Source organism: Melopsittacus undulatus, chromosome 2 (assembly GCF_012275295.1).
Source record: "Melopsittacus undulatus isolate bMelUnd1 chromosome 2, bMelUnd1.mat.Z, whole genome shotgun sequence".
In the NCBI taxonomy this organism is placed as follows: domain Eukaryota; kingdom Metazoa; phylum Chordata; class Aves; order Psittaciformes; family Psittaculidae; genus Melopsittacus; species Melopsittacus undulatus.
Window position 1 is genome coordinate 25655483 of NC_047528.1, and position 144179 is coordinate 25799661.

At 40.2% G+C, this 144179-nt stretch overlaps 1 protein-coding gene across 2 annotated transcripts; it reads left to right on the plus strand.

Annotated features, from left to right (window-relative positions):
• The first annotated feature begins 5552 nt into the window (after positions 1-5552).
• Positions 5553-63391, plus strand: COG6 (component of oligomeric golgi complex 6). 2 transcript variants are annotated; one of them, XM_005147697.3, is made up of 19 exons: positions 5553-5692; positions 6526-6669; positions 7035-7106; positions 10730-10788; positions 22334-22445; positions 24381-24463; positions 24690-24760; positions 25981-26074; positions 29522-29650; positions 29761-29852; positions 34300-34364; positions 39253-39344; positions 41007-41124; positions 49037-49168; positions 49678-49845; positions 52051-52158; positions 53703-53756; positions 56272-56351; positions 60848-63391. In XM_005147697.3, exons 1-19 carry the CDS (start codon positions 5567-5569, stop codon positions 60993-60995), a joined length of 1947 nt encoding a protein of 648 aa, XP_005147754.2. In that variant the 5' UTR covers positions 5553-5566; the 3' UTR covers positions 60996-63391. The 2 variants fall into 2 exon arrangements, with proteins under 2 accessions (XP_005147754.2, XP_030903602.1); XM_031047742.2 differs by lacking the exon at positions 5553-5692 and adding an exon at positions 5840-5952.
• Positions 63392-144179: the final 80788 nt, after the last annotated feature.

The window sequence follows — 144179 nt, forward strand, 5'->3', positions numbered from 1 at the left end:
AACAAGAATGCCTAAGCTATGCAGGCATTTCAGTGAGAAGTAGCCATGGTTCACCACTTGCTGTGGTGGCTTAAGGCAGTGGTCTGGATTTCCCTTAAGGGATTGCAATGTCAGAGAACTCTGCTAAGCTTGCAGTCATCATGGTCTGTGTTAAAACTTATGCTGCTGATGTATTTATTCAAAAGGCTTTTTTTCTAATGCCATCATTCCTATGATTTATTATCTATACCTTTGACTTCTCATGATCCATGTCATGGCCATGTCATAATCCCATAAATGGCCTTGTGCTGATTAGCTGATATGGAGGCACTGCCCATTAGTTTAGGTATCCATCAGATCTTCTTCACTAGAGACTCACTTCACATAGATCAGGACATAGTGAAGTGTACTGTTTCTCTGCCTGATGATGAATAGTTGTAATATTTGTTCAGTTGTTTGGGTTACTTTTATTTCATTTGTAAAGCAGAACTTATTCCAGAGATGTTTTGCCAGCAGGATATAGGCAGTCATTGCTTGAAGAGAAAGGAGAGCAGGCCTGGTAAACACCATTAGCATTATATCATGTGTTAATATATTTATGGAGAAATATATTCGTTATATATATACAAATATGTGTTAATATACCATGTGTACGCTTGTGTCTGGCTTTTACTTTTTTAAATTATTATTTTACCCCAAAATATTCTTCATCATTGCTATATTGTTATTATAATCATAACAATAATCTCCTGTATTACATATCTGCATAGTAATTAGCACATGCAAACTAAAATAAGCTTTATACCTCAGCTACAGAGTGTCACTAAGGTGACGTTGTTAGTCAGCCACAAGCAGATACAGTTCTTCGCCATCTAAGCTATTTGTTTCTTTTTTTCTAGGTGATATTTGGGCCCCTACTGAAGTGAGTGGCAGTGCCATGACCAGTGCTATTGACCTTGCCCAGGATGTGGCCATGTAGTTGGATGACCACTTCCTTACATAAGTCCTGTATCCTCTAGAGTTCTAGTGACAAATCTATTTAGATCAAACCCTATTAGTTTTGCTGACACAGTGCTTCCCTTGAAATCAATGGTTGGGGGTATCTTTTAGCAGAAGACAAACAGGAAGATTTCATGTGTTTGGTATGCATTAAAGTGCATATTGTACTGCTTGTGTTATCTTTTCAGTGAGTTATAATAAAAAGCCCTCCAACCAGGTGGCTGATTCAGCATCACATATATTATAGCCACTACTGCTGACTGTAAGGCATGACAATAAATCCTCAAGTGAAATAGCATGAGCTAACCAAAAATTTGAGAACTGTACATTCCTCTGGACCTTGAAGGGACACGGACAGGTTTCACTACATGACTACAAGTTGCTGTCAGGGTGATCTTTGGCCAAATCAGTCACAGTCATACCTTAATTTGCAGAATGGGATCAACACTGTCTGAGCTTTAGAAAAACTGTCAGCTCAAGGAATGGGTTGATATGGTCTGGTAGAAAGTATCACAATATTAACCTGTCAGAAAATAAATGATCAAAAACTATAACTATAATTGACTTGAAGACACAGAACATTTTCCTGTACTCCTGCCTATCAGCTGGAATTTCTAGACCAACCACAGCACACAATGCTGGAAAAAGCTAATGAATAATTTGATGGTAGAGAATCAGTGAAGAACATAAGGCAATGATGGATTTCATCTGGGTTATTTTGTGTGCAGTGGAGAGCATGGCAAAGCCGAGTTCCACTCACCTGACCATCTATATGGCCTGCAGCATAGAGAGCTATTATCACTTTCAGAAGGACAGCATAGTTGAGCAGCAAGCTACTGTAACCAGCTTCCTGCAGATGAGGATTTTTTCTGTAGCTGCATCCAATATTCCTAACATAAGAACAAAAGATAAGCCTTGATGTTCTCATGCAAATACTTCTTTCAGTTGTGGAAGGTTAAAAAGTGCTCCCCTTATTACTTCTTCTCATGCACACATAAATGCATGCTGTTTCAGGATCCTATCAGTTCCCTCCAGCCCTGTGTTATGTGAGCTAGAAGCATTCTGGCTCATGAAACACATTCTCGCAAAAGTGCACACCATTCAAGGAGCATCTGAAAGCAGAACTGGGTGCTTAAGAAGAAAATTCATGTCCCAGCTGATAGAGGCGAATCTTTGTGGCTCCTTGTATATTTGTAGTATAACTTGCTGGAGGAGCATCAGCAATGGTCTTGACTTTTCTGACACCTGTGGTTTAGATATTCAGGTCTTGACTTCAAAGTGTGCCTTCCTTCCCTCTGTCAACCCATCCAACAGGTTAGGAGCATTTGAAATGTTCAAACTACTAACAGCATCCAATTTATAGCTCAGAGGGAATCTTTCTAATTTTCTTGACATGCTTACATACTAATTGCTCACACCTGTGATGACTGCATACTGTTTTATCTCTTCTGACATGGAGAAGGGAGATCGTGTCTCCCAGAAGCTTAGTCAGAAGTAAAGGACATCTAAGAGGAAATAACATCAGTGTAATGGGGTGGAAGAACAGAAACTAAGGGAAGCAAGTGTCTGAAAATACTTGAAAACCTGCTTGCTGACTAGCTGAAAGTAGAAACAAGTCACTGCACAGGCTGTTCACAAAACCTGGCCTTTTATGTAGTGGATCCATGTGAGGAAGCAAACAAAAATGAAAACTAAATAGAAAAACATCCTATCACTGTCCCCATCATGCTAAGATTGTAGGAGGGGGGCTCTGATCATATAGGTTTTTTGTGAGATAAATGAATCAAACTAAAAGAAACAAAAAAGCGAATGAAAACATTCAGAAGATCAGTGCTCCATCTTGGGCAAAGGCCACTCAATCCGCTTGTAGTTTTTTTCAGGAAAAGCCTACAGAAGAGCAATGTGAAGTCTCCAGACTCCTCAAGAGGTAAGCTATTGCTTGAGACTTTGCTTTTTGATCAACACAACATCAGGAAAAAATGGAAAGAGACTTCAATTTGCATATGCAAGATGCTTTTGTTTTCAGTTCTAATATCATGGTAGGACCCTTGTCTTCTCATATAAGAGCTGTGTGCTGTAGGCCTTCTATGATGGAACCACAGAACTGATGGATAGGGGCAAAGCACTTGACGATAACTACCTGGACTTGTGCAAAGAATTCAGCACTGTCCCGCACGACATCCCTGTCTCTAAACTGGAGAGATATAATTTGACTGATGGACTACTTGGTGGATATAGAAGTGGCTGCATGGCAGCACACAAAGTGTTGTGGTCAATGGCTCAATATCCAGTTGGAAAACAGTAACGAGTGGTGTCCCTCGGGGATCTGCGTTGGGACCAGTCTTGTTCTACATCTTTGTCAGCGACATGGACAGTGGGATTGAGTGCGCCCTCAGCAAGTTTGCCAATGACACCAAGCTGTGTGGTTCAGTCGATACGCTGGAGGGAAGGAATGCCATCCAGAGGGACCTTGACACGCTTGTGAGGTGGGCTGATGCCACCCTCATGAAATTTAACCATGCCACGTGCAAGGTCCTACACCTGGGTCGGAGCAATCCCAGGCACAGCTACAGGTTGGGCAGAGAAGAGATTCAGTGCAGCCCTGTGGAGAAGGGTGTTGGTCAATGACAAAATGAACATGAGCTGGCTTCAGTGTACACTCACAGCCCAGAAACCAACTGTATCCTGGGCTGCATCAAAAGGAGTGTGACCAGCAGGTCAAAGGATGTGATCCTGTCCCTCTGCTCTTGTGAGTCCCCACTTGGAGTACTGTGTACAGTTCTGGTGTCCTTAACATAAAACCCACATGGAACTGTTAGAACAAGAGGGCCACGAGGATGATCAGGGGATTGGAGCACCTCCTGTATGAAGACAGGCTGAGAAAGTTGGGGCTGTTCAGCCTGGAGAAGAGAAGGCTGCAGGGAGACCTCATAGCAGCCTTCCAGTATCTGAAGGGGACTTACAGGGATGCTGGTGAGGCACTATTCATTAGGGACTATAGCAACAGGGCAAGGGGTAACGAGTTGAAACTTAAACAGGGGAGGTTCAGGTTAGATATAAGGAATAAATTCTTTACTCTTAGTGTGGTGAGCACTGGAATGAGTTGCGCAAAGAAATGGTAAATGCTTTATCCCTTGCAGTGTTCAAGGCCAGGCTGGAGAGAACCTTTAGCAACATGGTTTAGTGTGAGGTGTCCCTGCCCATGGCAAGGGGGGTTGGAACTAGATGATCTTAAGATCTTTTCCAACTCTGACCATTCTATGATTCTATAATTCTTTCCATGGCATCTCACCTTCATCTGCATGCCAGCTTTTTGACCTTTGGAAACACACACAGATATCCCTTCATTGCACCTCCGTGCTTGAGATGGGACATGTCATGGCTGCAGCACAAAAGCGGGGCATGCAGCCAGGCTCCAGGGGATGTTTGAGCCAAACCATGAGAGTGGCAAGGCTGGAGGCTGCACCCCTGTCCAGGCTGTCCTGGGGTGTGGAGGCAGGGGATGTGGATCCCACCAGGACCTCGTTCATGGAGCCACATCTCCTCTGCACCATGGTGAAAGGCAGCTTTGCTACACTTAAGCCACAAGGAGATCTCAGGGGTAGAACCTCTGTGGCAGTAAATGCAACAGCCAAAACAAGATACCCTCCTCATTTTGACACATTCTTCCTGTCATTGCTATTAGCTTCTGCAATACAGAATCAGAATGGTTTGGGTTGCAGGGGATCTTAAAGGTCATCTAGTTCCACACACCCCACCCCCCCAGGCAGGGACACCTTCCACTAGACCAGGTTGCTCAAACCGTGTTCAACCTGGCCTTGAATACTTCCAGAGTCCATTTATTTTTCCTTTTTAGTTATGATTGTAACAAAAACATTTATTTCATGTATTAAATCATAGAATCATGGAATCAACCAGGCTGGAAAGACCTTTAAGATCAAGTCCAACCATTACACCATGACTGCCAAGCTCACCACTAAACCAGGTCACTAAGAGCTTTGTCTACATAGTTTTTGAACACTTCCAGGGATCGTGATTCCACCACTTCCCTGGGAAGCCTGTTCTAATGCCTGACCACCCTATCCGTAAGAAATTTTTCCTAATATCCAAGCTAAACCTCCTCTGGTGCAGCTTGAGGATGTTTCCTCATCCTATGTCTTGTTACTGAGGAGCAGAGACCAACCCCCACCTCATTACAACCTCCTATCAGGTAGTTGTTCAGACCGATGAGGTTTCCCCTGAGGCTTCTCTTCTCCGACTAAACAACCCCAGTCCCCTCAGCCATTCCTTATCAGGCTTGTTCTCCAGACCCTTCACCAGCTTCACTGCCCTTCTCAGGACCCACTCCAGTAACTCAGTATCTCTCTTGTATTAAGAGGCTCAGAACTGAACACAAACCACAGTGAACTCTTTTTCTTATTACCATCCCCAAATGATTTATTTATTCTCCCGAGTGTCTCCTATACCATGGAGCCAACCTGCTGCCATGCAACGGCCGCGGGCCGGCGCCCTAGGCCAGGCCGGAACCAAAGCCTCGGGAGCGCGTTTCCGCCAGACCCGGTCCATCACTGCAGCGCTAGGGGCAGCTATGGCCGACACCGCCGTGCCGCAGCTACCCGCCGTCCCCACCCCGGGGCTGCCGGCTGCCCCTGGCAGCAATCCCCTGTCCCGCAAGCTCAACAAGATCCTGGAGACCCGCCTGGAGAACGACAAGGTGGGGCGGGCGCGGCTGAGGGGCGAGGCAGGGGCCGGGGCCTGCCCGGCGGGGAGCGTCCTGCGGGGAATCGGCCGGATGAGCCGTCAGGGGCAGCGAGCCCCGATAGGCTCCGGGGCTGGGAAGCGAGCCCGGTCGTACCCTCAGTTCCGCTGCGGAGGCGCAGCCTGACGTTTGCAACACTCAGTAACAGTCAGGTTCATTTCTGCTGCTCCGCTGACATGCCAAGCACCTGCCCTATCCCCTCGGATCGGAGGGAGGTTTGTGTTGCTTAGCTCGGGCACGGGTCTCAGGCTTGTTTGGTTTAAATGTTTTGTAACTGTGGTTAGCTCATGCTTTAACCGAATGTGATCTTACTGATGACGACTGTTATAAAATAGTCAAAATTCTGTGTTATAACATGCAAGTATATTATTTGGATATTAGAAAAAAATTTGGGTAGCGCGAAAAATCTCTTCACAGAGAGGTAATCAGGTATTGGAACAGGCTGCCCAGGAAAGTGGTGGACTCAACATCCATGGAAGTGTTCATGACCGTGTAGATGAGGTGAAAGTTTAGTGGTGATCTTTGAAGTCCTGGGGTATGGTTGGATTTGATGATCTTAAAGGTCTTTTCCAACCTGGTTGATTATATAATAAGAAAGACTCAGCATTTATTTTTTTTGTTTATGAACTGATCTAGATTGTGTTTAGGTCGTTTTTCGTCTAAACCCAGTAGTAGTGTTGTTTGGTTGTTTTTTATAAGACCATGGGTTTAGGATGGTTGCAGACAATGTAACCAACTTCTTTGTAACTGTATGGAAAGTTAAAGTGTGTTTTTGGTTTATTTTCTAGGAAATGCTGGAAGCACTCAAGGCTCTCTCAACCTTTTTTGTTGAAAACAGTTTGCGCACCCGAAGAAACTTGCGTGGAGACATTGAACGACGAAGCTTAGCCATAAATGAAGAATTTGTTCACATATTCAAGCAAGTTAAAGAGGTAGCATTTTCTTACAGTGTGACTAGCTGTCTGGCGAGAGTACTGCTATGTAATTTAAAGTCAAAACAAAAAAAAAAGATTTAAGAGAGATTCTGATTTTCCAGGACAAATGTACTTTTACAGTAAAACTATTTCATTGTTTATTTCATTTGATGAAAAGTCTTGCACAGAGAGAGGTGATGTTTCAAACAGATTAAAATCGCAGGTGAACGATGATCTTTAGAGGTACATTCTCGCCATTAACAGGGAATCTAGAGCAAATCTGTGCCTTCTAGCTTGGGCATCTTGTTTTGGTGGGATGAAGCTCAGCTTAGGCATGGCATTTCTGGTTTAAGTCACAGTTACTGATATTTGAACTTATTTAGGAGCTTGAGAGTATAAATGAAGATGTACAAGCGATGAGCAGCTGCTGTGAAGATATGTCCAGTCGTTTGAAGGTAATATATGAATAGATGTTCTTTTCATATGTTTTGTTTTGACATGCACCTATTTTTTTAAATGTTGGAGTACTAACAGTGATACCGAGATGTTTCCATAGAATGTGTGTCATATTACTTTAGGACATTAATCGGTTTCTTTTTACTTGTTTAGAAAATGTGTTAGTTTCTTCCAAATTGCACTTCAGTATGCAGCAATATACTTATTTTGAGAATAGTAGTGTGAAATCCATTTGAGGAGTGGAGGGAAAATATTTTATTAGATTGGATGTATGTGAGACCAAAGGTTAATGTACATTTGTGTATTTGAATTTAAAATTTGTGTACCTTTCATACTGATAACCTCTCTTCTGTTATGCCTTCATATAAATACCTTAAATATATTCATAAGAAAGTATCTTCTGATCCAAAGAGGGAGACAAGTCTAGTGTGCCAATCTTTGTTCTCTTGGTTTTGTTTCATAAGTATTTCAGAATGTTGATAGGCAACAAAACCAGTTCTGTTCCATATTAATCCCGAATCCAAAGCATTCTAGGGGGGAGAAAGTTTTGTTTTAGAATGTGTTACTAAATTTTCTTGGGTTTAGTGTACAAGGTTTACATATACTGAAGTGTGGATGTTTTGCTAAAGCAAAGCTGTTCTGAATATAGCACATAAGCTGTATCATGTGAATGAGAATCCTTCAGTAAAAAAATCCTGTGACAACAGTTTGTTTCCCTCCTTATGTGTGTGTGGGTACATTAGGTGTCCTCCTGCTTAGGTGAATAGGTTTCATGGCCGTTGGCTGTAATTCCCATAAGAATGATTGTAGCTTGATGAACTTTTTCCAGAAACTGTAAGTGTATAGTGTAGCCCTCTGCAGTACTTAATTTTCAGTTGTGATGGCAATAGATAAGGCACCTCAGAGGTCTCAGATTTCTTTGAACACTGTTAATGTGGTTGTGTTCCCTAATGCAGTTCAGGAACTGTTTGATTGAACTCTTAAATGTGGAAATGAATAAAGTGTCCATGCAGATTTTTACTCTTGCCTGTCTTTAGATCATAAATTGTAACTATCATCTGTGATTATATTTTTCCAGAGTAGAGCCACCCTGCAGTGATTTCTTTTTCTGTTAAAGTCAGTAGGTAGTTTTGTTCTGTGCCCTGCAGCAGATTTCCTCTACAGCCCTGCAGGACTTTAACTTGTATCAGTTCAACCCATGTTTTCTCTGTCTGCATGAATGTAAGTTAATAAGCCCATGAACTAGCACTAGGTTCTCCAATACTCTGGTATTTTATCTGTAATAGAACACGAAGACTGGCAGGCATGTGCTCAGGCTGAATGAGAAGACAAAAATGAATTAACTAGAGCAAGTAGAAGATGCAAAGACAAGAATCTATAGCATGTAAGGCAGAAAGGTGTGCTAAGACAGCGGTGTATTAAGAGAACAGAACAAATACAAGATATGAAAGGGATTATATATTGATAAACCAAAAAGATTTTTACCTCTTTTTGTTTTATAAGTTTATAATATCATGCAGTCCACATAAGCAGTCAGATCTGATTTCAGGACAATGACTTAAAAAAAATGCAGTGAAAGGCAGAGAAGAAAGCGAGTACTGCAATGAAATAAAGACAGGTTGAAGGATAATGCAAGTTTTAATTAGTATACTGAGGTGGGAAGGAAGAGAAAAGTATTTATATTTTGGATCTGCAAGAAACTTCCAGTACCAACCTTCTGATTCTTTTGTTTGGCTTATCTGACTCTTTTCTACCAGTTACCTTGTTTTGATTAGATGTAAGCTCTTGCATCACATAGATACAATAAAAACAGTATCTGGCCTGCATTTGAATGCACGCAAATAAAACCTGGCTTCCTGATATTTACCTAGGTCTAAAAAATCCTGCTTTTCTTTCCTTACTGCTGTCTTACAGTTAGCATTCTTCTCGGCAATCAGTACTTCTGTCCAGAAAGTACTGGAAAGGAAGCAAATTTCTTCTGTCTTTCTGGTTTATTAAAATCTACAACTCTGAAGGAAGGGGGGAAGAAACCAGTCTGGAATTAGTAGGTTTGCATACTGGATTGTTCAGGTCTAGTCTTTTGTTATAAGTCTTTTTTCATTTTCTTAGGCCGAAGTATTGAAAGTATTATTTAAAAAAGAGTTTAAAATACAAATGCATTAAAAACCATCAATATTGCAACTTATATAAGATATTAAAAGCTTAAAGGTAAAGTATTTTGAAACTACTAAATGTTCAGTAAATTCTGTTGAGTTTTTATCAAATTTGCATGCAAAACCATAATACTTTCCTTTAGAAAATTCAGCAAATGCACCTTAGTGTTGCCCACTGTCTATATTCATGGAACAGCTCAGGCTCCCTCTGATGACCAAAGTTGTACTTGAGTGACTGCAGTTCTACTTTCACCTTTCAAAGCATTCCTGTACCTTGACTGCTTTTCCACTGTAACTAATGAAATGTGCCTGATAGAAAGGCTGAAGTGAATCAGTGTGTGTATATTCTTGCATTAAACCTCTTACGGATTTCATGACTGGCATCTCCATTTTGGCAAACACCATAATTTAGTGAAATTATTAATGCAGAATATCTTTATAGCTGTTTCCACCTCTTCACTTGCAGTATTACTCCATGCTGAATGCATTTTGATTTCAGTTTTTTTTGTTTGGTTAAATCTTCTTATTTTTCTGTCTAAATGATCACTGGTGGTATCCAGTGGGAAAACAGCTCCTGATGCCTTTTATCTTCTTGCAGAGTAAGTTTCAGAACTCTTTAACTTCAGTTGCATCAATCCCTTTAGTCACGCTTCTGTCTGTAACAAAATTGTTTCTGTATGGGTTCCCTTACATTGTCATCATTGAACATTTAGTACTGTGATGTTCTAAATGTTCATCCCATAGAATGTTTTAGATTGGAAAACCTAATAGAATAGTTTAGGTTGGAAAAGACCTTTAAGATCATTGAGTCCAACTGTTAACCTAGTACTCCCAACTCCACCACTAAACTATGTTCCTAAGCACCACATCTACACATACACCAGGGATGGTGACTCCACCACTTGCCTGGGCAGCCTGTTCCAATATTTTACAGCCCTTTTGGTGAAGAAATTTTTCCTAATAATCCTTTTTGCTCCTTACCGCCCTGTAAAAGCCCTGTAAGCTGTTTGGACAGTGGAGCTAAAATTGCTAGACCAGCAGAGCTGTATTCGTGTTAAGAATATCTGAATGAACAGTGGTACTGGGTGGTTTAGCATCTGAAGGAACTTGTTTCATTTTGCAGTTTGCAACAGCAAACAATTTATAGTCAATAGACAAACAAGATAATCAGAACAATTTTCAATGTTTATAATAATATTTTTGTGTTAAATTAATCAACGGTGCATGAATATAAATCTATAAAGAGATTAAAATATATGTGGAGAAGGTTATTAATGTGTATTTTCATGCCGGAAAATAGGTAGAGTTAATAAGTACTTCTTTCAAGAAGGCTTTTTGTTTCAAAGAGTACACTCTTTAAACTGCTTATGGTCAGAAAGCTTCAAAAGTATTACGTATTTTAAGGGTTGTGTAATACATCTGATACATTTGTGGTTTTCACATGCTTAATGATTCTAATTGTATTCTAGGCAGCAAAGGAGCAAACCCAGGACTTAATAGTAAAAACCACAAAGCTCCAGGCAGAAAAGTATGTATACTAGCTTATTTATTTCTTTAAGATATGATAATACTGATGGAATTATCTTATAGATCTTATTCTGCTACTCTTATTTTTTAGTAATAACTTTTAAATTTATTTTAATTTGTAATTTGTTTTTAACACTATCTGAGTTTGTAGCTCGATTGGAATAAAAATACTGAACTCTTAGTTTTTTACAGGGGTACAAAAGGTAAGAAACGTGTTAGTGCTTGTACCAGTAAAAATTGGTCTTTTAGAGAAGAGAATCAATTATAGTGGTATAGCGTGCTGAAAACGGATATGCTTTACCTAATGTCAGTTGGTAATATAAGTTACATTGTTTTGTAACAGATATGGACCTCCACAGTGTCTCATCAGTTTCACAGGCTTCTTGTTAATGCATCATATCCAGTGGAAATCACTCTCTTGTTCAGGGACTGTATGTGGGAACAGAAAGTCGGATTATACCCTACTCTGCCATATTTAAAGCTAACTGTAAAATATGTAAGCACTGTTCAGTGAGCCTAACAAAGACTACTTTTCCCCTTGGCTCTTTCAGCCTCTTGTGGAAGAAAAAAATTGTATTTTGCTCTTTTAAGTATTTTTATTCATAAGAAGGGGATAATAGCCTATGACAGGTTCAAGTAGTCTTTATTGTTTTTATGGCTTGGGTATTTGGTTTTACAGCTTTAGGCTTTGTCAGTGTAGAAGAATGAATCTCCTTGCTTTATGAGCTTTCTTCTGAAAATTACATACAGCTCACTGGAGACCAGAAATAATTATTTCCAGTGATAAATTTCTAGTAGAAATTATGGCTTTGGAGAGCTCTGGGTGCACTTGCAAAATCAGTAGGTTCATCTTGTGGACTTCAGCAGGAAGTGGGTTATGTCCCGTGAGAGTCCATGAAGTTAGTGTGTAATATGTACATATTTTAGGAGTTGAATGTAGGATAGCTGTATAAAATACAGTGCTGTTTGACACAAAATGAAGAATTTGGCAAAGTCACAGTTTAATAAGTGAGCAGAAGTCAAGTAGTAGAAAACTTGTTAATTTAAATATAAAAATGCAAAGTAGTGGGACAGAGAGGTGGTCATATTTTTTTGTAGTCTCAAGAAAAAGAAAGCTACTTTGATCGTTTTGAAGCAGAATGGAATATACCAAGACCAATCCCAAGTGGTGTATGTCTGATTGGCCTTAAATACCGTTAAAGGAGATTATGCAGACTGTACATCAGTACTTCTATAATATAGTCCTTACAATAGTTTACTTAAAGGACTTTCTGCTAATTCCTTTTAAGAGGCAGAAATCCCCCTAGTGTGTGGACAAAAGAAGGTTTAAGAAGTAGCTTGTCCTTCAGAGGGTATCTACAGCCTCAGAGAGCACAAATTTTTTAAAGCATGTCATGAAGTTCTCACTAGCAGAAGCCAAACAATACTTGTCATCTTACCATATAATGGTTATGGAAGACTGATAGTGCCATTCATTAATAAAGTTGTTTTTTTAGTTTTCTTGGCAAAACTTAAGATCACAAAGCTACAATGGGAAGGCTGTTTTATTCTGTTTGGGAGGTTTTAGTCACCTTTTAATTCATTAAATAACTTTGTTCTGATGTATCACTCTGGTTTACATCAGGCACATGAAGAGGCGTCTGCAACTGAATGTTAGGGATTTCTTGAGAAGCGGAAGTTTTGCCTACAGTCAGGCAAAATGCAGGTCTTAAACTGATGACTCCTTCAACTTAACCGGTGACATTTCTTAGCCAATAAAGGAGTAAATGGTGATACTGGGAGGACATGGCTTCTCTGTCTTCCAAGGGTTGTCCTTAAATGGCAACTGAAATGCAGAGATGAAAGTTGGACCCATTCAAAAAGAAGGCAATAGAAACAATGACCCTAAAGCAAGAGTGGTTAGTCTTGAACAAAGCAGTAATTCCTGAGTGTAATAAATTTTTGGAGCTCTTACTGTAAAAAAATGTCTGTTTTGTTACCATGAACACAAAAGTTGTCTTCAGATTTCCTCAGTGCCAAATTCGTATTCTACTCAGTCTGGTCCTACCAGCTATTTATTTTATGATAGGCTTTTCACAAGAAAACATGAGTCAGGTAGAAGCTTCTTGAAATTTAGGATAACGGGAATTTGTATTTTAATAGCACCAATATAGTAGATTTTTCTGTGTAATTTTTTAATGTAACATCAAAATATTTTTCAATTAAAAAAATCCATTTTATGTACCACAGTGTTAGTGAGTTCTTAAATCAGTGCTGAGTAATGGTATGGTTTTAAACATTAGCCTGAAAAATCAATTTAATTATGTTCTTCCTTTTTACATCAGTTATGTTCTTTTTCACAATGATCAATTATGGAACATTTTGAAATAGCAGAGAGAATACATTATGCCATTTTGCTGAACCAGTTGTTTACAGTGTCCTTCAGGAAAGTTTTTTTGACTTTCCCCTTCACTACATTAAGTCCTCATCTGTTTTTATGGTTTTTAGCCATTTTTAAAAAATAACTAAATAAATTACTCTTATTTGCAGTAAGTTATTTGCTGTACTAGTTATTGGTCAAAAAAAGGGGTATTTTATTATGCTTAGCATTACCTGTTTACACTGGCTGAGTTTTTGTTGGAAAAAAATGTTAGGATTCAATTAAATGTTCTAAAACTGAAGCAAGACATTACACTTTCAGATGCATTTAATGCATTTACAGTAATTAGGGATTAAGATTTTAAAAAAGACATAGGTTTTATATTTAAAATTTTAGCAAAAATGGGCTGCTGTCTTCACTCAGTATAGCAAAGAGAGTTACCTTAGGCAAATACTTGAATTTGTATTTCACAGCTTCTTATTTGCATCCCTTCATTTTCTAAGAATACATGTTAGCTCCAGGTTTGATCAAAGATGTCTGTCTGTCTTTCTGTAATATTCTTAAGGCTGTTTTCACTAAATGGCAGGTGAAACCTTTGGCTTAGGTAAACCCTCTTCATGCCTGGTCAGTTCTTGTGGAAAGTAAATTTTGTCAAAAGGAGTTAGAATTAGTATAAAGTTTAAAGCAAACTGCAATTAAAAGAACAGAATGTTCACTTAAAAATCAGCCAAAGAAAAGTCAATAGCCAAAGTCTTTTGATTGGAGTTGTAACTTTATTCTCCCCAGCTGTGCAAATTGAAATAGTAAGTGAACTGTTTTCTTAGACTGCAACATTGGGGTTGTAACTGCATCTTCAGGAGTTTTTCTCTTATGTGGCATTTGAACCTGTAGTGTTTTGGAGTCTTTTTAATTAAGAGCTGCATGATAGCGGTGAGGAACAGTTTCCCAAAAATGCAGTGACTGTGGGAACTTGAGTATGAGGATGCACGTTTTAAGTTAGAATACTTGTTCATGCTTTTATCCTTTAATTTTTTGGGGTTTTTTGTTTGTTTGTTTTTTGTTTTGGTCTTTTATTTTTTTTTAAATGTTTGGGGTAGAAAATAAGATGTTAATCTCAGATTTAAGCTGAGACTTCTTCATACTCAGGTTGTTGCTTTGCAGCATTGTTTTTCTTGTAACTTTGTGGGCTGTAGACCTGATTTGGCATGAATGCTGAGTTTGTTACTTAGTTAATAAATTTAAAAAGTAATCTATTGTAAAACATAATGGAAAAATAATTCTTCCATAAGAAAAAAAATGAACTCTCCCAGCCGAAACCAGGACACATTAATAAAATTGTGTTTTATATTTCTGTCAGAGTTGGTGCATTTCTTTGGTCAGTTAGGTTGCTAGTTCTGTTTTGGTTTTTTTTTTCTATAAAGACTAGTTAAAATTATTGTGCATTAGAGCAGAACAGTTTTCCTTCATGTTATTTAAATTATGAAATCTGCCTAACATGGGAACTGGGTTCTTTTTTACCCCCCCTTCTTCTCTCCTTAAAATTGAGACTTACCACAGCTTAATAGATGTGAAATGTGGTGTGAAATAAAGTAGTCCGAACCATTCAACTCATCTCTCTATAACATAAGGTTAATGTATTGCTGTTCTGTAATGTAGTCTCTTGAATAAAATATTGGGGACTTTTAATATATTTCATAACCAAGTTTGATAATAGAGAAAAACTGGGGTAGTTAATTTAGACAATTTCCATGAATTGTTAAAAATCCACTTCCATATCTTCTCCAGATTTCTGTGCATTTACTTGAGCACACTTTCAGGTTCCATTAGGCTTTTTATAAATAGTAATGAGGAGATTAGTTTGTTTTCAAACAACATGTGCTGCATTTTAAGAGATGTGGGTTTGTTTACTGCCATTGCTTATAGCCTGACAGGAAAAGGATCTTGCTTCTTGAGGTGAGATTTTAATAAGAGCTTCCTGTGACTTGTCACTTCTCTTCCACCCAAATTTAGATGTTGGGTTTTTTTTTTTTTTCTAATTTGTATGAAGTTAAAAACCTCCTTGCAATACTAAGCTACTTCACCTTGCACTGGGAACAAGTGCCCTGCAGTTCAGTAATTCCCAAACCAGGGAAATAAGAGTCCAGGTCCAAAATGGTGTATGCAGAATGTCAGAAGCCCACTTCAGAGTAGTTCTGTCAGCCACTTAATGGTAAGGTATCGTGCAAGATTGCTTTTAAGGTTTGTCACAAGTGACAGTTGTGGATCTAACAATTGAAGAAAGAAACCAGTAGGTGATAGCTACAATATTAATTCTTTATAAAACTAAAAAAGAGCAATTCTGTGAGTGTATATGTATGCTCAGGGAGATCACAGAAAATAAGCATGCAGAAACAGAAAATTGGTGAGAGTCAGAAATAGTTTTCTGGAAGTAAAGACCATCCATGCTCTAAAAACTTCATGAAAGAATGGGAATGGAAATGCCTCTGACAGATATTTTTAGGGTCAGGCTAAAATTACAGAGCTTTCATTGAGATAATACCCCTCAGTACTTTTACACATTATCTTGTTTCACTGGCTTCTATTAATTGTGTTTTTAAACAGAGCAAAATGTGTTTTGATAACTATTTGATCAATAGTTATATTGATCAGGGAAACAATTTCTGTAGCACTAGCATTGTTTCACTTTTAAAAAATACCTTTAAATATGATTTCCACACAAAATTTGGGATTCACTAGTGTGTACTTCAATGTATTTTAATTGAATTGCATCTACATTTGCTCTTAATTTAAATTCAGCAAATGCAGTTCTTGGAGGTCAGTGAATGATTTCACTGTCAACTCTCTGCTCAATACAAGGTCAAGTCTTTAGAAAAAATGTCTCTTAGCGAACGTCTGCTGCTTCAGTAGTGCTATACTACAGACCTCTCATGCCTGTCTCTTGGTGGAGCTTTTTTCCTTTTATAAGAAACACCTTTCTGTCATAGGCAAAACAGAAATGATGCTGGAAATTTACCAGTATTTGTGGCAGGTTAGAGAGGTTTGCCTTCAGTAGCTTATGCTAAGAAAAGTGATGAACTGGTGGTTTGCACTGATGAGGTGTATTTCATGTCTTGACCTTTTGAAACTTGTAATTACATTTATTCCTGTGAATATGCTTCATGAGAAAAAGCAGTGATTGCCTACACTGAACTATAATTCAAAGTGGGGGAGGGTGAAGACTTGAAAATCTGAGGCAGATTTTTTGTTCTCATTTGTACCAAAGTAAAGCACAGGTAATGGCATTAACACAGGGATCAAAACAGCTAGAATGGATCTAAAAAACCCCAAAACAATCCACACCTTGATTTGTCAACATTCTAGCTATTTCTCTCTAGCAGAGAAAGTGCAAAGCCTTTTCTAGCTGGCAACCATGTAGTAGTCTGTTAAGGCATGGAGTACTCCTTGGTCAACAGAAATAAGGCATGGTTTTATGGGTTGAGAAATACTAATCTGAAATGCAGAATCAGTTACATGATACCATGCCTGACTGATGTTTGTCTAATCTACTCTTAGAAGAAAAGCCCAGGAACAGGAAGCCTATGATCTTCCTTCAGAATTGATTTTTGTTCTTTATTGTTTTCCTGATGTCTGATTTAGTTCTCATTTTGCTGCTGGTTAAGTTCCTTTGTTCTAATCTTACTCCAGGTAGATGTAGAGAGCAGTGTATTATTGTCATGCCTGTGGCAGTATTTTTGGATTTAATAGTAAATTTGAGGATAGACTCATCTGGCCCCTTTTAAGTGTCTTTATATCAGATTGTATAAAAGGTATTCTGAAGTTATCAGTCTGTTTGGTATGACTGTATCAACTAGGTCACCTCTTCAGGATGGAAAAGAATCTGTTCACTGGAAATATACTCCTTTTTAACTTGATCTCTGTTTGCAAGTTAGAAACCACATATTGTATTGTAAACATTACTGAACACTGATTACCTGGTAAGTATACATACTACGATTGCTGTGAAGTTTTGCATATGAAAATTGCTTATCCAGACTACTCTCTAGATACATATCAGTGGTGCTTGTAGGAAGCCTGATCAGTATGTAAGTAGAAAATCACTGAGCTATATGAATTTATTTACAGTATATAAGCTTTTTCGATTATCGTGTTTAGTAATCTGTTTGACAAGATTTGAATCATGTCAATGCAGTTAGTATCCTCTCGCTGAATTTTTTGTTTAGTCTTTTTGGTTTTTGTTACCTATTTATTTTTAGAGCAGAATATATTATATGGTAGGGCTGCAGCACTGCAGGCTAGTGTCTTAAATGGAAACTACAGATGGGAGAAACCTTCTAAGTTCAATCTTACACTACTGCTGCTCGCTGTCATTTGCATGATGACTTTCATAAACTCACTGGCTTTTCTAGAATATAACTAGTGAATTATTTTCGCATTTTGTAAGTGTTGCTTTTCTTGGAACATTTACTTCAAAAGCTTCTTCTTTCTAGTGAAAGCCTTTCCCTAATTTCCGACCTAATTCTTGTTTATAAATTGTCTGTTTTCTCATGTTGTCCTTTATCTTAAGAGCTTCCTTCATCTCCTCTCCTAAATTAGGTTCTTCATTCACATGATCATCCTGCTAGATCTGGTCTAATGGGAGTCCCTTGTTCTTGAGCACAGATGATCAGGATTGTGATCTGTTTTCTGGATGAGATCTCACTAAAGCCTCCTGTAATATTACTGCTATTCTCCTGTATCCTGGCATGTCAGTTCACTATGATTTTCTGTGCCTTCCTTTTTTTTTAATTAAGAAGATTTCATAATTATATTATGAGGTGGAATTGGTCACTGAATACCTTCTCACAGGATTTCAGTTCTCCCTTTAATAAAAGTTGTTTGACTGCAAAATGTAGAATAAAAACATTTGTTCTCAGCATTTACAAACGTATTTTTGCACCTGGTACTTAAGAATGGTTTCCTAACACTTACCAGTGCATTTTATCATATAGTCTTGTACATTTGACTCCCAGAAGAAACATCACAGAAAAATAATTTTGCCACCTGCTGCTGAAAAGCATTTATACATGTCAGTTAAATATGGTTGTTATTTCTTTAGGGGTTAGAAATACTCAGTCTTTCTGAGGCTTTAAAAATGTGTTGAATCCTAAGTATCACAAATTAAAAGTAACTTCAGAACATGCTGATATGACTTGTCCTAGGTAAAGGAAGCTCACAGATTTTTATGCTGTATTTTGTGGCAAGATAAAACTAAACTTTCGAAAAGCCTGTTTCCCTCCATCTCATTTTTTGAGCTGTCTAGGTGATAATCCTAACAAACAGTGGACATTTGTATTTGATTCAAGGGAAAAGTGCATGAAGTGCATAGTTTTCCCAGCCTTTTGAGTTCTCTTGCAAAAGAATTCTGTCTCCCTGGCAACGATTAAAACTGGGGAAATTGCTCTTTGTTGCATTCCCGTCCCCCACCCAAGCTCCAAAGTCTAGCAGAGCTTGGCACTTCCCCCTTTGCATCAGTGCAGTGTTCCCATGATCTTTTAGTTTTGTTGCTTTATGTAGGGATAACCTTGGTAAAAGGGAAAATAAAACAACACCTTTGGGATAAGAGCACAGTGTGTCGTTTCCTCTGCTCTACTGCTCTTGCTTAGACACAACTTAGAGATGATTATGTTTACAGAAAAGCCAGTGGATCTTGTAATGTTGAGGTGTCTGCACAGGTACCGACTGCTGTAGGTTGTATATAAGGTGACCTTACTCTTGCATTTGTTGTTACCTGCTTTGTGCTTTTCATAGGACTTGGTGCAGTAAAATACCTATAGCAAACTTGAGTAAGGCTGATGAAATCCTAGTTAAATATCTGTTAGCTTATGTCTGAGGAAATACACATTTATATGTAAAATTAAATACCTGTGTGAATGTATTTCTTTCGTTAATACTTTATATTGTGAGGTAAAAGTCCAGGTTATGCAGCACTTACATGTTCTGTTACTGATCCATCATCTAGGATATAGAATCTCTCATGTGGATTGATAACCAAGGCAACTTTCATAGCCAGAATAAGCAGAGGTGGCTAACTGGGTTTGGAAACTGAGTAGCTTGTTGAACTTCCATGTGCTTTTTAGAGAGCCCGAAAGAAATAGCTTTTAGGTTTAAGATAGGTGTTTCTCACTGCCTCTGCATCACTTGAGAAAGATAGGTAAAACATTGCTGCCACCTTGAGGGTATTATCTTGTGTTTACATTGTGAAACTTTCAGCTTGCTAGAATGCTGGAGTTTAATATATTTGCCCAGTTTTATAGAAGTTAATTATTGGGAGTGTGTAGAGGGTGAGCAGTTACAGCAGATATTAGCCAAAGACAGAGCCAGGGATTAGAATGACTTTAAAGCATGATGTTTTATTGAACCTTGTTCTCAGTAGCAGCAAAAAAGACTGTGCAGAGTGAGGACTTGCAAGCAGAGAGAGATTGAGTAGCAAGATTTTCTTCCATTGTTCATTTTTATAACCTCAGGAGTGAAGGGACCGCAGAATTCCAGGATAGACTAATGGGCATGCTGTTTGTACAGTTCCTGACTCTGGTCCTTGTTCTTTGAAATGATTCCAGCAAAATCTGCAAAGTAAACTGAAACAACTGTGTTGCCCAGTATATTGCACTTCTTAAATACGGAGTTCCCCCTGCTCTCAGTTTGGTGAAAGTGTACATTCAAATAATCTGAAGAACAGGATGTAATGGTAAATGGAAATTTTCTGTAAGAGACCTTAGAATTTTATGCACTCTGGGAATACACACATTGAAAGAACAGAAAAAACTCTCAACATCCCATCTTTGTGGGAGATCTTGTTTCAGTCGAAACCAAAGAAATCTTGCATTTGTTACTCTAGTCTCTTTCCTACCTTTCTTCATTTCCCTAAAGGGAGAGATAATCCAGTGTATTTCCAGCTTTATAGTTTTGTATTGAATTGAGAAGAGGGATTGAGAGCAACTATTGCTCCCTTGTTTTGACAGCTCACTGTGCTGGCACACCCCTTACAAGAAGGAGTGGGCAGAACTTGGTACCCTGCAGTGCCTTAGTACAGGCCTGTGGTAAACCGAATTAGAGAATACATATAACTTCCACCCCCCAAAAATAAACAAAAAGTTGTTTTTTATTCCATTTCCTTCCAGATTTGTTTCTTGATAAGATTCCAAGATTCTGACACCTTGGAAAGGGAATTATAGCGGAGGGATGAGTAGGGATTGACAAGGCAGACTGAGCAGCATGGTTTAGGCTGCTGTGGCATCAGTATAATGATGAAATATATCACTGCAAAGCATATCTGAGCCATCTTTTATATGTTTTATGAGAATGATGAGTTATCATCAGAAATTCTCTCACAAACCTAATAATTAAATACTCTTTTGTCTGTTAAATCCTCTTGTCTATTAATTCTCTTAAGTATGGTTTGTAGACAGCTTTTGTTGGTATTTTTATCTCTTATCTCCAGCTGAAGTTACATCCTGGCTTCCTCTCTTCAGATTCTGTTGCCTATTCTTCCTGCTGAAAATGTGTTGAATGTCTTCAAAATTATATTTTTCCATGCTTCTTGCACTCTTTTGAGGTCTACCACAATTTCTGTGTCAGAAAAGCACATCAGTGAAGCTAGAGAACAGTGCCAGCTCTGCTTAGGTTTGAAAATAGTTTTGCATGTCCTCAGCCCAGTATGAGAGATGTAGGTAAAGTTATTCAAAGAGAAGATGGGGCAACTTTAGTCCCTTTAGACCCATCACTTGACATGTCTCCTTTCTCTGCACTCAAAAGTCTTTTGGTGCTTTCTATTCTCTCTTAAGTCTATCACTTTTCCATGCCACCCTGTTGTGCTTAGAAAACTGACTCTGTGTCCTTGCTACACCATCTTGATGCTTCTCAGTCTCTTGCCTCTGTTCCGGATACCTTTCATTTCTTCCTCTATCCGCATTTTCTTATTTGCAAGCTATGCATGCACTCTTAAGCCCTCCCTTTTAGACTTCTTCCCTGTTCTTCCTCACTTGCAGTGAGCTACCACAAGATTGCTTGGAAAGTGATACAGTTTTTCATTGATGGTTCGCTGTTCAGTATGCTAGAGCACTGATGCTTGCAAAACGTTTGATCTGATTTCTAAAAGAGTTTGTGGTACTGCAGGATGGGAAGGTCATCCATGTCAACAGAAGGGAAGATGGATTTCCGTGCTTCTTCAGCTGAATGAAGTCCAGACACTAGTTAAATAGTAGAGAAGGAGTAAATAAAAGCAAGTTAACTTTTCAGGCTTTGATCATGCAAGGAAATTTAATTATTGCAGTCAGTATTAGAAGTGTACTTGCCTGTCTTACCACCCTATAATAAGTGTGCTTATCTGGCAGTAACTACATTGGAAGCTGAAATGATCTAGATGTAATTGAGCCTTATTCTTCTACAAATAACTAATTAGTGTCTTCTCAATGTCTTGAAAAAATAGTCTTTATTTCCTGGAATGCTGTGTGCTTAAACCACAGTTTGAGCTAATTTTATGTTGCTACAGGAATTCCAGTCCCTTCCTGTGGAATAAAACTATATTAATTCGGGTCCTGTGGTTGTAATGTGTATGACGAAATGTGCAAAACGATACTGCCCACAAGATGGCGTTGGCATATTACATCCCTGCTGTGTTCATTTCGGAGAGGGTAATCAGCAAGAGAATTAGCCATTGCATTTTGATTGCTTGTGAGATTGGTAAATTTGTATCCTGACTGTATGTTGTTAAAAAGAAATGGGTCTATTAGATGATCATTTTCTCATTTTGGGTGCTACAGCCCTTTGTGTGTCTCAGAAAGTGTGACTTGAAACCTTATTCTTTCCTTGATGAATTTGAATGAAAATAACTGCAACCATTACAACTGTGCAAGCACAAAGTATCTGAATTAGATAATTTGTGATACAAATGCTAAAGGAATATTTTTGAAAGATCTTACTAGTTTTTATATATGCAAACTTACCATTATATTGCCTTTACTCAGTTATCTAGGTAAGCTTAATAGAAAATTGTATGTGAGGATGTAACTCAAGTGTTTGATGGCAAGAACATACTGTTGTAATTTAATAACACTGATTTCTAATGCTAATTATATTTCCAAAAGTATGAATATGTAAAGTAAATCTGAAATGAGCATAAAAAAGTAATGTCCTCTTTGTTTTATTACAGTCAGAGACTAGAAATGAAAGCGCAAGTCGCAGATGCATTTATAGCAAAATTCCAGCTGACACCAGATGAAATGAACCTCCTTCGAGGCACAAAAGATGAGCCAATTACTGAGGTATCTCAATGAATATTAAAAGCTTTGCCCTGAACTAAAATGTAGAAGCATCCTAGCTGAATTGTACATGAGATCTTATTATCAGTTTGTAGTTTAATTTCTTACGGAGGAGCTTACCTTTTAACAGAATGGTGAATTTCTGATGAGTTGGAAATGTGTGATGAAAGATTCAAGGAACAAGAAAGAAAATCAGCATTAAATTCTAGTTTATATGATGAGTTAAAGAGGCAAATGAGTTATCATATGGTTCTACATTTCAAAAAGACCTTTATGAAGTCTGAATTTTAAGTGAAAATGTTTTAAAACTTCATCATACTCAAATGAAGCAAATGAGAAATTTGCAGCACTTCACCCTTGTGCATGTGTGCATTTTGCATATGGTTGATGAAGGTGTTATGTGCTGATTCATTTTTAGGCACCTTCCAAAACAAGTTTTGGAATGTTTATGGTTTTAATAGAAAGAGGCACATTATTCTGCACTAAAAGCAGAGGCTGAATAACGAGAGAATTGAGTACACCTAACGGATTTTTATTATTGTAGTTGCATAGAAACCTTCACTTAAATGTAGGCTACCTGCTGAGATGTACTATCTTGTTTCCACAGGCATCCTGTCTGCAGTTGCAGTTAAAACATTATTAAAGACATGGAACAGATAACCATAAACAGTGCTAATGAAAGCATAAATGGAATGTGTTAAATGATTGTGCACTTGAGTAATTGCTATATGCTTTTGTGCCAACTACTACTGTGAAAGAACATTCAGGTTTCTAAAAACACATGTTGCAGGGAACAATGATAGCAATGCTGTGCCATTTATTCAGTGCTCAGTTTGCAGCAGAATGAGGATTAGTCCTTTGACACTTTGATCTGTCTAAAAAATGCACAGATGTAGCAGAGATACAGTCATAGTTTTGCTACTGAAATGGCAGACTTCAGTAAAATCATGTGTGTGCATTTTCCCTCTGATAGAATCAACCAGCATGTTTAAAACATTTTTAGTCAGACTTCCTTTGGCAATTTTTTAACCGTTGTTTTGGTTTGGTTTGATTTTTATTTTTCCCTGAAGGAAGAAGGATTTGGGTTTTAATAAACATCATCTTCAACACACTTGATGCAAGGCAGTAGGTTAAATCAGTGTCCTACTTCACTTAAAATGTATATATTTTTATGTGACTTGTGCCAGAATGAAACTCTACTTTCCTGAGGCAAACTGGGTTCAAATCACAGAAGATATAACAGTTATATCTGCATTAACTACACCCCTCCATGGTGTTTGAATGATGTCTTCATTGTAAGACATTTGAAAATGTTAGTGGATTTCCATTTGCTCGTATTTCTGTGTTTTTTAGATTGTTTCTTTTTTCTTCACTGATGCTGCTGAGTTATTGAGGAAGGGAAGATTGTTCTGAAAAAACTTGGTTTACTCTGCTGCAGGTGTTTTATTTTTCTTAGAAATTGTTACCCCATTATATTAAAACAAAAAACATCAACCTGTACTCCTTGTACTTTAAAGAGCAAACTGAAACATGATAGTTGCTAATGTTAATGGGGAGAAGATGATGGAATGCGTAGTAATGTCCTCAGAATCTCCCTGAAGTGTTAACTAATAAACGTAAAATACACACATGCTATGTAAAAGTCAGGATAAAAACACATCTTTGCTGCTATTGTTACTTTTTGGGATTTTGTAGAAGAAAAGCATGATGTGATGGGAAAGAAAAATTGCCAAAGGCTTTTAGGTGGAATGAAAAATGAGGAGTGGCAAAGGGGGGCTTGTATTTCAAAAGCAGCACTTGGTACACAGACCTGTAAGGAATATAAGTACAGAATTGAAATGGGGAGTATAGAGTGCTAGAGATTTGGCTAAGAAGCTAGTGCTTTTGAATGCTGCTTTTATTTATATTTATTAATTTATTTATTTATTATTGATTTAGGATTTTTTCAAGGCTTTGGGAAGAGTAAAGCAAATTCATGATGATGTCAAGATTCTCCTCCGGACAAATCAGCAAAGGGCAGGGTGAGTGCCTCATAAATGAGTGTAAGATAACCATTTGCTAGTTAAAAGCAGAAGTTACGACAGGGTCTTATTCTTTACTTCCTATGACTATACAGAGTATTGCACAAAACACTGAAGAATAGTAACATCTTAATATTTTTAATAATGGTGTATTTTATTTGATTTGCATGTCTTTGCTAGTACTATCTAAAATAGTACTTGCAAATAAAATCTTTCTGTCTTGTAGCTTGGAAATTATGGAACAGATGGCTTTACTGCAAGAGACATCTTACGAACGACTTTACAGATGGACTCAAAGTAGGACTAAATGTTTTTATGTTTATGAAAATTATTATGATGATTCCTTTAATTCCTTCATGTGGATTGAACTCAGCAAAAACCCTTTCCAAGATTCATTAACAAGGCTTTGGGTTTCCTTCTTAGTGAAAGATTTGTTGTGAATAAAATAGTTAATTGGAAATTCTCTCCTTCTGGGGGCTAATCTCATCTCTGTTAGCAAAAGTCTATTATTTGTATTTTTGGATGGTTTTCCACAGAGAACAGCAACTACAGTTCGGTAGTCTAAGCAAATTGTTAAGTGTATGGCATTTCATTTTCTTACAGGTTTCAGGGGTGTTTTCATTTTTGACAATCTGGTAGTAATATCGAGTTTACTAGGAGGAGTGGGTTATTATCTTTAAAAAAGAAATAAACCAAACACAACCGTTTTTTATAAGGATGGTCTTTTGCATGATAGTAAGCGATTATTTTTTTTGCATGGATCCAAGCATCAGTGTTCAATATTACATCTTGATAGTGTAAAATGTAGATGTTTTTTTATTACTTCTCTGTACCTGTACATTGACAAGAAGATTTGTTGGGAAAAAAATATTTATGCTGCAGTGCAATACTGTATTCATTAGCTGTTGTTCAGTGCATGCTGAAACCTTAGATAATGGTTGTGGTTTCACCTTAATGAAAAGTCAGTAAATTTTATGCTGATGTTTGATTTAGTTTGTGCGATTTCCACATTCTTGTATGGAATGTACAAGATTATATAGTTAATGTGATTAAAGTAGAAAAATACCAAAAAACAAACAAAAAAGAAACAAAAAATCCCAACAACAAAAAAACTGCAAGCAGATGCCAATAAAGAAACCTCAACAAAACAAACCCACAGCTTGCTTAAATAATCACTTCCTTTTTTCTTAATAGTTTATCTGGAATGTAGTAAACAGTTATAAAGGAGCCTGACAGAATTCTGATGGCTGAATGATTTAACATTTGCATGTGGGGGTGCAAATAGATATTAAGCTTCCTTTAATATTTATTCTTGTTGATATTTATGATGGACATCCATTTTGCTTTATTGCTAATTTAGTTACAGTAACACAAACTAGGCCAGTAGCATATTCTGAAGGCTTCAATTCAAAATCAAAAATGTCTTGAGTTTTTCACTTATTTTTATGTTTGACAACTTGTTATAAAAGGCCTTACAGAGTAAAGAATGCGCTTTTATCTGTGTTGGTATTTTATAGATGAATGCAGGACTTTGACACAAGAATCATGTGACATTTCTCCAGTGCTCACTCAAGCCATGGAAGCTTTAAAAGATAGACCTGTCCTGTATAAGTAAGTAAATGTTCACTGTTATCTCTAACAGAAAGGAGTATTTCCAGTCCATAAAATTTAAAGATGGGCATGAATTACAGTGCCAAGGATGGTGATAATATACTCCTGTGTCAGATTAAAAAAAAAAAGTAAAAACAATGATGGTTCAACTCCTTTAAATTTCAGGAGTCTGACATAATTATGGTACAGTAAATGTCGTTGGGCTTTTTCCAACTTAGTGGTTTCTAATTGAAGTAAAATGTCAGACTGTTTTTATTTAACTGAATTTTGAATTTCTGCTGCTGTCATTGTAGGGTCTTTCTGAAGAAAAAAAAAAAAGGCTGTCCAAAGCATGTGATTGTCTCATTTGCATACACAAAGATTAAAATTGTTAAAGGCTAAATTAGCTTTTACTGAAATTCTTCTGGTAGTGAGAAAGTTTTCCATTATGAGTTGCACAGTAACCTACTAAAAAAAATCTATTACATATGGGCATATAAAGCCCATAGGAGTACATACATCTATATATATATATGTAAAATATACTACTGTTTAGTTCTTCACAATTTGCTGAAGGGACTTGATTAGAGACAGGTTAACCACGAGGTGGCACTGTAAGAACTACTTTTATTTGGGGTGACCGTAGCCAAAGAGGTACTTCCACTTCTGTGCTTTTTAGGGTTTTGTTTTGAAAACTACATTCATCACATTTTGCAGCTATTGCAAATTACTTTCAGCCACAGGCATCCAAGACAGCAGTATCCTTAGGCACTTTGTCAAAGGCTAGCCTCGTCTTTAGGAGTGTGAAATTTGTGAAGGTGTGACAGTGTAAACCTCCATGGAGCTCTTTATGGGGAAAATGCAAAGTGCAAGTGGACCTTAAAAATTCTGTCAGTATGAGAGAGAGTGCACATCTTGACATGCTCAGTCAGTTCTGCTGGTTGGTGTGAGGGAGGTGGTGTCACTTGACCTCCCCAGCTACTGCATGTGGTGATTGCAGTACATTGTGTCATAGCTGAGGATGCAGAGTCCTTTCTTGCTTTGTGCCCTCCAGGCCCTCATTCGCAGCTGCAAGGGATCAGTCACAGCTGTGTTCACAACATTTATAGGAGCATTTATGGAAACAGTTTTATTTTCTGTAAATATTTATTTTGTGAAATTATGTTACTTTCAAACTTCATAAAACCATTGTTTTGATTTCTTTTAACATTTAGGGGAAAAAAACCCCAAACATCTTCTGTATAAATCCACAACTGTCCAGGTTAAAATGAATCTGCAAAAGAGACTTTATTTTTCTTCTGACACCTCTCTCATCACCAGCAGTACTAGTGTTACCAAAGGTAGAACTTGGTAGGTAGAACTTCTCTCCTGCCTAAAGTGTGAAATTAAACATTACTGTAGAAGATGAAGCAATATGTCTCTCGTCATAGATTATCATGCTTAACTACTTTGCTACAGAAGTGTTGTGAAAATTGAAGTACTGATGCTTTACATTTTAAATCTCAAGATTTAATTTATTGCCTTCCAAAAATTTTTGTATACTTTCAGTACATAACAGAGTTTAAAATGTAAAAATTATGTCATACAAGAAAGTAATTTTAAATTGTTGTATGAGCACTGCTGTGTGATTTCTCCAAATCATTGCCTTTGCAGCTGGTAAATATTGTTGATTTGATTGGGTGAAAGTGAGTGAGATGGAGGAGGCAGGAGTTTAGAAAAAAAGCTACAAATTCTTGTTTTCTTATATGGTCTTATATCTTGTTAACTTAGGATGGCAGAAAGGTTGCACCATAGATGGACTTTTGGGAACTGCAGTCACTAGGGATCTGAAATAAGCATTTCCATTTGTTTTCCACTTCCTGGTTGTAACAGAAAACTGTTTCATAGGGAATACATCATAGCTCAAAGCAGTGTTCTCTTCCATCATCCACTGGTTTTCAGAGGTTTTTCTCCATCTTCTCCCTCTCTCTGCAGCGATCATTGGTTTACTGGGGTTTTAAAAAAATTGAAGCTGGGTTGAAAAGAATCCAAATGTTAACAAGTGTAAATTCAGTTATTACTGAATTTTTTAAGATGCAGGATTTTGTAATATTTGTACCCTGTTCTACTGAGAACAAAACAAAGATTAGTAGTTTTCTTTTTAAAACAAAATTATCATTATTAAATGTTTTCAAATTTAATAACAAGAACCCAAGATCTGTTTTGCTGCTGTATTTTTAATGATTTCTTATATTGCTGTTTATTGAAGGGAAAAAAAAAAAAAGCTTATCTGTTTTCTACAAACACTAGAGATTTTTTACTGCAGTGCTGCTACTTCTGGTCTGTGCCAGTAGTTGACAGCTCCCGGATCTTTCCCACTTTTAATTGCATAATTTTTGTAAATAGCAATTTATTAAAGACTTTTTCATTTGACTGCTTTTTTTAACTCAGCTATTTACTCTCTGGGTTAACAAGTACAGTGTATGAAGGATTTAAACAGAAATTTGTGGATTCTTCAGCGTGCTTTTTACCCTCCCTCTCTCAAATAGTAATGTTGATTAAAAAGAGTGAAAGTGAAGGATCCCTATGACTTTCTATAGTACAATAGAAATCCAATAGAATTTGTTACATATTTAAAACAGTATACTATTTTTTTTGGGTTTTGCTTGGGTTTTGTTTGTTTGGTCTTGTTTTCCACATCCGTTAATTGTGAATGCGGTAGTCATTTAACTTCAGTCAGTGAGTAATATGCTTTTTGTTATTATTTTTCTATCTGTTTAGCTGCTGGGTGTCATTGGTGAGTGACACCATGCTTATTCTTTGGCATTTATATTGGAAAAATAAACTGTCATGAGTATTTTCTTTTTCTCCTTTGTAATTTATGTGTTTTGTTCAAAATGCTTAAATTTGTTTTTGAAGAAGAGCTATGTGGCTTGCAGACATACTGTTTCTAAGCAGCAGTGGCAGGGATGTTAGCAGTGCTCAGTTCCCATCCCTCATTTGCTATCATGCATCAGCCCCAGTAGGAAGGTAGCCTGCTCCAAAAAATGAGCTGTGTGTATGTTGTTGGTATCTTCTCTGCTACCAGAAAGCCATTTGAGATTGCGCACTCTGGGCTGTAATTGTTCATCCATTAAGTATCTAAGACTAATTTGATTAAAATCAGTGAACAAGTATCAAATGAAAGTAACTTTCTTGCTACTAATCATGTACACACGTGTATGTGTTATATGCACAAAAATGTAAAAGCTGATTTTTCATTTATGTATTTGTGTGAGGTGAGAGAATGGGATGGTCAAGAAGCTACCTTTAGTATCTTCTTAGATTAAATGGGAAAATCTGATAGTTTTGAATGCTTTATATCAGAAATATTGATGCAAGATTCCTAGAAATATAAAAATAGTTGCTTGTATTAACTGTAAAGTCGATCTAGTAAACTGTGATAAGGTGAACTGTTTTGTTTTACTCATTTTCATGTTTCAATAACAGATACACTTTGGATGAGTTTGGAACAGCTAGGAGGAGTGCTGTGGTCCGTGGCTTTATAGATGCTCTCACTAGAGGAGGTCTGAGTGGTACTCCCCGCCCTATTGAAATGCACTCCCATGATCCTCTGAGGTACAGTACTAGCAAGAATGTATATGAAGTAATTCTTCTTTTGCCTGTTGGCACTTTGAATTCCTGACACCATAAACTTCTGATTTAAACAAATTTCTGTCTGTCTTTAGGTACATAGGAGACATGCTGGCCTGGTTGCATCAAGCTACAGCTTCTGAAAAAGAACACCTAGAAGCTATGTTAAAGCTTGTAACTATTGAAGGTAGTACTAGATTTTAAAATATAGATTGGGAAGTGATAGAAAGTTGAGTCTGTGATAAGTCAGAAAATATGATAAATTTCTTGGGCTGCACTACAGTTATGAGAGTGTGAGCTTAGATTTCCTAGGAAAAATTTCAGAATAGGCGGTGCTTGCAGTTTATCAAAAGAAAGCCCTTAACAAAGAAGACTGTTTCAAAACGCACTCTTCTTATTTTACTATGCTTATAACAGATTTACACTAAATTTGTAAAGGGACGTTTTAGACTGTAGCTGAGAGTTCAAAAATTGTCTGTAAAATGTATGAATACATATGTCTCCAAAAACATTGCCATATAGGGTTGCTTATTGCTATGTTGAGTATTCCTATTATTCCTTGCTCATATGTTCAGTAATTTTGAATAATATAATTCCTTCTCTCTTTAATCTTTTTCTTCTATGCTACAAGTAAAGTGTAATTTTCTTTCTGTCATGTGACATAATGAATGTAGGATTACAGAGGTCAAAGTATGCTGCTGTGTCAGGGTAGATTCTCCTTTGTCCTGTCACTACATGCCCTTGTAAAAAGTCCCTCTCCAGCTTTCTTGTAGGCCCCCTTAGGTATTGGAAAGCTGTAATAAGGTCTCCCCAGAGCCTTCTCTTCTCCAGGCTGAACAAGCCAAATACTCTCAGCTTATCTTCATAGCAGGGGTACTCCAGCCCTCTGATCATCTTCATGGCTCTCCTGTAGCCTTGCTCAAGCAGGTCCATGTCCCTCTTGTGTTGGGAGCCCCAGAGCTGCACACAGTACTGCAGGTCAGGTCTCACAAGAGCAGAGTAAAGGGGTAGGATCACCTCCCTTGACCTGCTGGCCACACTGCTTTTGATGCAGTCCAGCATGTAGTTGGCTTTCTGGGCTGTGAGCGCACATTGCCATGTCATGCTGAGCTTCTCATCAAGCAGTTGACTTTCCTACTTAATGGTATGAGAAAGGAGACTTTAGGAAATACTGTAAATCAAACTGAAGCAATGTTGAGTTTTATCTACAGTTACACAGAGTGCTATAGAATTGAATTTAATATCGTTTACTGACTATTTCAGGGAGATGGAAAAGCAGGCCTTGTGATTTAATGGTAGAGGAAAAGACATAGCAGTTCTTTGCAGGTGAGTCTCCTATGTTGGAGATATTCAAGGCTCACCTGGAAAAGTTCCTGTTTGATGTACTCTAGGTTTCCCTGCTCTTGCAGGGGGGGTTGGACTAGATGATCTTTCGAGGTCCCTTCCAACCCTTGGGATTCTGTGATTCTGTGAATATCTGATGCTTCTGCTGTAACTGGGGAGTCCTTAAGGACAAGTTGGCCTTATGGAGCATATTACTGTATCTTGTTCTGCAGTTGCTTGAGCAGTTGCTGCTGCCTAGGCCTTCATTCTATTCTGTAAATCTTGTACCTTTTCATGCAGTGATTTATTTAGCTATAAAATCCCTTGTGTTTCTGGCAAGGCGTTAGTTTGAGATGCCATGACTATGTAATTAGATATTTGAAGAGCATTTCAGTCATAAATCAGAGTAAATTACTTCAGAATTAAGAGCATATAAATGTTGTGAGGATTTTTTTATTTTTATTAAAAAATCACCAGCTCAGAACTTTTTTTTTTCTCAAGAGATAAGTATGAACAAGAGATTCGGTATTCCTGTCTGGAGGAAAAATATATTTTCCTAAGCTGTCCACGAATGGGTTTGCCATGACTGTTGTACAGTTCTGAAGAAGCATAAAAAATGGATTCTTAGCTTCATACTGGAAGCAGCAAAGCCTGGGAGGTGCTGTCTGTTAACTATACCTCTGCATCTTTGGGAGATTTGTTTTGATGACAAGGATGGTTATGCAATAAGATCTGTAAGACAAAGCAGTACTTAATGGGGTATCCCTAGATTTAATAAGAAATACTTATAGGATCTGCAGCTGTATCAAGTACCTTGAGATTATATGCTTTACATAAATAGAGATTCTGAGTTTGTAGTGGCTAGTCAGTGAGTACAGTGTTTCCGGTACTGAGAGGTTCAAGTTGAATTCCCTGCAGTCTTGAGGTGTCTTGTTGCGCAGGCTCCAAGCAGAGATTGACTTAATTTCACATAGCCAGTTTAAAAAGTGGACATATTTTTTATTTGAAGTTACAGTTAACAACAGACATTTGCATTTCCAGAGGGCAGATCTTAGCAAAAGTTAGATCTAAGGTAGACATTTCTGGAGACTTTCACCTCAACTGTCTGGGGTTTTTTCTTCCGTTCTCTATAGAGGGAGCCCAAGCAACTGCTATAGATAGACACATAACCTGTCTTCTAAAGTTAGGTTAGTCAAATGTTTTAACTTTAATTTCAACCTGAGTAGCTTTTTGTGGATGGTAGTGGTTTTATTATTTTAATTCAGAGGTGAAATAAAGGTGGATTTGGTCTTAGTGGAAGAAAAACTGTGAATGCCGCATTGTTAGAGAAGTGTTCCTATCCCAGTTTTTACTTTAAAAGAGAGCAAACTATGTAGCCTATAATCAGGTATTCACAAATACCTTTTAAAAAGTTTTAAAATGTTCAGCTTGCAAATGTTAACCGTTTAAAATTAATCTGACCAAAAATATTAAAATTTCAAGCACTGAAAACAAATTCAGAGAAATTTAGCTATTTTGCATTATACTGGACAAGCATAAAGCATGTAGTTCTCTTCTTTGGAGCTTGGGTGTTCTGCTAATAGGAGCCTTCTAGTCTTACAGAGATCTTGCACTTGGAAGGAAGAATTTCAGGCATTCTGTTTAAGGGATGCAGTAGAAACCAATTTTTTTTTATGGAGTTACAGGAACCCAGCTGGAGAGCAGAAGCCAAGCCAAGTCCAAGAAAGATAGCTCTCTTACAGAAGGGTACACAAACATGTAGGATGCATAAATGGTGTAGCAGGCAGGCAGAAGCATAACTTCAGTAATGAACTGTTTTCTAAAAGTGATTTTGGGTCTGTAAGAGTTGTTTATTCCATAATTCTTTTATGTCAGTGTGACATACTGAAACTTACAATAGTTGCATAACCCATTGTGATGGAAGTTTTCTTCTTACTGTTTGCTGAATCGAAAATATTCTAATGGGACAGGAAAATACGTGTGAAGGCACAAAAATGCAGTATATAAAGGCTCCCTGTCCTTTGGTATTTAAACTTGTATATGTTTTTCAGCTAAAACTTTCATACACAACAACTTGTTGTTACATCAGTCTGGTCTAGATACGCTATTGCAAATATGTGCTAGGTGCTTGTTATATTGATGAACAGTGAAAGTGTGACTGTCTCTAGTAAAAAAAAGTGTAAATTGCTGGGGTGTATCTGGGAGCTGGCTGTTACATAACAGACCATACGTCTTGTGGTTTGTCATCTTGGTTTGTGTCTTGATACCAATACTTGAATAGATAAACATATTTTTTTTACCTTGCCAATTTAATATGCTGAAATTCTTACGGCCACCACACAGAATTCAGTTCTTACATGGCTTTTGACGTAGCTTTGTTCAAAGGGGTACTGGCAAAGATCTCTGAAAATTTTTATTCTCAGAGGTAATCTCTTTTAGTCTGTAATAAGAGCTGTAAAATATAGCTTTAGGTCACTTGATTTCTGTCACATGTCACAGTCTGTTTACTGTTCATTGCATGGGTCCCATCTGAAGATGAACTCCTGTTGACAAGTTTTAAATTAGAATTAAAGTATTGCTTTCTCCATAAATCTATTCTGAGTTGTTACTGAAGTGAGAGCTTGAAGATCTGTTGCTTTCAGTTTGATTGATTTATGACAGTACTGGTTGCCATGCAACAATTCATTTGTGTTTCACAGTAAGTTAGGACAATAATTCTCTTTTGTATATAGTTCTGTGAAAGATGAGTTTCAGTTGCTGCTGGGGAGGAAGTATTTGCTAATGCTGCAGCACGTGATAGTGTGGAGGTACATATGTCATTTAATTGATAACAATGCCATGAGCACGTCAGCACTGAATGCTGACAGACACATGTATTTATGGTTCAGACCTTTCAAAATGGGTTTGTACTGTCGCTCCTTGAATATCTCACTGGCCTTTTTTTCTCCCTCCCCCCCTTTAATCTCAGGAAGTGCTAATATTGAGCTTTACTCTGACAGTTTTTTGCGAGATAATTTTTATTTCTCCTGGCTCCTTCCTCAAATCACCAGGCACTATGTTGTGCTAGAAGACAATTATATAGCATAAGGTAATGACTCTTCAGGACTCCGTTTTGTCGTGCAGCTATTTCTTAATGGTTAGATTTGAAGTTCAGTGGAGGTGTGAGCTAGTCTTGTGGAGGACAAAAAAACATGCAGTTCATAATGTTTTTTATGGAGGAGTAGCTTCTAAATTTGTTTATTTGTTTTATAGTCTTGAAGAAAAGAGAATTACATTTGCATAATCTTAGCATGTGTTTCCATTAACTGTAGGTGTGGAAGAAAATATTCAAGAAGTAGTTGGACACATCACAGAAGGTGTCTGCAGGCCTCTGAAGGTGAAGTATTTTGTTTTCTTAGCATTCTGAACATGAGAAATGTGTTGTGGATTTTTTTCTAGAACCTTTGTCCCCATCTCTGCAGTGTATTTTCAGTACTTTTGGTTAAGCATTAGATTTTCGTCGAATTAGATTCTCATCTAATAAAGAAACATAAAGGTCTTCAAAATTAAAGATTGTGTAGTTCATAGATACCTGGGTTAAATATCCATATAATGAGAGATACTAGGATGCTAAGTCTGTATCTTGATTTTTTTTTCTTTTTCCTAAGTTTGAGAGTGCTTACATATAAAAGATTGTTTTGGGATAAGTCTATAGGAATGGCAGTAGTGGGTCAAATGAAATGTCTGTCTGATTTACTACCATGTTTTTCATAGCAACTATTATATCATATGCTTAGGGAAAAGTGTACAGGCTACACAGGTGTGTCATGATACTTTGGTAGAATAGCTTCCTCATCTGTTTGTGAACTTTCGAAGGACTCACTTAGGCATAGCTACTGTGTATTTAATAGACCTCAGTAGATTTTTCCTGCATGAATACATCAAGTTGATATAAAATGTTGGTATTCATAACATATCCTGCGTGAGGGAAGTGCACATTTTTAACTGTGGAAAGCCAACTCACTTTGGTTTTGTTTTGTTTAACAACTCCAGCCCTTGTATTGAAAGAGACCATGAAAAATGTTTCCTACTTGCAGTCTTCATGCTGCCTTGGCTTGCTGTATTTCTGTCACATCCCTCCACGTCCTTTTTAAGTTACAGCCTTAGTCAGATTAGGATGCCCATTTGATAGAAATCCTTAATAATGATTTCTATCAAATGATTGACTGTCTTATTTATTGAATGTGTTTCATGTAAGCACAAAATAAAATACTCAAGGTGAAGCTGATACCAGTAACTGCCTGACCATGCACCGCATAAATCAGAGTGGTTTTGAAGTAAAATCTACTCTACTAAACAATATTACAATAAATTTCTCATAGGATGCTGTAGCTATAACAACTGTCCCCCTGTCAAATACTTAGTCTCAAATGTTAATAGGTAGGTTCTGAATACTCTGTGTAAGTTCTTGGTAAGAAGAAAGTGCCATTTAGAATGTCACTGGATCACAGAAGGGTTGACGTTGGAAGGAAATTCTGGAGGTTATCTGATGCAAACTCTCTGCTCCAGCCAGGCCACCCAGAGCTGGTCGTCCAAAACTTTGTCTAGACTGGTTCTGAACTCCACAGCCTTTCTGGGCAACTTACACCAGTGCTCTGTCACCTTCACAGTAAAAAAAAGAATTTCCTGATACTCAGGCAGAGCCTCCTGTGTTTCAGTTTGTGCCTGTTGCCATATAATTATGGTCATACTTCACAGCTTTTAGGTTTTGACCTGTTGAAAACCACCTGTCATAGAATCATAGAATAGTTAGGGTTGGAAAGGACCTTAAGATCATCTAGTTCCAATCCCCCTGCCATGGGCAGGAACACCTCACACTAAACCATGCCACCCAAGGCTTCATCCAACCTGGCCTTTGAACACTGCCAGGGATGGAGCATTCACAGCCTCCCTGGGCAACCCATTCCAGTGCCTCACCACCCTAACAGTAAAGAATTTATTCCTTTTATCTAACCTGAACTTCCCCTGTTTAAGTTTGAATCCATTACCCCTTGTCCTGTTGCTATAGTCCCTAATTGAATAGTCCCTCGCCAGCATCCTTGTAGGCCCCTCTTCAGATGCTGGAAGGCTGCTATGAGGTCTCCACGCAGCCTTCTCTTCTCCAGGCTGAGCAGCCCCAACTTTCTCAGCCTGCCTTCATACGGGAGGTGCTCCAGTCCCCTGATCATCCTCATGGACCTCCTCTGGACTTGTTCCAACAGTTCCATGTCCTTCTTATGTTGAGTACACCAGAATTCCACACAATACTGCAAGTGAGGTCTCATGAGAGCAGAGTAGAGGGGCAGGATCACCTCCTTTGACCTGCTGGTTACGCTCCTCTTGATGCAGCCCAGAATACAGTTGGCTTTCTGGGCTGTGAGTGCACACTGCTGGCTCATGTTCATTTTCTCATCAACTAGCACCCCCAAGTCCTTCTCTGCAGGGCTGCTCTGAATCAATTCTTTGCCCAACCTGTATCTGTGCCTGGGATTGCTCTGACCCAGATGTAGGACCTTACACTTGTCATGATTAAACTTCATGAGGTTGGCATCAGCCCACCTCACAAGTGTGTCAAGGTCCCTTTGGATGCCATTCCTTCCCTCCAGCGTATCAACCGAACCACACAGCTTGCTGTCATCGGTAAACTTGCTGAGGGCACACTCAATCCCACTGTCCATGTCAGAGACAAAGATGTAGGACAAGACTGGTCCCAACGCTGATCCCTGAGGGACACCACTCGTTACTGGTCTCCAGCTGGACACTGAGCCATTGATCACAACTCTGCATGCAGCCATCCAGCCAGTTCTTTATCCATCGAGTCATATGAGACAAAGTTTTTATTTTTTTTTACGATACTTACCAAGTTTTTTGTGTTCTGTTAGTGCTGAATGCTGATGTCTGAGTTCAGTATTTCTGTGCGTTCCAACAAAGTAATTAGGGATATAAGCAAACCCTTGTTTAAATCAGACGAGTTTTAGTCTTGATTTGAGTACTTGTGGTTTGTACAGTTTGGTACAAAATACCTTCCATTTTGATTGCTAAAGTCTTTACACTGGTGTGCTTCTGCTGTCCATAGAAATATCCCCTGAAATGTTGTTGGTAGTTCATGACATGAAAAAAATGAAAGAACAATTAAAAATTTCTCATTATATTCTGAATTTAAAGAGAATGCAACTTGGGTTAATTCGCTGCCAGTCTAGACTTCCCAAAATAACATATGCAGTACTTGCTGTTTCTCCTGTGAAAATGTTTCATATGGAGAAAAGCAGAAAAAAAGCCCAAGCAGGGAAGCCTTCATACCGTGCAGTCAGATAATTGCAAGCCGTTGTGTTGAGAGGAACAACAAAAATAAACTCAGTTTGGAGAAGTATTTTCTACAATACATTGTTCTGAAGATTGTCCACTGTAAGAAAAATAACTGCATTAATTTCAGGGAAAGCGCTCTTGTAGTTGTGTGGCACCAGGGTATATTGCTTTTCTAGTAGATTTCTGCTCATGTTTGCAAACCTGTCACTTTGATTTGAATTGATGTTGAAGTACAAAATAGTCTGATAAAAGCCTAGTCGTAGAATTTCTATGACGACTTTTAAATACTTAAAGAGTTATTCAGAATTTTCTTACTGGTTTATACTTTTCCATGTGAATGTACAATATGAAGCAGTTCTGTTACTTTTGAAGAAGGATTATGCTTATATGCAGTACAAATTATCCACATTTCTTTCTGATAGTTGCTTTGAGTTTTAGGCATCCAAGTGAATCTTGAGTACTCAGTAGTGGTATATTTTACCACAGGACTTTCACTTCAGAAGGAAGATGAGGTCAAACTAAGACAATGTTTTTGATGCATTATGTAGACTTCAGATAATCTTTTATAGTCAACTGACTATAGGATACATAGGATTAAAAAACAGTAAGAACTTCTAAGTCCAGTCCCCGAGCAGATTAGGTAAAATCACTTGCAAATTTTTATTCTCCTTTGCAGTAAAGATTTCTGTATGGGAAGCAGCAATGCTTCTTTTCCTGCTTTGCTTTTTTTTTTTAATTCTCATTTTTGTCTCCAAACTCCAAAATCTTTTGTATATTATTCCTTTTTCTGTCTATTCTGCCTTTATCTATTTTCTGTTATTTTCTTTATTGCTTTTGCTTTCTCTTTTTTTTGGGAGGGGGGTCAATATTTTGATTTTCCTCTTTTTCCCCTGACTATACTTTGCACTCTTGCCCAAATGACCTTTTATGCAACACTGGAGAGGGGTGTTTGTATATATACAAACTTCACTTCAGTGTTGAAATTAACTTTGTGCATTGAGCATTGTGAATGAGTGTCGAAAGTTATTCTTTGTTTCTGGTCTCTGACTTGGGAGATATTGAGGAGGCATGATCTTAGCTAATTCTCTCTGATATGAAGGCACTGCTGCACATCGCATTCCGTCGAACAGCAGACAGATAAATTTGGAGGGTGGGTGGCAGCTGGTGATTTGTGTGTAGGCCTTTCAGATACAGGCACGTGGAAAACACTGCAGTGATAAGTTACTGTCTGTCACTGCCTTATAAGTGCCCAAAGATTAACCCTAGGGGCAGCCTTTTATGAGTGGATTGGGAGTGTGTGTACCATGGAGACATGACATCAACTATTCAGCTGGGAAGAGAGTCAGCACTGTTTTGGTGTGTGTAGCCAGCATCTCCTAGTTGAGATAATCAGTCAACATAACTGGTCCTTAGTTTTATCTTATAAAATACTGGTAGGAGGTATGTAATCTCTCCTTGAAGTGAAGGGGAAACTAATCCAAGTGAAATTGTCTTTTGGGTAAAATACCTAGTACTTTGCATGTTCTGACTTGCTGCATGATACTAATGATCAACTGTTGTAGTTTAGGGATTTTGCAGCTTTGCAGCTGTTCTTGCTATTTAGTGCTGGGGAGAATTCCAGTATGTAATGGTATTATAGTCCATCAGATCATCTCTTTATTTTGAGATTTTCAATAACAAGTTGCAACAGCAATGTATTGGTAAACAGGATTTACTTTTTTTACGAATATATACATCTGCTGGTTTTCTACGCAGAGGCTTGGCAACCAAGAAGCATTTTGGTTCAAGCAGAATGTTGCCATTAACTTGACATTCTCTTCTTAAATTTATTCGTGTTTATTTTTTTTTTCAAAAAAGAGACATATATTGCATACAAAATCATAGACATTGGCTTTTGAAATGTACGGCCTGAAGGAAGTTTGTATTTCTTTATTCTGCAGGTTAGAATTGAGCAGGTCATTGTTGCTGAGCCAGGAGCGGTTTTACTGTACAAGATTTCTAATCTTCTCAAGTTCTATCACCATACAATCAGGTATGCAAAATTACAAATCATGTTTAAAGATGCCTTCTCTTTTTTTTTTATTGTATATATAAAGATGAAAGTAAAAATAGTATTTTGTGTCTTAGTTTCTGCTCTATACTACGGAATCAAGAAGAAATGTGCATGATGTCAAGCAGATACCATTTATCTGTTGTCATTCCTCATTTGTATCAGATCTTCTTTGGAAAATAGTACTAATTTGCAACAGAAACTTTCCTTATTGTTCTGTGTGGATACAGATAGTATACAAAAAATCTACACAAAACATTTAAGAAGGCAAAGTCAAGTCCTTTTTGAGAAAATGTTAGGTTTGAATTGTCTCTAGAACTTCAAGTTTTCTTCCTTAAACTGTTCTGATACATTTTTCTAAGTGCACTTGGATTTTTTTGTTGGGAAGATGCTTGCCTCATTCCGTATCTCACTCTTTAAGGTACACAAATCATCTTCCAACCTTCCAGATTCCTCCAGGAACACAGAAACTGGAGAAAAGCCAGAGCTGCTGGTTTTATACATTTTTAACTCCTGAGCAGTTCATGTTGGTTAGAGACAGCAATAGCAAAAAAGTCTACCTCCACATCCCTGGACTGAAGTACTGAGAATTTCAATCACAAGTATAACTACTTGAGCTTCTTTTCTGTCTGAAGAGATATTTAGATGTTGGGCAAGTTGGGATAAATGGTTCTTGGGCACCTCTCACTGTATTTAAAATCCTCCATTATGATGGTATTGCAGATCTGTGGTAGAATGCTTGTAAGACCTAGTTTTATTGTAAAAAAAAATATATATATATATTTTTTTTTCCTGTCATTTATCTGTCTCCAAAGTTAGTGTTTCCCAATTGCTGGATGCAGTTGAAAATGTGATGTTAAAATGAAAGGTCTGTTTCATTTGGTCTTAATATTACATTATTTAAAGACCACCGAAGTACCTTCAGTGAAATAATTTCCTCTGCATAGAGGAAGTGCACCTGACTAATGAAGGGAAAATGCAATTTTCTAGAGAAATGATATATTAAATGCAACAAGATTATATTCTGGAAATCAAGCTACTGGTTTAAGTTAGTCCTGTTATGAGGCTGTGAATTTTTGCTGCCATTTTTGTAGCTTAAAAGGATTTTTACTTTAGACAGAAGGTATATCTAAAAGAAGCATAGTCAGGTAGTGCTGTTTAAAGTTTGTGTGGTATTTGTGTTTAGTGTAATAGCTTGACAGTGAATAGAAGGGCATGCATTCTTGTATTTTTGGATTCATCATGATGAAAAAAGAAGAGAGATGATGCTATCCCTAAAAGACAGTATGACAGACTCGTTAACAGTCCTTTTTGTTTATGTAATCTTTTTTCTATAACATAAATTGATTTACAGAGTAACAAAACAGAAATCCAATAAATTTTAGAATTCTACTAAAAAGGTTGTGCAGAGTTTCAGATAGCCTGTACTTAATATCTGCTTAATGACATACTTGATAATGCTTGTTCTCACAGTCATCTTATGGCTGAATCTCTCTGCTAATATGGAGAACTGTTCACTGCAATTATTTGTTGTAAATTTTCAGCTTTGAAAATAATTGGATTTGAAATGCACTCTAAAGTGTCTGACCCTGTCATATTTGCCCCGCCTTCATGTTATTTAATTAATCTTAATTTTGTTTCCAGTGGTATTGTAGGAAACAGTGCAGCCACACTGTTGACAACAATTGAAGAAATGCATTTGCTGAGCAAGAAAATATTCTTTAATAGCTTGAGTCTTCATGCAAGTAAACTAATGGACAAGGTTTGTGTCAAAATCATACAGCTTTCATGTTTCAAAATACACTTCATTTCCCCTTCATCTAGTAAGATTATTAGACAAATAGTTGTTTTATATGCTAACTTTTCCTAAAACTGAAGTTTTGTGGTTTATATATTTTAGCTATGAAATTATATTAAAAGTATAGTTAAATTGTTTCAATAGTTTGATTTTTTTTTTAAATATGGCTAAAATTCTCTTGTTAGTAGTATTTGTTTACAGAGCAGTTTACATATTTTTAAAATCTATGAGAAGAAGTAAGATCAAGAAATTTCCCTAAGTGCGATAGAGCAAAGTCAGCTGTTCTAGATAATTTGTATTAATGCCTAGTCAGATCAGTAGTTAATTACTTGTGCATAATTCCTTTCTTGAAGTTAAGAAGTATATCCCAAGAGGGTGTGCTAAGTAAAAACAAAACTTTTTTTTTTCTGTCCTTTGTAGAAATTGTTTTGCCACATGAGCATTGCTGCTGTTGAAAGCAGAATATACATTTGTTATACCAAACAATAGTATCTAATACAGCATCACTTTCCTGGTATCTTTTCCTCTTCTGCTGATTGCTTTCAATTACATTTCAGTGAACTTCCTACTGTTCAGTAACAAAGACAGTTCTTTCTGATTTCTCCCTGCTGTATTTGTATCATGTTGCTGTTGGTGGAGCTATACGTGAAGTCTCACCTTGATAAAATCTAAGCAAAGACAAAGAAAACTGTTAGGCTGCACATCCCTGCACATCTGCTCTTCATCCATCATCCCTGTCTGAGATGTGATGTAGTAACAGGACAAAAGGGAATGGCTTTAAACTAAAAGAGGTAGATTTAGGTTAGATACTGGAAAAATTATTTACTAAGAGAGTGGTGAGGCACTGGAACAGATTGCCCAGAGAAGTTGTGGCTGCCCCATCCCTGGAGGTGTTCACTGATCATGCAGTGATAGACTTTAGCAAAAATACATGAGTGCTCTTTACTTACAAAGAATGTGCAGTCAAAGTAGCACTTAAGGAAATAAATTTTCTTGGCTTGAAATTGTAGGACTGCTCTTTATTAATCTCTGTTGTATTTAGCTCTGTTGTGTTCATTCTGCTGGGTCTTAGATCTATACTCAAACAGGATCCAGAATAATTTTTCTGCTTTAATAAAATGATCTTCATACTTTTGTTTTGGCTGCTATGCTGTTTTCACTTTGGAGATTCATAGAAGAAGGGATGATTCTATGATTAAGGAATTATGTTCTCCCAGTTTATAGTGTGTGTTCCTTGTATTATCACTATGGGAAGGTTGTGTAATCCTCCTTGCCCTCTTAGTTCCCCTTCCCTCAACCTCTGGTCTGAATGTAGCTGGCTATAGATGCTGCCATTGTTTTAAAAAGGAGTTGAATTTGGTTTTACTAACATTAAATGAAGGCACTGCCACCTTCACTGGTGTTTTATTGCAAATAATGAATGGCATACTGAGCCTACTCTAAAAAGGTCATAATATTCCTCTTTCTCATAAACACATTTTACAAATTAAATTTGAAGCATAAGCATTGCATATATGCTGTATGAAGATCTTTCCTCAGGATATAATTGAGATCAAAAGCTTAAAGAGACTTGGAAGAGGGTTAGACATACAAGTAACTAAGGCATCCACAGTTACTGATTAATCTCTGTGCTTCAGGAATTAACGACGAGGTAACTCTGGCAGAGAGCGAGTTATACTATACTGGTATGTAGTTCTATTTTAGACAATCCTTTGAAGCACCTTATGTTATTATCCTTTATGAGTGGACTAGTGAATTGATAGGGTGATGTCTTATGACTGAGATTAGTTTTACTTCACAAAAATTAATAGGCTGAATTACACTCAGAGAAACATTAGTTGCCATGAGATAAAGACCCCATTCAGTCATATATCTGATTTTCTTGTTACTTAGTTTATTGTATGTTAATATACAGATAACCAGCTTTTATGCCTTTTCATATGTCTTCATTAACTTCGTAGTGAATGTCACAGTGCTTTTACATTTTGAGGAATCTCAAGGTTGCTTTTAACCATCCTTTTTATTAATGTGTGTTCAGACCAAAATTGCATATATGTATTAGCAGGAGTTTCTTCACATCCAGCCTTTTTACCAGCATTTTGCTAACTGTGTACACACTACAGCTGCTTCCAAAATTACTTTTATTTTCGGAGAAGATTAAAGCACTGGAAAGCAAACTCCTAGTGCTTACATATTGCAAAGACTTCCTTGCTTCTCCTGTTACGTACAAAGAGAATATTCACTTGTAAAATTAATAAATTACTTTTCACTTGGACAGTCTGGAAATCATGGTTCCTTATTTCTGCTTATATTTTGCATCTTAAGGCTTTGATAAGCCTGTTTCAAAGAACACCGGTTGTCCTTTACTTGGGTTGCAATATGATTCTTAAGGAAATCTAAATAACTTTGGAAAAAAACTAAAATGCAAATAGGGTGCTCTTAAAGAATATTTTTTATTTCTAGAAATGTAAATGCCTCTTTTGTTCAGATCATTGGAAAGTGGTGAATATAGCCTGTGTAAGATGCACCATTTTAGTGATAGCTTTCCGTTAGTATCGCAGTTGTTGCTGTTAATGTGAAAATCATAAACAAGGAATTCGAATGTAAATCAATTCTGCACTTTTTATTTAATTTTAAAGAGAGTTCAAGAGTTTTCTCAATTGCTACAAAATTCTAGAAGACTTAGTCATAATTACCAGTGAATTTGTAACTTGATAGGAGTCTCTTTAGCCCCATGCAAATTCTCTTTCGGTGTAGCATATGGAGACTAGTCTAGAAACACTGGTATGTTACTGTGTCTTGCTGTGGTATGCCTAATTAACATTTACAGTCTACCGACTGGTTAATAGACCAGAATAGTATTTAAGCATGTCTTTCTCATAAGTATAGCTAGTTGGGAGCTTTTTTTAAAACAAACCAGGTTTCATTAGGTATGCTAACTCCTCAAGATCTCTTCCCATGGATGGAGATGAATGTCAGGATAGTAATCTGACTCTGATGTCCTCATCACCACAGCCAGTTTAATTCCCTCGCTTACTAGCATGCTGAGTTAAACAGTGCCTTCCAACTGCCTGAGATTTAATTTCTGAAGCATCATGGGAAACTGAGACTTTGCACTCTTCTTTCTAGGATAAGAATAGCTTCCTTCTGTTTTTGAGAAGAGTCCTACCTAAGGAGTGTCACAGGCATGGAGCAATAGGGAAACTTAAAGGTAGTTTTAGATCAGGATTCTCCCAGTTGGTTGTCAAACCATCAGTGTAAATGATACAGGGAAGTCCTTAGTTGCCTCAGAGTTCTTACTGGCTTGCTTAGAAGCATTTTCCTATGAATAGGGTTTTTTTTTCATTACATCAGAGAATCTCAGGCATCCTGGTTGTAACCTGAAAGTAAGGTAGTCAGCAATCCTCACTCCTTTAGACTGTTCTGTCTGAGAAACCCTTTTTATGGCATTCTCATTCAGACTTCTCAAGTAGCTCTTCACAATCTGAAATCTGTGGAACAGAGATGTTCAGCACACCGCCTGAAATTAGGTCCCTCATTACTAAAAAAAGGCAATACACAATAGAGTCTCTTTTGCTGTGGTACTTCTTGAAACCTGTCGTGTTAGAATCATTGCAAAGCCACTTTGTTTTCAAGGTTCAAAATGCTATTTACAGCTTTGAGGTTCTCAGGTCATTGCAGTGATTGGGGCTGACATCAATCATATAAAAACTGTGCATCACCACCTTTCTGCTGTGTCACTGAAGGTTCATGGCATCAGCTTTTACTGCAAACACTGTCTCTCCTTTGCGTTTTTGGCCCTTACCCTTCAGAGGCCATTTTGGGCACTCTTGCCAGTGCTTTCTAGCTGGGGTATCAATTGATTTGTTCTGGTTGTTGATTCATCTGGAATATTTTTTGGCTAATGTTAGTGCCCTTGTGCTGAAAAATCATGTTTGTATTTGTCTCTCTTTAGCTTTCATGGACCTAGCCATGGGCCTACCAGCAATGCTAGTAAAGCAGACCAGAATTCTAGGTTCAATCCTTACCTATCCTTTTATGTTTCCTTTGACCCTGTGCTAATAAATCAAATATTTAGGGATTTGGGATTCTGCTTACATAGCTCACTCTTTGGATCTAACTAGGAACAGCCTGGTACAGATTAGCATTTTACAGGTGATGATAATTCAGGAGAAAACAGACAATGAAAATAATTATCAGAGCAACAGGAAATGTTCCAATTAAACTGGTAGCAAAGTTCAAAGCACCTAATGCACTGGAGTGTGCAGAATGCTCTTTCTGTTCTCTCAGATTAGAATTGTCAGTTAAAATTATGAGTCCACTGGTGAGGCATTTTAACAAGCCTATTAGACTAACCTATGCCAGCTTGTTTTAGTGGACCAACTAATACATTAGGAAAGTGGGAATTTTAAAGCAAATCTGGCCTTCAGTGTTACGCCAGAACAATTGTAAACATTGAATTAAATGGGATGAGCATTATCATAAGGGAACTAAAGAGAGATTATGCCAAACTAAACTGTCCTCTGCTGAGCTGTTAGAAGACTATTAGTAGAGTACCCCAAATCAAGTTTTGGGATTGTTATTCATGCTTTTCTTTATAGAGTATATGTATGCAAATAAAATGCTGTGATTGCATTATCTGTTAAGTTTGTCAGTGGGAGAGGTATTAAAACATTACATGGGAATGACTGTAATATTCTCCCTAATAATTTGGTTCCTGTTAGAATGAAGCATATTAGGTTTCTGGGAAACCATATATGGGACAGATTAAATGAGGCTGGTTGATGTTGTGATCAGATTGCTGTGGTTTTGAATGCATCCATGTGAACAAAAAAAAACTAGCAAGAATCTTTCTGTTGTCTTTTCTTCTAAGACTGACTTGATATCTGGAAAGCATGCCGTTATACATCCTATTTTGGTGATCTCTGAAGTGTCCTAATAATGCTTAAAAGAACATAGGACAGCTTCTCTGAAACTTCTCTGCTAGACCTGTGCTCAAGTTTCTTACTCTGCTACTGTTTAACTGTGGTTGAATATTGTCTCCATTTGTAGAATGAACTCTATAATCAGTTGTAACAGACAGGGTGATACATCCAGATAGCTTTTTACAAGGTTCCAGGTTTGTAGGACTTTGTCTCCACAACCTGCCAGTGAGTTTTTTTAACTATATCTTAGGAGAATTCTTTTCATTTTTGTATATTGGATTTTAAAAATAGGGAATTTCTTGTTTTCTTTAAAAGGCTGAAGGTATGGTTGGTCTCATTTCTGCGTGACTGAACTGCTGGTTATAACTGATTAGCTGCTTAATACTGTTTTAGAGTAGGTTCTAATGCTGTTGAAGTAGCTGCTACAGAACATTATGTTCGATAATTTTTTAGTTAGCTTCTGTCTGGCTTGCATCTGAAGCAGGTACTTCAAAAGTAGAATTCCACATGCATTTCAAGTTTATTTTTCTGGAAATAGAATCAATTATAATAATCTTTTAGTGCACATAAAACATTCAGAATTATTTTTTTTTATTAAAATAGTGATTTGGCTCACCTGAAGTTGGTAGGTGCCTCTACAAATTAGATATATCTGTGTTTAAATTTTCCTCTTTACTCCTGAAAAAAATCTGTATTAATGTGCCAAAAGTTAGAAGTTTCAAAATTAATATAGCACGGCTTTAAATTTCCTCCCACCTACTGGTAATTCTGACTATTGCTGTAGTCAGAATTTTCAGACTAACCCCAACAGACGCTTAATGATCTAAATCTTTTTTCTTTGCCATGTTTTCTTCTTCCATAATGTTGTTCCTTGCTCCCATGTAGAAGACAGTGGCCTTAAAAAGAACAGATTAAATGAAAAATAAAGCTAATTTAGCGGCTGCTGACCATCAGCTACTTCAGGAGACGAAAATTCTGTGCAAAGAAGCCTGAAATTATCATTGCCATGATCCTGTGTCTACAGGAAGTAAAAACTCCATCCAACTCTAGTCTCAAATTAATGCCAAAATATCCCTGAACACGGTCCAGTTCAGGTCTGAGAACAGCGTGTTCAGGATGCAATCAATATCCCTAATAATAACAAGAATAACAAGAAAGTCACTCAGTGCTGTAAATGTCAGTAAACTTTACTACTGATCAGCACTGAGTAAATACCTCTTTCTAAATTACTGTTACTTCATTGCTAGAGTACTGATTTTATGCTTTTCAGTACTCCTTAGTCCAAATAACCATTTTCTGAACCTGTTAGATTTAGTTTTGCATTAGTTCCTCAAATTGGAAAAGTGAGAGTAGATGAATACTTTGTATTCAGAAGGATGCAGAAAAGTTTCAGTGTTGTCTGTCTTGATAACGGTGTAGGGACATGTATGGTATCTCAAATATTCCAACCACACAAAGCATGAAAGCTAGGCCTTGCTCCAAAGAGAGAGTTGTTTCTTCTTTGCTGCTGGAGTGTTCTTCATTAGGTACAGATTTGTTTCCAGAAGGCTCTGTATGCTCCCCTCTGAAAATGCCAATTATGCTCTCCTTCTTGGTTTTCTTTGGCTGTCAGCCTCTGCCCGTTTGATTGGGATTTTGTTTTGGTTTGTTTTGGATTTTTTACTCCCTTGAAGACTCCAGTCCATCCAAAGCTGCCACTTTTCTTGTTGAGCTGGAGTCTTAAGAGCATTGCAGAAGGGTCCTCTGCCTTGCTTTGCTGCACTCAGACACCTTGAGTGAGACACAGTCCAGTCCTGGCCAAATTTAGTTCTCCCTACATGCTTCTGGATTGATATTATGCCTTAATCCCATGCGATCCAGCCAGATCTCTGTTTGCCCTAGGGTATAGGCAGGAGACAAGTGGGAAGAGGATTGTTGGCAGAAGGAAGCAAGGCCAGCAGCCTGGATTATAGTAGGGGTCTGGAGGCAGCAGGAAGCCAGTTTGAGGTAACACTGAAGACAAGAAGATGCAACTATGTTTGGAGTAGAGCCTGAGGAATGTGGGTTGAGAAAAAGAGTTGTGCTAGATTTTAAATTATATAGACATGTTATGAAGTGTTTAATGAGTATTTGCCTGTTACAAAGAAGGGCCAAAGTAAGTGAACCTGTGTTAAAAATACCATGGAATTTCAGTCCATTTCAGGTGCTCCAACTTTCTAGAATTCGATGCAGAAAGCCTGTTTTTTCTCTGACGCATAGAAACTTGTATTCATTCTGTTTTTAAAACATCTGTGGTTCCTACTTCTTATCTTTGAGGTAGGCCTGCATTCCAGTTCTTGTAGTATTGTTGTGGCTTAGGTAGTGGTATTTGAGTTACTTGTGCACAATTTATTATGTACTTGTAAATTAAGGTAAAAGCTTGCTATGGATGATGACTGTTGCATCTGTGACTGCAGCTTCCATACCTGGTATGATAGAGGCTATGCAGCCTTGTCAGGAGCTGCTGCATCATGGCCCTAATATCCTTAATACCCCAGAGCTCTGCCTGCACTAGATTCTGGAGTGTCTACAGAAGGTCCTGCTGAAAGTCAGCTCATTAATGCCAACAATGTGGCCATTCTTTGGCACCTAATCTAGCAAATGTCAGGGTTTTTTTTTTACTGCCAAAACTGGTAGTTGTTGGGGTTTCCCTAGCTGATAAAAATGGCATAGTCTGAATGAAAGGAGAAATTCATGTTGCTTGTTTGTCACAGAGTAGGATGGTTATGCTAAAAGTTGCAGGCAGTTGTTGTCTGAAACATGCTAGGTTTGTCCAGTGTCACGTTGAAGCTCTTCTCTGCATGGCTGCATGTAATTTTGTTACTAGCTGGTTGCATTTGTGCTAACAGATTCTGTGGTGTTTGCTGTAAATGAAATAAAAAAAAATAAAAATGCAACAGCCACAAACACAAATGGATAATCTTGTTCTTCAGGTTGAACTCCCACCTCCTGATCTTGGCCCAAGCTCTGCACTGAATCAGACACTTAACTTGCTACGGGAAGTTCTGGCATCTCACGACTCATCTGTTGTTCCACTGGATGCCCGTCAAGCTGATTTTGTGCAGGTATGAGAATACTTGAATGCTCTGAAGAGTAGTGTGGGGGGAAAGTATATGTAAGTTAGTCTTAGTACACAAAAGATGGGTGAAACATTAGTCTTTTTGTCTGGTTCCATTTTGGAGCTTTCTACCAAACCCAAGTTTGTAATGTGAATAAGAGGGCGACTAACAAATTACAGTACAGTAAGGAGTACTACTCTTAATGCAGTATCTAAATTCTGTTATCCAATTACTACTCCATTAAATAAATACACCCTCAATTACCAATTATCTAATCTGTGTTACTCTTCCTCCTGCTATGTTGGAATCTGTTCTTCTCAGGCTTTTATGCTTTTCCCAACACTATGGTATCTGATAACCTGCTGACAAATCCAGCAGAAAACTACTTTCACAGTTGGAAACTCATTTCTCTTTATTCTGCTTTGGGGTATAAGTATGTGATAGAGACAGAATGAGCTTAGAAGCCTTGTGTGACATGATTTCTCCCCCCCTTTTCTGTGTATTTGCTATTTTAGGTTCTGTCTTGTGTGCTAGATCCATTGTTACAGATGTGTACTATGTCTGCTAGTAATTTGGGCACAGCTGATATGGCAACCTTCATGGTAAATTCACTTTATATGATGAGGACTACTTTGGCTCTCTTTGAATTCACTGATAAACGTCTAGAAATGTTGCAGTTTCAGGTAAGCTTTAACAGCCTCCAAAGAAAATTAACATATTACTGATTTTTGCAGACTGTAAGTTATGATGTGAACATACTTATCTTTGGTAATTCTGACTTTGGCTCAATTCTAAATCAGGGAAATGGGATAAAAGGGCTTCTTACTAGAGACCATAAGCAAGTAGCTGGTATCAGAGCTTATGGTACAAAGCATCTTTCATTTTAAACAGGCAAAAATGATTAAAAGATTTGTTTATATTTTGTTTAGATGCAGATAAACCCATATAAGTGAATGTTTTTATTATAGTAATCATTCTGATATTTATCTGCAAACTGAGAAAAAAATGGAAATTGAAAGCACAAACAGCCAAATGGTTGACTATATTCCATCATGTAGTTAATACTAGATCATCCTCTAGTTTATACTAGAGTATTGTATAGCTGAAGTTATTACTTCAGTCTGTCATTCTGCTTTTCTTTTCTCATTTGTTTGGTTTCACCTGATGTGCCAGAATAGTAGTTCATATGTGGTACCATTTTGAAATGGAAATGTATGTTTATAAACAGTTGACTTGGGAAAACTCAGTTGCTTCCCATTTATAGTTTTGCTGCATAAAATCTCTGTAAGCTATCTCAGGAGAGCTTTTGGAGCAGGGGGACTTGGAAAAAAGTCACAACTTCTTACTTGAAGGCATCAGTAAAGAATGGCTGTGAGCCATTTCTTGCTTTCTACCCCTAATCAGGATTTCTAGCACCTTTTAGCTCTGCAGCAAACAGGCAACTCCACCAAACTGTCTGGGGCATTTCTAATTTCCATTATCAGTTTCTTTTTCACAGTTAATGTTGCAATTGAATTATTCTTCAAATAAGTAGTAGAACTGAAGGTTATACATTTAATAACATTTACTTTCTTCAAGCATTTTACGAATACAAGAACAGACTGAAAAACTGTCTCTAAGATTATACATAAGTAGGTTATTAAAGTGGAGATAGAATGGCATATTTAATAAGAGAAACATTTTTTCATAAAAAAAAGAATTCTATTAAGACAGCTAAAAATCACCAAATTAAGATTTCCCTCCTGATTTTAAACGTGTGTTTTTCTAAACAATTTTAAAAAAGTAAAAAGGTGAACTCTTAAAATATGAGACATGAAAGTTTTACATTTTACTAGAATTTGATATATTACCAATTTTTGCTTTTCTTTAGGATTGGAAGAAAAAGAAATGAAATGTGGGCTACTTGTAATAACAAAGTAATAGCATGTATATTCCCAAATATCATTCTAAGACTAACAAAGCTAAAAAATGGTTGCTGGTTCTGTGGCTGGATTTATTGATTAGGTTTCTCTGCAAAGTGAAGATTATACTAAGAATGTAAAATATGTTTATGAAGCTTTTCATATGAAGATAATGAAAGCAAAATTGATAGCTATAATTTAATTGTCTATTGTTCTTTCTGTTAACTCTTTTCAAATATATATTTTTCAGAATTGAACTTAGAATCACTACTGATTTAGTAGTGATTTATATTATTTAGTTTCAGTTTTATTTTCCTTGTGAAAGACTTTATCATAAAACTGCGATGCCATTGTCAGTATTTTCAATAAGAGGGACTCTTCATCAGGGACTGTAGTGATAGGACAAGAGGTAATGGGCTCAGAGGGTAAGTTCAGGTTAGATGTAAGAAAGAAGTTCTTAACTGCTTCCTTATGTGAGGATGGTGAGACGTTGGAACAGGTTGCCCAAAGAAGTGGTAAATGCTCTATGCCTGGCAGTGTTCAAGGCCAAGTTGGATAGAGCCTTGGGCAACAAGGTTTAGTGTGTAGTGTGCCTGTCCACGGCGGGGGGGTTGCAACTAACTATTCTATGATTTTCTTCATGTATTTTCAAAGAATTACAGCAAAATAAAGCAATTTTTGAGATTGAGATTAGATTTTTTGTTTGTTTGTTTGGGGGTTTTTTGGTTTTTTTAATGCTGTTGTATTAACAAATACAAAAAAATTAGGTTCTCCTGACAGATATGAAAGAAATATCTGTATTTTTATTATGGCTTCTTGCAATATAAAAGATAAAATGGACAAAATAATTATGCTCTATGTATTTGTGCTTTTTATTGTTTATTGATCACTCTCCTTATTTGTGCTTCTAGGCCTTTTATCCCCATAGCTTGTTCAATTTAATGTTCTCACATACATTTTATAAATACTTTATGCTTAAAATTTCAGATTGAAGCTCATTTAGATACACTCATAAATGAACAAGCTTCCTACGTGTTAACAAGAGCTGGTCTAAGCTACATATATAACTCAGTGCAGCAACACAAACCAGAACAGGTAAGCTTATTTAATGTTCATATCGAGGATATACTGCGTGCTTGCCTACTAGAAGAATTTTGTCATTAATGTTTTTGCAAATGAAGCTGCTTCTGAAAGCAAAAGCTCAGTAATATCTGTTGATTTTTCACATGGAACCAGGACTATTAGACCTGACACATTGCAGCTAAACATTTCCCCTACACTGTGTATCCAGCATGCCTAGCAGGTTTAGTATGGAACAATCCTGTGCCGCTTGTCTGTGTGCCATCAACAGGCTCCATACACGTCAGACATCCTGTACATTCTCAGACTGACTGTACCGGTAGTTTAATATGCCTCAGAAAGTGTCAAACTGGCTTTAAAACAAATATCAAGTAGGTATACTACTTCTATTGCATCTAGAACATAGTGGACCTATATGTGTGCATGAAGCATTCAGGTTTCTCCTATCACATCCTATAGTGCCATACATGGAGTGGATAAATACTCTGCATGCAGTAGGTAGTTACTCTTTTTTTTTTCTGTGAAAACTTGGCAGATGAGTTTAGTCGGAATTTGAAATAGTTCCTTCTTTTGTCATTATTCACTGCTACAGCTATTTTAGCACCAAGACACTGAAAGTTTAAAAGTGAAAACTTGACATTTCTTTGAGTGAGCTGAAAACTGGAATTCAGATTTCATGCTCTTCTTTCTCGTGAACTACAGTTGTTATGTGATAGGAGTTAATACAGCCCTTCTTCCCTTCAGCTGTGCTTCTGTCCTTTTGTGATCCTTTGAGAAGGTGAAGAACAGTGTTTTCTGGAAAAAGCAGAACTCTGTTGGATAGCTTTATGTTGTTTCTTCAGCCAATAATTTTGCATAAAGTCCCCAAACTCAACAGATTTTTTGTGTATAAAGATTAATAAATAAATATATAAATAATAATGATTAATAACTTGGCTTGGCTTCCTATTCATGAGCCTGTCTCCTTTTCTAAAACAGATTTCAGATCAACCAGGGCAGATTGTTAATGGAATGTAGCAATTTTCATTTATACCTGTGCAATTGCCTGGCTGCAGAGGTGGCAATTCTTACAGCATATGCTAGGGCGTTAGGGCAGCATGTGCATATTGTATGTAATGCCATGCAGGTACAGAAGATTTACTGAGAAGCAGCCTTTAATTTTGCACAGATGAATAGAGGGAAGTTGTCCTCTGTAATTTTGGAACACCACAGGGATGTTTCCAGTTTGCAGTTCAGTTTTTATCCTAGATCTTGTGGGAGGCTTTTTTGGGGGGAGGAGTTATTATTTAATGGTGAAGAAGGAAAGAAGGAAAGGACTTGAAAAGACATATTAAAATTCTCTGAGTTTTTCATATAACAAAGCAGTAGAAATCAAATGAGGTGTTGCAGCATTTCAGTATCGATATGGTAATTCAGTTTCCAAACATTTAAGATCCTGTAGCAGGACCAAATAACAATTTAGTACTGAACTGAATATAGAATTTATTATTTCTTATGTTTTTTCCATATGCTAATATGACCTTTCCCCCCCCCCCCGTCCTTTGACTACTAATTCTTAGGGTCCTCTTTCAAGTTTGCCAAATATGGATTCTGTGTCCCTAAAGGTTGCAATGGTAAGCATTTTTACAATTTCATATTACAGTAGCGATGCTGTGACATGGGAAAGAATACTATTAATTACGTGATGTAGTAGATAGTCATCTAACCAGTCTCTTCAAGAATAGCTAAATTACATGTTTGGGAATACTTTCTTCATTTGTAGTAATTTGACCACTCAAAGTAATAAATACATAAATTATTTATGAACTGGTAGTTGTAGAAAATTAGTTTCTGAGCCTCAAGAAACAGAACTTTACTTACAAGAATGTTATCCCATGAGTCATCTTAAATTGCTAAAAGCAAATACTTAGCTCTAATTAGTTTTAATCACCAAAGTTTCTTTTTTGCCTGTATGCTTTGAAATATAGGTTCTGCTATTGTTTATAATTTTAGTCCTAACACTTTGATTTTATGTAAATAGTTCAGCTAAAGTCAGAAATTAGGTGCTGGGCATGTCACAGGAGCATTTTTTACACTGAAAGCTATAATATATTTTAAAACAAATTATCAGCTGATACTTTTTTTTTAAGAGTGTGTGGAGGCTATTTTGTGTAGAGATAGCAATATCACAGTTCAGTAGGCAATAATATATGATCTGTCATTCTTCTTGCTTAGCCAAGTTTAGCTTCATTCTGAAAGTTTAACTGTAAATAAGGCCCACTCTTCCAGCAGTACATGTATACCCCCATAAAAAAAGGTCTTGTAAAAATTATTTTTCTTTTCAAACAAGTGTTCTTAGAAAGTTGTGTGTTGAATCCATCCTAATGTTGTCAGTGTAACCTGGTTTCCTCTGCTCAAGTATTAAACCAGTGATTCTGAAGCTGGTTGGATGAACAGAGCTCTGGCACGGAGCACTCAGTGGTATACTCAGATTGCATGCATTCTTACTAATATAATGTTTATAAATTTTGCATTTAAAATATCTTCTGTTTATCATGGTCTGAACACCAACGAGGAATTTAAAGACTATGGTTTGGGAACCATCTCCTTAAATTATATATATGTAACTCTATTATCTACAGTGGTATGTAGTAATTTCACTTGAACACTTAGAGAAGACCCCAACTGTTTTATTTTCTTCATTACTTTGTTCAATGTCTGTGTCCATACACTTTAACCAGAATGGAACCCAGTATGCTGAAATGAAACCCGCAAAAGTCCCACCTATCACTGTAATCTGTTGGCTTCCCAGGATGTAAACCATGTGGAGGGAGTACTTGCAAGCAGATTTACTGCCTCCCAGTTTAACCTGAAAAGTTTTCCAGGTCCCATCTTCCTAAGTTGTTCACGTGTGCTTGCAAATGCTGTTCTAGTAAGTCCATATCCCTCTCTCAGCTAAAGCTCTATTGCTTTCCGAACAAGGGTAGATAACCCAAAAAAGTTAATTTGTGAGAACTGTAACTTCATTAGTCATTTGTGCACACATTTTGCCAGTTTAAATGATGGGTGGATGTGGATTTTAGGGTTTACCAGCTTGAGAAGATTTATCCAGTGTTCGGGAAGGTTGCCATCATTAGATAAAGTTGCCTAGGACCTTGCCTGAGTGAGTAATTCCAAGGATAGAGCTTATACAGCTTTTCTGGGCAACCTGTTCAGTGTTTGGTGACACTCCTGGTATGAATTTTTCCCTTAATATCTGATCAGAATTTTCCTTAGAGTAATATGTGTCCAGTATTCCTCATGTTTTCACCCATGAGAAGCCCTTGCACCATCTTCTGTATAGTCACCCATTTGATCACAGAATCATCGAATTGTTTGGGTTGGAAGGGACCTTAAAGATCATCTAGTACCAATCCCCTGGCATGGACAGGGACATCTTTCACTAGATCAGCTTGCTCAAAGCCCCCTTCAGCCAGGCCTTGAGTACTTCCAGGTGCAGACCATCCACAACTTCACTGATAGTTGAAGACAGCAGTAATATTCTTTCTTGTTTTCCTCTTCAAACTGCTAGAATCAAAGCAGTGCAACTATTTTATATGGGGGAGGAGAAGTAGGCTTACAAGCAGTTCAAAGAGCCTGAATTAGGTCCCTTGCTCTTGTTTTTCCCAGCGCAAGTGCTCCTTATTAAGAAGTGACTCCTTGCCAAAAAGAAACATGCAACATGTCTAACTTGGACTAACTAGATTTCTGTCTGGAGGCTACTGTATTCCCTCTGCACCTAATTTGCAAGGTCTGAGCTTCAGTGATGCATGCATACCTGCACTAGCTGCATAGGAAACTTAGATGGATAATTATGGAAGCTGGATTCTCATTACTTACCCTTCCACCCTTACTCCTCAGAGTCAGAAACTTAAAATTTCGGTGACAGAAGTGCTGAAGTTAGCCATTTGCTTTGCACAATTAAGTTCTACCTTAAACATTTGTAGATGATAAGGGTCTATCTTAAATACATAAAAAGAGGAAATTTTATCATATAAGATAATGCCATTTTAATGTAATCACTTTTCAGAAATCTGTGATTTTACCTATTTTCATATAACAGCAAGTTCTTAATATGCTGGTCTCATACTCTCTTCCCCTCTGCCTTAGGCTCAGTTTGATCGCTATCTGTCTGCTCCAGATAGTCTGTTAATGGCCCAGCTGAATTTCCTTCTGAGTGCCACTGTGAAGTAAGTACCTTACCTTTGAATTTCTATTATGCCTGCATATAATGATCAGAAGGATGAATTTGATTAGGATTTAGTGGATCATGGTGAGAATTCAAGTTACCAGCTGTGATCATATCTGTATTGTCTTTCAGGTCACTATTCAGTTTTGTTCTAACTCTCCTCCTTTTGAACAAGCAGTGAGAAATAGTAATTCTGTAACTTGCTGAAGTACTTGCTCTTGATTTGACAGACACCATCAAAATAAATTACATTCATCTGTTTTGAACATGTTCCGCTGTGTTGGCAATTTTTTGTCAACTTATTTGTAGACTGCTTTAGAACTGTTTTGTAAGCATTCCAAAGACAGATGAAATATGTAATTCTTATTCAAGATTTCTTTTATCCCACTGCTCCATCAGGTATAGGGTTTTCAACTTTTGTTGTCTTCTGCTGTAGAGGATTGGCATTTTGTCTCATGGAATATTGTGCTGAAATTATCTTACTTTTCACCTAAAATGTGTTGGGGTTCTTTTTTAGTGATTTCTTCTTTGAAGTATGGAAGCAGTAACTCTTATTTTTCATATTATTTATTTCTTCTCTTGCTTTTTGACTATAACTGAACCCTAGGCTAAGGAAAGTGCCATGAATCTCTTTACAATTAAATGTGAGCTATATGAAGACATTCTGTAGTATATAAAATCAGAGAATTATATGGTGCACCAATCAAAAACTTTTCTTCAAGTTATTTTTCAGATTTCTGTGAAAAATACAGGTGACAGTATGTATCAAGAATTAAGATTAGCACATCACATATTATGTAATGCAACAATATTTGGAGTCTCATTACTAGCACCTGTCCTCAGCAGGATTGTATCACAGCATCTTGCAATTAAACAATGACATATGTAAAGGGAAAATATTTATTGTTGTGAATTTATTAGAATAGGATAGTTCAGTTGGAAGAGACCTGCCATGATCAGCTCATCCAGCTGCTGTGTCCTCCTGCTGTATTGCTCAGGTTCTCCTCATCCAAAGACTTGCAGTTTCATGCCATATACTTGGTGCATGGCTTGGCATGGGGGATGTTGGTGATTTTCAGTAGGTTGTTGGGTGTCTCTGCTAGGGTTACCATTCCCACTGAGTGGACCATGGTGTGTGAGAGGTGTTCTGCTCCAATACAGATCAAACAGGGTAGCTTGAGCAGTAATGTCAGTGAGGTACTGCAACTTCTGCTTCTAGGTGTTAAGCTGTTAAGCCGGTATTTTAGCTCTTGGTATTTTGTTAATGTAGAACTATTTAAAAATCATAACAACGGTAAATGTATTTCAAAACCTTCAACTTTTCTCTGCTAACACAGAAGCAGTTTTTCATAGACTTTACTGTAACAACTCAGGCACAGTGAAATTAGTTTGATTTATTTGTTTCTTCTGTAACATGATCCAAGATCATAGAATCATAGAATAGTTAGGGTTGGAAAGGACCTCAAGATCATCTAGTTCCCTCCTGCCATGGACAGGGATACCTCACACTAAACCATGTCACCCAAGGCGTCATCCAACGTGGCCTTGAACACTGCCAGGGATGGAGCATTCACAACCTCCCTGGGAAACCCATTCCAGTACCTCACCACCCTAACAGTAAAGAATTTCTTCCTTATATCCAATCTAAACCTCTGCTGTTTAAGTTTTAACCCGTTACCCCTTGTCCTATCACTACAATCCCTAATGAAGAGTCCTTCTCCAGCATCCCTGTAGGCCCCCTTCAGATACTGGAAGGCTGCTATGAGGTCTCCACGCAACCTTCTCTTCTCCAGACTGAACAACCCAAACTTTCTCAGCCTGTCTTCATACAGGAGATGCTCCAGTCCCCTGATCATCCTCATGGCCCTCCTCTGGACTTGTTCCAACAGTTCCATGTCCTTTTTATGTTGAGGACACCAGAACCGCACACAATACTCCAAGTGGGGTCGCACAAGAGCAGAGTAGAGGGGCAGGATCACCTTCTTCAACCTGCTGGTCACGCTTCTTTTGATGCAGCCCAGGATACAGTTGGCTTTCTGGGCTGTAAGAACACACTGCTGGCTCATGTTCATTTTCTCATCGACCAACACCCCCAAGTCCTTCTCCACAGGGCTGCTCTGAATCTCTTCTCAGCCCAACCTGTAGCTGTGCCTGGAATTGCTCTGACCCAGGTGTAGGACCTTGCACTTGTCATGGTTAAACTTCATAAGGTTGGCATCAGCCCACCTCACAAGCATGTCGAGATCCCTCTGGATGGCATTCTTCCTGTATGCACACCTAGCCTTATCCCCTTGATAAGCTTTTTAAACCTCTCTTAGTGCAGTTTAAGCTGAATTCATGTTATCTTGCAAAAGTGGGCAGCCGAGACGTAAGAGGGAGCCTGTGTGAGGATGGTTGTTAGAGGTGCTACAGCTCAGCTAACGTGCAGGAGTTTATTAACCTGATGTAACTCAGTGCTATAGATCAGGTTCTGCTCAGAATATGAAAAAGAAATAAATAATCTGTCAGCCTTAGACCATGTAGCTTTAAACATAAGCAGTCCTTTTGAAGGTAAGATTCCTGTTTATAGAGGGGCATGCTTGTAGAATCATGGTCTTAAGGGTTGGTATTTTTTGTAGTGAATAAACCTTCAAAATCCAAAAGTATCTCAAGATTTGAGCAAAACATTTAACCAGTACTATAATTTTAATCTTTGGCTATAGCAGTTGTAATTTTTGAGTAGTTTTGCAGATGTTCAATGTAAATTTTGAAGATGTCTTCCTTGAATTCACATAATTGTGGTCTACTGTGCTAACAGTTGAGCTGCAACCCAAGAGCTCTTTGGTTCTCACAATCAGAACACACATTTTGAGGAGGGACCGGTGTGTGAAATACTCACTGGCAATATCATTTATGCTTTAGAACTATAAAGAATATTCAACATTTGGCAGTGCATGCTCTTGTCTTTCAAATTCCTTTGCTCATTTAAAAAGTTTCAAGTTACTAATTTATGTCACTGTTGGTCTTGAAAAGCTCTTTGCATTTGTGTTGGATCACAGGAACTGAATGCTGGAATTACTATTTTTAGAAGGTGCTGTCATTTGTGTTAGTGATAAAATGTATCATGTTGTTATGGCAACTGAAATGCTAATGTACTGATTAATGACACTGACATTATTTGATGGATTTGTGAACGGCATCATTTGATGCTGTTCACTCCTCTGGAATATTTTAATGAACTTTTCCTTTTAATATTATTTGGTGCAGTACAGTTAGTTTTGTACAAATTCTGTGTGCAATACTTTCTTAAAAGATTGTCATGTTATAGCAGCTTAGTGATCCCAGACAGTGATCAGAGATTACAGGTGTTTTACCTGAAAGCCGTGAATATATTTTCCTTGTAACAGTATTTCTAGATTTGCTATTATAAGGCCAGTCTTTTTTTTCAGGTATTCTAAAATCTTAGTAATACTGGTAGTTGATAGTATATAAAAAAACTGGATACCATGCATCAGAATACAATGCAGGTTTTGTCTCTTAGTCTTTCTCACAGCTTCTGCTGCTTAATTATTTCCTGAAAAGATAAAGTTCTACACACTTGGTCTGTGAGATCTGTCATTTCCCAGCAGCTGGTGAATTCAGCCCTGATTTTTGTGGATGCAGTTTTGGTGTCTTTGTTCCTTTGCTGTGTACTACAGCAGGGCTGAATCTGCATCCATAGTTACCTTGTTTTCCTCAGCTTCTCCTGATGTTCCATTTGCATGAGTTTGGCTTTAAAACAGTTGCAACTACCCTTTCTGATAAATAAAATGTGTCTGTGACTATAAGTACATTACCATAGTGATTAAACTGATTCAGTGCAGTGTAAAACAAAATATTAGTTGATCCTTGAAAAATATTAAACTTTCCAGTTGAATTTAGCATGCAATCTCCATGCATTCTTACTCATTTAGATCCAGTAAAATAACAGGACACAGACTTTGTAGGATTGTTGGTAGAAGGCTGTAGCAATTTTTATATTTCTGTCCGTTGTCACTTTCAGCTCTTACTTTTTGACTTACTATGGAATCAGGTGCTATTGAGATAAAGCAAATAGAATATATTTGCTGGTAGATGAAAAAGAGTGAGTCTGTTTACAAAGGACAGTGAAAAGCCCTAGGAGGCAGAAGGCAGATCACTAAGATTATCAGTCTTTTAGAAGATGCAGGGGAGTGCAGGTGGAAAACTAATGTATGCAAATTATATTCTTCTACTATTTTTTACATGATTACAAAAATTAAGAAGCTAATTTCTTGGTTATCAAGATCATGTATGTGAGTTTATCTGTGTACAGTGAAAGGAGATGAAGCCTTCTTTTATTTTAAAACTTTAAGATGTTTTCACAGTTGAAGCAAAAGAGCTTTTTAATGTAACTGACATTGGTTTTTAATCTGTATTTTTAGTGTGTATTTTTAATTCCTTGTATGTAGTACAATTCCTTACAATTTCAAATTATGTTTTTGGTTTGTTTTTTTTTAGAGAGCAGATAATAAAGCAGTCAACAGAACTGGTCTGCAGAGCTTACAGTGAGTTATATGCAGCTGTGATGGATCCTTCAAATGAATATAAGGATCCAGAAACCATACTACACAGATCTCCTCATCAAGTTCAGGCACTCCTTTCATAATCTTGTTTCCCCCAGATTTTTCAGAATCCATAATTGTGTATTTGTTAACTATTTGCATCAAGTTATTTTTCTGTTTTGAATTTTGATGTGTAACTGTGTTGTTAAAATGTGTAGGAATGCAGTTTTGTTTAATCTGCTTGGCAGAAGTTGTCTTTCCTGTGTCTTTGAATACCTTCTATAGGCCAGACAATAGAATATAGATAAAAAATTATTTTAATGTATTTCTCTTATGGAAATGGACCTTGACAATGTGCAATCTCTTTGAAAAATAAAAAGCTTTTTCCTTGCTGTACATAATCCTTTCAACTAGAGGGTGAACCAGTGTCTCTTACAAACTCGCCAATACTTTTATTTGCTCTTTTTCCTGTTCTTTCACTCTTTTTCTCAGTTTATCAAGAGTAAATGCTGATAACTGTAATTTTGATAGAACTGATATACTTTGAACGTCTCAAGTGCATCACTTTTACAGCTCATAAATCATTTCAGAATATTTGATGCTGTTTTTTTCAAATCCTATTGATTAAATCTGTGAGGCAAAATTTGTGTACTTTATTGGAATCCAGTATTGTTGTTGCTAGTTCTGGTTGTTTCTGTAAGAAAAAGAACTATTTTAACTACATGCATGTACAGAACCTGGAACTTAATGCTTTCAGTTATTTGTATAAATTCGTTTTACTTGAAGGATTTTGTTTTAATGCGGTCATTCTGTAGCATTCCTCATACCGGTTGAAACATGTTGATATCTTAAGGCTGAAACCTAAAGAAAGAAGGTTAGGAGAATGGTTGGCACAGCACTGTGGCCATTTCTCATGTACATGGTTTTTGTTTTGCCTTTTTTTAAGTACAGAAAAGTCCATTTGGTCTAGTACACACATTTATTCAGTTAATGATCCACCAAAAGCTTAATGGTTTAGATGTCCGCAGTGTTCTTTGCTCTTAAAAATTATAGTTAAATTCACCTGTGGCAGCCACAGTTTGTCCTGGGAATTACATGTGATAGCCGGGCTGATGTGTAGAAAGCCATGAGTGGAGGTTTAATTTCTTTTCTCCTTCAGTGCAGAGCTGAACCTGCTTTGTGTAGAAATCTTAATTACATGTAGAGTTACGATTTAGGGGACCCTTGCTTCCAGTAAAATGGACAATAGATAACTTAGGACACTTGTTCTCTGTTGGGCCTTATGATAATTCTTTGCAAATTTCTTAAATGTATTATTCGTTCAGGAAAGCCTTGCTATAGAGAAACCTTAAGGAAACAAAAATTACTAAAAGGAACTTGGGGTGTTTTGGATTAGGCTTTTTGGGTGGTTGGTTGGGTTTGTGTTGGGTTCTTGGTGGTTTTTTTTTTGTTTGTTTGTTTTTCCTAAGATAATTTGAGCTGTTTTTTTGGAAGCATTTCAAGATTTTTTCCTTCTCTTTGTGTGCCATGGAGTTACTACAGTTGCCTGAGTTTACACTCATTGGACGTGTCTTATTTACGTACCTCAGGGGAGAGATGAGCAGTCATTCATATTGAATAACTTACATATTTCATTTTTATCAGTAATAATATTCTCATATGAAATATATACTTAGTGACAGCCAAGTCTGTAGTTTGATGTATGCTTACAAAAGAGCAAGAAATAGGGAAGAGCAGCAGCAATACATTTTAGTCTCTTGAAAACTCATTGCACAAGATATATCCAGTGTGCTCAGAAAGCAGCTTCCTTGGTAATACCACAATAAAGCAATAGTTCCTTTTCCAAATGGGCATAATTTGTTGGTATAATGGAAGAGGATTTGAAAGTATAAGTGTCCCTGGAGTTCTTGGATCAGGCATAAATTTTTATGTAAATGTCAGTGTTGGATTTACTCTGTTTAAAAACTCCAGACCTGTAAGACCGAAAACATTCTAGAAGCTTAGAAAAGCTGTAATGGAAAATTATGCTCTTATATTAGGTAAGGCACTTTAAATTACTCAGATTTTGCATTATCGTAGTATAGATTCGGGCGGCTGTTCATTGTTGTTTAATAATGTTAATATTGCTTAATATGCCTATAATTATTATCTAATATATGAAAATTACATCAGTTGTGAAAGGTTTATAAAGTAGCTTGTTATTAGATTAACATGCTCGTAAGAGGGAACTTTTTCCTGAAATTACACTCAACCTCAGTCTCCAATAATCAGTCAGTAGTTTGCATGAGGATTAGTAAGAAGTTGCTTCCTGTCTTTCAGTCCATGTAGAGACTTATCCATGATTTTGTCTTCTCTTAATAAAGCTATGCAAATGTAAAAGCTATAAAAACTGTAACTTACAAAAATAAAGTCAATCACTAATGTTGGTCTGTGCAATTAAAGTAAATGACAAAGGGTCACAAATGAGAATGGACATTAATAAAAGTATTTGGTTTACTGATTTCTGCCTTCCATGTTGTTATTTCCTCTTGCTTGCCTACGTAAGAGGAGGAAGGAAAAGACGAACAGATTTTGACCTGCTTCTTCTAGCTGAGCATTCCTGACATTTTTTGTTTTGGAAGTTCCCAGGATTCACACACGAGGAACTGTGGCACCGCAGACCTCTAATTGTTCAGTGAGAGGGATGACCCATAAACACTGCAGTAGATGGAATTGCTATGGGTGTCAGTACTGGGCACGTATTCAGTTACTGCAGCTCTGACAGGCGTGACAGTGCATGAAGTGGTGCTCAGCTGCATGGCTGAGTCAGTCAGCACTCCTCCTGTTGGTCCTTAGCACTTCAGCACTTCATTTTGAGAGGCATGCTTTCAAAGAGTGAGTCCCTTACCCTGTTGTGAGCAGCAATATGCTTGGGAAGACGGGATAAAGAGAGGTGTTTGAATACTGGCTATAGTAGGCAGCATTGGCATTCAATACTGACAACCCAATTCAGGAACAGATGCATACAAGGCCTCTTTTTGCATCGTTGTGTGATGCAAAGAGCACTTTTGTGGGAAGTGGGTGAGCTGAGTTCTGGGCCAAAGGAGTTTGGAATAGATAGCTCCCACCTTCCTGGAGAGCACCCAAGCCCTTGGGATTGTGTAATACAACATGGGGCAGCTCTGTTTCTTCTCTTTTGAATTTAGCAGCCATACATAAATCTACAAAATGTGGGAGGCATGAGACAGAATAAGCAAGGAGTTTGGCCCTGTGGCATGTATGTGTGTGGCGGCTCTCCTGAGGACTCCAAGTCTAGATCTACCTCCAGTTGTCACATAGGGACCTTATCATTGACCTCCAATATATGAGTCTCCAAAACAGAATCAGGATCCTGGGACTTCACTGTGAGGGTAGTAGGGCACTGGAACAGGTTGCCCAGAGGAGCTGTGGCTGCCCCATCACTGGCAGTGTTCAAGGACAGGTTGGATGGGGCTTTGAGCAGCCTGGTCTACTGGGAGGTGTCCCTGCCCATAGCAGTGGGTTGGAACTGTATGCACTTTAAAGTCCCTTCCAACCCAAACCATTCTATGATTCTATGACACTATCACCCACAGAATATCCATCAAACAGCAAGATGCAGAGCTGACTTTGGGTTAGACCCAAAATAGTTCATCCACACTGGTAACGATGCCTCTGTGTTCAATCCTGTATATAGAATTTTCTCCTCCCATCTTTATAAATGCACACACCACTATGGAAATTAAAAACAAAATTGGTTTTAATTGCAACAAGCACACAGCAGCCCAGCCACAGTGATTTTTTTGTTTTCTATGATAGGAAGACAGAAGCTTGAGGAGGCTTGGAAAGGTGGCAGTACATTCGTTTTGCAGCATTTTAAAGTGTTCCTCCCTCTTCTCTGAGATTTATGTCTCTAGCCCTGCCTTTTGTCTGTTAATACACTCAGCTGTAATTATTTTTATTAAAGTTTTTGAAATGTGTGTTGGAGGAAAATACTTTCAGAACCGCTAAACTTTTCCGTTCACTTAAAAACCTCAATCTGTCCTTTGATCACTTTGCTTGCCTTGCTGAGTCACTTCACAGGCAACCCTGGGGCTGGGAAGCTTATAAAGCACTGAAAATCAAACAAAGGGGTTAGACATATTTCCATGAGTAAAACACACCCTCCAGAAGCAACACAGACATGGGTGTGGGTTTGTTTGAAATCTTCTGCCACCTGCTTCTAAAGGGAAAAAGCAGACAGAGACACTTGCTTATGATGAAGGCGCCCATCCAAAACAGCTGTAGTAGGGTTAGATGCTGTAAATTGATGTCATGTTTGAATAGTTTGGAGAATCTTCAAACTGTGGATTAAAAGCACCTGGCAGTGGAAGTGAAAGGTATGTCATGTAACTGAACTCCCTCGCATACTTACTCCTTAAAGGTTTCCAGAACCTATGCATTTTTCCCCCTAGCTCTTACGCAAACTAAACTTCAGCTTTTGCTTTTTTGCTCTTTGCAAACATCTTCCAAGACAATCCTGCAACTGCTTCACCAGTTCTAGCCCTCAGGTGAGTTGGAGTAAAATGAGATGCTTGGCATCCCCCAGGGACATACGAAGCAGTAGCTGAACCTGGAGCCAACTTCCTTCTTGAAATAATTAAAAGAAAATGGGAAATTAATATAACTTGGACCTGGATGTTCATCCAGAAGGACAGGAGAGGCAATGCCCTTTGTATGGCAGGGCAGGTCTCTCTGACCATCTGCTGCACAGCAGGAAGCCAACTTCAGTTTTTCACAATCAAACTATGTCTGTATTTTAAAGGTGAGCGTGTGCTTCTGTGCTTTTCTAAACTGGGTGTCCACTGCCCAGCTAGGCTGCTGGGCTGGTGCTCTGGTGGGGATGCCCAGTATATGTAGTTACTGAATTCTCAAAACCGGGGTGAGCCTTTGTCACACAAAGGTCACCTTCTGATACCCCAGCTATCTACATCCTTGAGTAAAGAGCCACTTCACATAAGACTCAGGTAGCGCTGAAATAAACTCAGACATCACTTCCATCTTTCACATCTTTCACAGGCTGTTGATCCCCTCAAAGATGATGTAAGTAAATCTTCAGTCATCTGCAGAATCCTGCGGTGCAAAGCTATTGAAAGACAAAATGCAAAGGAGCACTTTACACCTGAAGATGCACATTTATCTTATGCACATGAATGTACATCTCTTACGTACATCAAGGCCTAAATGAGGACACGCCCTCCTCACACTACACAGACTGCATACAGATGGACCACAGAAGCTGTTGTTTTAATGGAGAAAGTTTATTTCTACTCTCTTGCTTTATCAGTAAGGAAACCTTGATCGAGCAAGCTATGACTGAAAGGTGTTTGATAGATTACTGCAGAGCAGCTGACAGAAAAGAAAGAAGGCTGTTGCATGTTTCATATTCAGACAATGAAGCTTTCATTTGCTGCCTAGTTCACAGATGTGGTATTGTCAAATTGCAGGAAAATGCCTGGCAGACTGTATCACTGACTATATTTAGGGAGAAAAAAAAATTCAGAACACACTATTTATAGAAGCCACACAAATAAGCACAGAGTTCTTATCAGCCAAAGATAACATTAGTCGTGATTTATCAAAGTAATCTTTATTTTATGGAAAATGGATAATAGGGTGTAATTTAATCCTTTGTGAATGTAATGTATATTTCAAAGGGTTCTTTTTTGTCAATAAAACCATTTGTTGTACTTGTTAAACTAATTAGTCTTGTTGCTGTTGCTTAGGACAGGATAAAATGTGCCCTTTAATGAAAAAAAAGGAGGAGTAGACGGGTTTGAAAGTTTGTGAAGTGTTTTGTACTCCTTGCAAGCCAGCTTTCTGACCAAAACAGGTTTTGCCTCTTCCACTGCCTGCATTAACCAAATTTGTGCAGATTATGCATTTTCCTCCTTTAATTCCAAACTGGATTACCCCGAAATTCATCTCACCTCTGGGTGTTTCACCAGACACAGGCATCAGGGGCTCCTGTGGCTTCTCTTGGTACTGATGCTGGCGTGAGCCACTGTGCCAACAGGGAGGGTGACAGGAGAGTGACGTTCCTGGCCGCTTCTCCCTGCTCTTGCATTTTTTCCACCATGTGCAAACACATTCCAGGAGCCCTGGAGAAAGCAAAAAGGAAAGAAACCAGATTTGCCTGGGTGCACTGTCCCTGGCCGGCCACGCTCCTGTCGCTGGGCAAGGGCTGGTTTCACAGTGGCAGAGCTGTGTAGAGTCTTGGCTCTGCAGCAGCAGTGCCACGCTGCACAGGCAGGACATGAGCTCATTCTCTGGATCTGCAGTTGACTTTGAAAGATCAGAGTCCTGAGTTCGTAGAAGTCAGAAGAGGACACATAGTTTATTATGACTTTTTCCCTTAGTGTTTTTGGTGTCCTCATTTGTAGCTTAGCAGCCTCATGAACTTTTAATAGGAATTTATGAATGATTTTTGGAATATGACACATGAAAGACTGTCTAAGCCCTTACAGGTCCTTCTCCTTTAGAAATGGCTCAGAAAATACCCCTCAAAAGGACCAAGTTATGGGGAAATCCATATGAGACCCCATCCGGAATACTATGCCCAGCTCTGGGGACCCCAGCATAAGAAGGATGTGGACCTGTTTGACCAAATCCAGAGGAGGACCATGAAGATGCTCTAGGGGCTGGAGCACCTCTCCTGCAAATACAGGCTGAGAGAGTTGGGCTTATTCAGACTGGAAAAGGAAAGGCTCTAGGGAGACCTTAGAGCAGTTTCCAGTGCCTAAAGAGGGCCTAAGAGAAATCTGGAGAGGGACATTTTCTAAGGGCATGTAGTGACAGGACAAGGGGAAATGGCTTTAAGCTGAAAGAGAGGAGATTTAGATTAGACATTAGGAAGAAGTTCTTCACTATGCAAGTGGTGAGGCACTGGATCATGGTGCCCAGAGAAGCTGTGGCTGCCCCATCCCTGGAAGTCTTCAAGGCCAGGTTGAACACGTCTTTGAGCAACCTAATCTAGCGGAAGGTGTCCCTGCCTGTGGCAGAGGGGTTGGAATTAGATGATCTTTAAGACCCCTATGAACCCAAACCATTCTGTGATTCTATGAACTGTTCCACAAAGAGTGTATGATTTAGACTGCTGCATGAGGAGTGCTATCAGTTAGTCCTTGTTCCTCTAATGGGAAGAGGTGTCAGGCCATTTTCAAATCACCTGCTTGGATATGCAGCCCAGATATGGTAGTGCCTGAACATAAGTGTTTAGGAGTAATGCAGGGGACTTACAGAGTGGATCCTGGCATCTGATTGGGTCAACAGAGAGAGTGGGGTGGCTCCTGGAGGCTCTGAAGGGTGACACTGTGAGTCCTTGAGACAGCAACTTTGCTGTTCAGTTGCCAGTATCATCAGAGCCGCTGTGGCTGCACAATGAGAAACACTCTACAGGGTACAAGCTTCACTCCAAATTTTGTTCAAGTTCCCACACCTAAAGGCAAAGCTCCTTGGAAAAGGACCTATGCTGTGTATTTTCTATACCTTTATAACGCATCATATTCCCAAGTTTTTCTGATGTAGCCCAGAAAATACTTTTGAGTGATAAAGTGAGACCAAAGAGCAGCAATAATCAATCCGAGCTGTCTGAAGGTGAGACTATGACGGGTACAGTGAGAGCAGTGACCATGCAAGGCAGGGGGTGGTCACTACCTGAAGCCCCACACTGCTCCGGTGTGGTCAGGGAGGTTAAGCAGGATACCGTCTTGGGACACAGGCTTGTTGCTGCCACAGTGTTTGCCTTTCCCTCTGATTCCTCTCCTCCTCACAAAGATCAGACACTGCTGAACAAGTATCTGTAAGCAAGACAACGGTCGTCACTTCCCAGCTGCGTGTCCAGCTGCTTCCCCCATTGCTAAGGCAGAATTGTCAGTGCAAAACCTGCTCCAATAATCCCTCCTGGGCAGAGGAAAACAGCAGCTTTACTTTTTAGCTTTCACTTTTGTTTGGACACGGGATGTTGTGGGCTTTAGTTCAGGGAATCGATAGGGACTGAGGAAATTGCAGGGAGGTGAGATGCGGTGTTTTATGCCAGTATTTTTTCTGTCCTGCAGAACCCGTGTTGTCTTTCATAAACAGGTGAGGAGGCGTCCGTGGCTCTGAACATGTTCTTCCGTTTTCTTCTTGGAAATCCACTCTCAATTAGTCCGGAACATTGGATAAACTGGTGCTAATGAAATAAAAGGGTTTATTAGGTTACACAACGGTATGCTGTGGCTTAGGGGACAAAGTCAAATATTTACTCAGGCTAACTTTAGAAGAGAAAACAGGCAGGGAGATCAGAAGTTAAACAGCTGAAAAATCAAAATTTCATCTATCAGTCAGGCAGATTCCTAAGGTAAATAAGGGGATAATTAATAAAAGGGTGTTACATGGGGAATACAAGGGTGTTATTTGGAGACCAACTCATTTCCTTCTGACTCTCCATTGCAGGTCTTTGCAGTTACCACTTTCTCTCCAACCATCCACTAAATGATTGAATTCTGGCATGAGGCCTGCAAAACTCTTCAACATATGGTTAAAACCAGCTTCACAGGAACGTAAACATGTGCTTAACTTTAAGTCTAAGAAGTACCTGAGACCGAAAGACGGCTCTTGCTGAGGGCATAGCTCCCAGCAATGTCAGCAGCACAGGACTGGGTGCTCAGAGCAATGCATTTCTGATCAGGTAGAGAAAAATGCTTCAGAAGACATTAACTGTACTCTAAAAGTGCTCATCTGTTCCCCTAGACGGTACAGTGGGGACCAGTTCACAAACAGCCATACGCACTGGGTCTATCTGAGCCCCAGGTCCTGCTTTGTTCTTGCAGTTAAGTAAGGAAAAGGCAGAACCAGAGAAAAGCAAACAGAGCAAACTTGGCTCCACACAGAATCACCTGGATACTGAGTGCTTGGGTTGGCATAACTTTAAGTAATCTAAGATCCCAGCATGGCCTAAATTACCCTTAAATGCCACAATCACATGAGAAATGAAATAATTTGGTGGGCACTTTTAACCAGCTAGATACATACACACACTCCTGTCTGCATTTGCCTGGACAGAAAGTGTAGGCTGTGATGTTTCTGAGATCTTTTTGAACACTATCTTTCTTGGCATGCCTGGGATGTCATGGGACTTGAGCTCTGCAAGCCCCAGACATGGAGCAGCCTCACAAGCAGCCTGCTGCTCCACACTCCTTATTCAATAGGTACTTTGTGAGGAGCTCAGATGATTGCCATGACTGCAGTTGCAGCAATAGCAAAAATGAGACTGGGACCTTCCAATTAGTGTCACCTCCACCTGAAAAGCTTTACAGCCAGTGCAAATCCCGAAGTCCTGAGCAGAGATTGCTTAGCATGGATTCACTGAGTATCATTTCTCCCAGCCCTAGAGTCATATTTTCTCATGAGGTAAGAGCGTATTGCTGGAAAATGAGAATGGACCAGCACCAGCATTTCTGAGATTGATTTTACTGATTCTCTGAATACAGAACTGCAGTGGGTTTAAAATACATCATTTGTGTCCTAAGATACAGATGTTTTTTAACTTCTTGAGTATACTTACCCTGGATGCATTTTCTGGAGTTGTGATGTTCTTAGTCTATAAAAGTTGCTGAAACTGTTGTCTAAGGGGAAACCAGAGTGAGCTCAGAGCTCTGTCGCAGGTGACTGACTTGGGTGGGGTGGCAGAGAGTGACAGTGGGAATGCCTGGCTTTTTAATGGTTTATTTCTTCCACAAGTTCCTGATGCTGCAGAAACCTTAGCACACATTTTGGCACATAAATAATCTTGCTGCATCCATGTATTTCAGATTAAGCATGGCATTTCAAAGGAAGGGGACATGTACAGTCACTACACAGGGATGTGTAAGGCAGCCACTCATTTGAAGTTCTCAGCAGAGGTAAAGTCTTGGAATAACCTTTAAAAGTGTCCCATCACATCTGAGTTATTTTTTATATATGGAGAAGCAACATTCTTGCAGTCAAGGACTGAATTTGACAAATGTGCTGAGCAGAAACCTCCCAGTCCAGCTCTTCCCATGGAGAAGACCACCAAAAGATCAATTTTTTAACAAACCAGTAGAAAATATCATTCCTTCTGCATTTAGGCATGCTATAAATATGAGCAAAATTTTATAAATGTATATTAGCTAGTATTTACACTTTTAAAGAATCTCTTATTAACCTCAGTTAAAACTAATCTATTAATTGCATTATTTCTCTTTATCCCCTCCTAAAAGGAAAAAGAGGTAAATTTCATAGTAAATTGTTAACTTGGATATTGATGCTGCTTGCTATTAAACAAAGGAGCACAGAACATGGGAATCCTCAGTTATGGTTCCTTTCCATATATCTCCTTTCCAAAGCATACTTCGTAATGGTCCATATATTAAAAACATAATATTCACCAAATGTCCTAATTTCCTAGGGAAATACATAGAGTGCTGTGAATTTTCCATATGAAGCCCATTCTTTTTAGTTTCAAGACATAATATGTAGAACATTTGCAACTTCTTTTAGACTTTCCTATATAAACATTCTTCTTTAATGGTCAAGCTGTTAAATGCACACTGCCTTTAACTGATTTCTTGCGAAAAATCTTGACTACAGCAATGATTAAAACCACATTTTGGTCTGAAAACATGAAGGGTCTTGGGGAATAGCAGGAGAAACCAACACATGCAATGTATACTTTGAGTGTAACAGAGCAAGAGTTATCTTGAATACTTTAATAAGAAGATTAAAAGCAAATTAGTTTGGCAGTTTACATTATATTGCCTGGAGAACCCAGGTCGTGAGAACAGGAAACCATAAAATCACAAGTGAGTAAAGAAGAGATTTGGTAGCAGCAGACGAAGTGTGAGGGATGGGGGCAAAGCAAGATATATGTTCTGCAGCAAGACATGGCATGGAAAATGCTCACCCGACACACAGATTACTTGAGGCAAAGTTAAGATACAAGTGGCACAGAAAATATTACAGGAAGCTGCTTTAGCCCTTGATGGCAGTGTGGAAAGACAGAGGAAGGGCTGCTCAGCACAGATAAAGGAGGCAGTTGCAGCCGGGTGATTGAGACAGGGACCATGCTGAGGCTGCTGGGGTGCAGGGTGGAGGGAAGGGTGTTTCTGTAGATAGTGGGAGACTGTTTCTTCCGTGGTTTGGAAGGCCAGTGGCAAGATCAGAGAGAGCTAGTGATCATTCCTGAGTGAAGGATTGTACTATGCAATAAGAATAAACCCTGGTGTGCAAGAAAAACAGGCTTTTCAGGTTTCAGGTAATGACATTTCAGACAGGACCATCTACATCAGAAGTCACAAACACCAGTTCACTGTATTACAGGTGCTACATGCTGGACACAAACAAAAACCACTGGAGTCACTCTTGCATAAGCCTCAAAACCTTGCAGTTTGCACAATCCTTAGCCCTGCTGCAATGCAATGGGCAGTATAGTGCAGGCTGCAGGTGATAGTGATAGACCTGGTGTGTGCCTTTCCCCTGCCTTTGTGTAGAAGGTGGAGAGGCTGCCAAGAGCCTTGAGGGGATGCTTGGGAGAAGCAGTGGGGATGCACAGTGCCAGCAGGACCCTTTCTGCTTTGTACACTGGCATTTGAAGTCAATGAGCTCTGTGGGAATAGAGGTGTGAGGAGCAAATGGACTAAAAGCCATGCCTGAGCCTCAGCAACCCTAGTGCCATGGTGTGGAGCAGTGGAGCAGGGGGAGAAGCTAAGAAGGTTTGCAGTACCCTGTGATGGCAATGTTTGTGGTTAAAGACCAAAAGGGCAAAGCAGGAAATCTGGGTTTGTTTCTTGGTTGTCACCACTGGTGGGGAAGTCACTTAATCTCTGTCCTCCAGTTCCCGTGCTCTGGGTGTTGTGAATAACTCAACCAGAATCAAGAATAGCCACCCACCCTGATGGGGTAAAAGGATAAACACACGCATGTGTGAGGAAAGGGGCTCTTTTCCCACCCAAAACCACAGCACTGAATAAGCAGATATTTTACTACCCTGATGCTGTCCATCTAATCTAAATCTTTCTGCTCTGATTGTGCCCTTATCTGGCCACAGCTTGCAGAAGGACAGCAAGGAGGAGGCTCTGCTTAGCCTTCCTCATGCATCCCCTAGTATCTGCTTGCAGCAGCAGATTAAATCTGCTTATCTGCTCTTCTACTTTGCTTCTCCAGCAGTGGCGTAGATGGATGTCAGATCACTGCCTCCATCTGAAATGTCATTTAGCAAAGACTATGAGATACTAAAGCAGTAAGAATTGTTGTATATTTAAATGACAGATCAGGTACTAAAGCCAGAAAAAAATAGCCTTGCATCAAATTATACAGAAGATAGCTCAGGTCTTAAACCTGAGTATGTGCCTTTTGTGGACAGCAACTCCAGCAGTAAAAACACCCACAGGGGCATAGCTTTGGCCTACCTAAACATCTACCTGAGGCAAATGAAGCTTTAAGGCTTTGCTTTTTTTGCTGCTGCTCATGTTTATTGAAAGAGATTATTTCTTCATTTTCCACCTAGACAGATGAAAGCTTTCTCTGAGCTGTGTCTAACATCTGAAGAATTATTTCTTGTACATTAAAGGAGAGTTGGCTTTCTGCAGCTTCACAAACTGCAGGTCAACTGTACAAAGATATTGTCAAGCTGGTCATGCAGAGTACAGATGGGGCACAATACACAGATATTTACCCTCATTCTTGTTGTTCTTGTAAATACTTAAGGTCTATTACCCAATATCTGAAGATCGGTTCTACTTTTGTTCTAAACCCTTTTCCTCTTTTCTTATCTCTTTTGGCCTTATCTTTTCTATATCAGAATTATCTGCCTCTCTTTATCTTGCCACTTTTCCTCCCTTTTGTTGCTGATGCAGTTTCCCTCTTAAAGCTTGCTTCCCTTGTAAAGCTTCCCTGCTTTTGTGTTCTTTTCCAGGAGCTTTGTCTTCTATCTCAAGCTGGAGATCATATCTTTTAAACTTCTCCCACAGTGTTTTATTTTAATCCTTAGTCCTAGTCACTTGTGACTAACTAGATTGCTTTCATAAACTTACAGGCATTTGCACTGGGATTTTACCCTGTAGTAATCTGAACTGAAGCAGCTCTGCTATTTGCTCCAACTACTTTCAATCAGTTAGTTACTTTTCACTGTGAAAAATGAAGTTCAGGGTGGATTTTCCTCCAAGTTCTTTACTTTGAAGACTATTACATTTTATTCTGTACAGAAAGGGCTATATATATATATATATGTATATTAACCCTCTCTTTGTTGTTTTCTGCTTGTTTGTTTGAACAGCTATAAACCTTGGGAGAGAAGGTTCCTTCTCTTTCTGCATCCAGGAGATGCTCAAGCTATTTCTCCTGTTTTCCATTTCTTGGCTCTTTGTCCACAGGAGCTGCCTGAGATTTCTTTACCACACTCTACTGCACCAAGTAGTACAGCTTTTCCTCCTCTAAGGCCTCAACATCAGTTCTCTAATTACTTTAAGTATCTGATCTACTGGGAGATATCCCTGCCCATGGCAGGGGGGTTGGAACTAGATGATCTTAAGGTCCTTTCCAACCCTAACTATTCTATGATGGAGGCTTACAAAATATGAATGCAATAGTGAGGGTAATGCAAAGCTGTTGTTCACCTGATCCCTCAATAGCAGAAGTGTGGGCACTCACTGAAACATGAATGAATTTATAACAGCAGCAAGAAAAATTTTACATGGCAACTAGCAAAAATTGGGAACTTGTTGCCACTGGAGGTTGTGGAGACAGACAGAACCATCAGGTGCAAAATGACTTGAGAAAAACTTCATGAACAACAGGTCCATAAACAGATCCTGAAGAAAATAAGCCAGGATGTTCTAACATCCCTAATTCTGCAACTGCTGTGTGGGGCACTACAAGGACAATGGACCTTGATTAACACCAAGATTTGTGTGCTCTCCTCAGAAAAACAGGACAGACACATTGATTTGACCCAGGAAGGCATTTCCTGTGCTCTCCTGTCTTTCCTGTTTATTGCTGAGGATCATTAAATAACAGGACTCATGTTATTCAGAGAGGAGAAAGGAGTATGATCCTTTGGGGCAGATGGATGCTCAGAGGGCAGCAGAATTAATGACAGCTGGCAATATTTCAGAGGTCTCAGGTGAAACTGACGTGCTGAGGTTCTCAGCAGCAGAAGGCAGAGGGAAGATGTGATAGAGACTGGAACCTCATCCCAGTGGGTGCTGAGAGTAATGTGACCAAATAAATATAGGCAAAAATTTCAAGAGAGGAAAAACTGATTTATAGGTCTGTCCTATTACAACTCACTGTGGCTTTCAATGATAATGAAAATAATGCAGAAGGGAAATAGATATGGTATGCCTAAAAACTGATAACAAATAGAGCTGCTGTGTGTAAAGGGGAGAACTTGTTGCACACAAAAGGGTAGTTTCTGACTGAAGCCAGCTCCTGGTTTTACCCAGCTTTTCTCTATGGTCTGAGGAGGGCTGCTTGCTTCTCTTGATGTCAAATTTCTACCCATTATGTGCAGGCAACACAAAACTGAGAAGAGTGGCTGATACACCAAAGGGTTGTGCTGCTGTACACAGGTCTGGAGAAATGGGCTGGCAGGAACCACATAAAGCTCAAAACAATAAATGCAAAGTCCTGCACTTTGGGGAAGAAATGTAAAGTCTTGCACTAGCAGCCAGCTTGGGGATTGCCATTTGGAAAGCAGCTTAGCAGAGAAGGACCTAGTAGTCCTGGTGGGCACTAAATTGAACATGAGCCAGCAATGTGCCCTTGCTGCAAAGAAAGTCAATTGTATACTAAGCTGCATTTAGGAAGAGCATTGCCAAGAGGGTAAGAGAAGTGATCCTTCCCTCTGCTCAGCACTGATGAGACCTCACTTGGAGTGCTGGGTCCAGTTCTGGGCTCCACAGTACTAGAGAGTCATGGACATACTGGAGTGAGTCCTGGGAAGGGCCAAAATGATGATAAAGGTACTGGAGCAGTTGACATGCATCATGCATGGAGAAGCTGAATCTGTGATTCTGTTAAGCAGCATCTGTTTCCCCTGGTCTTTACCCCTCTGTTGTCTATAATTAAGCTGTGGAAATCAGAAACACAGAGGTGGCCTGACACGGTATCTCAGCAAATTTTAAAGTGCCATTGGGCTTGTATAAGGTGATCAAGAATATCAGAGCTTTGTCTTGGTGAATTAAAGTTGTACAAGACTTTTTATGTTTAGACAATCTCCTTCCCATAATGGGGTGACTTTGTGTGAAGGTGAACTACTACCACTCCCCTGTATGAAATCCTGACACATTGTGCTTGGCCCTTCTCCCAGACCACTGCAAGCAGGAAGGGAATCTGCTCAGCTCCAGGTCTGGTCCAGGATGGCAGATTTGCAGCTTCTGCTTATTCATAACACAGAGGGCATTCAAACATGCAAGCATTTAACCAGTAACTAAAGAATAGACTTTTTTGTGAAAAAAGCATTTCTGCATAATTCATGTTTACCTTTTGCTAGGGAATAACTTCACAATCAGTTTCAGCTAGTTCACTTTCCAGAAAAATGGAAAAGACTGAAACTTAAAAATAGAAGTAAATTCTAAAAAGAACTCCAAACTATGTACAAAATAGGAAGAAAGGAGGGAAAGGTTTGCCTTGAACCCTGATAAAAAGGTGAAGTGTAATACTGCCCTGTTCCCTGTTTATCCAGTTCAGCAGGCATCTGCAGTTGGTCCTGCCAAGTCAAAACAGCAGCAAAATGTTCCTGTTTATATTGGTACTTCTTTAAATCTGTTTTGATAGCTCTTTGCTTAGCTCTAGTTTATCAAGAAAGGGAAAGAGTGGTTCCACTTGAAAACCTACATTCAGGGATCTCTGCTGGCAACAACAGCACTGAATGAAGCTGTCCAAAAAGCTGGCCAAGGCTCAGCTAGACTGGAGCACTGCTAAACACTGCATGCTGATTTGGGAGGGGATGGGGAGGTTAAAGAATGGGCACAAGCCAGAGGTTGTAAAAACATGACACTTGACTCCTGCTTTATTGCAGACACTTGTGTTAACACCTTTCTATTCTACAGAAACCTTCCACTTGCCTGTGTTGCTTAAGACCCAGAGCCAGACTGGTTCTAGCAACAAGTCTCTTCACCACTGACCTCTTCTGTAGCTTTTCTATGGTCTGAAGCTGGTGTATTTTTAAATACAGTTCCAGCCCTCATGCAAGCGTAAAAAAATGCAAAACACAACCAAACACAAAAAAATCCTAAACAAAAAACAACTCAAATCCTTGTTGCTTACTACTTGAAATGTCAGAACATCAGTGTTGGAGAAACTGGATGCCTTTGACTTCAGCAATGGGGGGAGGGGGAGATGGGGCACTTTTATCACCTCCTCACATCATGACTGAGGTTAAAAAAAAATATAAAAGGCAAAGAAATGCTTCAAGTTGAATGAATCCTCTGGAGGTGCTGCAATTTGTCAGATTAGATCAAGGTTTCCTGAAACTTTTGAAGTATCTTTATATTAAAGGCTTTCAGAAATCCATGTCACTCTTTGCTGCTGGTCCACACAAGACTGTAAAATAAAGCCTGAAATTCACTGTGGTTGGACAACAGAGGGAGAAATCTCCACTGCAGGATGTCACTACCCTTTAACCTGCAGTTTGTAGGAGCCAGGACTGCATATATTGCCAGCTAACCTTTGCACCTTCATCCAGTCTGTTTTGTTTCTGGGGTGTTGATTCTTGCTTGGCATAGTCAGTTATAGTTGTGCATAGTACTGTGATTGCTACCTGCATAGCCTCTGTAATTTCAGATTATCTGAAGAACACCATGCTATTGAGATACTGCTCAAAAATGCAAATACGTGCTCTGGGAATGCCCAGAAAAAAAAACAGTTTCCCACCTGACTTTTATTTTTGCAAAAGAAGATAAAGATTAAACAATGGAAAGAACAAAAATATGATGGGGGTTGCAAGCAGGAGGCAGCAGGAGAAGATAGAAAATTTCTTGAGATGAAGGTTTTTGCAAAACAACAAATACGCTTCCCTTGAAAGTCACAGACATTGTTTACATGTGAAAATAGCTCTCACACAGGGTCCTTGGTCTTGATATAATCTTACAAGGTATTTTTAGACCAGGGTGGCTATTTCTACTTTCAGAGTCTAACCTGAAATATCCATTAGAGTGCCAATTGCTTGCTTATCTTATAAGTCTCTTGCCCTGGCCTTCAATAGCAGCTAGGATTTCTGAGTCTGTGTCTATGAGCAGGAGACTTTCCCTGACAGGAAGAATGGAGGAAAAATTAAGTCTGTAGAGGAAAAGAAAGTCTGTGGGTTCAAAGCAATGTTTAGGCAACACCAGTACATACAAACACAGATATGAAAGACAAGAAATTTGAAGACCATTTGGAAGACATAACTCTGAAAAGGTGAAGAATTCTCTTCTTCTCTGTTCTTTTTATATGATTCAGACAATGTAGACTTTCACAAGGAGATGTTTTTAGCTGTACCTCATATATTTAAGTCCATCACTGTCTTCAAATGGTTGAGAGCTGTGGGCGTGAAGGGTTGTGGTACTTCACTTAAAACCTACTTTGCAAAGTATTTTGATGCAACAAACTATGAGGGAATGAAAAAGAAAAAGAGATCAGACCACAGCTGTGCACTTGGAAATTAGTTCCAGCCAATGCAATGATGTTCATTTACAGGGACGGCACTAAGGTCCAGAAGAGGTCTGGCAGGCAGAACATCTTGCTCAGTAAAGTCCTTGCTGAAAGTAGTGAGAGAGGAGGACACAGTGTGGCAACATGAGCTCTAAGCAGGCCCTTAGCAGGCCAGGCTGGAGAGCAGCCTTGAACATAAGTCCTGAAACCATTTCAGTTACAAAAGATGTCACCAAACTGACAGATAATTGATATCTGGCAACGCCTTTTCTCTTACACTGCAGAAGTCATCCTGGTTACAATTAGTACCCAAGAACAGCATGTAAGTTAGGGGTGCAATTGCCCTAAGATGTACCCTACAATTAAGGAAGAAAAGAAAGAAACTCCCAAATCCATCCCAGTCTCCTTCTGGAGTTGTGTCTCCCTTTCATGCACCTGCAGTTGTGAATCAGTTACCTCATTTGGCGTCTAAACTTTAGTAGCACAAATTGGTTTGAAGGCTGTTCTTCAAGAAGGCAGAAGTCATCAGCGATGCTGCAGGAGATATAGCTCCACGGAGGGATGAGTCAAAGCAAGAAAGGATACATAAGGCATAGAAGTGATGTGTCTGCAGCAAGGACATGCCTTCTTCTGATGCTATATTTTCCAGTAGATCTCTTCTTTTTCAAGGTTTAGGCAGTCCTCCCCAGAAATGTAGCCAACTGTCTTCCAGAGGACAGTAATGATGGGAATGCCATCTCCCACAACAGGCTTTTTCAGTTTCATCCATAACTCCAAAGACAGTTTATTTCAGCTGCCCAGAATATACATAGCAATAATCTGCTGATATAGCTGATGCCTTGGCTCCTTAGTGCAGATGGACCCCAGGGTAAGGTGTCCCTGCCCATGGCAGGGGGATGGAACTAGATGATCTTAAGATCCTTCCCAACCTTAACTATTCTATGATTCTATGACCCAGTGTCTAGGTCTAATGTATGGAGCAGAGAGAGCACTCAGGGAGTAATACAGTGTCCCTAGACATTGTATAGGGTGCTGAGGATATCCAGCTAATGAAGACATTGGGTGTGCATTGGTGAGCATACCTTCTTCCTTTTTGTTCACCTCCTGATGTCAGGAATAATGATGCATTTTCTGTACAATAGCACAGATCTTTCAGACCAGAGAAGAAGACTGGTCTTCCCTCCTAGGATCTGGAGAATGGCCACCAAGAAAAAGTAGAGGAGAAATGATTCTGGTGCTGGAGTCTTTGAAGACAAGTATAGTATGCCTTTTCTTTCTGAGAAAACTGGGGCACCACATTCCCTCTTTCATCTCAGAGCTTTGTGATACCCTTAATTCCTGTAGTATTTCAAAATCTTTGAGGGATGTTGGAGATGGCTTAAAATGAATATGTTTTTATACTCTTCCCTAAGCAACTGTCAGAAACAGGATCTCAGGGCTGCATATACCTGTCAATTCTTGTCTTCTTAACATGCTCATATTTATTTCTATGCCAATATTTTCCACTGGATGAAAGAGATTTTGGTTATTTTACTCTAACATTCACAGGCGACAAACATATCTCCTTTCTGTCATTGGTTTGCAAGACTAAGGAACCTGACCTCTTTTCCCTCAGAAAAAGTCTCCTTTTCCTTGAGCATCCCACTCTGTGAGAACTCTGCTTGGAGACACAGAGGGATTCATGTGAGTGCACTAATGTGCCCAGAGGCATGAAATTACCAGGCATGAAACATTTCTGAAAAGTAATGTGTTTTAAGGCATCCCATAATTAGCATTTTTTATTTTTCCTTCTTAACACATTGAGGCTACCTACTAAAATGGATAGGCGCCCTAACAATGCTATTCCAAATGTTAAAATGAAATTTCAAGAAATAGGAATGCTATAAGATATTTGTCATGTTTTTAAAATCTAAAAATTTTCAGTAAAAGCATTTCTATGAAATATGCAAACTTATGTCACAAGAAAAAAACAGCATTGGTAGTTTTGGGTATGCTTTAAATTAAGTTTATTTATACATGTATTGTTTATTATCTCTAAGCAATATTTACCTCTCTTCATGCAGATACCAGGTTGCTTTTGGCAGTTTGTATGCAGTAGCAAACTCCTTAACACATTTGCAAATCTGATTAGTTTACTTTTGGTTGTTTATGGCAAGTTACTATGTTTCTATAGCTAGCAATGATAGTAAAGCTCTCCCAAAGCATGCCAGTTACAAATGCAATCATTAGAAAGACTAGATAGTGTGTATCATCTTATAAATTTGTCCTTTGAGATAATGTAAAATGAGGCATAGTCAGTTAAGATGTTAATCGTGTATGTTTAAAGTCCCTGACAATGAAACTGTTTTATGAAATAGCTTTTAAGGCAGTTATAAGAGCGGTTCTGTCTCCATTAACACCTACACATGCGTTTCATAAGCCTCCATTTCACTCTGATAATTTTAGAACTGGATAGCTTTGTTATGAAGCCGAGAAAGCAACAAGCTCCATGTTCCTCTTGTGCTGCCTGAAAAATGGGGGAAATCTTCTCCCAAAGTGGGTATCCCTTATACTAAAGAGAGCCATGGACAGCTGGGCTTCCACCCAGGTGATGTCTCTGTGTTTCTGGAGGAGCTGTCGTCATTTTACAAGGGGCAATCACTGCTGGGACCTCATGTGTGCATTTTGCAAACATCTAACAGCACAGAAATGATCTGCTGATGACAGAGGTGTGACTGGGTGCAAAACTGTGTGCCAAAAACTGCACCACATCTGTCCATTCACATTCATCTGGAGGGGTGACTGCATGTATGTCATATAGCTATATATGTACATAGTCACATCTGCTAAGCACATCCATAGGTATGGAGCTTTAGTGAGGCTGGAGATTAATCTTTAGGGAGCCAGAGATTGATCTGAAAGGCTGTGGGGAAATGCAGAGCTCCTTTAGAGGGCATCCTGTGGCTACAATAGATACTGCAAATGCCTTCCCTCCTTTCTCAGCATTGCTTACTCTTGCAAAGCTGCTCTACTGCCAATACTGTTTCCCCCTGTTTAAGTCTCTAGAGCTGGAATGCTGTAGGTAGGTGAGCGCCCACCTCCCACTGGAGCTTGAGCAGGATGTGGACCATCAAACTTTTCTCCCTCACTTTCCTCCTCTCTCCTTTCCTCCTTGCCCTTTGCCCTTACAGCCCATTAACTCAGCCAGCACAATGTGTTTGAAAACACTGATTTCAAGCTCGGTCCCAGTGAGTTCTCACAGAGACTGAAGAGCAGTTGCTGATCTGAACAGATATTACCTGTTATATGTAAGGGATTGCAGCTGGTTGATTGACAGGAGGATAAACTAAGAGCTAGGAAATCGTCCCCTATCTTTGGCTCTCATAACCCCCTGCTTTTGGGCAGTAAGAGGCAAATAGCTTGTGCCACTCAATGAGTACAAGGCACCAAGATGTGTAATGAGAATATGCACACTTGTACCAGATAAGATAAGCTTAGGCATACCAGTGCTCAGAGAGAGCTGTGGGCATGAAGGGTAGTGGTACCTTCAGGGGGAAGCCCAGCTCACATCTCATGTGTATTCAGAAAAGACATCCTCAACAGGCTGCAGAGATGTCCACTGTGTAGTTTCATTCACTTGTAGCTGAAGCAAGTGCTGCTACAGCAGGAGCTGGTGGTGCTGGAGCAGCATGGCTGTAGAGAGGTGACCCACAGGGGTCTGATGCCCTACACATCATGATCAGGCCCCCAGACACCCCTCTGCTCCTTTCCTGGCCATTGTAAGGAGAGCCACCTTGAGAAACTATCATGCACATTTTTCATTTTGACAAAGTATTTCTTCTCTATGCCTGCATTATTCTCAGGGTTTTCAGTGGGAAAAAACAGCAGGATAACCTCTTCAGGGTAATGTCACCCAGCAGTGCCAGAGCTGCTGGGCAAACACAGCAGCTGAGGTTTTTTTAGTTTGTAGCTAAGGTGTGCTTGAAGGCCCACGTTGACCACAGCCTGATATTTTTATCCACAGCAGGATGAGGTCCCATAAGATACTTTGGCATAACCACAACACTGGGGAACAATCACATCTCTAGAGCACCAGCTAGCACAAAACCTGTCCCCAGGCAAAGCAGAAGTGCTTCTACTTACTGCCACTTCTGCTGGTTTTGGAGCCAGATTTGTTGCCAAAAGAGGGATGGGTGAGGAGGGGGCAGCTTTGCCCTATGGGAGGTTGGAAGGGGTGTACAGAAGAGCAGGGTGGGAATCAGGTGTAGAAACTCAACAGAGCAAATAAATTAACATCCTGCCTCCTGTGAAGAGTCTCCCCATGTTGCTTTCAAAGACTGGAGAAAATGAGTATTTCTGGTCTACTGCCCAGCCAAGAAAGGAATGGAGGATGGCCAGCTCTGAAGGAAGCACCGCAGTGCCAGCGGCTGCCTCTGAGCAGAGGAAGCCTATATCATGATGGCCCATGCTCTGCCCTCTTGTATGTAATTATTTAGATTATTCATTTCCTAATGTTTGCTTTAGAGCAACAGATAGATGCTCAACACGATATTTACTTGCATTTTGCCTTGGTGCCAAGTTCTATTATCATGTATTCTCTGTGTTGAAATGTAATAGGGGACACCACCTGCTTGCTGAAGCTTTCTCCCTCAGAGCACAAGACAGACAAAAGACAGACTGTTTTCTGCAGTTTTACACATGGGAGGATTAGTGAAATGTAGAGTTGCACTTCAGCAACTCTTAAGCACATCTGCTGTACAGCAGCATGTGCTTTAGGGATTTGTTAAATCAGGACCTTCAGATGGGGCCAAAACCTTTCAGGAAAAAGGTTCCAGTGCCAGCTATTAGATGGGGGTGGCCAAGTCCAAATTTGTTGTCTTAATTATAAGCAAGCATTTTAATTATTAATGTATTCTTCCAAGTCATAGATATAACTCCTCCACAAGTAATCCGGGAAACCAAGAAAACAATTTTCAAAGCTCCCAAGATGCAAGGGGACAATAACAGGAAACAATTATTTTTTCCATTAAATGGTAAAAATGAAAAGAAGGGTGCCACTTCTCTGGAAAATCACACTGGATCTCCTTCTCCCCCGAGGCTTTTCTAAGAAATCAGATTGGGCTCCTTTGGTTCCCTTTGAAGAGGACAATGTCATTGAATTTCAAGCCATTCATTTGCAGAGACCAAAGACAAATATTTTCCTGAACTTTGACTACCTGATTCAGGAAAAAAAATGTTTATAAACAGTCACTGATGTTACTGATGACATACTTGGCTGAAATCTCAAAGGTTTGTCAGTATTCAGGGGCTTCTGAAGTAGGGAATGTAAATGTCTACTATGTGTGTAAGTGAGCAATTTCCTGTAAATCAATGTACCTTACTTTAGACTTAAGCTTAATAGCAAACCTACCCTCCAAAACAAATGACACAATCATTGCTTTATCTCTACATGAATGCTGCCCCATACCATTTTGCTATTTTCTCTTTCTTCTTTTAGCAGAAATTTTGTACTCATCATAAGCTTCAATTATGGTAAATGAGTGCTATAAATCTGGAATACCTGAATGTATAATCAGCAAAGGCTGATTTCTTGGATGTTTTTATTAAGAGGATGTACCTTAATAAACAGATAACAACAGGGTAGCAAAATGGGGACTGGCTTTTTATGGTTTGAAGAGTGCCTATTCTGATCATTTAAGAGACCAGAAAAGTAGAACAGAACAAACACACTGGTTCAAAGTGTAAGCAAAGAAAACAACCCAATTCCTTTTTGGCCTTCAGACCACAGAAGGCAGATGGGTAGAGTTCCTGTATTCTGGATTTCTGGTATTAGCAATATTTTCATAGTTGGCTCCCCCAACCTGAAGTAAACGGACAATATCATGAAGTCACTGGAGCCCAGCCAATTTATCAGACCCAAGGATGCCCTTCTCTGGTTTTCAGAGCTTCCATTTGGAATGTGTGCTGTTCAACCAAGAGCAGAAGTTAAGTAACAGACTGAAGTAGCTCTCACACTGTTGATGAGTCTGGTCCAAAACTCCATCTTGCACTTCCAAGCCAGTACCAGGGTCTAATGCACATAACTTGTCCTAGAGAGCAGACTTGTTTTGCTATTTCCCAGCCACAAAGTCAGTGAAAGGCAGTATGTCTGTCTCTTTCAGGGCTCAGAGGTTGCTCACCTGAATTGCCAGGAAGTGGGAGCCTCCAAAGCCACAGCTCAGCATGAGCTTTCTCTTTTATACCGAACCCAAGGAAAACAAACAGCTCAGCCTGGCTCCCCCATGGGCATTGGTGTGCCATGGGGACACTTGGGAGGCTGACCCTTGGGCCCTGCTCCTTGTCACATGTGTCTAGTGGTGCAGGTAAATATGTGCTGCTGTGCTCTTTGGACAGGTGCTGTTTGCCAACCTTTGGAAGAGATTGAAGCTCTTGTTTCACAACCGAAGGCAGGGAAAACAAAAGCATGTGGGAGTTGGCTCTATCTGAGTACACACATTTCTACTTCTGGATGAGACGCATAAATTTCTAAGTTCTCAGGTATCCATTTCCATCAGCAGTATAGGGTTACACTCACCCTGAACAAAAGACAACTCCCTGCCCCTAAAAAAACAGTTAGGGCTTAAGATCACTTTGAAATTCATGAATTTTTAAATATCTTCTCAAATTCAGAAGAGTTGCTCAGAAGGAGGGAGGGGATAGCCTGGACCATCTCATGTATTTAAAGCACTAACCAGGGACAGCAGAAGCTAAAAAAGACTTCCCTGAGCAGTGGCATGCATGATACCTATTCACCAGTACCACTTCCCTTCTGGATTCTCTGATGTCCAGATACCAATGAGCTCAGCCCTTCATGATAATTCGCACTCAAAAGCAAAGAATTAAATTACTGGGTTCACCCTGGACACACACACACATGCCTGCAAACTTCCTTAGATTACCTCAGGAAACAAGATTAATTCATCTGCTAGAGCGGGAGATGGTACAGCAGCTATTCCTAGCTCTGCTAATGTATAAAATAAGAAGTGATTACTGAAAACCTAGCAATGCGTATGCCATTAGCTACAAGGTATATCCCCGTTATGTATCTTCAGCCATACAAAAGACAGGATTCACCTTCTCATCTCTGTGATGAGTGCAGATACATAGCACAGCTACCCACTTCATGATGCCATGGAGATCAAAAGCAAAATCTCCCTGCACTTCAGTGGAGTAGTCAAGTGCATATTGAGCTCCTGCCCAGCCATGCAGTGTCAAAGCATGAAGCCATCAGTGTGGATGGAAAAATCCATGCACATGCTCCCCTCATCTAAACTCTTTTCCCTGTGAACTTCATGCAGGGTTGATGCAGGATAACCACCTCCTGGAGAACAGCTGTGTGTTTGTACATGGTGTGGTCACCATCACTGAAAGGCATTGGATTACCCTGCTGTGCTGCCCTTGTACTGGGAGATCTGGACCTGCAGCACCATGTTTCAGATTGCAGTCTTTGCCCCCAGTTCCTCATTTTGTGCCATCAACACAAGGAAATATTGTCTCAGTGAAAAACAGGGGCCTTTTCCTAGCAATCCTGGCTGGGATGAGGAGTCCACTGTGCCATAAGGTGCCCATGGTCTGTGAAAGCTGCTTTCATTGTCATTGCTTAGCAATCCTGGCCATGATTTTGCATAGCTGTACTGAACTTGAACTACCTTAAGATGCCCTACAGAAAGTCTGCAGAGGTACACTTTAGTAGTGTTAGGACAAAAAGGAATGGCTTTAAGCTGAAAGAGGGTAGATTTAGATTAGATATTAGGAAGAAATTCTTCACCATGAGGTTGGTGAGGCCCTAGCACAGATTGCCCAGAGAAGCTGTAGCTGCCCTAACCCTGGCAGTGTTTAAGGCCAGGTTGGACGAGGCTTGGAGCAACCTGGCCTAGTGGAAGGTGTCCCTGCCCATGGCAGGGGCTTGGAACTGGATGAGCTTTAAGTTCCCTCCCAACCCAAACCATTCTGTGATTATATGATACTATGAACTTCGCCATCTCCAGGAGACAGCTGCAGCATGCTGTGCAGGCACAAGGATGCAGGTGGACCAAAGCACTTCTCCTGACTGCACACTGCCAACTGGGCACTATTTGTTGAGTAGCCCTGGAGCCTGGGAAAGTCTAATGCACTGGCAGGAATGCATGCTTGAATCTAAGAAGCAATACTCATGGCCTGCAACTCCTTTGTGAAGGCTCAACGAATGTCATGAGGTATGCTGAAAGAACTAGTAATTCATTCCATTGCTGCAAACTTGGTGAGGAGGATTTTCTCTACAATATCTGAATTGTGCTTTATAATAAGGAACTAATTACCTTAAATAAAGCCTCAGTGCAACTAGTGAACTAGATGTAACGTATAACCATCCATTGTATTGACAAGATAGCACATAAATTGGCTAGTTTGCTTCAATCTTCACCTCAGCTCACCTCAGTGTATAATCACTTTGGTGCTCTGTCTCAAAATTCCCTTCTCTGCCAAGCAAATAGGGGTGCAATCTTTCCCATTAATTTTAACAGGTTTTGGAGCAAGCCCTGCACGTGTGGGAATTATGGCTGCTGTGTAGTGGTGTTGCCTGCTGTCTCCTCTGAAGCTCTCATTTACAGAGCTTATCACACACCAGTCCATATGCCAGAAATGCACTTACTAGCTCCTTGTACATACACCTGAGATGTGCTTCCAGCAGGACTATGTTTTTTTGTGAAGCAGTATTCACTGAAAAAGCTGATACTTTTAGCAGATGCCGACCACTGTGTCTGACTCAGAAAAGCTAACTAAGGTCAGGTCAAACCATTCAGCTCAACCAGTTAATGAAAGTATTTCAACAACCTTGTGTTTGGGACCATTTGGTGAAATGAAGAAATCAGTGTATTTCTGATAGTTATAGGAAGCTGGTGTTTCCTTTCCCACTCATATTCCAGGATGCCTTTGGGTTTTCCAGGTTTACTACTTCCAGCTGCCTGGAAAAACTGCAACATGCCTTAACTGTTTCCTTCAGCAGTGTGCCACCCACCAGCTGGAGACAACAATCTGTGACTGATCCTGGTGCCTGTTCCTGGAGTAATTTACTTCATATATAACATTTCAGTAATCACTGAAGCAGAGCCTGGGCCCCAGCTGCCAGTTTGCTGTTCCTATGGCTTTTCTGTCCTTGTCTGTCAGTTAATGTTTAAATATTGAACAATTATTTTTTATTGAGAAATATTTACGTGGGAGAGGTATCTTCTGAGATGGCTGAGATTGCAAGACAGATGGATGCTGTGAACTTAAAGGAGAGGGGAATTCGGATTGAATCAGGCTGAGACAGTTGGGGCTGTTCAGTCTGGAGATGAGAAGGCTGCGTGGAGACCTAATAGCAGCTTTCCAGTATCTGAAGGGGGCTTATAAGGATGCTGGAGAGGGACTCTTCATTAGGGACTGTAGTGACAGGACAAGGGGTAATGGGTTAAAACTTAAACTGGGGAAGTTTAGATTGGATATGACAAAGAAGTTCTTTACTGTGAGGGTGGTGAGGCACTGGAATGGGTTGCCCAAGGAAGTTGTGAATGCTCCATCCTTGGAAGTGTTCATGGCTGTCCTGGTTTGAGCAGTAGCAGTCATTTTTCTCCTTCTTGGTAGTTGGTGCAGTGCTGTGTTTTGACTTTCAGACTGGGAACAGTGCTGATAGCACCTATGTTTGTAGTTACTGCTCAAATGTTTACTCTGATCAAGGACTTTGTGAGTCTCATGCTCTGCCAGGGAAGGAGGGGAGGCTGAGAGGAAGCAGAGACAGGACACATGATCCAAACTAGCCAGAGAGGTATTCCATACCACAGCACGTCATGCCTGGGGAGGTAACTGGGAGTTGGTGGGAAGGGCTCAGGCTTGCTCTCTTCCGGGTCAGGCTCGTTTCGGCGGGTGGTATCGTATTCTCTCTCCTTGTTTATTTCCTCTATCATTGCTTTTATTGGTGGTAGCAGTAGTGATTTGTGTTATACCTTAGTTACTGGACTGCTCTTGTTGCAACCAGTGGGAGTTGCACTCCTTTGGTTCTCCTCCCCATCCCTCCAGGAGCAGGGAGGTGGGGGGGGAGGGGGGAGATGGTGAGAGGGAGACAGTGATTGGGTTTTAAACCACAACAATGGCCAGGTTGGATGAAGCCTTGGGTGACATGGTTTAGTGGGAGGTGTTCCTGCCCATGGCAGGGGGGTTGGAACTAGATGATCTTAAGGTCCTTTCCAACCCAAACTATTCTAGGATTCTATGATTCCATGAATCCAAATGTAAATCAGAGTGAGGATCTTACCTGTGTCTCTCATCCCTTGAATGAACAGCCCAACCACATGTCTACGGAATTGAAGAACAACACTATTTCACTATAAGCAGCCAACCCCTTGAGGGGTATTTGTTCATTTCATAGGCTACATCTCTGGAATCCCTAAAAGGCAGTGTTAGGACTACTCACAATCAAATCCCAATCTCTAGAAGTGCAGAGACCCCCTCTGTAAATGAGAGCATCCTGTCATGCCTTACTGTAGCTGCTGTGGACCTCAGGGACACAGAAATGTTCTCTGACAAGAGGAAATGGCCTCAAGTTACAGCAGGGGAGGTTTGGACTGGATATTAAGAGAAATTTCTTCACTAAAGGGATTCTCAAGCACTGGAAAAGGCTGCCCAGGAAAGTGGTTGAGTCCCTCCCCACCTCTGGAACTATTTAAAAGATGTATAGAAGTGGCACTTAGGGACATGGTTTCGTGGCTGGACTGGGCCTTAAAGGTCTTTTCCAACATAAATGATTCTATGGCAACACTGGTGGTTTTTCTGTACTCTTCCTAGACATAAACTTAAGAGGAACTCCTTTTTTTCCTTCCTCCAGCTGATTGTGGAGCTTTCCCAGTCTCTCTTTGCCACTGCAAACCTATGCATTAGATTCTTCACTGCACTAGGATTTGTGTTTCTTGGGTCTATCATTCAAGACATAGTATTCCTTACTCACAGGCAGCTTACTGTATCTTTATTTGCAAACATGCTGAAAGGTGCACAGGATCACAACTCTGGAGCCAGCTGAGGATCTCATGGCCCTGTGCAACACAGCAAGAAGAGAAAAGAGCAACACCTTTCATATATGGGCTAGTAATTGGGGAGAGAAAACAAAGTTTCTCATGGAACTGTCAGGAGCACTAAGACTCTGAGGGTAGGTTGTGTCCCTGAGGGATAGTTTGTGTAATATTCATTGAGATGAGGACTGAAATCCAGGTGTATCCTCTCCTTCAGTTGTGCCTCAGCCATGTGTTTGGAGCCACCCTCAACCTCTATGTATCAGGAAAGTGGGGCAGCTTCTTCTGAGAAAAGCACAATACTGACCAAAAGGTAGTCAAGGTGGCTGCAGTACTGCAGGAGCTTTCATCGCACATCAGGCAGGGAATAGAAGTTTGCCCATCATTTGGTCTGTGACAAGATCAGTTTGAGGTCACTTGCCAGCTCCTCACCACCAAGATGGGGGAGGAAAGACCTTGTAGAACCCACCATGGTTTTGTTTGATTTGTAACCTAACACTGGCAAAATGTGGCCTGCTCTAGAGCTACCCAGAGCCAGAGAGCAGGCTGCTAAGTGGGATTTTGCATCTTAACTTTGTTCACAGGAGCAGATTAGCTGGTCATGTTTTTCTGAAGTGCTGCTCCACAGTAGCTCTGTGTCTGAACTGTAAAAAATAGCTTTTGGGACTGCTTGGAAAATAACATATCTTGTGAGGAGCATGGACATGGGTGTACATACAAGTGTCTCAGTGAGTGCACAGCATACGGTTATTAATAAATGCCACGGATACAGTCAAGCAGAAAAATTGTTCCCCAGTGCAGTGATATTTCTTTCTGTTTATTCATATTACACTTATTATAGCACTATCAGCATGAAAAGGTTTATAATAATGAGGGCAGCAGAGATAAGATCATGTGCCTGCGCAGGTTGCTGATACATTGCACACAGCTTGATCCTATTCAAAGGCTTAGATCAGCTTAAACCCTATCCTAATACTTTATCACTTAAAGCCTCTTATGGCTTTAATGCTTCAAAAATACACCCTGGAACAATCAGCCTGACAAACTGGAAAGAAAGGAATGGCTGAGACTTCTGATGGCATTTGGGGCTTGTAGCTTGCACACTCAGCCGAGGGGAGCTGGGTGCCCAGAAAGTCCCCAGCAGCCAGGCAGGGTGCTCCCAGGTACAGGGGCAGAAAGTGGCTCCCTGACCATATCCTGTGGAGTGGGATGGTGCTGTAGGAACATGAGTGTGGGAACACATCCGTTGCTGGAAGAGATGGGATAGAGGTGGGTTCATGGTGCTGTAAATAAAAGCCTCTGCTTGTAAGTGCGATTTTTGCAAGGGCAAGTTCCTCCTTTGTGCTGGCACCCTGTATCTTGGAACAGGCACAGTGTCAGAGGTCCAGCTTAGGGTAGGAATGTGGGAGAAGGGATTATTTTCTAGTCTGTGTGTTCACACTTCTTCATATAAATGAGACCCCATTATGGCTGGAGCCTGTAGTTTTGACTGGAATAAGAAGGGAAAATGACAGCACAAATGTCACTCTTTGGTAATGGGGTTTGTTTTGTAGGGAGATCTTTTTTTGCCTCTAAAGTTTGAGCATTGTGGGTTGAAGGGAAAGGCATTATTATCTGCCATAGCTCCTTTTCCTCAGACAATATGTAGTGTCTTGGCATTAAAGGATACTTTTAAAGTGTTCTTTTGCAGTATACTTTTTTGCATATATCCACCAAACATGGGAATAAAACGTCATAGTTACTGGTTTATTCATCATGAGGCTTCTCTTGTTTCAATGAAAATTGAATTGGTCCCAGGCATGTACATGCAATAGTACTTTGCAAGGAGCCACATACTGTACAAAATGCTGCATACCGTATGCACTGGCTAGAACTTTGTGTCAACCCATGTGAATTATTTGCAAGGCAAAATACAGAAGACTTCTCTCCAGGGTAACACTGAGGTTACAGCAGTTCATTTAGCAAAGAGGAATCAGCTTCTGGGCTGGAACAAAGTGTTATATGATCTGCTTGTGGGGTGGTTCTGGTTTAAATATGAGTATGCCAGAAGCAAATACTAAAAAGAAGAGTAAAACACATTACAAAAGATCAGCAGCAATTATTGTATTCCAGCACATGCTGCAGACAGCCTACTGGGGAAGCAGCATATAGTAATGATGTACTTCAGCTGCACCGTGGTTCTCATGGTGCAGGCTGGGCACCCTCCCTTCTTTCCCCCTCACCTCCCATCCCAGCCTGCTTGCAAATGTGGCCTGATGTACTTGAGGGTGGCCGAGCTGCTGGGATGACAGGGCAATGGCACCTACGCACTCTTCCTACGGATGATGATAGACACAGCGTGTTTCTGGTTAGATGCTACCTCCCTATCCCTCCCCACTCTCATGACAGCACAACCTCTTCAGCCTTTAAGTTCAGATGCCCTGATTCACCAACTAAACTTGTTTAATGCTGCAAAACCTCTTATGCTGTCAAGTTAGACCTCATTGAAATTGCTGTCTGTGGGCTAAAGCTCATAGGTGCCACATCACTGAGAATATGCAGGTGTCAACCCAAACTATGCACCTGCCAGATGTATCTGGACCCCTACTGCTATCAGCTATTTTTACTTCTTTTCAACATGGAGACCCTTCAGGCCATGTGTCAACCCTGTGCAGCAGAGCCTGGACTGCGAAACCTCTCTAAGTGCACCAAAGTGCTGACTCAGTACAACTCAGATGACAAGCTAGATGGGGTGTGTATAAGTAACCTTGCAGCCCTGCCCTTAGCCTTGTACCACACTCCTCCTCGTGGTAAAGATGCAGTGCTGTCAATTTTAAGTCTTCCTCTAATTCTGCCATCCATCCTGTTGGGAATTTGTTTCTTCTCAGGGAATCCCATGGATTCATCCAGCTCCCTGATCCCCCATGCCTGATAGGATTGCAAAAAATACAAGAGGAGCTGCAGAGCCACCCAGGACCAGAATGTGCCTCTGTACCTGTTGAGGACTGGAACTACCAGGGATCTAACAGCAACAAACCATGGGAGCTCTAGGGTGCTCAGCACTGCACAGCAGAAAGGCTAAATATGTCTCAACAATGGCTGCACCCAATAATTAGTAGCAATTGTGGGGAAATCTAGATTTCCCTAAATTGTTGAACAGTTGGTCTTCCTGATAACATACCAGGTGCTTATTTTTTTTAATTATAATTTTTATTGTTGTTGTTGCATTAATGTCCTTATTTTGTCTTTGTTTCCATCCCTTCTTTCTCACCTACCATTCCAGCACTGGGACACAGGCTACCTTTGCAATATGTATGATATGACTCAAGCCAGAATGAGCTGGCTTTACATGACAGAGACTTCCAGCTTTCTTAGGTGTTTCAGATCATGAATGACAGTTTTCACATTACCTTTCCTTGCCAGTCGACTTCCCAAGATATCCCAGCATTTGAAGATGAACAAATGTTTTCTCTACAGGTTGTCATAGAGAAAGGGAGGAGTCTAGGAGCTACAAGTAGCACTGTGCATGAAATCTACTGGGGAAATCAGCATCGTAGAGCCAGAGATCGATCTGTCATTCCACTTGTTCCATCCCAAGGAGGATTATATGTGTTTTCTATAGTATGTGTAGATGTTTTTGCTCCTTTTTTGAGCAAGTGTAAGGGTGCCTCCCTTTAAAATAGCTCCATCCAAGACCGTACGAATGGGGGCATTTCTTATTAGATACTTTAATTTCTACTGAGTTAGGAAAAGTGATGATCTACAGAGAAATTGTATGATCCTCTACCACCTACATCAAGCTCCTTGACACCTAAGAATCAGATGCTTTGTATTTTGTTGACTGTTTTGGAGATCTGACTGTGTCCATCTTTGAGCTTGGCTCTGGAGACCAAATCTGTCTGTCTGTATCTTTGTGAGATTTTAAAACTGGTGCTTATTTTGCCTCTGGGTGAGTGTCCTTTCTGTTTATCTTTCTTCTTTTATTCTCTTTAACCTTATGTGTGAGCTCCTTCAGCCATAGGAAATGGAAGGAAAATGCTTGCATCAGGTGCAGAGGTGAATATGACCTTCATGTTGTCCTTCAAAACAAACAAACAAGCAAGAAAATGATGGCATCCTGTGACAAACCAGATTCTCTCACCTGAGTCAAGTGCTGAGGGATGGTCTGGGTAGGAGGGATAGTTTTCTCACTCCCCATCTCTGGCCTAAACCCCTTCTGTGAAGCAGGGAAGAAACTGGGGAAGGGAAAAGCATCCAGGTGTTTATTCTGTTTAGACCTCCTGTGCCTTTCTCAGGCTGCCTAAAGCATTGGCACTGCAGAGCTACCTCCGCTTGAGCAATCTGAGACTGGGACTGCCCCAGGGGCCTCCATGTGCGTGTTGGATGGGGGTTTGTGCAACCTGGCCCAGACAGTTTCCCCTGGTACAGAGTGGGGTGAAGCAGATGTTGTGAGAGTCAGAGGGATAGCAGTAAGCTGAAGACAAGTGAGGCCATCTTTTACCATCCCCTGCCATCCCTGGACACAGCCCAACTCCAAGCCCGGCATTGCAACTCCTCTCACATCAGGGCTCACCCCTGAAGAGGAACTGCTGCACCAAACCAGAGATGCAATAGGAAAAGCATGGCAAAACCAGAGCCACTCAGCCTCCCCTACATCCCATTTTCCCCCTATGCTTTTGCCCAGCAAGTGCCTGGCTGGGTGTTTTGCAAAGGTCTGTTTTCTAAAAATGACCTGACTGTTCATTCTTTCCATTTCTAGACATCACTGGGAAATGGTGGGCTGGAGGGGAAGCTGTGGCCACTCAGTGTGGCTGCCAGAAGATGTGGTAAGTCACTTGGACTTGAAGCAAGCACAAGGACATCTGCTCCAACATCCTCATACCAGAAGCCACAAAAATCCCTGCAAGAAGCTAAAACAAGATTGAAGACTTCAGTAACAAAGACTCAGATGCTTTGAGACCTCACTTGTGCCACAGCTACAAAGCAAGAGTGGTCACCTACTTCTTAGGTCTTTACAGTACAAGTAAATCATGGTCACAGTTGTTGACAATAAAACCAATCCCCTCCATGTTCCAGCCTCCAAAGATAATATGATGGCAACAGAGATGCATCTCAAAGATTTGGAAACTTTTGCCTAAATGGTACTGGCATTTTTCCTTCAAAAAGTAAATTTGACTTGTCCTGTACATTGGTAGCCACAGCTTAGAGAACTTCCCTTGTGTCCTGGTTTCCATTAGCTGCTCGGCATGCTTCCAGGTCTTGGTAGAAAGGTGTATTTTAAAGAGGAATTAAGAAAGGCAACACATCTGAGGTCAAGAAGATTAGCAGCGAAATTCTGTTTAGCTAGACAGATCATTAACTGTACTGCAAGATTTCCAGTTTAGCTGGCCTGGCCCAGCTGTTGAGGTAACAGGGAAGTTTTGCACCTTTCAACAATGCTGTGGGTTTGTTTCCCAGCAGAAATACTTGAACTCTATCCAAGTGAGTGACTGAATACTGCCTCTTGCTTTCCCCCCTCAGCACGGGAGGACAAGCAAGCCCACTTGGAAGAGAGCTTGCATTTCTTTCCGCCTTGCTCTCCAAAGGCATGTCAGCTCAGCTGCGTCTTATCACTCCAATCTCTGTGGGTCTGAGTCTCTGGTGTTAAGAGAGTTCAGGACCACACAGAATCAGATGTTATATTAGACGGATAACATGAGACAAAGACCAAAGCTGAGGCTAACCCTGAGAATTGTGCAGTGGAAAAGCAGACACTGCATTAGCTGACGGTCATGGCCAATGTTTTCAAATACATACTTCTTCAATACCATGATGCTATTTTTTGTATTTTATAAAACAATTTGAAAACTTTAATGAGATATTTTGCAAAATTCTGCTAATCAGTTTTGGTATCATTGTTTGTTTCTTCTTTTTTTAACAGGCTGTTATCTTGCCACTTATTTCACCAAAACGATCCTGAGAAAAAGGAGCTAAAAAGGTTAAATCCAATACTCCAGTATCAAGGAGCTAGGCTATGAAAACATAACTTTACAAGCTGCTGCCAGACAGTGAGTTATGAAAGATTCACCAGCGAGAAGACTGGATATGTCCTTCTCTAAAAGTCTTTGAAGTATAAATATTTTGTATCATCTGTGTAAAATACCAGTGCAATGAGAGTGTGTTCAGAATGCTGCCCAGGCTGCAGAATATCTGACTGACCTCAAAGGCAGTGTGGGACCAAGAAGGCTGTGATGGATGTGGGCTGGGAGCCTTCTGCTTTCAGACAGGCAGTGACAAAGGGTTTCTAGGATAATATTAAAAAATAGCATCACCTACTCTTGAATGCAGAAAGACTTTCATTTGTACTCTTGCCCCCTAAACTCTGAGTTCAAAATCAGTGTTGCTCTGTTTACTTAAGCACCTCCCCAGTCCTAAATAAGTACCAGCAGATGCCAGGCTTGAAATATGGAGTGTCTCAGAGATATTCTCCCAGAGCTGGTCATCTCTGATGTGGGCCCAGTTGTCACCAGGGGAAAGCTGCATCTGCTGCATTTTTATTTTACATCCTGAGTCCCTCTCCCCTACAATGTATGTTATGGAAAAAGAAATAATAGGCAACATCCCACATTCACTGAAACCCAGCCATGAAGTAGCCTTAATTACAGAGATTTTCCAAAATGTCAAGGTCTAGTTTAGCATTTCACTTTGGCATTTATTTGCCTTGATTTATCAGGGGAAAACTCATAGTGCTAGGTAGCTTGGAAAGCTTTTGTTCCCTATGGATTTGACAAGATCCTTGCCTGAAAGATGTCTTTCTACACAATATTCTTTACCTTGCCATTTCTTTCCAAACTGCTTTTGCTCGAACTTGATAAAAACCACAGGAAACAGCAACATTTTTGCCTCTAAAAAATATGGATTCCTAACAAAGTTATCTCTGAAAGTGGTGAGAATGGGTGAATGGGAGCTGTGTCTCTGCTCCTGGATGCAAAGGGGACCAGTCAGCTTTGATACTCCAGAAAGGTTTAAGTCAGAAATGACAATGGTGAGAAGTGTGCTAAACCAATAGCAGAAGGATTCAGTTATGTTTTCATTCAGTAAATCATCTGGTGTTTGTAAGATGTAAGGCAGGTTTGACCATAAGAGAACGCGCACATACTGACCAAAGATCTCTGTCTCAGCATACTTTCTCTGCCAGTGCAGCCTGCAGATTCTCAGTGAAAGGCAGAAAGCTTGAAGGCACTTTCGCAGATGCACCCTCCCAAATTCCAGCTGTCCATGGCTCAGGGAGCCGAAGCTGTCCTTATTCATGCCCTTCATGAACTCTTCTTCCATAAGTGGTGAAAATTTTCCCTCATATCTCAAACCAAAATACAAAAGAGAAAGTTCAAGACAGAAAAGGAGGACTTGAGGGTCATGGCCTCAAATGGCAGCAGGAGTGCAGGGAGAAGAGTGAAAAGAAAGGAATGGAAACAGGTTTGCTGTGTGACATGTTATCATATGGCTCAACAACGTCAGAATCAACTCCTGCTTGCCAGTTCTAAGAGTCTGGAAGATTATGTTTTCAAATAAAGTTATTTCAGAGAAATATTATTTACATCAAACACGTATCTATGTATTTTCTAGTTGAATGCTGGCTCTCAAAAGAAGGGATAGGACAAATACTGCATGGCTTGAGTGACTGATTACACTTCATTAAGAGCAATTATTGTATATCTAAAAAGTCCAGGGCAGAAGCAGCCTACAGGAAAACTTAGTCCTATAATCCTTGAAAATAATCAACCTATTCCCAGAAATTAGGGAATAATTGGAAGGCTATACTGATGGAACCGTTTAGTCAGAACAGATGATTCGGTTACTCTAATCAGCAAAAATATATGGAGTGAAGCTGGAAAACCACTTAGCTGCTGAATTGCTCAGCCCAGCGGTAGTTGTCGCTTGTTTTTATTGGCCATTAATTAACCAGCAAATTTTAAAAGGGTAAATATAAAAAGGTCCCTCACAAAAAAAACACAGCAGCAGACTGAATGCTTGGTTTCACCATCTGGAGTAAAGGTCTCCGAGTTGTTATCACCATCACCCTAACTCAGTCATCTGGAATCTTCTCTGCAGTATTACCTCTGCCTGCTCTGGACACAAGAAGTCTTTGTGGCCAGGCTGCACATCCAGCCGAACACGGGGCCATGGCTGCGATATAATCAACCTGTACGCTGTGTACGGCTCTTCCCCACGCCAACTTTAGAGATTATTTAACTTGGTCATGGAGCTTTGGTCACACTTGTCTGCACTTCTGAGCACCCGCAGCTCATGCTGCCTGGCATCCCAGCAGAGCCAGTGGCAGGCGGCTGGTCGGGGTGGGCTGCAGACCTTTCTATATGTATTTATAACAGCACAGTGCTCCAGCGTTGCGGGCAGCTGAGAGCAGGCACCAGTGGGAGTGTGCCCAGGACCCTTGTGATCGCTCTGCTATCAGCCACTGTCAGTCAGGATGCTGAAATTTAAAATTCATGAGCTAATCTGTTTCTGCAGTAAAATGTCTCTCAGCTGGAACATGCTGGTTCCATGAAGGCATTTGTTTTCTTCGATGGAAGTTTTTTTCTAAAACCTGGTCAAAAGCAATCAGTCAAAAGCATTCCTCTTCAATCTCTGTACAACAAAATTTGATTTTCCATTTCAAAGCAACTTTTCAATTTTGTATTAAGAACTTTTCAGATGTCCTAATTCTCAGAAAAACATAGTGTTTTCATTTTCATTCCCCCAAATTATCTGACCAGAAGCATTCTCTCTTCAATTTTGTCGTCTAAGCAATTTGTTTTTTTAAAATAATTTTCCATTCCATTTCTAAAAGGACTTTTTTTTTTTAACACTGACTTTCTTTTGAAATGCAAAAAATTGGTTCCCACACAACCTTTTCTAAATGAGGGAATGTGTTTTAGCAAATGTCCCCACTATAAGGAGCTTCCAGAAAAATGATTTTAAAGTAATTTAATTTTGTCTCTCTTTTCTGCACAAGCTTTCTACGGTTTCTAGATCTCTGTTCTTCATTCTGCAGACTCATACCGACCTCAAACCCCACTTCTTATAAGCCAGGAAACAGATTCATAACTCTACTGAATATCGAATACCATGGATTTGGTGGAGATACTTGGTGGATTACTTTGGTGGTTTTTACAGCTTGTCATTATCCTCCTTTCCCCACTAAAGCCTTCCTGTCCTATTGGCTATAAATGAGGGCACACATTGCCTCTCCTTCTCTACTGAAATTATGTCTGCTCCACAGGTCCCAGGGACCTCCTCTCCAATGCTCTGATAAATATCTGATTACACTCAAGGTAATTGCTCACAATCTATGCTTAGCTTTGAACTTTGTTGCTTCTATTTCAACTCTGAAAAACGGCTTACCTACCTGAAAGATTGTCTACTTTTTCAAACTACACTTGTTTATCCAGTGAGAGATAGTAACTCTACCTACAGACTTTGCCCTCACTTTTATTACAGCTATATTTCACAACAAATATTACTCACAGGAACACAGTGAAGACTATGAGACAGCAGAAGAAGAGCAAAACACCATCATTATGCCAACATCCCCTGTGCTGTAGGCACTGGGATAAGATTAAGCAGACCAAATACAGACATCTCTCTTGTTTGCATCCACTGTCAGTCCTGCTGCTGGTGTCAGGATAAGGCTGGGCTACTTTACACACAGCCTTGCCTTTTCATAAGAACTCACTAGCAACCGGGAGAACTCCCCCCTCATGCCTTCCCCTTCACCCTGAAAGTGAAATCTTAAAATAAGGCAAACAGGTCTTCTAATTTGGAGAAACCAGTGCAACTAGAGCAGAAAGCCCTACTTTGAATATCCAGCACAGGACTAAGCCAAAACCTAATGGTCTTCCCAGCACTTCAGAAATCTTGTTTCCAATTCTTCATCAGATAAGAATGTTTTATGCACATTGGGCAAACTTATTCCAGAGCAGAGAAGTCTGCAGCCAGGCACAGCCCACCCCACTTTTTCCTGTGGGAGTCACTGAAAAATATTCTGTCCTTCTATTCCCCTGACCAAAGTATTTCTCAACATTCTGGGAGGATCTTGCAGGCAACCGTGTGACTGCATTTAGGAAGCAAGCAGCCAACTGCAGGCAGTCACCAGGGGATGCACATTCATTCCTTTTCTATCTTGCTGAGGGGCTTTTTTATGAAAGAGAGCTTAACCTTTCTTTGGCTTGCAAAGCTCTAACCAATCAATTGCCATTTATACAAGCTAATTCTTCATAATAAGAAAAAATCTCTCCCATCCAAATCCTTAGAGGGCATAAGGAATATCAGAACATAAAAGAGCATCTCACTTTGAATATTTGACCTCCTTTAATAAATATTAGAATCAGAGTGGGGTAATTCTTCCAGGATAAAATCATTTCTATTTCAGGAGAGAATGTGTACCTAGGGAACTATCATGCAATCATGCAATCTGTTGGTCATTTCCCCCATGTAGATAAAACCTGTCTTATTTTCCTACAGTTCCTCAACTACTGTCTTGCTTCAGGAAGAGTTTAAAGAAAAGAAATGTGAATTTATCCAATGTGCATGAACTCTTCTGCCAAATTAAATTCAGTAGCGTGTTCTGTTTGTAAATCTGAAAAACTAGTAAGTGGAGTAGATTATTCTGCAAATTCCTGAGATAATGAATTATCTTGAGAACAATATTGAAAAGCATCACCCAGGTAAGATAAATTACCAAGGAATATTTTTATAACAAAGGAGACCAAGTTGAAATTAGGCCTGTTGGTAAATATTTTTTTGTAATTTGAAGTTTTTTCCTCTTCTTAAGCCTATTTCATCATGGAAATGTGTTGAACAGTAAACAGCTCAAATAAAGGACTTGGGGTCCATGAGCTTCATTTTATTCTGCATGAAGAAAGGAGCTGGCTCCCAAGACAACAATGCCAGGATTGCCTCTGGCTGTGCAGAAAGGTCCTGCAGGCACCACATGCTGCTGCCTCTGCAACACACATCCACCTTCCACAAATATTTCAGAAGCGCCAACTGTAACAGCTGTCTGTTGAGCCTGCAGCAAGTCTTTAGTGGACTGCCTGAACAAGGCTGCAGCAACAGAAGGGAGTCACACTCACTTCAACTTAGCATGAAGAAGAAGAGGCCTGGAGGGCAACCGTTACTATTCTGTTTCATAGCCCACTTTCTCACACCAGTAACTCCCAGCAGGCCTTGCAGGGGAAGTTTCTCTAATATCCAGATTGGTCTGAGATACAGAACTGTGGTGGCTGCAAGGTGTGATGTGCATTATCTGAACCATCCCAAAATTTCTGTGTGGAAGTGAAGCAACACTCATGGATCACTTCAGTGTGGAAGTGATGAAGCACTGCAAAGCAAGGGCTATAAAACAAAACTTGGCTTCCAATCTGGATGGTCTTGCCTTGCCAAGCTCCAGAAAGAACTGCAGTGAAGGCCATGTCCAGATGGGCACAGGTCCCTTAAAACATTTCTGCAGTGTTTACAGAAGGGAGGATCTGCCCTCTGCACACAAAGATGTAACATTGAATGTTTGGGTTCAATCATGGGTGGCAGCCTAGGAATGGAACAACACATCCAAACTTCATCAGGAGCTTCAGAGAAGTAGCAGCACCCTGAGACCCAGCTCTGTGTCAATGAATGAGCCAGGCAGGGGCAAGCAAGACTCGCCCTTCTGCTGGCTAAGTTGTAGAAGGATTTCCAAATCTCATGGCTGCAAAACCCATGAATCCTGCTGTGTTCCCCTCCCATGGCAAAGACAGAGTCAGCATACTATTCCTTCCACACTGCAAGCAGTTACAGGAGCACTAACAGAAAACGCTGTTATCCCAGAGCTATTCTTCACCTCATCAGACCCTTTCCCAGCTCTTCCCTTCCTCGGGTGCCTGACACACTTCAAAGGGACCAACAACCTCCTCCATGTGTTTTTACTATACAAAATCCATGAACTAAATATGTTCCACGTCTCTAGTATGGTTTCATCTCCCATTCACCAAGCTGGGATTTCCCTCCTCTTAGTGCTTTGTCCTTTCCTGGACAAGGACACTCAACAGACATTGAAAAACAACTTCACTTTTTTTCTTTTTTTTTTTTTACAGAGGAATTTCATGCTTTCACTACTTCTAACCTACAGGATTCCTTTTTGTCACCCATACAGGCTGTTTTGTTACTAAATACAAAACATGCCATATACAGCTAGAATAGCCACCAAGCTGGTTTTACGCAAGCAAACCTGTTTCAGCCTGAAGGACCTTGTTTGGGCCTTCTCCATCTACCATGCAGGGCTGTGAATCAGGCTGAGACAGCCAAACGACCCTGTTTTGGAACTGTGTCCTTGGCAAGAAGGGACAAGTCAGTACATTTTTTGAGCCAGTGCAAGGAGAGGGGAAGCTTGCTGCAAGTCTGAAGACAGCACTTGTCCCTTGGATACCTCTGGGGCTCACAGAGGTTTACAGTATCAAAAACCAGAAATGGAGCTTGCCTGTGTATCTGTTGAGTCTCAGCTTGCTGTAGGAGCCTCTCTGGCCAGTGTTAGAGCAGATATCAGAAAGTCTAAGTGTGCTGCAACCTCCCTCTCCTCTGGCAGCACTGCATTCCCCTCGGGCTACAAACTGCCTGGAGCTGCAAAAGCAAAATGCTTTCAGCGCTGCACCAGCTCTCCTGCTTTATGCATGAAGAATGAGATTCGGCCCAAACACCTCCTGCCCCCTTGCTTCTCACTCTCTCCCCTCATTCACTATCTCTGGAGATGAACACTTCCGCCACCCCCAAGCCATCTGCTTGCTTTTTGCTTTGGACTGAGGTAATGAGCTTTGCGTGCCATGGGAGTGTGCTGGCTGAGAACTAGAGTATGGTTTGTGAAGCCTTTGAACTTGAACTAACTGTGGTTGGCATCATGAGAGTAAGCACAGTTCTTAGGTCCCTGACACACAGATGAGTAAAGACATGAGATCTGCCCTCACACAGAGAGCTGGCACATGTCTTTGGCCTCACAGAGACATCAGTAAAAGGAAACTACTAAAGTCAAAGTTTTAGGCAAAGCTGTCTGACTACCTGTCTACTTTCAAGCCAGCATATCATTAGCGAACAGCTTTATATTTCAAGGGGTAGAGGGGAACTCTTCCTGATGCAATGGAGCTTCCTGATGGACTTTCACATAGGCAAAAGTGGGAAGTACCCAGCCCTAGGAGATAAAGGGTTACTTGGCACTATATCCACTCCAAATGCTAAAAGGGATCTAGTAAGGCTGAAGATAATTACATACATTACATACATTAGGATATGCCCAAAGGATTAATGCTTCCTGTCTTCTTTGTCTCTGTTCGTATATTTTATCCACAGCTGGTTATTTCTTCATTATTGCCATAGCAGCAAATGCTAAACAGTTCCCAGCACTGAAACTATATCACCCTTCCTCTGAAACAATAGCTAGGTCCATCCTTTCATGCCTGACAGGTGGTATCCACCCAAGCAATACGAAAAGACATCAAATTAAGATTCAATTTCTCTGTCTATGACCTTTCAAAGCAACATTTAGTTTATTGCAGTTGGGAAAAGAAGTTAGCCTGAGATCCAGGCTACCTTTCAAGAAAACCCACCATTCATAGGTGGGACTATCTTCTGGTAGAAAGAGTCCTCTAGACCCCGCTTAGTGTGCTGATCTCAAGGTCACCATGCAAAGGCAGGATGAGGCATCAGAGGTAGTATGGATGCATGCAAGCTCTGGTATTATGTCCCTCTAGTCTCAGTGGAAAAGGTGAACACCCAGACAGGCGGACCAAGCCACTCCATACCCCAGCACTTGGGCAGAGCCAGTCTCCATTTCAAGTCTCCAGAGGTACCTGCTTTTGTCCGCTGACTCTTCAAGTGGCTATAATAGAAAAGTGCACTGTCCCCTTTCCACCCCAGTCCAGACTTGCTGGAAAATATCCTAAAACACTGGCAGTAGTGTCAAAGTCTGGTATCCTTGTCAAGCAGACTAAATGCCCTTTGGATTTTTTTCATAGGATGTCCTCAACCCAACCATAACAAATTATTTTCTGCTCTTTAGCACATGTATTTCCTTGTTTGGAGCATTCAGCTGATTTGCCCCAGGAGAGGTTGTGCAATTCTTTCAGTTTCTCTGGTCAACCTCAAACTCTCCTGTATTTTTACCACAGTTGCTGTCTGTTCCTTCTGATCCTATTTTCTACCTTCAAACCCCTTACTCTTTCTACCTCTAAAGCAAGGTGTCTGCAGCCAGACCAAGAAAGCTGTATGACAGTATTACAGAAAAGTTACAGCAAGCTTGAAGGCAAGTTGCAGGAACCAGTATATAATTAAATGATGTTCTATAAATTCTTCTAGGCAGGACAATTGGGAGACCAGTTTCTGAATGCTCTAAACTGCAGCCAAACAAGTTCTCCAGAACTGTAGGATACAAAAAAATATCAGAGTCATTCTAGTTTCACAATATTTCATTATCATCACAACTTTACCCTCAGAGAAGTACTACTTTATTCACAGCTTTAGCGCACAGAATCAGGGATAAGACTAGATATGCAACAAAATAATTCGTATTTCAGAGAAGTACTATGTAGTTCAAATATCCAGGGTACCCCAGAGTATCCTTAAAAAGTGGAAGGAGGTCTCTTGTGTAAGTCAGAGAGTTTTGCTGTTGGCTTCAAGGTTAGCACGTAACCTTAAAAAGTGAAGAATGTTCAAGATGAATAACAGAGGTCACCAAGTTTTTGCCATGTTTTTAAGGTGCTTCTGCTATAAAAGAAAAACCTTTTCAATGCTATTAAAACACCATCCAAAACATGATAGCCTCTATATTGTTGAGTCTGCAGCAGAATATAAACACACTCTATTGGCAATGCTGCACGAAATAACCGCCTTCCCGTGACCTTCAGAGTGGTAACACAACAGATCATATTCTTCATTATTATTATTTCCAGGCTGTTCACCATAATATCTCCAGTATGAGCCAGACAAACAAAATTGCATCCCACTGTGCTGATTTTTAATGTCTTGATTTGTCGAGTAATAGGGTGGCTGTTGGCATACATGATTCTCATTCACATACATTGGTGTTAATTGCAGCAGAGTATCCTGAGCAGCTATTTTCAAGCACTTAATATTCAGAATTACTGTGAAGAATTTCCCAGCCTGTCCTGGATACAATTAACAGTTTGAGTGAAAAATTGTATTTAGTGCTACTCCTAAGCTCTTCTGAGTAGTTTCAGGGTAGTGAATTGACTAGTGCATGTAATCTTTAAATGACCAGATTAACAGTGCATGCTAAGAAGACAAAAGTCTCTTTTTGACAAGTAACAAGAAGTCTAATTTGCAGACTTCAGGGAAGAAGTCCTTCAGGTGTTAAGAGGAATAAATGCCACAATGTGGTGGGCTGTATTTTAACTCTGTGCATGGACTTGATCAGCAGCACTGGAAAACTCTTTTAAATAGTAATTCACAAGTTGGGGAGGGGAAAAAAAGCTTCTGTTCATTGTTTGCACATTAGAGTAAATAACATTTGATGACAGGAAAAGGAACATTTGGCTCTCTCCACCCCAGGACTCTGAATTTGTCTTTCAAATTACTCGCTTATGGTTATGCAGTAGATTCTTTAATGCCTTTTTTGTATCATCCTGGTTTTGGAAGCTGCTTTATTATATATATGTTTTCTTTTAATCAGCAAATCCCTGGCCTGCCTTGGGATGCCTGGCTGTGACTGGGAAAGGTACACTGGCTGAATTGGTGCCTGCCTCTGCCCCACCAGAGCTGCCGGCTTTTAAAATAACCATGCTCAATTACAGAATGGCCATGGAGTTATTGACTGCAAGACCCAGCTCGTTAAAATTGGACTTAAATAATATAGCTTCACCCACTTACACAAGCAAATGGTTGCTCACTATTTTTACAGAGAAAACCTGGAAAAAGCTGCAGGAGGCTGAATGAGGTCTCCAAGCACTGGAGGGTTTCCCTCCTCATCAGTTTCTCCTCTGCCTTTACAAACCTTTGTTCACTGGAAGTGACAGGTTTAAAATGCTGGTATTTCCTGATGAAAAACCACTTTGCCCCTCCAAACCCTGACCATTTGTCACCCACCCATCTTCTCAGCAAATAATAGTGCTTTCTGGGGACTTGTACCAGGGTCACATATGGGTAATGGCACCTGCACAGCAGGCTCACAGCCATAGGATTACAGCTGGGGTAAAAATATCTGATTATCACTAATGAGCACTCAAATCTTACACTCTTACACTAAAATTTCACTGTAAAAGCTGCCCCTCCTTTCTCCCTCATTTCTCCCAAAGGATAGGATGGCTGGCAGCCAAGACACATTTTTAAGCCGTGTTTTTCAGACAGGTGCTTATAGCCCCTTTTTTTGGGACGGGGAGGTAATACCAGAGGAAGCCATAGCTGCTGAACCTGCACTGGGTCACGTAGACTTCACAGCAGTCTGCATCCCAGGAGAAGCTCAGTCCCGTGGCTGGGGAACCTCTGCACCAGCACAGAGCTGCACTGTGACTCACGGTCACCCCACCAGGAGTGTTTGCATCCTTGTTTTCCTTATCCATTTTTGTCGAAGCTAAAAAATAAACCAGCCATAAATTTTTCTATTGGGTTTGGTGCCTTTTTATGTTTTTTCCCAGCCCCCAGATAAAGAGCTGAATCGAACCTTGGCAGTGTTTTCTTTATATTCATCATAGTTTTGCTACAAATTCACCACATGCTATGCTGGAAATCTGCCTGACAAGTGTTTTTAATTTGAAGGGAAAATACCAGAAGAAGTTATATCACTTGCAAATTGATGATTGTGATTTTTTTTTCTTTTTGCAAGATGATTTGCTTTCATTTCCAACACCCTCTTCTTGCAGATGTTATCAGTATGAGAAAATCAAGGTAGTGCTGGAGTAGGCTGTTCACAGTTCAGTTAAGTACACATCCGTCCCTTTGCATGGTTTTTTTTTGTGTGTGTGTAAGTGCATGAAAGGTTTACAAATTCAACAGTATTCCAGAATGTGACTTTAGACAAGATTCTGCCACTTCATCTCCCATTATATACTGTAGTACTGCACACTGCAGCTCCACATACCATACCTTGGCTAGCCAAGACTGTTAAAATAATTTAAGTACCTTACTCCTATTGGTGATAGGGACATTTGTCCTTCCTGAACCACAAGTGCCCTAAACAAGAGACCTTTTGTTACACCTGTTTTCTTCAAAACTGTGGATTTCTGCACCTGAGACCAGTTCTACAGGTTCCTGGGATGTCAAGTGGAGAGAAAATTGAATTGTCCCGGTAGAATAATTATTACAATAACTTGTGTTCACACCACAGAAGAAAAAAGAAAATCAGGAAGGGGGTGGAGGGAAAAGGACTTTGAACACATTGAGGAACAAAAAAAATCCACCAACTATGCTGGAATGTACACTTCAGTGAAGACCATTTCAGGAAATAACTGGGAAACATAAACATATGTTCATCTCATCTCCTTTAGGGGCCTGTTGGAGAGGAAATACAACTGTGGAGTAGCTTTCAAAGCAAAGCACAGGATTTCTGGTCCTCCTCCTGTTTTTCTCTCTTGGCCACAGACCAGAGCAGCACAGTGGTATTCATAACAAATATTCCTCATTGGTCAGTGTCAGCAAGGGGTATGATGTAGGTCCAAGCCAAGCAATATGACTGACCTCCTGGCCTGCCCTGGGCATCCAGTACTCAACTAGGGAGAGGTGGCAGATGAGTACCATCTACCTGTACCTGTGGCATCATGCAAAGCAAAGGTCTGACAGAACACTTCTTATTGGGTGTGTTTCCTGTATCTGTGTTGTGTTTGATCAGATTTTTGAAATGGAGCTTCCTCCTCCACAGGTCAGGCTGTATCTGTAGGGCACAACAGAAGTTAGAGAAGCAGGGAACATACTGCATGCAAATACAACACCCACCCCAAATCTGGCAAGGGGTTGGTAACTTATACATTTACTAACACATGCAGTACTTTCAAACAGAAATCCCATTGTATTTTGGATCAAGCACTCTAATTGCATACAATAATATAAACTGCTGACAGTAAAATTCACTTCAGTGGCTGCTGAAGAAGCTGTTTTCACCCAAGAAAGGAAAGAGTGTCTTACCAAAGTTTGCTATTACTGCACTGTAATGAGTTAATACAGACTGCAGCTTGTTAAAAGGGTTGAGATGAACCAGCAGATATATGTGGGGAGGTTTATGCTAGCACCTACTCCTACAGGGTATGAGTCAGGACAGTGCTGTTGCTCTTTCACTTTTATAGGCATTAAACTTCTTTGCAAGCTTTTGAGCTACTCTGCAATTCCAGGTGCAGATTTTTAAACCGACAAACCAGCTAAAATGTCTGCAGGCTGATAAACATGAAAAAAGTCTTCACAAAACCCTAGCACAGGTAAGAGAGCAGAGAAACAGTGATTTAAAAAGAGTTTAAAAGGTGATCCATGTAAGAGTCACAGTGCCAGAGTAAAACCAAAGGTCTAAACCTTGAATGCTTGAGATATTATACAGATGTATAATGTTTTAAAGACTATTTGCTAACTTGTCTCATTCAGGGATTTACTTATAAACTGTAATCCAGTCTGGCCTCTCTTAATGCCAGCTCTGACCCATGGTGCTTAGATTTCTGACACATGGTGCTTAGATTATATAAATTAGTTGGTATCACTTTCCTTTAAAGCAAACAGAAAAAAAAACCCAAACCCAAAGCAACCACACCTTAAAACACTGACTGAAGCATGACAACAAGTGGAGGACATAGAACACATCACTTCACCCCACTGCTCTGAAGTGACTGCTTGAAGGAGGCAGGAAGGTGAGAGCAAAGGCTACTGTCTGAGTCACCTTCTCACCATGGCTGAAGTAACTATTCTGACTCCTTTGACTTGTGAGGAAGCTGAGGAGAAGCAGGATAGTCAGTCTTTGTTTTCAGGTCAGTGTGTCTTGTTTCCCAACCCATTGCAACACAGTCTGTGCTTTCAGAACTTCTTTTCCAACAGGTTTCTTTTCCTTCACACAATTAAGTGTTATTACTTAGCTACTTTGCCTAATTATATACAATTAGAAGTAATTTTTAATTCCTCTTTAAAACCTTCTAGAAAAGGTCAGTTTAACTTCAGAGCTAAATCTAGAGTTTAAAGGGTGATAGTGGCATAATCTATGTATATAAAAAAAAAATTAGGCATAATCTATGTATAAAAATTGGTGATGTTTGGGATAAATTTGAAGTTTAGAAACTGCCCCCAACCCATTAGAAAGAAATCAGAGAGCACACAAGCATAGGTCTGCTACTGATCCTCATTGCAACATGACCCAGACCTCCTGTAAGAGGACCAGCACCCTATCTCACTTCAAATATCCTGATGGAGGTACTAAGTCTGATGGCTATGGCACTTCTGAAAGAAGGGGAAAATGTATGCCTTCATATAGTCTCTAAGCCTGGTTCCCAGGAGCTATGTACTCAGAGAGGAGGTATTTGAATAAGGCAATCTCATCCGTGCTGCCAAAACTGGACTCATGCACAGCCAGGAAGGAGAGCACTGAGCAATATGTAGCAGCTGGCAGAGAAAGCACAGGAAAATGAGGACCATATTCTCATTGAGAGACATCCCCTGCAAAGTTCCTGCCAAAAGCATGATAGCCAGAGCTGACATTCCTGAAGGTTTTAAAGGAGGTACAAGTGTGCAGAAAAAAAACATGAGACTTTGTTGTAAGAGGAGCCAGGACCTTCTGAAGAGCTTTTTTTTCCAACACACCGTTTGTTTCTCTATACTCAGCCATTTCCAGTTTTTAAGTCTTTTGTGCCTTTCCTCCTTCACACATAAAGCTTCAAGTAATAATACTTTGAAAAGTCTACATGTCAGACAAAATTCAACACCTCTCTGGGTAACTACATTCCACTGTGCCCTGTAGCTTTCATTGTGAATCAGAAGAGATGACTAATGCCATAACTGCTTATTAAAAAGAAAATTAATCATTTCTTTGTGAGCTAAAGTCTTAGGATTTTTTTAACACTTTAAAACCAGGGAAAATTAGCTTTGATGAGCAGAGGCATTTGGTTTTTTGTAGATGTAAAAGAGCATTTTGTTCTCAACAGCTAGTGCTGATTTTGCTTGACAGATGAGCTTATCAAGTGTCACTGACATTTTTGCAGTACTGTGTTAAAATATGCTTCATTTGCTACTCATCTGAGAACTTCAGATATGTGTCTTTCAAGAAGGCACTAAAAGATTGATCCAATAAATCATGTGGGCTGGAAATGCCTCAGTTTCCTAGAGACCTCTTGGTTTCATTCTCAGTGCCTACAATAAGAGTAGCAGATAACCTGGTGTCAAGAGTTCTTTCCCAGGCAGTGGGATGTGACAACTTAAACCTCCTCAAGCTGGTCCAGGATGTCTTTCACCACTTGTGGAAAGCAGTTATGCATTTTGCTCACCCTGTAAGGAAGCCCAAGTACACGTGTAGATATTTGGTGCTTTTCTGGGTAAGAAAACCCATGAACACTTCACCTTCAAAACCCACCAGCCACTCTAAACAATACTGGAAATGGGGCCTCAAACAATAATACATGACTGACAAACTAAGCAGAAATCAATAGAAAAAATCAGGATAATAGAGACCACTGAAGTCACCTCATCCAGCCCTGTTCTCAAGGGAGGGGCAACATCAAAGCTAGATCAGGGGCTAGAGGATCCTATCCAGTCAAGATCTAATTATATCCAACTATGCAGACTTCCTCAGCCTCTTTGGGCAACTGGTTCCAGTGAATGACAACCTCCCAAACTGGACACAGTTCTACAGGAGTGGTTACAGAAGTGTCAGATGGAGAGTAAAGTCAGTTCCCTGAACCAGCTGGCATTTGCTGATACAGCTCAGGATCCTATTGAACTCCTTCACCCAAACTTGTCCACCTGGACCTCCAGGTAGTTTGTCCTCAGCCTATAGTGGTGATTGGGTGGTGCTTCACACTCACATTTGTTGAACTTCCTGAGGTTTCTGTCAAATTGCTTCATCAGCTTGCTAAAACATCACTGAATAATAGCCCTTCTTTCTACTCCTCTTCCCAGTCTGGTGTCACTGGCACACTAACTGTGATCCTGTCTCATCACCCATGTCATTAGTAAAGTTATTAAACAGTTATTTCCCCTTTATCAAACCCTAAGGAATGTCATTTATAACTGATCACCAGTTCAAGCCATTGATTGACCTTTATTCTTCCAACGGGGCAGCCAAGCAGGATTTTTTTCACCAGTTTTATAGTCCATCCACCTAATCCAGAGTCCCCAATCTGACTACAAGAGTTCTATGTGGCACTGTGTCTGAAGCCTTGCTAAAGGCTTGCTACAGTCTTCTCTTGCTTTCTGAGGTAGTCATCTCATCAAAGAACACAATCAGCCTGGTCAAGTATGATCTGCCCATTGTGAGTCCATGCTGGCTGTTCCCAGGCATTTCCCTCATGTGCCTGGACATGGCTTCCAGAATTTGCTCCATTGTATTCCCAGGGACTATGGTTGGGATGACACTGACCAATAATAAATTGACTGGTTTGTAACTCATTTCATAGCAAAGTTTCATACTCTCAAGCCCCTCTTGTCCAGGGTAGAAGCTCCCCACCCCTCCTCTCTCTGACCTTCTTAAAGACAGCTCATGACACCAGGAGTCAGTCAATCTCTCTCATCGCATCTCTGTGATCCCAGTGGCACGACAACCTTGTGACTGAACACAGACTTCTAATTCTCCCTTCAGTTTCCCATGCTTTGTGTTTTGCCATTTCAGAACACAAAATGAAAAAAAACAAAAAACCCCAATAAATCAGGCTCTGAAATTACTTACAGAAATGCAGAATTGATAAAAAATGTCTAAGTAGGATTTTTTATTGTTTTTTTTCATTAAAATGCCCATAGAATTTTTAATGTTTTTCCTCAGCTTATTCTCAAAACCTTTTTTGCTTTTGCAAAGAACGTAACTTTTCAGGACAACTATTTCTGCTATGGCTAAGAGATAATAGCTTCATTAAGTTACACTGTAGACTATTTAAATACACACAAGTAAGAAACACTAAAAGATTGTGACAGGGATACTGTTTGCTACCCAGCATTTCTATTTCCTTCTCTCTTAGCAGCAGATGCAGGCTCAAGAAGAAAACATTCAAAGGGTTTTTTTTTAGTTCCAGAGGTTATATTCGTAGTTTCTATTATGAGATTAAAGCACATGATCAACTTTGCCCTCCCTGTACTGGTTTTCATGGGCTTTGCAGAATTTGAGGACTCTTTACTGCTGGAAAACAGTCTTAATATATCACATCTCTAATAGTGAATGTATCCTTTTATTGAAAAGATTTAGTTGTTAGGTTCCTTTACTTTATGGAGTTTGATGACATTTACCTTACACTGAGGGCTATGTAAATAATTAATTTTGCAGTTCAGTGGCAGAAGACAGCTGAAACCAAACCCAATATTTTGGAGTTTTCCTTGCCAAAATGAAAAAATTAAATATTTAATTTTCTTATTGAAAAGAACATTGAACTCAACCAGATGCCAAGAGTTTCACTTTGTTTTATTTTTAACAAAACCAAAAGAAAACTAAAGGAGAGAGTCACAAAACCAGCATGGAGGAAATTTTCCATTTATACCAGCTTTCCCAGTGTTTCACAGAATTTTCCAGGTCACACACTCACAGAATACTTGGATTTGGAAGGGACTTCCAGAGATATCTAGGCTGATACCTCTGCTCAAAGAAAGGCAGTCTAGAGCAACTTAATCTGCAAAGCATGTTGCACACAGATCCACACTTTCCACAGGATCTGGATGAGGGCAATCCCTTGATCTTTCTTCTCATGTGGTTGCAATGTCACTTTACACCAAGCCTGAGTGACTGCAGGTGGGTTGAGCAGGAGGTGAAACTTTGCACAGGTATTACAATATAAACTTTTACACATTCCCTCTCTAAAAAATGTTTTCTGTCATAGAACAATGGAAGAACTCTTAGCGATTCTGCTACTTTATACTGTTCTGCTAAGAAGAGGAGATACACAGTAGAGAACGTGGAAGACAGTGGTTCCCACACTACTGAAGAAGGTTACATAAAGCAGGCTATTTGTGTCTCTTACAAAGCACAAATCTTTCATTTTTTGCCATTTTGTACTGATTTCCCACAGTGAGATTCTGTTTAAAATGAAAAGCACACTCTTGAGCAGCAGTATCTCATCCTGCAGCGCTCAATCTCCACTTGCTCGTGATGAGCAGAAGGGGAACTTTGTTTTGGAAGAGGCTTGTGATCCCACAACTGCTGGGTCATGCATTACCATGCATTCATAGCCAGCCCTAAATACAAGGCTGGCTCTAAATGGGATCCTCAGATGTCAGGACACTTAGAAGCTGTGGTGCTTTGCACCTCTCATTGTCATAAGTTTGGCCAGACCTGAAATGTGGGAGAAAGATTTGACCTTGGCCACTTTGAGGACATGCTGCTAATAAAGCACAGGAGCAGGGTACTGAAACAAGCACAGCCTCAGCTCTTACCCTGCCCACCAGATTTGCCTGCTCATTTTGCACACTCTTCCTTCAGTGAATCCCTGGAGATGGAGACTGAAAATGGCCCAGGCATGTGACACACTACACGATAAAGACCATATCTAGTCAGTCCCTTGAATATGCTGCACTTTTAACTGGCTCCCCCTTTTTTACAAGGAGATTGCATGGGGCAGACTGTTTCCACACCAAACTGTTGCACATTTGGCTGGAGGTTTTGGGGAATGGCCATTGCTAGGAAAAACAGGAACTTCGGTTTCGGCATAGTGTTGGTGGTAACGGTGAGTAGCAGGCTGGACAGCCTAGGTGGCTTCTCCAAGCCCTGTTTCCTATGATGCTTCTCTTCAGCTTTACCTTGAAATTTCTTGCTCTTGTTTCTTCTCCACTGCAGTATATTCAGCTCTGATGCTGGTAAAAGGCACTGTGGAGAATCTACAACTTTTCCAAAGGTCTAATATGTAGGCAGAAGCTGCACAGTGGAAGGGCAGCTCCTCTCAGAATCACAGAATGGTTTAGGCTGGAAGGGACCTTAAAGATCATTCAGTTCCAACACCCCTGCCATGGGCAGGGGCACTTTCCACTAGACCAGGTTGCTCAAAACCTCATCCAACCTGGCTCTGAACACTTAGAGGGATGGGGCAGCCACAGCTTTTCTGAGAGAGGAGACTGCAAGTTTACATTCAGTTTTCTCCTGTGCCATAGCCACAGTAACCTGTTCACATTATCCAAAATTTCTGTGGCATGTGGTGAATGAGAGAACTGCTTTTGCATTTAGTTTTGAGTTACAGCTACATAATGTAGGACCAGTAGGTCCACCATGTAAAATAGCTCTGCAGAGCCATCATTAAAACCAGGAATTTTGCCAGCAGTCCCAAATTTGAGGCTTTATTCATTCAAGGAATTATTTATTCACACACCTTGTAACGGATCCTCAGATTGCTGGTGAGGTGGAGAAAATGAAATGACTCCTCAGACATCACTTTTCAGTGAGTTATTAGCAGGCATGGATATAGAAGTCAAGGACAGACATTGCTGAGTCCTGCACACTAAACTGCTTGTCGCCATTAGGTCCTAAATTTTTTTGGTTCCTATTTTAGATGACAATAATACAATTTATAAGCAATGTTGCAGACACAAACAGTATGACTTTTTAAAGCCATTTTACCAAAACACAGAGAAAGTGTTAGAGCTGGTTGCAACTTCTTCTGAGATATGATTCAGAAACTGTTGGACTCTACAAAATTAGTCATTTATTAAGAGGTGTAAGAATAATTTCTTAACCTATTAATGAATGCATTACACTGTAAAGCGTGACTAACTTCCCATAAAAAGAGATCAAAATTGTGGGTGCACATAGTCACTTTGTCATCTTTCTGCCATAACAGCCTGTTTCTGTGCTGTGTATGGGCACATCCAGGAACAGAGACTACAGGTGCTCAAAGGTATTTGGTGAGGGCTGATGGACTCATGCTTTAAAGGGAAACCTTTTATTGCAAAGACCCACTCTACTTATTTGGAAAATGGAGAAAGCAACAGCTGCCTCTCTTTTTGCTTCACCAAGCCTAAGCCTGTTCCCAGTCATGCTAGTAATCTCAGCCTCTTTTTAACTCTTGTGGCTTTTTTGACCCAGTCTTTATTTTATATTTAGACCATTTTCTTATAATAAGTCACAGCTGTGACTGTCATTTTACTACAGTGAAATGTGTCGACAGGACCAAGAATAGCAGCTGTCTGTCAGACCTGCACCTAATGTATTAATGGAAATACCATGGAAATAAATCAAAAGGCAGATTCTTCTGAGAGGGGGGGATCCAGTCAATGTGCGGGCTCCCCTAGCCCACCTTCTAGCACAACTAGGGGAGGATCGCCCCCTTCCAGGAGGTAAGACGGAGGGGCTTCATAGACTGGGTACTTTGTCTGGTTTGTATCATGTCGCTGGATGTGATTTCAATCCGGACTGGAAAATTCCTGATATATCCACAACACATATATCAGAAACTATAGGGGAAGAAATCTCCTTGAGAAATTGGAAATATTTGTTACCGGCCAAATTTTGATTTTGTTACCAGCCATATTTTTCCAAAATAAGGGAAATAAATCAAAAGGCAGAGAAACAGAGACTGTGACTCTGCAGTAAAAGTTATCTTTAAAACAGTATGTTTTTTCTTTTTCTTTAAAAAAGACAGGAGAGATCTTGAAAAAATGAAGCACATTGGGGTTTATCCTGCCCAGATCAATCTAAGGTAATGGAATTTATAGGATAAACCCTCTACTGGGAGGAGTGGAAGATCCAGGGTTATCTGTACCTCTTCAGCATCACACCTGTGAGCTATTCTGATTGATGCCAGCTAAGAACTTGCCCCTTCCTGCTTCATAGAAAATACTGGGAGTGTAGCTTGAGACTTGAGAAGAGGTTGGCTTGGCTCTGAACTTTCTGCACCCCTTCTGCATTGAGGTGCCACAGCTGCCACAGAACTGTAGCTCATCTTGCGTTTCCAGAGCAAAGGATCACTCATGTCCACTCATGGAGCTGTACTCCCACAGCTCCCCCAGGAGCAATGTAAATATGAAACAAAAAATGAAGAGAGAAATCACAGGAAGGGGCAGTGGGTCTGGCACTCACTTTGGAGGAAAGAGCCGTGGGTCCAAGATCCTTTTTCTGATCAATGAAAAGTAATTCAGAAGGGAAAACTTGACACTGGTCTTTCATTATCATCTGTCCCTGAGCTACTATTTATCAACTTTAATAGGCCCTCTGCTTAGTGTTTGGCTACTCTGGATCCCTTTCCAGGTTGATCAGCTCTCACAAGCATTACATAAGGTCTATGCTTTCCACACTGGGTTATGAATTACACTTTGAAGCTGAAACCTTGTGGCATCCTCATTGCTCAGATGTGCAAATCTTTTATTTGATCTGCTAATTAGTTTCTGTGCACAGAAAGATTTTCACTAGAGCCACCAGGTTTTCCATGGTTTTAAGGACTAGTGTGTAGTACTAATCACCTACAGATGACGATGACAGATGATGATTAAGTGAGCCCTCAGTATCTGTCAGGAAAATTTCAAAAGCCTTGACAAATCCTGCTTCCTGAACCCAAAATAACTCCTAGCAAGTCAGTAGGTTGAGAGGAATTAGGCATAAGCAAATAGGAGAGTCTGCATTAGCCTGGCTGAGTCACTAGTGCTGGGACAAGTTTGACAATCTACAGGTCCCCTGAGACACAGACCCAGCAGAGGTAGTTGAAAAGCATTTCCTTCAGCACCTGGACTGATGCTCAAGCCATTGAGCATCACTAAAAGACTTGAGATCAGGGTTTCTGATGTTTTCTTCTGGGAGGGCTGTATAATGAGCTGAACATCAGGCTGGGGCCAGATAACAAAATTCATGTGGGATGTAGTTCCCTTCTGTTTTTAGAGTGTAATGTAACATGCTTTACTTCCTGAAGCTGAGGTAGATCAGTATTTTTCCATGTTCAAGGGAAACATGTGTAGTTGATTTCATTGCCAATAATCTGAGACAACCTATATTCAAAACCCACCCCAGAGTGAACAACTGAGCAAAGGTAGCCCCCAGCACAGCTCTGCACATGCCATCCTTAAGGAAGATTCATCCTGATTCCAAGCAGTGTGGTGTGCCTAGAGCAGACCTTGAAGCAATTTGTTAACACTGCACGGGGCAACTGGAGGGCTCAGAGGAGGGCATAGGGCCAAAAAAGTAGCAGAAATTCAACTGATTGCCCTTTTCGGAGCCTGTCTGAACTCATCAGTTTCGTACAACATTGCAGTGTTTTGTGGTAGGAAATAGAAAAACAAAGGGTGGCAGTGTAATTTAGGCTGTGCCTTTTAAAGAAAGAAAAATACCGTCAGTAAGTACTATCATGTTACTCTTGATCATATAGAGAAAGAGTCTACCAGCTTCAAGAACAAATTCCCTTTAGTACTGATAGAAATGAAGTCTGTTCATTCCTAGACAGTACCATACAAGCATGGACTAATCCACTTAATAGATTCTGAGAGCCTAAGACCAGGGAAAACTTCAGATCTTTTGTAAAATAGCCAATAGTGGTGCTCCCCATTGCCCTTACTTGAGTTTAGTACTTGGATCTGGTTGAAAGCTTGTTTTCAGAATAATATCAAGATGGCAAAGTCATCTCTTCCTATGTGATTCCATTGGTTAACAGCATTTCTTTACTGAAATCCTGTCTTTTCTGATCTGAAGGCCTCTGATTTCTGTATCTGTACATTGGCCTGAGTTCTCAACCAAATTGAAAGCCCATTTCATATGATGTTTTGCCTTCCCAAGAGACAACATTTCCTATTATGGTAATTCTCCAATAACCAGGTCACAGCCAAGCCTTGGTTTGGATAAGCAGACCTAGTTCATCAAGGCTTTCCCTGTAAGGCATTTTTTTCCAGACCTCAAAACATTTTTAAAACTCATGCTGTGACCTTGGACAAAACTGCTGTGCTTCAGGGAGTCTCTGGAGAGCGAGAGCTGAACCTGAGACAGTGCGTGTCTGACTCAGATACTCCTGTAAGAGAGGAAAGAACTGGGATAAAAAAGGTATGCCCAGAAGTAAGCAGTTCCTTGAGGGGAGAGTTTCAAAGCAATGTCTGGTACAGACAATGGCTGCTCTTAATCTGAGATATCTGAAATGCCAGAAGTATCTGAAACACTGATGTTTCAGCCAAGCAAAAAAAAAACATAAACAGCCAGATCCAATTTGATATGTAAAGAGTTAAATAAGGAAACACAGACAAACAATAACTGAAAAGTGAACTTGTATTTATGAGCTTGTGTTCACAACCACCGCCATCGATTGTTTGTACCACGTGTCAGTAAATAACAGGCAGTGTTGAGATCACACTTTCCTATTATTAGAAATGTAATAGTCATATCTTATTTAAAAACCTGTTTCTAAATCTGTTGCCACCTGGAAAACTAGATTAAACAGATCAAGAATTAAGGTTATCTAGAAATATTCTGGGCAGAAACATAATTAGGGCTGTAATTAGGATTAACATTTAGTAGGCAATACAGACAAGGCTGAGAAGATAAGCCACTATCAGTTGCTGTTGAGGGCTAAAGTGACTATTAATCTCGTAAGTTTGGGCCATGTGCTTTCTTGGCAATGTGGAAATAATGTTGAACAGTTTCCAAAAACCCAAGGCAGGACTGCAGGTGGTTTCTCCTAAAAATCTTTCCCAGCAGACAGGTAAGGTGCTGATGTGTGCCGGCACCTGCTTGCTCCAGCACCAGGGTAGTGGAGCATGGAGAAAGGTTATGAAATAGGGCACAAAGCTGAGCAACTCCCCAGTAGTTCCTCCTGGCATTACCTCCCTAGAGCCATGTGTTCCACCACTGCTGATTAAGTCACATTACCAGGACATGAAGCACACAGCACTGCTGCGCAGCACCCGCAAGGGTGGGCTGAAGGCTCTTTTCTGCAATAAGAAGGAACTTCAAGCTAAGACGGAAAACTGAAATTATTTCTATATCACACCATGACAAACAGGTTGAGTCCTTAAGCAAACATGTTGCAGAATGTATAACAGTCAGGCTGAGAGCTCTACATGCCCCTGCAATGCATGGCTGGAGGACATGTACACCTCTTGGAGCATCTCCCAGACTGCTGTAAGGAGACAGTGGAGGGCAGACAGCTCTGCAGCACCAAGTGTCCTCCCCTGTGCTCCCTCTCACCTCTGCCACTGAGACAGGCAACTCCCCAGCACCCTCACCTTTCCTTGGAGCTCCATTTCCCAACTCTCCCAGGTCTTTACCACACCTGCTACCAGGAATCCATTGCTGCAACCTCTTGCCACATGGAAACCCACATGGAATTAGGTACTGGGACCTACATGCTTCCACGTCGCTCCCTGGCACTCACAGCACAACTGGCAGCACCTTATCTGCAATTCAGTGTCTGCATTGCACCAGGAGCATTGGGACCTTTCAGCACCCAGCAAAGAGCTGGCAAAAAGCATATTGGTGCCACAGGCAGCTGGCAACACAGGTCAGCATGTCTCTGTGGGGGCTGTCACTTGCTCAAACAGGCTGACAGGGCAGCTCCCAGGCAGTCCTCTCTTTCTGCTGCTGTGGCTGCAAAGAACCTAGGAATGATAAAGGAGTTAGGAGATCCGCAGTTTTGAGGAGGTTAGTGGGTTCTTCCCACAGGCACTCCTGTTGAATGCAGCAAAAAAGCAGCAGCCCCCTGATTCTTTGAAGTCACTGAAGTTTTGCAGCTTGTTGTGGTGCTTAGTGAGAAACCCTCACTCTGTTTCCAGAAACAGAAGTAAAGTCAGAACTTGCTTTCCTTCAGATAACTGATCTTTTTCTTCCTCTGGAAATACTCAGTGGACCTGTTTTTATCTGTGATGTGTTTACTTTCTGAGAGGGTTTGCCATATTTGCATCTCCACGTGTTTCTTTACCTCAACTTTCTTCACAAAATGCACAGAGATCCCAAGGCTGGTCCCTGCTGTTAGGAGGGTAAATCTGCTCCTAAGACAGAAAGGATGGCCCTCCTTGTGACTTTTTCTTTTCTTGGTTCTGTTTTGACACTTTATTTTCCTTCATGCTACATGAGCGGGAAGCGTAGCGGCAGCAGCAAATCTTGCTGCCTTACGTCCTTCAGCTCCACTATTTTTACACTGTCAGTTGGTTTTCTACATGTGCCCCTACATTTATAAGATAAAATGAAGATGGCAGAACACCTCCTGTTACAAATTCCATCATGTATAAGAATGCCAAGTGCCGTTCCCCTTATTCAAACCTAGCCAAAGATCTTTACTACCCTGAATTTATAGTAACTATAATTCCAGAAGATCCTCAGATACCTCACAGTGTTTTCCTCAGATTAAATAGGTTTTACAGCTGGGTGAGGTCTTACATTACAGAGAAATTTATGCTTAAACATCTGTGCTTAAATGTCCTTCGACCAGTTGATGTGGTTACAAATCCAGACATGAAAAACCTACTACCCTAGTTTAACTTACTGAAGTGTTTGCTATTCTACTGACAGTCTGGATAGCAGGAAGGAAGATGTCAGAAAACTTCAGATTTGTGTCAGGTTTTTCCATTCTGGTTATTTCTTAATAGTAGGGAAAAGAAATCTTCATGTTTTTTCCCCCTTTCTAAAGCCTATGAAATGTTCTCAAAAGTTGAATTAGTTCAGTGTTGCTGTGAATACACAGTCTTACAGGTCCTAACAGGTAGAAAAGCATGCTCACTTATTTCTGCTTGCCCTAAAACTTCTGATAAGGATTTGATAAAGCTGATTGTGGCAGGCTGACTCTGTGCATATAAAAAACCTACTCCTTGACACAAGAAGTGCATAGCTGAGAGCTGAAACCTACCAAAGGTGATACACATTATTTCCTTTGCTGCAATAAGCAATCTTATTTCAGATAATTGGGTAAGCATGTCTGTAAGTATTGAGGATTTACTGAACTACTAAATATTTCCCCTTGCACATCTTCTTAAAAAAAAAAAAAAAAACAAAAAACCCAAAAAGAACCCCCCCCCCCCAAAAAAAAAACAAAACTGAAAAACCCCAAACAACAAAACAAACCAATAAATAAAGATGATCAAACCTGAGATTCATCTTCAAGTAGACCAGCCTGGCTTCATATGGTTGCTCACCACCGAATAAGGTCCTATGGGATCACTCTTCATGGAGCAGTTCTTCCCAGGGGCTTTCCTACTCTAATGGGCAAATTTGTTACTCAGTTTAGCAGTGTACCTATACAAGACCTCATCACTGTTACTGGTACCCAGAAGCCTACTACTAAAATCTGAGGCAAATAAGGTATTAAGTACCTCAGCCTTTTCCTCATCACTTTCATTGTATTTCCTGCTGCATGCAATAAAGGATGGAGATTCTCATTAGCCCTCCTTTTGTGGCTAATATACTCATAGAAACATTTTTTATTGTCTTTTAGCCAGATTAAGTTCTAGTTTAGCTTTGGTGCTTCTAATTTTCTCCCTGCATAACCTCATGACACCCCTGTAGTCTTCCTGAGTTGTCTACTCCTTCTTCCAAAAGTCATAACCTCTTTTTGTTCTCAGTTCCATCCAAAGCTCTCTGTTCAGCCAGGACAGTCTTCTTCCCCAGCAGCCCATCTTTCTGCACGTGAGGATTGCCTGCTGCCGCACCTTTCAGATTTCCTTCTTGAAGAATGTCCAGCCTTCCTGGACTCCTTTGCCTTTAATACTGCCTCCCAAGGGACTCTGCCAGCAGGTCTCCTAAACAGGCCAATGTCTGTTAGGATACAGCTCTAAAACTATCTAATAAGAGACTAAAGCTCCACACAACACTGATTAAACCCATTTGGATTTTCCCCATTAACTTTAACAGTACATATATTAAGCTATCACATTTTTCTCATTTTCTCTCAGCAAAATTCTCTCTGGTAGCTCTTTTCTATATAATGAAGAGCTGTGTAAGAATCCTCCACTATTCCTTATTTTGTTCTCTTTCTTTTTGCTTTTGTCATGCTGGTGTGTGGAGCTTCCATGGTTGGTACAAGTGCAGAATTGGAAGTAGGTGTTATACTGTGGATAAGAAGGAAAAAAAGTAAGCGACATGTGTCAGGAGGAAGAATTTCCATAATAAATACTGACTGCTTTGCCAAGCTGCAAAAATGTCACTGTCTGGAAATAATAAATCTTCATATTTTTTCCCCAAAACTTATTTGGTATTTATTAATAAAAATTAATAGAATATATATAATATAAACAAGCTCAACAAGCCCAGCAGTGAGAGAGTCTAGGTGGAGGTTATAAAGTTTAAAAAGGGTCAGTGACTTTTAAAATAAGCCTTAAATCAATGGTTAAACTTGTGCTGAATTTGGGGATGTAAAATCATACTGTAGAATTGCAAAATTAGAGCCTAAATGCTATGCTAGGCTGAGCTTGGTCTAATCAAATTCATTTAAACCCATTATTTTCGTCCTCATGTATCACAGATGAAAACAATGGAGCCCTTTTGGCAGGACGCCAGTCTGAAGCCATCTATTACCCTCCATGCTGAAGTTCTGACAAGGAGAACAAGGCAGCTGTCCTTATGGTAATTGATATTAATGACTGAGGTTAGAGACCACTGAGCCAACCAGGGAATTCACAACAAAGAGAAACCCCAGCCCAGCTCTGCAACAGCAGGGACAGAAGTAGTCTGAAGACAGACAGATGAAGTGGGAGCAGAGCAGTGCTCTGCTTATGTATGTAAGAAATATATATATCTACTATATATGTAAGAAATAATATATGTAAGAAATATATATGTAAGAAATAATATATCTACTTATATATGTAAGAAATACATATAGATATATTTTGTTTATTTTGTCTTGGAAATTCTTTAGGTGAGACACCAACATACATTAAATAAGAAAGAATAATTACAATTCACATTGGCAATATGTTGCTTTGTCGTTTCTGTGACCTGTCCTGCACTGCCTGTGGATGGGTTGGCAGAGGATGGCCAAATCCTCAGTGTGGAGCCACAGTGGACAGGGCGCTGCATCCCCAGGCAGGCTGCCATGCAGGGGTGAGCTGCCCACAGCCACAGCTGTTCCCCAGCAAGTCCTGGCCTGAGCACAGATTCTGCCCCAAGCTCCATTCCCAAGCTTCTTATGACATTCCTGGCAAGGTCACTTTCAGTGCTTTGTGGAAGTCTGCACTAATTTCATCAGATGCATGCAGATTTCACACATTTTTCTGTGTTTGTGCAATGCTGAAAATTAGCTCTTGCTTTCAAATTAGCTGGAGCTGTTTTAACCCACAGAACCAGTGATTTGCATTGGTGAAAACTGAAGTGACTGTACCTATTTAGTTTTAGTTGTAACAGGCTTTGCTTATTTGCTCTCATGTTTACTTTTTTAAAAGAAAAGTAGATTAAAATGAGCCCATTAACATGAAAAGCCCTCCTCCTATGACAGCTGAATGCACCCAGATTAAACATGGCTCCAGGCTGAAATGTAAAGATGGAGAGGCAGCCCTCGGTACAGGAGACAGATTTTATACCCAAGAACAAGATTTTTTGCATTGTTGCTGGTTTCAGTATGTAACAGGCTTCAGTTTTCAGTTCATGAAAGGAAAAGAGGTCAAGGGGACAAACAGATGTGAGGGGCCTTTCTCCTATCAACGTGTGGACAGTCATTCTGCTGTGACCCTGGGAGTGATACACCACTGTGTGCTCTTTTGTGCCTGGGTTTCCCTGGTCTTCTTCATGTGTTGTTTTCTCTTTCTGCCTTATCCCACTCTTAGCTTTCATACCTCCAGCTCCAAAACTGTCTGGAACACCAAGCAGATCATGCGAACAGTGATCAGCATATACCATAGTTCTGCCTCCTGGAGTGTTGTGTCTTTTGGCCACTTTATCATCAAAGTGTTGAGAAGCTCAGCATTGCAACATACACTGTCTATTAAAAGAACTGTAGTGTCTATGTTGTTGTTGTTGAGTAAAATGCTTTCCTAAGTAGGTCCTTGAGAAATACGTTTTCTTCTTGACCCAGTTCTCTTCAGGAGACTGAGAGATACAGTCAAGTGTATCACACTTTTGAAATTAAAATAGCACTCAAGCTTTCTCTATAGTTTCTGGTTTCTCATGTAAATACCTGATGATGCTCCCTTCAAACGTTTCCTGCTTTTGCACCTTTGGAGCTTTTTAGCACATAGGGACAAGAATGGAGTCTTTCAAAAAGGAAAATCTGTCTGTACATCCTCACTTTTCAGGGAGAAAAAAAATCCCTGTTGTTACACTAAGATCAATGTTTGAAATGCTCTTGCTTTCCTAGCCTCTCTCTACTGTTACTCCCCTGACGCCCAAATAACACAAAGCATTTACTCAGTATAACTTCTTTGGCCTTATAATTATTTAATGACACAATAATCTAAATGCCAAGACACAATTACAACCTGATTCCAACAGTTAACTTTAAGCCACTGACACAAGAGATTCAAAGCCATGCTATAGTCTCCCAAGAGAGGGAGTGGGGTTGAATTTCATGAAGCAAATACTTACCTGGTAGGGGAGGTGGTTTTCCCAGGCAAGGCTCCTCCCCCACACTATTTTTTTAAAAACATTATGGAGCAGAGGCTCCTAGAAGATATTTCAAAACATATGGAAGACAGGGAGGTGATTATAGAAAACCAATCTGCTTCACCAAGAGCAAATCATGCAGGGTAATCAAGTGGCCTTCTAAAATGGAATGACTGTGTCAGAGGACAAAGGAAGAGCTCCAGAAATCATCTTTGTGGCTTACTGTAAGGCCCATATAAATGTAATGTCCCAGATAATTCCAGTGCCTTTTTCCCCCTTCTTTGTGCAAGCACAGTGCTTGAGGTACTTTTGAGACATTGTCATTGTCTCTAGGGATGCCACATTTAGACTGTGTTAGAAGTCAGTTAAAAGAGGTGAATAGAAGCAGCTCATTCAATCATGGCTGTAAAATTTATGGGCACAGACTCAGTGGCATAGTATGACTTCTGGGTCAAAAGCAGCTTATGAGCTGCTCATACAAGGCCAAAGTAAAAGAGCGTAGCCTGTAGTACATATGTGCAGATGGATAATCCTAATTCCCAGATTTGGAAGGAGGCAGTGGAGACCACAGTGTGCCACCATCATCTCCTGCTGGAACCTCTCTCATGGCATTCATGTCTCTCAGCTCTCTGCATTCCGTCATCTCTTGTGGTTGTCAAACATACAGAATTTGGCAGTTTTGTAGTATAGGAAAGACCACTGTCTCAACTGTATGAGAGGTCTCTTGGACCTGCCTTGGCAAGTTTACCTTGAACATTCTGTATAGCTCCCTCGTGGACCTACTTCTGAGCTTGGGCTCTCCTTTCTTTTCCTTTTTGCCTTTTAATCTTTATTAATATATCTTTCACACTTTTTCCTTTGGGCTCTGAGCTTCTTTCCCAGGGGAAATTGCAATACCTCCTTTCAGATACCTCTGGAGAAGTCTCCCCTTCTATGATCCGCTCAGGTACAAGCCTAATTTATTTGTTAGCTCAGGTCCTCATGGACAGAGCCTTCCTTTGTGTCTCAGGTGAAGTCTTGGGATCAAAACAAAATTGTTCCTGTTATTTACAAATGTCCAGATTGTACATTTACATGAATTGCCCATTTGTGCCAAATTCTGTAAAAAACAGCTCACAGTTTGTTTGGTTGTTTGTTTTATGAATCATGAAAAAAAAAAATAAAATTTAAAAAATTATCCATTTTGGAAATATTGGCATTTACTGTCTGGAGATCTGGATTTCCCTACTTAAATTGGTTGCTTATTTTTGGGGCACTGTGAATGCCTGAAGGCACTGTATGAATGTCATCCATTTGACCATGGTTTTTTTTTTTTGAGCAAAGGTGGATCTGTTTCACTTTCTCTTTAAAAAGATATTTGGCAAGCAAAGAAGCATCCTGGTGTCAGAGGCTGGCATGCTCCTGCCTGGTTTTAAATATTAAAGCTCATATACAACAGTGAGCCCACTGTTACATTCTAAGTGTTCAGATATTTTTCACCTTACAGTGATACAAATGGGTCCCAGCCTAACATCTTGTCTGATTCATGACCACAAGACAAATTCTGGATCATGACTTCCACTCAAGACCTGGAATTTGTGTGTGAGAGCTGACAGAAAGGTGTATAAAACATGTCCCTAGTTGCTTGATTGGGATTTTATTTCAAACTAGGGTAAGTCATTATTGAAGGAAGAAATTTTACTCATACTGCTTAACTGTGCAGGTGAAAGCCTGTCAAACACCGTTTTATTCAGAGCTCTGACCTCCAGATAATGTAATGGATCTTGTAAATGGAGTAACTGATACATGCCTCAGAGCATCATCTTCCAGCTAGTCTTTAAAAGACGAGAATGATACTGATCCTATTAGCTAGTAGGGACTACATGATTACAGAATAAGTAATGTTTTTAAGTGCACTGCTGGTATTAGAAAGGTCACAAGTATCTATCAAGAGCCTTCATCTGAGAAGATTTAAATACCATTTAAGTGAGCAGTGAAGCAACCTCCTACTTTAGTAGATCATTGAAAAAGCTCTTGGTGTTAAAGGTCCAGGTTTTAATTGGTTAGCGTTCCCATCAAAATAATCGAATTCCACATGGCACAGATTTTTAGATCCATTGTTCACAGAGGCTTAGAGAGATCGCACATTGTCTAGAGAAGGGAAACCCTCCACTTATTACTTGCCTGCCAATAAATCGGCCAAGAGAATATATCCTACAACCATGTATACCTTGCAATGTTCCAAGTACATTAACATGTCTCAAGGGAGAATTGAATTAATGTGTAATTTGAAAGGAGCAGTTTCTTGCCCAAAAAGATCAGGGGACACAGTCTCATGGCATTGCTTTATAACTGAGTTTTATCCATAGTTACATGCTTGATAGAATTTAGATGATACTTTATAAAGCTGGATTTCAGTGTCCACTGAATAATTCCGTCTTTGCTTAATGGTTCAAACTGCTTTCAATTATTCCAGCTTACTTGCACCTCAGATGATTTTAACATCTCAATTGCCAAGGTTGGACCCCAGCAAATAGTGCAATGAGTTTTGTTGATATATATTTGGAAAGCTTAGGTGTGGGATTTTGGTTTCTACTCACTTGACAAGGGGTTCCTGAAATCACTGAAGCCCTACCAGTGTAAGACAGGAGCAATATTTTTCCCCTGATGTTTTTTATTTGGTAGACATACGCACTAGCAGGAACTCAAAGTCCTTTTTCTTGTAAAGACGTCATGTGCAAAATGTTAGGCTATAGTGTTACCTGGTATTATAAAGCCCTCCGAAGCCTGCAGAGTCTAGTGAGTTCTCAGCAAGATGGGAACAGTGGCTCATTCACGTCACAGGTATATGCTATTTTTAGCATTCGGTTGACTTTTCCTTATTAGGAAAATAAAAACTATTGAAATAAGAAGTTCTTCTTGCTCGGTATATATACCAATTTGTCTGCCTTCAGGCAGACTGATTTCCTTTCACCTGCAAATACTTACTTTTTCAAGTCTGCAGCACTCTGAAGCCAGTTCATTTCAAGCTCCCTCTGTCTCTGTGCTTCCTCTCTGACCATGAAAAAGACTTATCCCTTTGGAAAGATGATGGATCTGGTTGTGCACCCAGAGAAGAAGGAGTTAAGGTACACAAAGGGTGGTGAACTCACACACTTCATTTGGCTTTCATGAGCAAAGCACATACCCATATACAGAGGTAGCCATGTATGTGAGAGGATGCAGGGACGCTACATCTAAGCAGCATTTCCATATCACTCTCAGCATTTCCCTTCTACATAACCTCTCCACTTGAACTTCTAAAAGCAAGCTCTAGAACTGGCTGGGCCAAGAATTTTCAAGGAAGAGCTGAGACAATGTTGATTTTGGGTCTTCCACAGGGATTAAGCAGAAATGTTTTATTTATAATGTCTGGAAACCTTATTCTGGCTTGTTTTAATTGAATACTGTATCTGAGCACTGCAATAAGGCCTGATTGAGGACAAATCTGTTCTAACAGCATCACTTCAAGATGGCTTTTGCTCTATCTATACCAATCAATTTTTGCACAGAAGTAGCAACTTACCAAATTAATACTTATTGACACATATCAGTAATATATAAGCAGCAAGAAAAGCTGTGTCAGTCTATTCTTTATAGACTTTACTGAGGGGATGGGATTTTACAGTTATTGTACAACATGACTTTTCCTGATCAGAGTGGTAAATGAGGGATATAAAGCTCTTTATTCCAGTATGTACTTATGGTCTCCACTGGACATCAGCTCCCTTCCAGATTCTCTTAACATAGAAAGCGGATTGAATTTTGGTTCAAATAGTTCAGATTTTTTGTTTTTCTTATAGTGAACCCAAAGTGCTTTCTGAAAGTTTTGTTGGGTTTAACCAGAACTAAACAGGATCAGCTTTATTCACAGCTGAGCCTGAACTGGGACTAACCCCAAATAGATACTGACTGGCTCACAGATGAGGTTTTGCATGTGTTGACACTCCTTGAGCACCGTGGGACTCAACCTCTTGTGAGATTTGGATTGAACCAGGTCTTAGTTGTGGTTATTCCAGAGTATAAGTATTGCTTTACTGTGATTCCTCACTTAAAGACTGATGACTTCATGAAAAGAGGGGGTTCATTTTATCTTGGAATTCATTTGTTTTAAGCTAGTAGTCTTCTCCATTTACAGAGATAAACTAAGGCATATCCAGGGAAAGATTTGGAGAGAGAAAATGACTGCTTTAGACTCATCTCATGATTTTCAGGATAAAGTTGGATGCAAATTTCAGTGGAAAGGTCTACCCATTTACAGACACCTTTTTGCAGCAGCCTTCCTTGTTGTATCTCTCTCCAGTGGACATCTTCACTCTTCCCGAGACACCTCTGGGAGACAGAAAGATCTTTGTAAAGCAACTGGCTTCATGCCATGTGGAAAGTTCAAATTTTTCACAAGATTGCTCTTTTTCTTCTGTTTCATCACGAACTGATAGCACCAGCCTGAACAAAACCAATGGAAAATATGCACTGGAAGGTCACCATGAACTAGCAGAAGAAGAGACAGGAAAAGATAGTTTAATTTTTATTTGAATTTCCACAATTGTATAAAACCAGAATGGTGAGAATCTCTCTCCCCTTTCTCAAATCTTGTTCCATCTGCAACTACTCAACAAGAGATTCCAAAGAAAGAATGGGTTGTTCAAACTTGTTTGCTGAAGAAAATATCTGTTGCAAGAATTTATTTTCTGTTTCTCAAAGATCTGAAATGCTTCATTTTACCAGCCAGACTGGGTGAATGCTCTGAAGTAGTTATGCACAAATAGTTGAAGTTTTTTTAATGAACCCACTTTAGCTGTGTTTGCATCTGTTCTGGTTTTGATTTCCACAAATATTAACGTAATTCACTTTTTTTTTTTAAACAAGGTCCTTCTCAAAGTAAATGTGAAGTATGAGCACTCAAATGTATGTGCAAAGGAAAATTTACATTGCCTTTCTGCAAGGCTTCAGAAAAACAAAAAACTCGGAAGTATTAGGCTTGTTCCTGCTGTCAAGGAGCAGTAAGAACCCAGAGTAACTGAAGTGACATGTCCAAACTCAAAAAGCCAGGTCTTATTTCAAGGGTGAAATCTTAGTTCCCCTGAATTCAGTAGGAGAATGCCTATACACTTCAATGCAACAAAATTTTATCATACTTCCAAGGTGCTGAGTCAAATTATTTTTTGCCTAATGGTTAATTAATGCGGACTTAATAAACTCAATAAAATATCTTTATATTTTGGGGACTTTAAAGTAGAACAGAGTAGGCAAATCATCATTTTTCTTTACTGTTCCAAACTCATCTTACACAAAATTCTGTCTGTGCCACTGTGAAAAGAGCAATTTTGCCAGCCCTGTCTATGCCATCCCATTCCTACACTCACCTGGCACTCTGGATGTTTTTGTTTAGCTATGAGCTGACCCAGCAGAAAAAAAAAAAAAGACTTATGAGTTTGTTTTGAGAACGACTGGTTCCATTGCAATGAGCCCCCCTGATGTGACTGACAGCTTGGCTGTACAAAGAGAGGTGCTTGTAGAGAGGGTATGGCAGGAACACAGGGTCTGGGGGGAGCAGGACATGGGGCTGCCTCTAAATTGCTTTTAAGCCAGTTGCAACCTCTCCCTTTGAGATAATCCCCCACAAGAAGTGTGGAAAGAGCCTCCTTTAGCTGCTTCTCTGACTCTTCTGGATGTCCTGTCTTGAAAAGGGGGAAAAGCAGAGACAACCATTTCAGTTTCCAGTAATAGATGAGGGGTGTTCAGGTGTCAAGCTGCAAAGCAGCACATGAGAACATGCTGGCTTAGAAAATGAGGTTTTTCAGCCCTTTCTCAGAGTACCAGCATTCGTAAAAACAGAGAGGTGCATGCCAGGGGCTTCACCCTCACCCCCTGTTCTTGCCCCTTTGGGTGTACCTGTGCTCCAAAGGGGCTGCAAGGGCTAAACCCAGCCAATACTTCAGGGGCTCCACAAAATGGTGCTGTGTTGCAGCTTCATGGGGAAGGGCTCTGTCTTCTTTCCCCCAGTGCTGCACCACAACCTGACAGGCTGCTTCTGCTCCCCTTCTTTCAAAGGCACAAATGACATCCTGCAACCAAGCTCAGGTGGGTGCTAGTGGATTCACAGCTCTGGTACCCATCTTGGCACCAGAAAATAGCCCCAAACTGTCCCTCCCAAGTATTGGTTTTGAAATCAGTGCCTCCACAGAAGCAGGGTAGCCACCTCTTTGCACTGCCAGTGGAAATCCCTCCAGCATCAGGATGTTAAATCTTTGGACCTTATCTAATCTTGCTCACCCACCCCTTTCACAATTCGCTATCGATGCCTCCACAGATGTAAATGTGTTTCACCAAGGCCAGAGTTAGTCATTTCAGGATCCCACAAGAGTACTGTTTCTAGACCCTTATAATTTTCCATTGTGCCTCTGTTGAAAGAGAGAACACTGGAAGTCTTTTATGGAGGAGGCTTATAAAACATGAACATCTGTTTGTTATGAAACTTAATGCTGACAGCTTGCAAGAGCCCTCTAAAAAAGTATTTAATTCAAACTGTTCTTTGTGTATGCTGGAACAAAAGGTTTATATAGGTATACTGGAGGAAGCATCTGCTTCAGGTAAGATTTATTTCAAGACAGTGTGACTAGGGACTTAGAAAGGATTCAAATCAGAGAATATGACTATCCCAGAGACTTCTTTCTAAGCTACACTTAAAATGACAGATTTTCTTGCTTCAAGACAACTATCAGATCTGTTTTGTTTCCTGGATATGCCCGCATTTCTCCAGTTCTGTCTCTCTACTGTCAGAGATGGTTGCATTATGAAGTAAAAATCACTGGCATTCACTAGCTGCATGTGATGGTTCACAAGGTTATGTGTTAATATTCTGTGACTACAAAGAGCTGCCTCAGATAGGTTCACTCCAATGGAAAGTTAACAACACACTTATCTTTGAAGTGATGTTATTGAATTACATTTGGTGTAGCAGTCTGTTTTATACCATGGTTTTACATCATACCAGTTTAATAAGCAGGAGGAGAACAGGAAAAGAATAAATAGGGAGCTTTGTTCAAAATATTTTTCAGTTCATCTCTGTATCCAAGAGGGATGAGAGAGTTACTCTTTTCTGAAATGCATCTGTCATATTAATAGACCATTTGGTACATTGCCATATGTGAGTTTCAGATATTGCCAATATTGTTAATAGTGGGATCCTAGAAATTAGAAGTGGAAGAAGCTTATTAGATTTACTGTCTGCCCTTCTGTCGATATACTGCTAAATGACTTTTTCTGGTGCGTTCTGCAATTGCATTTTAAATGAGTCCAAAGTTGCACTCTGTTAGTCAGCCATCAGGGCTGAGGAACCCGGAGCCAGAGGAAACGCGCAGGTTAAGTATTCTTTTTGCTGAGACTGATTATTGTTTTGCCATTGATTCAAATGGAGCCAAGAAGGCTCCAACTGACAAAGCTGTGCCTCAAAAATAAAGTGCGAAACAAAACATGCTGGTGGTGTTTTAAAGCAACACTGACATATAGTTACAGCATGCTGTGGTTCTCTGTTCCCCAGGTGGTTTTGTATTTTTGTCATTATTTATGTACTTTTTTCCTCTTTTGCTTTATGAGAAACCAGGACAAACAGGGTAAAAGCAGCACAAAAGAACTGCATCCCATATCCAGATGTAAAAAACAGTTAAAATAAAAGGTTTCCTCTAACCTGCGTTAGTTGGCTTATTTCAGGTGCAACTTGAAACTGTAGGAGAGCCAAAGGAAACCTGAGCAGGGTGTAATTTTGTACGTTTCTCATGTCCACTTGAAGAGATGGTACAAAATATTTTATTTCAAACTTCGACAGACCCTAATTTGTGTGCACATTGCCAGTTTAAACACTGATGCATACAAAGCCTTCCAAAACTGTAAGCACAATATAGCCCATAATATATTGTTTTTCATACCATGGTATGGAATGTCAGCTTAGTAAATACTACTCTTTTATATAATTTATTATTTCTTACAAACCAAGACAAATCTCTGGTGACATGGGAGGTCTCAGTTTACAGTGGCTGGACCACACACAAGCAGACTTATTTGTGAGATATGAGTGAATGTGTATGCAGGACATACAATATCTCCTGTTATTAATAATGCACTGGTATGATTTGATTATCCCTTGGTTTGGTTAGGCTGGCTATTATTAAGCTTCCAGCATGTTATATTTTATCTATCGTTGGTAACTTTGATAGCTTTAAATCCATGAACACACTCAACAGATTGCTAGGGACAGGTTCATCCTGAAGGGTACTGTAGCCATACCAGCCTAAAGACCTATGGAAATGAATTATACCTTCCTCACCCTCTCTTGTCAAAAGATGTGATGGGGTCAGGATGCACATACAGCCAGGTTTCAGCCTTACACAAGCAGCTGGGCTGAGCCAGGCTGTGTACCACAGACCAGGGCCTCAGGGCACACAGCAATTCATCTTCCTGATGAATTGTTCAGAATGACATTAAGAAAACTAAAGGTTTCCATCCTAGTTTGCAGTAGGCAGACCTCCTCTGCAGCCCAGTTTGTCAGTACTTTACCAGCCCCAAAGCCTCTCAGAGATGCACTCTCATTTTGCAGCCCAATGCTATGCACTCCACATATACTGCTCCACAGTACAGCACAAAGTCAACTGAACTCTAGCATATAACCATGTTAAATGTGATTATTTTGCTCATACTAAGCCTCCTTCTAAATAAGCCAGGCTTCAGGAAATGAGAAACCACAAAAATACCTGAAGCAATTTATTTTTTATCGACGTGACGCTACCAACTACAAGTGCCAGTTTAAATTAAAACTCACTCCCAATGATCAAAAGATGCACACCAGCATGCTTCTTGCACAGCTCCTCTCACTCGTGATGTTTTGGAAGCAGGAGTAGATGAAATCCAAGAGATTTCTTACAGCCTTCTGGCTGTATTTAAGGCTAAGGGGAATGGGTCTTCATCACAGTTTCAAACCACAGTGTAAACAGCAGTTCTTGTTACCAAGAAAAATCACTGAGAGTTTTAAAAGATTAGGTGAACAAATTAAATATAGAACTTCCTACCTTCCTGCAATTCTTCAATATATTATAGCTTGTATTTATTCAGAAAAGAGCTCATGATGGACATACTTGCAGCAAAGACAGTTATTGAGCAGAAGAAGGGGTTTTTTTTGTTTGTTTTTCTTTCTGAATAATCAGTCTTGGTTATTTACAATATTTACAATGTTGTAGGTTATTTACAATACTTATATTATTTACAACTACTACTCCCCAGGGACCTCACTTAAAGTACTACTGGAGTCACATTCTCTGTCTGTGGAGGTGACTGCATTTTTGGACTCTTCACAAAAATGCATCAGAATGGCTAGTTCTATACACTAGGGAGAGAATTTAAGCTCTGGTCACTGATACACTGCTCTGCTCATGGTGTTCTTCATTTTCTACTGGGGGCACTCAGGCAATAAAGGGTGGCTTTCCAGTTAGGCGGTGTACAGTTACAACCCATGCCCAGGCTTGATAAACCAGGTTAGATTGAAAACCTCCTGCCCCATGGATCTTCTCTATTTGCAGTGCTCTTTAACTTGCAGTTGTCTCAGCAGAACCCAAAGAAACAGTTAAAATTCTGCACAGTTAAATGCTTTCTTGGGCAAGACTCTCCTACCAGGTCCGTATATGCCAGCACTCAGCATTGATGTTTTGCCTTTCCTGCATATGAAGATCTCTCATGGTTGACAGTATCAACAGATATCAAAGCTCAGTGGTGCCTTGCGGATCCAAGAAAAGTACTTTGCCCCCTCACAGCAATTTACACAAGGTTCAGTGTATACTACACATGGCATGAAAATGAAGCTGTCGTTTTCATAAGATTCCTTGTGATATTCCAAACCTCAAGAGTGAACACTAAGCAGCATTCTCATGTGACTGGAACACCTTTGTGCATGCAATCTCTTGTTTTCCCACATTTTCGGGCTCATTGGGTATTCCTTTTAGCAGTGAATGAGGTATTTGAACATTAAAGTTTACAGAAGTAGTAGGGTACAGAAAATTTTTATCTGTTCAGGTCTAACTGCTCTTTCATGTCTGTAATTTTGATTATTTTGTCTAGGCCCACTTGTTTCTCGGTGTTTTTCACACTGCTGTTCTGAAAACAGACACAGACTGGATTATACTCTCTCTGTGTCTACCAAAAATGAAGTCTAATCTAACTAGAAGACATTAAGAAAAAAAGGAAAAAGGCAACATATATGTGCTTGCAGCCACACTTCAGGGCAAACTTCAAAGTAACTCCATGTGGAGTTTCTGGAGGTAGTTTGCTCGGGTAAGACACACAGAGGCAGCAGAGCTGCATACATGAACATAAAGAAAATGCTTGGTTACCTCAGTAATTTATCTACAACTTTAATGTAGCTTTCATATAGCTAATGATATATGTGCCATGCCATTTGGGAACTGTATTTTACACTACTGGGCCAATATTCATTGATATGTCTTCTGGCCCTTTGAAGGATCACTTCTATGAAAAGCAATACCAGGCTATATGTTTTTTCTTCTGAGTTCTTATAAATGTTTATATCTCTGAATACATCTTCAGAACACCTGTATTCAGCTACCAAGAACCTGCTCCATAAATAATCTCTTCCACTCATTCACTTCCTTCATTTTCCAATTTGAGAGAAAAAAGAAACCTCAGGTAAAATTTCCTGTTCATTTCTCACGCTAGTTTTTCCATAATAAGCTTCGGAAATAAAACAGAAGATGGAAAAAAAGGATTCCTTCCAGGACAACTCTCCTTTTCCAGGCACTAACATCACTGTAAACATATTGAACTTAATAGGAGAAGAATTCACCTTACCAGCTCTGCTCTCAAGGCCTTACAATAAAAGGACCAGTCACTCTATATTGTTTCTACTGTATTCTGAATGGACAGTAAAACACATCACTGAAGAAAGAGTGATAAAGAAGTAAAGTTTAAAAGGGTAAAAACTAAAAAAATCATTCCGGAAATTCAGATGCAAGAACAGAGACAGCTATTTCAAGTAAGCAAAACATGAACAAGCACAAACTGATGCCCAGGGCAATGACAGGCAATGGGAAAGGCTAATATTTTAGTTCTTGAACTTGTTTTAGGGCTGTTTTGCCAGAACAGTAAGCACCGTCTCAGTTACCATCAGTATGATGACTTTTCCTGGTTGTTTGAAAGTGCAGAAACAGTTGCTGAGGTCTCTATTGTAGGACTATCTGAGCTCCTGCACTGACCTCAAATTAACTTCACATTTATTAGGCTTGGGAGGAGTCTTCCCTGCAGTGCAATTTGGTAAAGATGAATGGAAGCACAACATAAAATCCTTTTTTAGCGATGTTTATGCAGTGTCAGGACTTACTGGTAAAACGTTAAATTTCAAACCCATTACTGTTCTCTCTTCTCCTCTGCCCCACTCCGGTGCCAGAGGAATACAAAATCCAGAGTCTCCTCATAGGATCTGAGACATATGGGCCATTGGTTTCCAAATGCCATGAGAAGCAGAAAATGCAGGTGTGTCTGAGGGGGACACTCCTTGAAGATAGATGGATTTCTGTCATACCAGTAGAGGAAGAAATTGCTTTAATTTCATATGCATTTAGCTACACCAAACTGCTACAGCATAACGAACAGGAAAAGCAGAAATCTGGACACCTTCTGTGTGTTAGAGCAAAAATAGGCAGATAAACAATTAAGCAAACGCATTGTATTGAGCTTGAGGACTTGATGATGCAAGATAGAATTTTGGTGAATGTAGTAAAAATACAAATTAGGCAAGCTGGGATTTTTTTTATTGCTGTAGCAGTACAGGTGATTGCTTACAAGACTGAGCAATAAAGATCTCAAAAATGCTTCAAACATATCTTGACAAACAGAAGTTAGGGAAAAAACTACCGTATTTATGTGTTGAGCAGAGATTTACCATCTACAGCAGGTAAATCTCTTCTGTCTTGAAGTGACATTAATCAAACTTCAAAGAACAGATCAGGCAAGCAGTGAAAAGGGACAGAAATTTCCTGAAGACACAGATTTTTGATTCTCATAAAATTTCTATTCTTTTTTTTTTCTTGTTATTAAAGCAAAGCCGCCTTCTTCTGTGGCCTGTAGTAGATATAATTCTTTTTGCAGTGTTTCATCTCCATTAAGCCAGCTCTGTATTGGATATACAGGAGTCTTTTTTTTTTTTTTTTTCCCTGAATTCTGGCATTTACTATCTCTTCCTTCCAGTAAACTCTCATACATAAAACTTTTATCCTAGTGATGGAATTGGCAGCGAACTTCAAAAAGAATAGGATCCATCCCTTCCTTAGGCAGCTTTACCTTTGCCCTCTTACCTCCTTCCAAAATGGTGAATGTTCCAGGTAGGCAGAAGCCCACTAAACTGGTTCCAAATGCTAGGATTTGTACAACACAATGTCACTTCACCATTCATCATTCTGGCTGGGCCCCTGAAGAACTAACAAAATGTTCTGGTCTAGAAATATACAGAAGAAAGAGAAAGGAGGAGCAACCCCATAGTCCATCAGGAACTACTTCAAGCCTCTGCAAGTATAGCAGGGGAGGGATGGGGAAGAAGGTTGAAATATCAAGCAGAGGTACACAAAAATAGGTACAAAAGAGAAAAACAGAAAGGAAAATGCATTGACGACCAATGTTCACAATATGTCAGCAAGAACTGTCAGCTTTGTTTTGCTGGGAATTATGTGTGTTGCTGGGAAAGTAATACAAACAGATATAATTAAAAGAGCGGGATAAGATCTCCAGCAGTCAGGCATAAGATCCACCCTGCCACACCAAGCAGCATGACTCAGAGCTGTGACACCATTTAGTCTCCAAGTCCCATTCAATAATATTAGAAACAATGTTGAGAACCATGCTCTCACAACAAAATTTCCTTTCTTAGCAGTAGATTCTCACTTGTAACTTACTGATACTTTCCCATTCTTCCCCTCCTCAGGTTCAATTTCCCAAGCCCTCTGATTTCTCTTCCTTACACATTTACATTCCAGTGGGTTTCATCTGGGGAAACAACACCTGCACCATTCTTCTCAGAGAACAAAAAATACGATACACTTCTGCAGTTGATATGACACCCAATTGCCATCTGAGCCATCTAAGGGAACTCATTAAAGAATAAGACAAACATCTCACTCTCCAATAAAATAAACCAGGTCAAGTTTAGCACAGACCAGTAACTAAAGCACCATGTTCTGGCTCTGCCACTCAGGCAGACAGTAAGGGTATACCCAATAAAACAAACATAAACCATTAACATGGAGCTGTGAACTCTAATAGGCTTTGGGTTATTGCCTTTGCAGGAGAACACTGTGCCAGTGAAGTACAGAAATTACCCATTCAGGCAAATGGTCCGGGGGATGGTGGCAGAGTGCAATCTTTCGGACCTTTGGAGCTATTTAGCTGCTCTCAAAACACACACACAACAACTCCGATAATTGCAGTCACTGCAAAACCTAGGCATGGTGCACTGGAAACCTTTTAGGGGCTCTTTATAATTTCCTGCCTTTGCCAGAATAAGGCTAATTTACTCCTATTTCAGTGGGCTCGGGCAGAGTGAGAGAAGAGAGACTGGATTGTCAGCATTATTGAAAAGATTCATGATTAGTCACATTCGCTTGAAGACAAGTTACTTGCCAGACACTACACCACTCATTAAAAGACCTGCAAACTGGCAGCCCTCCAGCAGCTGTGAAACAGCTCCAGGGCTGACAGGCCCAAGAGGACCTCCATAACCCCGTGCTCTCCTGCATGTTGGAGTGAGAAAAGCCAGTTCAAGCATGCCTGGGTACAATTGGCACCCCAGGAGTTCACCGAATCAGTTTCATGTTCTACAGTAGAAAAGAAATTAAAATATCTGGGAGCCCAGCTGGTGCTAACATCAGGATAATGCCTTCTGAGCCTGGTCTGAAATTGCTGCCTTTGCATGGCCCCATTTGTCATGCACAAGTCCAGAGGAGGGCCACGAGGATGATCAGGGGGATCAAGCACCTCCCATATGAAGACAGGCTGAGAAAGTTGGGGCTGTTCAGCCTGCAGAAGAGAAGGCTGCGTGGAGACCTCATAACAGCCTTCCGGTATCTGAAGGGAGCCTACAGGGGTGCTGGTGAGGAACTATTCTTTAGGGACTGTAGTGATAGGACCAGGGGTAACAGCTTGAAACTTAAACAGCAGGGGTTTAGATTGGATATAAGGAAGAAATTCTTTACTGTTAGGGTGTTGAGGTACTGGAATGCGTTGCCCAGGGAGGTTGTGAATGCTCCATCCCTGGAAGTGTTCAAGGCCAGGTTGCATGAAGCCTTGGGTGATATGGTTTAGTGTGAGGTGTCCAGGGGTGTTGGAACTGTATGATCTTAAGGTCCTTTCCAACCCTAACTATTCTATGATTCTATGATTCTATGCTTGGGTAGCTAAAAGATTCTTTAAGTGATTGGGGAACTTGGAGTGTTTCTTCACCTGCTTCAGCTCTGATCCAGTTCCTGCAGGAGACACAGAAGTGTGCTGGAAGTATCTTGCTACCTCAGGTCCACAAGAGCTGGTTCCCCATTTGCAGTTTCATTTCCATGCCCTTGACTGCCGTTGCCTTTATGTGAGGACAGAGAGGAAACACTTCATTCCTTTCCTACACGTGCTCAAGTGTGCATGTTTCTGGGTTTGCATCTTCTCATTCAACACCAGCTCAAGCCAGTCTATCCCAATTTTTCCAGCTGTCCCAGCATGATGAATGCCGACTTCCCACACGCTCTCCAGAAGCATTGGAAGAACCAGATGTTCTTCATTACCTTGCAGATTATATTTAAAAAAGAGGATATTTGAAGTGGTATTAGCAACCCACATTTAGCTCACTTAACCCGGGCACAGGAGTAAGGGTTGTTGAGATGGCCAAGCCAATCCACCAGTTCCCTGGCTCCCAACTGCACAGTCCTATTCCTCTCCATCCTTGTCTCATCATCACCCAGTCCAGCTCTCCTATCCCCCTCCCAGATCCAGCTTTTGCATTCATCTGACCCCTCAAATACTCAAAAAGCTAAGCAAGCCCCCACCAGCTCCTGCAGCAGGCCATAGAGGGGCAGTCAGTAGCTCCATGGAGCTCGTCAAGCCATGTCCACTACAGTGGACAGAGACAGTCCCTGTCCTCAGCACCTCATGTAAGTCCCTGCAGCCTGGTAGATCAGCAAGGGCCTCTGCCAACATGTGCTTTATTTTAAGCTGAGGGCTGAGCCAGGCATCTGTCTTTTCAGACTTCTGAAGGACTTACAACCCAAATGGAGAGCAGCATCTGTGCATGTGTATGGGGAATAATTACTTCTTCTAATAACACTAAGCAAAGTAGACTTTCCATTGGGAAAAGTTCCTTCTAGTTAATCACTCTTGCTTTTCCCTGTTCCTTTCTTGTAAACAAGCTTTTAATAGAAAACTAGTGCACAGTATGGTCTTATTATGCTAGATTTGTATATTTTATGTGCAGGGGGTATTCATCTTTGTACTGAAGAAGTTCAACTGCAGTGTATGAGTAGGAGTCCCCATGGAGAAAAATATCCTCTTCTTCACCCTGAGTGGTTGCACTTGAGCTTTTTTCCTGTCTGCAACAGCAGTATGTTGTAATATGTTCATTACACAAGTATCTCTGAGGAATCCTTACAGCACAGCAGGGATAGCAGGGCTGATCGTGTCCCCTCTGTCATCCCGCAGAACTCAGCCCCAAGCCATTCCCTAGCAAAAAGTGAGGGAAGACCATTACCATAACTGAATCCTGAATACCACCTATCCCCCCTTTCCTGGCTGCCTGGTAGTTCTAAAGGAGTTCTTGTCAATTTTCATATGATGAAGACCAGACGTTATGAGTTCCAGCTTGAGTTTGTACAAACTCAGTGCTCAGTACATCCTCTGGGCCTGTGTAAGTTTAGGTGCTGTTCTGGTCACACCTCATTTCATCCAGCCATCTGCACCCATCCCCACTAGAAACATCCCCAGAGTGTTTATAGGCCTAGCAAATTCCTGCCTGCACTTCATGGAGTTCTGGAGCATTCAAAAGTCACATCATAACTTTCTCTATTAGTTGTCATTTTTACTCCTCAGGATGTAGCCCCTTGTCCTTCCTGTACCCTGCCTCCCAGAAATACTGAACATGGGACTGTGCTCTGAAATGACTCAGTGAAATCATTTGAACTCAGAGCAAAAATAATCTACTTCTTTATGCATTCATCTCCTTACCTATCTATGTATCTGCCTGTCATCTCTTTGTGGACTGATTAATTTTTTAGCCCCATCCTTCTACTGACACATCTTACTGCCCATGGGTCTTCTAGCCCAGCTGAGGAGGTGGTGAGCAGTAGGGCTGGGGCGACACAGGAGCACAGGAACATTTTAAACTGGATTAAACCACTGAGGCTGATATACTGTGCAACAACACTATTCCAGCCCAGCTGTGTGACAATTCTGGCAGTGTGTGCTGCTCTGCTCTTTGCCCTGTAATTGCACATTTTAACTTTCCATGACAAACCTAAGAGCTTCCTTCACCTGCCCACTCCCAGCTGCTGGCTGCTGCGTCCTCCCCAGCTGCCTCTCCAGTGTGCAGATTCAACTGTGCATGTGGCTACTGTCTAAAAATGGATGGGTGCTGTTTATTTTTTTCCTTTTCGGAAGGAAAGGAAGTGATTTGGGTCATTATAAACAAATGCGCAGAGATGAGAAGCAGTAAAATTGGAGCTGAGGGGAAGGGTTTGGGGAGGCAGCACTGTGAGGCATGACAGAAACGTATGATTAAGATAGAACATGGAAATACACCTGGAGAGGCCTGGCTTTCTATATCTGTCCAGAAACACAAAAGAAAACAGGAAAATCCTATAAAGTATAACACTTTTATTTCCGTTACTGGAGCTTCTTCTGACATCTTAATTCCACACTCTGACTCAAAGTTATGAAGATTTTGGATTGAGCACTTATTCCTTGTAAAATGTTATCATATTTCAACAAGTGCAAATTAACTTGTTTTCTCTCTTGCTCCTAATCCATTCAAAAGCCCCAAAGCTGAAATGTGTAAGATAGAGCAACCTGGACCCCTCAGCTGAAAGGGGTCTGATTCACTTCCCGTACTTTTGTACAGCACTGTTCCTGGGTTCCAACACTCCAGGAAACAGCTTTTAAAAATAAAATCACATATATTCTATGGAAAAAATATTAAATATAGATATTTTATGCAGCCAGAATCTACATTTCAATGACTTTATTCTCTTCCTTCCAAGCATGCTATGTTACAGGAATCCCTGGATGTGAGTGTCAGGAGTGCTGTTATGGGAGACAGGCTGATGGGTAGGGCCCACTGATTTCTGAGAGTGCATATTCATGCACATGTGCAGGGAGTGCATACTCAGGACAAATTTTAGACAGCTGCTAACGCTGGTTGTGACTTGCACAGCATTTTAAAAGGCAGTTTCTTCCTTTCCTCACCACAAATGCATCCAAAGCACATACAGTGATAAAATTTCTAATAATTTCTCTGAACAAGTGGCCTTTGTCATTATCCTTAGACATACCCTCTTCTATTCTATCCCCTTTGCTGTCAGCATAGACACCAGGTCTCTGCCTACTCCTACACTGCTGTGCTGCACTCCCTCCATTAAGCAAGGATGCTTCCATTCTGTCCTAGAGGGTTTTACTGGCCAAAGCTGAACCTCTCTGTCACAGATTAATGTCCAGGATCTTGTGGAGACTTCTGGAAGCATCATGAAGCCTGCCACAGGGCTGCCACATACCACAGAGCAGAGAGGGAGCCTCCAGCCTGTGCCAGGCAAGGGCTGGTATGTTTCGGGAAGCAGAGGGTAGATGGTGAGAGCAAGAGCGTAGGACGTGTGAGCCACTGCAGGAGGCTAGCAATGAATACCAAAGAATCCCAAAATTATGAGTTGCGAACCTGCAAGCGGTTCCAGGGGAGTTTCCATTCAGGGCTGTGACTCAGCAAAGCTACTGTCACAGGCAATAGCGTATCAGCCTCAAGTTGCCACTAAAACCATCTGTGACAATCCTCGGATGAGTGAGCACCTTACCCCATGGTTTTTCATAACTACCATTTTGCTCTCATGTAAAGTGTTGACAAGGCAAAAAACCCCAAAACCATAGGCTCTGGGACAGCTGGTCTCCAAGCTGAAGCACAAAACCAATGGTAAAACGCCTTGGCTTCTTCTGGAGCTGCACACATAACTTGTTGAGAAAACACCTGCTCAGGACCAACCTGGCCTGGAAACCAGCTGCAAGGTAGGCTCGCTCAGCTTTCTGGAGCCATGCAAGGTTCACCATGAGATGGCAGCCTTCCCCACTGCCTTTGCACACTCCACATGCTGGGAAGATGTGCCAACCCCAGCTTCAGCACAGAGCAGTTCTGTCTTCCCAGCAGAGATGGGCTGCCAACATTTTAACAAAGGGCTCCCTCAAAAAAAGAAGGGAGAAAAAAAGAGAAAGATCAGCCTTGCTCTGCAATATATACAACAACCTTCAGTGGAATCCTTTTCCTTCCTTCAAATTAAACTCCAACCCAGTAAGTACATATCTTCAGTGCATGTTCTCCCCACACAAACTTATCAAATGCAGATTGTCCCCACAAATGAATCTGGCAGTCCTTGGCTGCACCGAGTTTGGGCTCAGCATGGCCCATTGCCATCTCCCTGGTACTGCTTTGCACTTGGTAAAGGCTTCTGCATGCCGCCAGCCACTCACACATAGTACGGCTCGTTAGTGAGCTACGGGGCAGCAGGGGGTTGAGGGAGCAGGCACTATCCCATTTTAATGTTCCCATGTCTCCAGTGCCTTCTGGAAGCACATTTGAGATTGGAAGTAGATGATTTTATGGTCCCTTCCAACCCAAATCATTCTATGATTCTATTAAAATGCTGGCATGAAGGAGTAGGAGAAGAGGGCTTTTGGCCCTGTAGCAATCCACTTCTGGGAAACAGCTTTTGTTGAGGAGCCCATCAGGATTTACACTGCGGAGCAACTCATGCCATCCCTTCCTTTACAGGCACAGAAAGACCAGGCAGATCTCTGCATTATACTGGTCACACCTGTACATTATGTCACAGAGAGGATCCAGACAGGTTTGGAAGCATCAGAATATCTTCCTACTCTCCTGGTAGTTGTGCAAGTGGGAGGTAACCCAGGGGACATAGATACCACAAACCCTAGGGGGGAATAAAGGAGAAAAGTCAGCTACAGAACTGAGGTATCCCTTACCTTAACTACATGGAGTCACTCCGCAGGGAGGATTCTGTCAATTTAATCCTGTTTCAATGAATTTTGATTTGAAAGTGCACTAATGTGAATCTGGACAATCAGCTTTGCCTCAGATGAGTCAGAGAAACTCTCATGTGTCAGATGCTGACTTCAGTCACACCACTATGAGCCTGGCCTCTCACACCTCTGGAGGTAGCAGTGTGATTTCAGTGGGATAATTGTGCAACCGTGATCAAAATCTGCCCTGCTCACCCTGAAGTGTTGTACAGATATTACTGAGAGCAGAATCTGACCTCTTGCAACTTCAGTCTTCGCTAGGCTTACATGTGAAAAGCAGTCAGCCACTGAGTGCACCAATGACAACAGGAGGTGTCAGAAGCATAAATGAGCAGGACTTGCCTCCAATATCAGCTTCACTTGTGCCGCTGTACAGCTGTGTCAGCAGGGGCTACATGTGGCACAGCCTGCTTCCCTCTCCAGAGTCTCCAATCTTCATTTTCAGAGCTAGACCCACAGCAGCTTCATTGTCTTCAACAAAGTGATTCCCAATGGCCCTCACATAAAGAGTGGCTGAATCTGTCCCTCTAGTTTTTCATTAACACCACTTGATGGCTTTCTAATTGTGCTAGTGAGTCCCTCTATGCCATTCACAGCTTTGTTCAGGCTATAAATACAGTGGGCAACTTCAAAATCGCAGCAGCAGCCAAGCTTGTATACTGAAAACATTC

Bases quoted from the DNA above. Each gene is read 5' to 3' on its own strand.
- COG6 (XM_005147697.3), top strand. From the start codon at position 5,567: ATGGCCGACACCGCCGTGCCGCAGCTACCCGCCGTCCCCACCCCGGGG. The intron at 29,651-29,760 runs GTACAGTACTAG...GTCTGTCTTTAG, and splicing joins CACTCCCATGATCCTCTGAG to GTACATAGGAGACATGCTGG. The intron at 41,125-49,036 runs GTTTGTGTCAAA...CTTGTTCTTCAG, and splicing joins CAAGTAAACTAATGGACAAG to GTTGAACTCCCACCTCCTGA.